This window comes from Salvelinus alpinus, chromosome 28 (assembly GCF_045679555.1).
Source record: "Salvelinus alpinus chromosome 28, SLU_Salpinus.1, whole genome shotgun sequence".
In the NCBI taxonomy this organism is placed as follows: Eukaryota; Metazoa; Chordata; class Actinopteri; order Salmoniformes; family Salmonidae; genus Salvelinus; species Salvelinus alpinus.
This window is the reverse complement of record NC_092113.1, coordinates 6,627,271-6,771,449: the sequence shown is the minus strand read 5'-3', so window position 1 is coordinate 6,771,449 and position 144,179 is coordinate 6,627,271. Positions and strand designations below refer to the sequence as shown.

Sequence of the window (144,179 nt, the reverse complement as noted above, 5' to 3'; positions counted from 1 at the left end):
CCACTCCCCTAATAGACCACGCCTCCTGAAATTAAGGGATTACTTTAAAAAAGACCCAGCTGCTGCGTCAACCCAGCATGAAAGTGAATAAAAACCCAACCGATGTTTGAATTAACCCATGTTTGGTATAACCCAACTGGCTGGGTCAAAATAACCCAGCGTGTGTTCTTTCCATTATTTACCCAGCGCTGGGATCCCAAATAACCCAAATTGGGTTGTTTTAACCAAGCATTTTTTAGTGTAGGCATACATTAGTCAATCTCCCACAGACAAAACAGACAGACAGACCAACAGGAAGACAGACAGATGCACGCACGCACGCACACGCACACACACACACACACACACACACACACACACACACACACACACACACACACACACACACACACACACACACACACACACACACACACACACACACACACACACACACACACACACACACACACACACACACACACACACACACACACACACACACACACACACACACACACACACACACACACACACACACACAGAGAGAGAGAGAGAGAGAGAGAGTGTTACGTAAATCAGGTATCACGGGTATCCTGTTTAATCCCAGGCATTAATTCTGAGAAGGCTTTGGAAAGTTGATGGATAACCCTAACTCTGGAAACACAGGGGGAAAGTTATTTTTTTTTTAAAGTTAATTTGTCACATGCCCAAGTAGAGAGAAATGCTTAACTTGCAAGCCCTACCCAACAGAGCAGTATTCAATATCAAAATTGTGCAACACATTTTTTTTTTACTAAAAAAATAAGAAGTTAGAGAGGAAGCTATATACAGTGTCAGTACCAAATGTACAGTCGTGGCCAAAAGTTTTGAGAATGACACAAATATGAATTTTCACAAAGTCTGCACAAAAAGAGCTTCACAGGCAAGGATATTGCTGCCAGTAAGATTGCACCTGAATCAACCATTTATCAGATCATCAAGAACTTCAAGGAGAGTGGTTCAATTGTTGTGAAGAAGGCTTCAGGGCGCCCAAGACAGTCCAGCAAGCGCCAGGACCGTCTCCTAAAGTTGATTCAGCTGCGGGATCGGGGCACCACCAGTACAGAGCTTGCTCAGGAATGGCAGCAGGCTGGTGTGAGTGCATCTGCATGCACAGTGAGGCGAAGACTTTTGGAGGATGGCCTGGTGTCAAGAAGGGCAGCAAAAAAGCCACTTCTCTCCAGGAAAAACACCAGGGACCGACTATTATTCTGCAAAAGGTACAGGGATTGGACTGCTGAGGACTGGGGTAAAGTCATTTTCTCTGATGAATCCCCTTTCTGATTGTTTGGGGCATCCGGAAAAAAGCTTGTCCGGAGAAGACAAGGTGAGTGCTACCATCAGTCCTGTGTCATGCCAACAGTAAAGCATCCTGAGACCATTCATGTGTGGGGTTGCTTCTCAGCCAAGGGAGTGGGCTCACTCACAATTTTGCCTAAGAACACAGCCATGAATAAAGAATGGTTCAAACACATCCTCCGAGAGCAACTTCTCCCAACCATCCAGGAACAGTTTGGTGACGAGCAATGCCTTTTCCAGCATGATGGAGCACCACCTTGTCATAAGGCAAAAGTGATAACTAAGTTGCTCGGGGAACAAAACATTGATATTTTGGGTCCATGGCCCCAGACCTTAATCCCATTGAGAACTTGGGGTCAATCCTCAAGAGGCGGGTGGACAAACAAAAACTCACAAATTCTGACAAACTCCAAGCATTGATTATGCAAGACTGGGCTGCCATCAGTCAGGATGTGGCCCAGAAGTTAATTGACAGCATGCCAGGGTGGATTGCAGAGGTCTTGAAAAAGAAGGGTCAACACTGCAAATATTGACTCTTTGCATCAACTTCATGTAGTTAAAAAAAGCCTTTGACACTTATGAAATGCTTGTAATTATACTTCAGTATTCCATAGTAACATCTGACAAAAATATCTAAAGACACTGAAGCAGCAAACTTTGTGGAAATTAATATTTGTGTCATTCTCAAAACTTTTGGCCACGACTGTACAATGTGCAGGGATACTGGAGCATTAGAGGTAGATATGAACATGGCAGCAGGGAATAGGAGAAAGCGACTGGTAGCAGGTTGAATAATAATCATAATAATAATATTTAACAGTATCGCAGCAGCATAAGTGGTGGGTGGGTGTGTGCAAGGTGCTGAGTGTCTGTACTGTGTGAATAGTGCCTTCAGAAATAATTTACACCCTTTGAATTGTTCCAAATGTTGTTACTAGGTGGGATTAAAATGGATTTAGTTGTCTTTTTTTGTCAATGAAGTGGAAGAAAAATTCTAACATTTGTAAAAACCTAAATTATGAAAACTTAAATACTAATATATCTTGATTACATAAGTATTCAGCCCCCTGAGGTAATAAATGTTCGAACCGCCTTTGGCAGCAATTACAGTAATTTAGTCTTTTTGAGTAAGTCTCTAAGACAGGATTCCCCAACTGGCGTCCTGCAGGCCAAATTTAACACGTGGGCGGTTTTATTTGGTACCCCAAAGTTATCTGAGCAATAATTTATTTTTATTGTTGGAAATAAAAGACTGTAAAAACAACAGGAAATAAGCTCCAAGTGATTTCAATTCAAGAAATCTGTTCCCAGGTATCCCCTCTCACGTATAATATAGAGAGAGATACAGCTGAAATTTACATACACTTAGGTTGGAGTCATTAAAACTCGTTTTTCAACCACTCCACAAATTTCTTGTTAACAAACTATAGTTTTGGCAAGTCGGTTAGGACATCTACTTCGTGCATGACACAAGTAATTTTTCCAACAATTGTTTACAGACAGATTATTTCACTTATAATTCACGGTATCACAATTCCAGTGGATCAGAAGTTTCCTTACACTAAATTGACTTTGCCTTTAAACAGCTTGGAAAATTCCAGAAAATTATGTCATGGCTTTAGAAGCTTCTGATAGGCTAATTGACATAATTTGAGTCAATTGGAGGTGTACCTGTTGATGAATTTCAAGGCCTACCTTCAAACTCAGTGCCTCTTTGCTTGACATCATGGGAAAATCAAAAGAAATCAGCCAAGACCTCAGCAAAAAAATTGTAGACCTCCACAAGTCTGGTTCATCTTTGGGAGCAATTTACAAATGCCTGAAGGCACCACGTTCATCTGTACAAACAATAGTACGCATGTATAAACACCATGGGACCACACAGCCTTCATACCGCTCAGGAAGGAGACGTGTTCTGTCTCCTAGAGATGAACGTACTTTGGTGCGAAAAGTGCAAATCAATCCCAGAACAACAGCAAAGGACCTTGTGAAGATGCTGGGGGAAACAGGTATAAAAGTATCTATATCCACATTAAATGAGTCCTATATCGACATAACCTGAAAGGCCATTCAGCAAGGAAGAAGCCACTTATTACACATAAGAATGAGTGTGGGTTTTTATCACAACCCGGCTCGTGGGAAGTGACAAAGAGCTCTTATAGGACCAGGAAACAAATAATAATATAATAATAATCAATAATTTTGCTCTTTATTTAACTATCTTACATATAAAACCTTATTTGTGAATCAAAAATTGTGAATAACTCACCACGGGTTTATGAGAAGGATGTGCTTGAAAGGATGGAGTTTTATTGGAGAGAGTCTCAGTCTTAAATCATTTTCCACACACAGTCTGTGCCTGTATTTAGTCGTTTTCATGCTAGTGAGGGCCGAGAATCCACTTTCACATAGGAACGTGGTTGCAAAGAGCATCAGTGTCTTAACAGCGCGATTTTCCAATGCAGGATACTCTGAGCACAGCCCAATCCAGAAATCTGGCAGTGACTTCTGATTCAATTAAATTTTCACAGAACCGATTGTTGCAATTTCGATGAGGCTCTCTTGTTCAGATATCGGTAAGTGGACTGGAGGCAGGGCATGAAAGGGATAACGAATCCAGTTGTTTGTGTCATCTGTTTCTGGTAAAGTAACTGCGTAATTGCGCACCCAACTCACTCAGGTGCTTCGCTATATCACATTTGACATTGTCTGTAAGCTTGAGTTAATTTGCACACAAAAAATCATACAATAATGGAAAGACCTGTGTGTGGTACTTGTTAATGCAGACAGAGAATAGCTTCTTAATCATAGCCTCAATTTTGTCCCGCACATTGACTATAGTTGCAGAGAGTCCCTGTAAACCTAGATTCAGATCATTCAGGCAAGAAAAAACATCACCCAGATAGGCCAGTCGTGTGAGAAACTCGTCATCATGCAAGCGGTCAGACAAGTGAAAATTATGGTCAGTAAAGAAAACTTTAAGCTCATCTCTCAATTTAAAAAAAAATGTGTCAATACTTTGCCCCTTGATAATCAGCGTATGTTGTAAAAGCGTTACATGGTCGCTGCCCATATCATTGCATAGTGCAGAAAATACACGAGAGTTGCTCGTGGGCCTTGCTTTAACAAAGTTAACCATTTTCACTGTATTGTCCAAAACGTCTTTCAAGCTGTCAGTCATTCCCTTGGCAGCAAGAGCCTCTCTGTGGATGCTGAAGTGTACCCAAGTGGCGTCGGGAGCAACTGCTTGCACGGGCATTACCACTCCACTATGTGTCCCTGTCATGGGTTTTGCGCCATCAGTACAGATACCAACATGAGCAGCAGCTAATTTTGGCTACATATGGACCGTTAGTGGAATTCCCGCGAGAGAGTAACAGTTAATGTGATTGGATGTTAATTATTTGACTAGGCTACCTGCATTTGACATTGTGTTGTTATTTCGCTGAACACTAGATGGTTGAATTTTTTTGGGGGCAGTGAAACGAGGCTACTCAGGCGAGAAAAAAACCTCACCCAAATGTATAGCTTTGTTGGAAAATATAAACAGATAGTTCGATACTTCAATTTTTTTTTTTTATGTGAATCACATTTTTATTTGGCGTACCCCCGACGGCATTTTGCGTACCCCTGGTGGAATACCTGCTATAGTCTATACAGTCCCATCACCTCGCTAACAGTTCCATAGACAGTTCTGTGGAAATAGAGACCCAGGTCCGAAACAGTCTGTAAAGCGCAAATTGGGTATCAGATTTATGTCAAAAGCTGGTGCGGTCATCTCCAGATAAATGCAATGGCTTCAGACTGTTGTGTTAGTGTGCACTTTTTATTTTTTATTTTTATTTCACCTTTATTTAACCAGGTAGGCTAGTTGAGAACAAGTTCTCATTTGCAACTGCGACCTGGCCAAGATAAAGCATAGCAGTGTGAACAGACAACACAGAGTTACACATGGAGTAAACAATAAACAAGTCAATAACATGGTAGAAAAAAAAAGAGAATCTATATACAATGTGTGCAAACGGCATGAGGTAGGCAATAAATCGAATAATTACAATTTAGCAGATTAACACTGGAGTGATAAATCATCAGATGATCATGTGCAAGGAGAGATACTGGTGTGCAAAAGAGCAGAAAAGTAAATAAATAAAAGCAGTATGGGGGGTGAGGTAGGTAAATTGGGTGGGTAGTTTACAGATGGACTATGTACAGCTGCAGCGATCGGTTAGCTGCTCGGATAGCAGATTTTTAAAGTTGTTGAGGGAGATAAAAGTCTCCAACTTCAGAGATTTTTGCAATTCGTTCCAGTCGCAGGCAGCAGAGAACTGGAAGGAAAGGCGTCCAAATGAGGTTTTGGCTTTAGGGATGATCAGTGAGATACACCTGCTGGAGCGCGTGCTGCGGGTGGGTGTAGCCATCGTGACCAGTGAACTGAGATAAGGCGGCACTTTACCTAGCATAGCCTTGTAGATGACCTGGAGCCAGTGGGTCTGACGACGAACATGTAGCGAGGGCCAGCCGACTAGGGCATACAGGTCGCAGTGGTGGGTCGTATAAGGTGCTTTAGTAACAAAACGAATGGCACTGTGATAAACTGCATCCAGTTTGCTGAGTAGAGTATTGGAAGCTATTTTGTAGATGACATCGCCGAAGTCGAGGATCGGTAGGATAGTCAGTTTTACTAGGGTAAGTTTGGCGGCGTGAGTGAAGGAGGCTTTGTTGCGGAATAGAAAGCCGATTCTTGATTTGATTTTGGATTGGAGATGTTTGATATGAGTCTGGAAGGAGAGTTTGCAGTCTAGCCAGACACCTAGGTACTTATAGATGTCCACATATTCTAGGTCGGAACCGTCCAGGGTGGTGATGCTAGTCGGGCGTGCGGGTGCAGGCAGCGAACGGTTGAAAAGCATGCATTTGGTTTTACTAGCGTTTAAGAGCAGTTGGAGGCCACGGAAGGAGTGTTGTATGGCATTGAAGCTCGTTTGGAGGTTAGATAGCACAGTGTCCAAGGAAGGGCCGGAAGTATATAGAATGGTGTCGTCTGCGTAGAGGTGGATCAAGGAATCGCCCGCAGCAAGAGCAACATCATTGATGTATACAGAGAAAAGAGTCGGCCCGAGAATTGAACCCTGTGGTACCCCCATAGAGACTGCCACTAAACTGGAGTATGGCATCAACTGGATTAAAAATAAAGTATTTTAATTGAAAAGTACACCAAACATAGTTTACACTTATCAGCATTCAACTATATTTTAAGATTCTTTCTCGTACTGTAGGTACATTTTCGGAGAATCAGTTTCTAATCATCATCCATCCCCCTCCCCCCCCCCCCTTCTCCCTGCAGGCTCCAAGGCCGCCCCTAGACCCAGTGGCATCGGGAGCGCGGCAACAGGTCAACCGGGGATGGAGGGGGATAGTCTCCTCTCTAAAGTCCTACCAGGAAACCCTGCGGAGGCAGCAGGAAAACTAGGAGAAGGTGCCATGCTGGATCTCAGACGTTTTTACTCTCTCTCTCTCTGTGGAACTTTCATGTTATTCTATCAACGTAACCTTTACAGTGCATTCTACTTGCTACAATATGCCTAATCTCTCTCTCTCTCTCCCTCCTTCCCTCCAACAGCTATCTCCGGTTTTGGCAAGAAGTTCACCTCGTTGTGGTGAGGTGTTGAGATGAAGGTAAGTGTTCACCTGTGTTACCAAGTAAAAATACTATTTCTTCTAACTGTGTGTGGGTGGTTCCGTTTTTTCCCCCGGACCACTTTGTGCGAATTGTTTGTAGGCCCTATGTGCAAGTTTGAGTGTCTCTCCTGTGTCCTGAACAAGGATTTTAGAACGGTATGACAGCAGTAAGTGACAAGTGGGAGTCTCACGGATTGTGTGATTTCAGGTGTCTGTAAATGTTATGGAGGACGTTGTGAGGCTTCGTACCAGAAAAACCTAGGAAGACCCCTGCTTTGTTTTACTATGAGAGAGAGGGGGGGGGGGGGGGGGGGGGATATAGCCATCGATAGAGGAAATCTGAGCGCACTGGTGAGTCCAAAATCTCTATTCCCTGCCTAAAGCTCCCTCATTTTCAGAAAATTACATCAACAAAACTACTTTGTAAAGTATGTATTTTTCAAAGAGACTCGATGGCTTTATTGTAGTGTAATATTGAAAAACATAAATTACAATTAACTTATTAGTAAGTAGTACATACAGTATTGTGTATATTTCAAGTTGCAGAATTTTTTAATATAATTGAAAAAGATTAGCGAACCTAACATGATCATGATCAATCAGCTCAAGATTGATTGTTTTTTCCCACCCTCTTTCAGCCAATGAGGACAGGAATCAATGGATGCTGCATGTTCCAGGCCTGAGCCCACGATTGCAGAGAAACAATGCTGCTTTCTCTGGCAGGCCAGACAGTAAGTAGTACACACAGACTCATCGAACACAACTAAGATTAGAAAAGGTAGGATGGTGGGTACCTCTTAGTAATACACTAATGACACAAGAATTATCACAAAACAATAATCATGATTTACTAATATAGTCAATTATGCAGTGATGGTGTGGGAAAGATTTAGTTCGCAGCAAAGGTAGATTCTAGATTCTTCATCTCTTAATATGTTGCAGTCAAGTCACTCCTGCTATTGTTTACATATAGTAGGCTGATACTGTTTACTGCAAACCAGCACTGCACCTTGCGCTAACCTTTTCATGAACCCTGACCCTTGACCCATGGGCTCTCTGTCAGCCTCTGCATGAGTGCACTGTAACAGCCATATTACTGTAACATCCATACACTGGCATTGACACTGCGATTCTCTAGGGCCAACCGCAGGTCACGTTTCTATGGGCAACCAGGGCTATAGAAGAGTCTGCCGAAAGGCCTTCGATGTCCAGATGTATGTGACACAACCTTCATGAAGAGTTTTGATCTTACCTCCGAGGGTTAATATAAGGCACATTGAAAGACTCAATGAGAGAGCATGTAATCCAGGGTAAATTCTACCTACACTTGTCTGTGGCATTGTGTCATTCGTTTTGGCAGTGTTAGCACCATTTTGTTATCTTCTACCTCTTCTACCAGTTTATAGAGAGAATAGAAAATCCCATATTTGATTATGGTAGTTTGTAAGTGAACAGCAGAGTATCTTGTGGTTCAACTGCAGTCCCTTTATATCACAAAGCATCGGGAGACAAATAGTTAAAGAAAAACACCACTCAAAAATTGGTATCATTTGGTATTTTCTTCATTAGTCCACTGTTGATACAGTCCCAAAATGTTTTGCATGTCTGCAGTCAAGCGTAGCACAAGATATTGGACTCTCAAGAAGCAAAGTGTCACTTTCAAGAAGCAAAGAGTCACAAAAATGTTTAGTGGATTTTTCCTTTAAACAAAACACTCTACCCTCAAGCATGTATAGTTAGGGTATTGTTACTTTCTGGCTAGCCCGCTGTTTTTAATAATGCATCAGTGAATTAGATGAAGTGGGTTATCCGGTTATGAACTGGACTCATCATATTCACAGAGAACAGAGCACGCTCTCTGACTATGGAAAGTCTCTTTGGCCGGTAACAGTATCCATGGATGGATATGAGCTTGAGTGACGTGGTAATGTGTGCCAGAAGATTGTGTATCCATCCACCTCCCCCCGGGACCCCTTCTTCTCCACTCCCCCACCCCACAACATACACTGTATACTTCTCAACTCTTCACTGTTCATCCGCTACAAGTACAGATGCCTCTGGTTTACCTTTGTTTGCTAAAGTAACCATTCTTTACCTTCCGTTCTCGCTCTACCAACTCTTCTCTCTACCTCCTCCTCATCTCTCTACCTCCTCCTCTTCCCCCATGGTGCATAATAGATTTCATATCACGCAGTAGTAACGTATGATTGCTTTGCTACGTTGAAAATGACAAACCAGCATTGTTATATAACCTCTCCGGAGTAATTAACTAGGCCCAAGAATAAAGCTGTGGAACCAAGGCAAGCAGCGTTGGAGGAGCAAACAGAACAGCCACAACGTTTGTTTATATTATAGCATCATTGCCTTTGTGACAGAAGAGAACACTCCTGATTGGTTGATAATTGTGTTGTGAAGTTGTGACATCGGAGCCCTGCTCTCCCATGGTGCCCATTGAGGTCACGGCCTTTTAGGGTCACAGGGCGACTTGGTTGTATTCACTGGGATCGAAATGTAATGAATACGGCTAACAGCTAACTGTTCCACACAATACGTTTCGATGTGATATCTAAACGTCCTGTAACGTGACACCTGAACCGACCCCTCATGCTTAACATAGCATTATTGAAGATAGCATTACCGTGTGGATCACCTGACATCGCCTGAGACTCACAGGAAGGCGGGAATATCACACACATCAAATTGTGCAGGAACACACAGACATTATAGGAATTGACCACTACGCTCACAGAGGCTTCCTTCTACCACAGTGGGGCAGCAGTGCACAGAATACGAGAGAGAGAGAGAGAGAGAGAGACAGAGACCATGTTACAGTACATTACATCATAGCAACCCAATGAACCCAATATAAAACCCCTAGTGTTGAGGACTGGAACTTGAGTTTTGAATGGCTGTCCCCGCGGGGTCCTGTTAGACAAGCTCAAGGAGAACGCCTCAACAGGCTCTACCGTAACTTCCCCTAGTATATCTGATTAACACGCCCTCATTAGCATAACACACCGTCACATCTCCTTAAACACATACTCCCGCTGGCTTATGATGATGATGTACAACTACAGCACCCATAATGCTCTGTAATCCTATACGGCTGTTATCTCAGTGGAGACGTTCCGGAAGCGAACACAATGTCTCCTTAAATAAGACATTTAAGCGTGGTTGATTCCCTTCTGGGGAAGATGAATTTGAATCCAGTGTGTGACTGATGCATTATCCGTCGACAACATACAGTATGTCCGTCGGGTTCACCTGTCAGAATTGGCAGTGTGCTGCCTGAGAGGGAGACTCATGCTGTATCTGTAGTGCAAGGTGTTGCAGCCAACCATGCCATGATGACTAACCGCCCCATGTGACCACAGCCCCAGTCTGTCTCTCTCAGCATAGCGTTCTCATATACAGATATTGGTGTCGCTGATGGAATGAATGGAGCCTCGTGCACACTAGACCATCTTGTGTTTCGAGCTGTCTGTGAAATGGACTGTTCTGCTGTGTTTATGTCCGATACAGTGAGCGAGAGCCTACGTGTAGGCTGCCATGCCCTTACAATCACAATATTCAATGAATGGTTGTTACTGTTAATATTTTGTTAAATGTGTTTCACTGAGGATAAACTGAGTGTAATGTAATAGAGAGGTAGTATAATTACATAACCTGCACAGACCTCAGTACACTGTACAGTTCAGTCCTGCTTTTTTCTGCTCTTCTACCATCTAGTGTTGAATCATAGGATTTCACTCTGTTCTAATCGTATGCTCAACTCTGCATATAATGAGAGGGTTCATTTAGAACGCTTATTTCCACAGAATGATTTCATTACGTTGTGCATTCCTCTGTCATTCATTGGAGATCCATTTAAATGTGTTTACTGTTTCATTCAGGCTATTGTAAGATACTCATAGGATACCAGTCCCCTGACTTTGTGTTCACGTTCTCCAGATCGTTTTGAGGCCACCAGGCTGCAATGCCCACAGCCAAAGAACCAGGCCCCTGACACCCTGGGACCACCAGAACACCCTAGGGCTGTGGTCTGCACGGAGGTCCCAAGCCCCGAGGACCCTTCCAGAGAGCGGCTAGCTGAATAGAGAGCCTGTTCCGCCTGGTCTCTGCCACTGTCCGGGATTTCAGCACCACCTCGCCAACAGCCATTATCCTTTGGGGAATGGGCTCTGTACTAAGGAATACTCCATCCAGCTGCTCTGTAGGAGGATGGGAGGGAGCCACAATACTGTGACACCCCAGCACACTGATGATGCTATCCTCTAGTCCAGTGGTTCCCAACCTTTTTTCAGGTAACTGAATTTTGATCTGCCCGGAGTACCACGGAAGTACCTCCTCATGTGCATTTTACCAGTCGGCCTATTATCTCATGAGTCTTCTCAAGTACCCCCCTGTTGATAGGCCAAATACCCCCCCCCCGGAAGTCCTAGTACCCCTGGTTGGGAACCACTGCTCTAGTCTGTGGGCTGTTGTGCTGCTGCCTGCTGGGGGCGGAACACCTCCCAGGGGGCGTGGCCATGGTGGCAGGTTAGGATCCTTGATTCCGTAAGCCTGTGCTCAGACACACTCTCCTTTCATCTCCGAATAAAGAAAAGAAAACTGAAGCGCTTCGTAGGTTTTTCTGGTACTAAATACTTCCTGTTTCATTTGGATGCTGATAACAATTTAGGGAAGAAGAAGAAGAAGAAGAAAAAGAAGAAAATAAAATACATAATAAGGATGACTAGCATGACGACTCCACGGTTTGTTCTGTTCTTATCTTTACATTCCAGAATGAAAGAAGGCACCGTTTTTTTTATTTTATGCTGACTCATTCTTTGTCTTTTTTTTATGTGTCTAAGAAGTGTATAGTGGATTTAGGATTTTGAATGCATGGAACTTTATATCCAAGACCTTACACTGTTCACCATTTCAATCACAGAGGCCATAAGACACTGGTTAATAATAAAACTAATTTAAAAAACTCCAAAAGAAGACAAGGTGGACATAACACTGAATCTGGCTACAGAATGGGAGAATCATCATTCGGGAGGTTTTGGTTGCACCATGAGAGTCGAATGTGGCTAGTTTTTTTTTTCTTCAGCCATTGCAAAGCCATTAATAAGAAAATAAAAAACATCCCCAGAACGTTTGGGTTCATAGTGTTTCTGAACCTTCCCACAACGTTTGGATCTCTGGTGTTTATTTATTTATTTTTATTTTATTTTTTACAACAGTTTTTCGTTCTCGCTCTGTATTTGCCTGATTTTCTGTTACATGATAGCGGATTCGCCTTAATCATGCCATTCTTTTTATTTAGAGTAAAGTGGCATCTCTTATTTTTGTACTCCATGTTGTGTCCATAAAGCTTATTTTCATTGCAGACTTTTTTTTACGTGATAATGATGTCAGCTAGAACACTGGCTGTGAGATTCATTTAATATTTTTGTATGTTGTTTCACTTTTAGGTTTGAAATGATTTATATGATTTATTTTTCATACATTTATGTGTTTATGGTTGCCATAATAATTGATTACATTATTTATTGATTTATGATTTATGATGATTTATGAAAATGCGATAGTATGTGGAAGGAAGTCAGCAAAGAACACAGTCTTGTGTCATTTAAAAAATCAGTGGTCAGGAATGTGTTGCCTCTGTCTGTATATCTGAGTTGTGCGATTTTCTGCTATCACATCTTAACAGGGCCACACCTGGGTCACATTCACTAGGCACCAAACCGAAGAAACAACGGACTGAAACAGGGAGGTACTACCTGAAATTGTCCAATAAGAAGCCCTAATTTTCATTTTTCTGTTGTAAAACGTTTTGCAACGGTGTGCTCTAATGAATACGACCCTGGAAATCCATTCTTGTACTTTGTTACTGCCCAGACAAGGCACATACTATCTGCCCATTTTGATATGTGAGCACTGCAAGACAGCAGAGAGGCACTGAATACAAACCAGTGCAAATCACCATTGAATCTGACTTGAAGTACTTTAGCCTTCTATTGTTGACTGTCATCATCATCAATGGGTTTTCATGTTTTCTGGCTTACTACAAATGTTTTAATATCCAAAAGAACACAAAAAGGAAAAGAGATAATACTTACTGACTGAAGTAGTACATATAGGCTATGTGTTTCAAATATACTGAGGTTGACACACTGGAGAAACCTAGTCTGCGCACACTCACATGTGGCTGTATGAGTTATGTGCATGTTAAAGGTGTTTGGAGCATTAGACGCTGAAGGGTCAAAGATACAGTTGGTTCAGTCACAGAGAGTTATTTCCCTTTGTTTTTGCGACCAAACTGCAAACCCCAAGATGTTGACAGTTGTCACAGAAACCTCTCAGGTCAGTGTTCCTCCTGCTGTTCTCTGCAGTGCAGTGTAGTTCGACTGGTCAGGTGGGACTGGTCAGGCACTCCGATGCTACAGGGGCCTACTGATGGGATCCCAAACCTGATGTATATTGTCTCTCTCTCTCTCTCTCTCTGTGTGTGTGTGGACGCTGGGATAAAGCATGCTCCGGCAAAATCTCAGTAACAGTCACTTCTGTATCGTTACGGTCCTGATGTCTGTGTGTATGTGTGAGTATGCGTGTGTTTCTCATCATCCTATTACAAAACCACAAAACAAACCAATATTTGAAAAATAAAACATAAGTGTGTGGTCGACAGCAACTTTTCCATTTCAAACGTTCTATGCAATTAATCATATTTAGGGGGAATACTAGGGAAGAAAAAAACAACTGAATATCACTATCGTTGTCATGCCTGAGAAAAATACTGCTTTATTGTAGCGTTCCTGCTACAAAAACAAATTGACTTGTTTGTATATAGCTACAATACTTTTACGTCAGGAATTTGATTCAATGTTTTTTTGGGGGGGCATGTTTGAGTCTCCTCACTGAAAATTGGGACCCGTTGCCAAAGGATGAACTATATAGGCACCCTAAAACGGCAGGTTATTTCCATGTGTGCACTAAAGGCTATAGGGAATCGGATGCCATTTCTTTAATGTAGAATACTGTCATAAAAGTCTGCCATCTTATTGCTTCAAGCATGGGTACAGTGAATGGTCTTCTACCTACAGTACAGCCGTGGATCCCAATATTTGGCTGCCAATTTGTGCACTTCTTATTCCGTAAAGTGAATAAAGCTGCTGAAGAATTAAGCCAATTCTATGAAGAGATTAAATATATCAATTATATATACAGTACCAGGCAAACGTTTGGACACCTAATCATTACAGGGTTTTTAAAAACTATTATCTACACTGTTACTATGAAATAACACATATGGAGTCGTGTAGTAACCAAAAGTGTTCAACAAATCTAAATATATTTTATATTTGAGATTTTTCAGAGTAGACACCCTTTGCCTTGATGACAGCTTTGCACACTCTTGGCATTCTCTCAACCAGCTTCATGAAGTAGTCACCTGGAATGCATTTCAATTAATAACAGGTGTGCCTTGTTAAAAGTTAATTTGTGGAATTTCTTTCCTTAATGCATTTGAGTCAATCAATTGTGTTGTGACAAGGTAGCGGTGGTATACAGAAGATAGCCCTATTTGGTAAAAGACCAAGTCCATATTATGGCAAGAACAGCTCAAATAAGCAAAGAGAAACGACAGTCCATCATTACTTTAAGACATGAAGGTCAGTCAATACGGAACATTTCATGAACTTTTAAAGTTTCTTCAAGTGCAGTCGCAAAAACCCATCAAGCACTATGATGAAACTGGTTTTCATGAGAACTGCAACAGGAAAGGAAGACCCAGTTACCTCTGCTGCACAGGATAAGTTCATTAGAGTTACCAGCCTCATAAATTGCAGCCCAAATAAATGCTTCACAGAGTTCAAGTAACAGACACATCTCAACAACTGTTCAGAGGAGACTGCATGAATCAGGCCTTTATGGTCGATTTGCTGCAAAGAAACCACTACTAAAGGACAACAATAAGAAGAGACTTGCTTGGGCTAAGTAACACATGCAATGGACATTAGACCGGTGGAAATCTGTCCTTTGGTCTGATTAGTCCAAATCTGAGATCTTTGGTTCCAAATGCTGTGTCTTTGTGAGACGCAGAGTAGGTGAACGGATGATCTCTGCATGTGTGGTTCCCACCGTGAATCATGGAGGAGGTGGTATGATTGTGTGGGGGTGCTTTGCTGGTGACACTATCTGTGATTTATTTAGAATTCAAGGCACACTTAACCATCATGGCTACCATAGCATTCTGCAGTGATACGCCATGCTGGTTAAGTTAAGATATGCAGTGATAGGCCATCCCATCTGGGACTATGATTTGTTTTTCAACAGGACAATGACCCAACACACCTCCAGGCTGTGTAAGGACTATATGACCAAGAAGGAGAGTGATGGAGTGCTACATCAGATGACCTGGCCTCCACAATCACCCGACCTCAACCCAATTGAGATGGTTTGGGATGAGTTGGACCGCAGAGTGAAGGAAAAGCAGCCAATAAGTGCTCAGCATATGTGGGAACTCCTTCAAGACTGTTGGAAAAGCATTCCAGGTGAAGCTGGTTGAGAGAATGCCAAGAGTGTGCAAAGCTGTCATCAAGGCAAAGGGTGGCTACTTTAAAGAAACTAAAAATATTTATTTATTTATTTGTTAAACACTTTTTTGGTTACTACATGATTCCATATGTGTTATTTCATAGTTTTGATGTCTTCACTATTATTCTACAATGTAGAAAATAGTAGTAATAAAGAAAAACCCTTGAGTAGGTGTGGTACTGGATATAAATATACAGTATATGTAAAACAAATACTATATATTAAATATATATGATAATATATAACACAAATATTTCTGTAATGACAGGCACTTTTCATGATCAAAAGGGGTTGACCTTGTGTGTGTACACTGCCAATACCTATTAACATAATATGATACTCGTGTAGTTTGAACGTTGATGGGAGGCTGCTGGCACTACAACGCTTGTTTCCTTTTAGTGTGACCCACAGAAAACCATTGTAGGCTATATCCACTCACCATTCATCTGGCTTGAAGGACCTTGGGAGGCTATAGTGTGAACATCCCTTAACCCACAACTCACTCTGTACACTAACTGCTATTTCAAGTATGGGCGAATTAGTTCAATGTAAAAAGGGGGAAAAAAGTGGAGATATTTTTACGACTTACATTTATGGAATATCTATACAGAAATATTATTTTATCATACAGATGAATAGAGTCATTAGTACACTGTCCATATCTCTATGAAGTTTATGGAATAGAATGATGATCGTATCAATATTGACCTAATGGAGCTGATGCAAAGGCCTGCTTACAGTAAATAGACACTGGCATGGAAAGCACCTCACAGGCTCACTGCCATTAGAACAGACTGGTGACATATAGTCATTGTCCCCTGACTGGAATATCAGATATGTGTAAATTAGATATAGATATAGAGGTCATAAAAATAAAGCTGTAAAAAATAAATAAAAATAAGGGATACGATATTTATCAAAATCCAATTATGACTTGTGTATGTTTATGTTTGAAGGAGTTTTTAACTGTGTTCAATCACTTTGCCTCAGGAATGCACACACAAAATGCACCGTGGCGAAACGAAAAGGGGACGTTAATATGCATCGTAGTAAGGGCTTATTATTCCAATGTTGGTCAATCAAGAAAGCCATCTTGTTACTGTCCCATCCAGTCCTACATCTACTCTGGATTACATGGGCTTCAGACCACAGCATTTTGCCAGGGACAAATAAAACACTCATGTCTTTTTTTACGTCAACCAAAAATGTTGCTTTTAAAGTAGCATAGCAAACTGTGACGATCTGCCCTTACTGTGGGCGGTTGTGGATGGCTATGCACAGTGAACAACAAAAGTATTTATTACTATGGATGAAGAGAAAAGGGTGACAGACAGGTTTAGGAAGGGAATGCTGAAACGTTAAAAAAAAAAGCTACAGGAAAATGTTTCACAACCAACCAGGGAGCAGTCATCTTTTAATATAGTGAAAAGTAACAAATGCATGAGCTAATGCAACCTAACGCCCGACTCCCCAGCCTCAGGCTTCTCCTTTCACCTGGCAACCATATTCACTGTAAATACCAGTCAGGACCATAGACCACGCTGTACAACATGTAAATGTCATACTAAACACCATCACAGGCACGGGACGCCATAGTGTGCAGTGAAGCCACACACGCCGACCTCGCCAAACTTGTGCTTTTGTGTAAAAAAAAAATAAATACAAAAATACAAAAAAAGAGCAGTTATTGCTTTTTTTAAAGCATTGTGTATGTGGCTGGCTCGTGCAGACTGTTTAAAAACAAAAAGTTGTATTCAGAAACATATTGGTCAGTGTCGAGTTTCTATACATGTTGTGTTTGTAAAATGAGAAGAAAAAAACCCTCAAAAGGGATATCCTGGCTTCCATATACGAAAAATGTTGGGGAGTGTATAAAAAAATGTAATCGAATTGAAAAAAGCTACAGAAAATAAAAGGCAGAGTCCCTAAATGAATAAAATGTTACATTCACTGTTGTAAGTGCAATGAGCTATACTTCATGTATCCATTGTAAAACATTGTGTATGTTTCAGTGTATTCCTGTAAACAATTGTATTAGACTTGGTGCATCATGTCATGTAATGTGATGAATGAAATAATGACCTTACAATACATTTCAAATCAGGAAAAGAATAAAAGAGAACAACAAAAAAACGACTGTTGTGTCTAGTAATCTGTCTAGAATTAGGTAGAAATACAGTCAGGTCTCCGCTGCTTCTTCATATTCAAATTCAAGGCTATTATCATTTTGTAATTTTACAACAGTTCTTATTGATATTCGTTTTTTAGATTTTTACCAGAATTTCAGTTTAGTTTCAGTTTGTTTTCAGACTTGATTTGATAAAAACATTTCTATTTCAGTTTTATATTATTTTGTTTGTTTTATTGTTAGGGAAAGAAAGTTGGTTTAAGCATGGGAGGCGAGAAGACATTTATGTGTTGTAGGCGTATGGGCAGGGGTACTCAAGTACTATTTGAGATGGTCCAGTCACACACATTTCCTAGCTGGCAAATGTCTAGATGGACATGGTCATTTATCAGTGGGCATACTACATGATAAAGAGGTATTTTACTGGTTAAAATCTGGGTCGGGACATTTTATAACCAGATCACAACCAGATCACAACCAGATCACAACCAGATCACAACCAGATTAAGACATATATATCATGACGTCTTTTTGATGTTATTTTGGTTGGTATGTTTTTTGGTTGAAATCGGATTGAACTACTGACCAGTTCTCAAAATTCTACTCCATTAATAGAGATCTTTGTATATAAACATGGGAATAGTGTTTGTGGGCCATGTTCCCATTGCATAAGACACTAGAGCGTTACAATTATACAATTTTTAGTAATGTTTTTTTGCCGGCAGGGTCTCCATGATTCAGTTTAGCACACTTGGCAAACAGCTGGCAGCCCGCATCAAAGCGGGTTAGGGTCTCGAGGCATACCGAACCCAGTCAACACACTGGGCTCAGGCCTAATCTGAGACTCGGGATACTCGGCATGGACTCAGAACTTTATGCAGGCCAAGGCCTTCCCAAATCCGGCAGAATCACATTACTCTGGTATATTCCAGGTATATACATTTTTTAGGAGTAGGGCCATTTTAGGTTTTTATTTGGCAGGTGTTGAAATAGCAGTTTCAAAAAACTAAATGTGATGTATTTAACCCCAAAGTCATGGAATTTGCTAGGTCATTAAAAGCTCAAACGTGTGACAGTCTCTTCAGTCCTACAGCGATCAGAGACCGTCCCTAATTTAGGACATCTCTGATAGCTATAAATGCTTTGGATTTTACTACAGGCTTGGCCAGTGGTTTTTGTAGTTGCAGTCCACCCAAAGAAAAGGTGCACATTCACTTCAATAACATTTGTTCCAGGCTACGAACAAGATAAACATGCACAATAATACAGGAAACCCTTACTGCCGTTACATTTTTTGTTTAATTAATGCCTGGTAGCTTGCTGTGTGTGTTGGCTTCTAAATGTAATCTCTTGTCTGTGTTAGCTAATTGTACTGTTTATTGTGCTGCACATTTTCTTCTGTTCCACTGAACGCTGTTCTGAAGTCCCATTATGACTAACTACATTTGTTTTCAGAATTTAACAAATAACACGTAGCCTACGTAAACACAGCAAAAAAAAGAAACGTCCTCTCACTGTCAAATGCGTTTATTTTCAGCAAACTTAACGTGTAAATATTTGTATGAACATAGCAAGATTCAATAACTGAGACATAAACTGAACAAGTTCCACAGGCATGTGACTAACAGAATTGGAATAATGTGTCCCTGAACAAAGGGGGGGGGGGGGCAAAATAAAAATTAAGTCCGTATCTGGTGTGGCCACCAGCTGCATTAAGTACTGCAGTGCATCTCCTCATGGACTGCACCAGATTTGCCCGTTCTTGTTGTGAGATGTTACCCCACTCTTCCACCAAGGCACCTGCAAGCTCCCGGACATTTCTGGGGGGAATAGCCCTAGCCCTCACCCTCAGATCCAACAGGTCCCAGACGTGCTCAATGGGATTGAGATCCGGGCTCTTCGCTGGCCATGGCAGAACACTGAAATTCCTGTCTTGCAGGAAATCACGCACAGAATGAGCAGTATGGCTGGTGGCATTGTCATGCTGGAGGGTCATGTCAGGATGAGCCTGCAGGAAGGGTACCACGAGGGAGGAAGATGTCTTCCCTGTAACGCACAGCGTTGAGATTGCCTGCAATGACAAGAAGCTCAGTCCGATGATGCTGTGACACACTGCCCAAGACCATGATGGACCCTCCACCTCCAAATCGATCACGCTCCAGAGTACAGGCCTCAGTGTAACGCTCATTCCTTCGACGATAAACGTGAATCCGACCATCACCCCTGGTGAAACAAAACCGCGACTCGTCAGGGAAGAGCACTTTTTGCCACTCCTGTCTGGTCCAGCGACAGTGGGTTTGTGCCCATAGTCGACGTTGCCGGTCTGGTGAGGACCTGCCTTACAACAGCCCTACAAGCCCTCAGTCCAGCCTCTCTCAGCCTATTGTGGACAGTCTGAGCACTGATGGAGGAATTGTGCGTTCCTGGTGTAACTCGGGCAGTTGTTGTTGCCATCCTGTACCTGTCCCGCAGGTGTGATGTTCGGATGTACCGATCCTGTGCAGTTGTTGTTACACGTGGTCTGCCACTGCGAGGACGATCAGCGGTCTGCCTGTAGCGCTGTCTTAGGCATCTCACAGTACGGACATTGCAATTTATTGCCCTGGCCACATCTGCAGTCCTCATGCCTCCTTGCAGCACGCCTAAGGAACGTTCACACAGATGAGCAGGGACCCTGGGCATCTTTCTTCTGGTGTTTTTCAGTCAGTAGAAAGGCCTCTTTAGTGTACTAAGTTTTCATAACTGTGACCTTAGTGTCTTAACGACCGTTCCACAGGTGCATGTTCATGAATTGTTTATGGTTCATTGAATAAGCATGGGAAACTATATACACTTTAATAATGTTTACATACCGTTTTACCCACTTCATATGTATATACTCTATTCTAGTCAAGGCCTATCCTATTTAACTATTGCTGTACATATACTATTGCTCGTCCTAATATTTCTAAATTCAATTATTTTACTTTTTAGATGCATGTATTGTTGTGAGTTGTTCGATATTACTGCACTATTGGAGCTAGGAACACAAGCATTTTGCTAAACTCACAGTATATGCTAAATACAGTGCATTCAGAAAGTATTCAGACCCCTTCACTTTGTTACATTACAGCCTTATTCTAAAATGAATTAAATTGAAAAGGGGAGAAAAATTATCTACACAATACCCCATAATGACAAAGCAAAAATACTTTTTCAGATGTATAAAAACCTGAAACATCACATTTACATAAGTATTCAGACCCTTTAATCAGTACTTTGTTGAAGCACCTTTGGCAGCAATTACTGCCTCGAGTCTTCTTGGGTATGACGCTACAAGCTTGGCACACCTGCATTTGGGGAGTTTCTCCTATTCTTCTCTGCAGATCCTCTCAAGCTCTGTCAGGTTGGATGGGGAGCATTGCTGCACAGCTATTTACAGGTCTCTCCAGAGATGTTCGATCGGGTTCAAGTCCGGGCTCTGGCTGGGCCACTCAAGGATATTCGGAGACTTGTCCCAAAGCCACTCCTGTGTTGTCTTGGCTGTGTGCTTAGGGTAGTTGTCCTGTTGGAAGGTGAACCTTCGCCCCAGTCTGAGATCCCGAGCACTCTAGATCAGGTTTTCATCAAGGATCTCTCTGTACTATGCTCTGTTCATCTTTCCCCTCGATCCTGACTAGTTTCCCAGTCCCTGCCTCTGAAAAACATCCCCAAAGCATGACCCTGTCACCACCATGCTTCAACGTAGGGATGGTATTGGCCAGGTGATGAGCAGTGCCTGGTTTCCTCCAGACATGACGCTTGGCATTCAGTCCAAAGAGTTCAATCTTGGTTTCATCAGACCAAAGTCTTTTTAGGTGCTTTTTGGCAAACACCAAGTGGGCTGTCATGTGCCTTTTACTGAGGAGAGGCTTCCGTCTGGCTGCTTTACCATAAAGGCCTGATTGGTGAAGTGCTGCAGAGATGGTTGTCCTTCTGGAAGGTTCTCCCATCTCCACAGAGGAATTCTGGAGCTCTGTCAGTGACCATCGGGTTCTTGGTCACCTCCCTGACCAAGGCCCTTCTCCCGATTGCTCAGTTTGGCCGGGCGGCCAGCTCTAGGAAGAATCTTGGTGGTTCCAAACTTCTTCCATTTAAGAATGATGGAGGCCACTGTGTTCTTGGGGACCTTCAATTATGCAGAAATGTTTTGGTACCTTTCCCCAGATCTGTGCCTCGACACAATCGTGTCTCGGAGCTCTATGGATAATTCCTTCAATCTCGGCTTGGTTTTTGCTCTGACATGCACTGTCAACTGTGGGACTTTATATGTGGGGCGTCAGTTAGCGTAGTGGTTAGAGCGTTGGACTAGTAACCGAAAGGTTGCAAGATCGAATCCCCGAGCTGACAAGGTAAAAATCTGTCTTTCTGCCCCTGACCAGGGCAGTTAACCCACTGTTCCTAGGCCATCATTGAAAATAAGAATTTGTTCTTAACTGACTTTCCTAGTTAAATAAAAATAAAACATATCGACCGATGTGTGCCTTTCCAAATCATGTCCAATTGAATTGACCTCAGGTGGACTCCAATCAGGTTGTAGAAACAGCTCAAGGATGATCAATGTAAACAGGATGCACCCGAGCTCAATTTGGAGTCTCATTGCAAAGAGTCTGAAAACTTAAGGTATCAGTTTCTTTTTTATACATTTTCAAAAAAAAAACGTTTGCTTTGTCATTATTGTGTGTGGATTGATGAGGGAAAAAAATATTTAATAGACTTTACAATAAGGTTGTAACGTAACACAATGTGGAAAAACTGAAGGGGTCTGAATACTTTCCAAATGCACTGTGTGTAGGCAACCAATAAGATTGAGCTATGTAGTTGAAATAATCCCATACGAGGCCTTGCCTTTTGTGACCGGGTTTTTGGGTTTACTGTCACCAGTGTTCACACCCATGCTTCGCGCTCTCCCTCGGATTTCTTCCCTGACAGCTAGTGATAGTGATGCACAAGCTAAGCCTATTTGAAACATTGCCATCTACTGGCACCATTTACCCAAGAGTTTCATAAGCTCAAACCTTCATTTACTTTAATAACCTTGGTCAAATGCACACACTGTCAGACTAAGTTGCTGGGATACAGTATAGATGCTACTGTATGGAGTGAGGGGGAAAATGTGACAACATACTGCACAACTGTTGTATTTACAGTCCATAAAAATCATGCTGGCCATTCCTTAGAAAACCTTTCACTTCCTCCATACTACTGGTATACCACAATGATCAAGTTTAAATGGCAGAGGCATAGATAAACTTAATTTGAAGTGACAAAAAGGAAGAATTTGGCATGGGTCCTCAAAACGTTCTACAGCTGCACCATCGAGAGCATCCTGACTAGTTGCATCACTGCCTGGTATGGCAACTGCTCAGCCTCAGATCGCAAGGCACTACAGAGGGTAGTGCGTACGTCCCAGTACATCACTGGGGCCAAGTTCTGCCATCCAGCCACTCTAGTCATTGACAGTTCTCTCTGCTACCTCACGGCAAACGGTAGCAGAGCACCAAGTCTAGGTCCAAAAGGCTTCTTAACAGCTTCTAGCCCGAAGCCATAAGACTGAACAGCTAATCAAATGGCTACCCGGACTACTTGCATTGTCCACCCCATTTAAATTTTACTCATAAAAAAAAAAACATTGTTCCACCTGTTGTATTCGGCACATGTGACAAATAACATTTGATTTGAATTAAAAAGGAAAGATTCTCCCATTTTGAATGTTATATCATACGTGTGCATATCTGAGCGATGTGCTAATCGGCCAAAAACATGAAATGACCCTCTGGGGAATCGATAGAACATTGCTCAGTGATGCACAAATTCGATATCACATTCAAAATGGATGAATCTTTCCTTTTGAGTTTATTGACAGAAGTTCACTTAATGTTCAATATTATTGTCAAATTAAAAAAAGCACGTAGTTAAACTATAATTAGGATTTCATTAGATGTTGCCCATAAACTAGCAAGCTGTCCAAAGTACAGAAATTACACATAAATATTCCCGTCTCAAAATAAAACATCTGGAATAATGTTCTTGCCAAAGGTTTGTTTAAATACTTTAAAAAATAAATAAATGGCACAAAATATGCTATTTGCTTGTGATTCCACTGTACGAAACACCTCTGAGACACAGGGGAAAAGATTTGAATGTCAAGGATTATCAACTTGCAGAGGATTATCAAAATGGTCAAACGCTATTTACAAAGTGTACAAAACATTAGGAACATCTTCCTGATATTGAGTTGCACCCCCTTTTCGCCCTCAGAACAGCCTCAATTCATCAGGGCATGGCCTCTTCAAGCTGTAGAAAGCATTCCACATGGATGCTGGCCTATGTTGACTCCAATGCAGTTGTGTCAAGTTGGCTGGATGTCCTTTGGGTGGTGGACCATTCTTGATAGACATGGGAAACTGTTGCGCCTGCCACCATACCCCGTTCAAAGGGCACTTAAATCTGTCTTGCCCACAAACAATTGTCTCAAGGCTTAAAATAATTATTTAACCTGTCTCCTCCACTTCATCTACAATGATTGACGTGAATTTTAACAAGTGACATCAATAAGGGATCATAGACTGACCAGGAAAATCCAGGTGAAAGCCATGTCATGGAAAGACAGACTGAGTGTACAAATCATTAGGAATGTCAGTGTATAAGCTACTCTTACACAAATAAACACCACACAAAGCAAGTTAAAATCTACTTTTTTTTTAATGTTGGTGCATTAGTCTTAAAGTTGCTAGCTAACAAATTAGAATTGGATGAAATGTGTGTGGACACAACCAGAAGTAGTGATCAGTTTTACATACATTTCCTGTACACACGGTGAAAACAGACACTTCTTCTGACCTAAACATTTCAAAGTGTTATTGACAATAATAAAGTACCGTAGAGAGAGATGGGTTAGAAAAACAAATGCGTCAAAAACTCTGATCTGATAAACCTAAAAACACCTTAAATATTAAATGAAATAAAGGTAAAAAAAAAAAAAAAAGGGTTCGGAAAATTGGCTTACTTAAATTCAGGCACTAAGTATAACCATGGAAAAAAACTTAACAATCAACCTAAGACAACGCAAGGCTTCTTGGTTCGCTGTATCTTTTTGCCACATTCCGTTGCCCGTTTCTCAAACCACCAGCAATTCCACACAAAAAAAAGACAGTTGTTAAAGCAATTGACGTAATTTTGTGACGTGTCAGGCTAAATGAAAAAATATCTAAATAAGTAGCAAACTGGGGCGAGAGAGGCACAAATACTCAGTCAAGATCAAATTGCTCTAAACTGTCAATTCATCTTTACACTCCTTACTTAGAGACTCTACCATGGTGATCCACAGACCAAATGGACACAATCACTTATGAGATCGGCTCATCTACAGTCAAGTAAGCTGCCAATACAGTCATCTAAATGTCGGTTTGCCTGCCGGTGACAAAACTAAAGTATTTATGTGTACTATTATACATGTAAAGGCATACAGAGACACTAAGCGCTATTGGTTGGTTGCATAGATTTTGGCTGTCGTTTCAAATGCACAGTAACATGGTAAATCCAAACTAAATAACCCTACATTTCAATATCGTATCACGTCAAGAGATTCAGTTTGGACTCACATGAAGAGCATTCCCAATGGTCAACATGACATGTTTTACTAGACAAACACTAGAGGTGTCTGCTGCTTTGAAAGTCCTCCAGAGCAGAAACGCGTTGGTTTACACTTTGATTCATGCAGATCTAATCTACAAGGCTAAATGTTTACCACAGTACAATTAACTGCACATGAATCCCCCCCCCAAAAAATAAATATATACCCCTATCGTATATTGCATGAGTGCGACTATTTCTGTAAAAAAAAAAAAAAAAAAAGATTAGATGCCACAGTCTCTTATAAATCAGAACTTACACATAATGGCTCGTCATTGTGAAAGAGATTGGTAATGTGAGAGTGTGTGGTTTAAAGCCACAAAGAGTTCCTAACACAAGGAAGGCAACAATATGCTTACAAGGGAAGCTGGTAATATTACACAATGACTTCTACTTCATATTGGCTATAATTCCATTCAATTCCAAATTCACTTTGACCTGGTTGGACAGTATTATGACGATTGGCTAGCTATATTTATAAAAGTAGGTATTTACATACATGTATATCTTACATGAAAAAGGCTTTATCATGCTCTGGCGATAACTAGTATTTAGTTCTTGAGGTAACAATTATCAATTCATTTATTCATAGCCAATGACTGCACAGCAAACCACCCTTGCCAGTTATACCTGTAGTTAAAAGGAACCATATGGCTTAAGATTCTGTACAAATCACTACAGTCATTCATACACACTCACACACGCAGAGCCACACACGCACGCGCACTCTAGTGGAGGCTAGTGGGAGGAGCTATAGGAGAACGGGCTCATTGTAATGTCTGGAATGGAGTCAAACGTGATTTCCATATGCTCGACGCGTTTGATACCGTTCCATTAATTCCAGTCCAGCCATTACAATGAGCTCTTCCTCCTATAGCTCCTCCCACCAGCCTCCTCTGGTAGCCATTATACTCTTCTTATAATCTTATTAACGCTCATTGTTATTGTCTTACTGATGATTACGAGAACACTCTAAATTGACTGACTAGGTAAACAACGGCAGCCGGGCCGATCGAACGGTAGGTCCACCGCCACAGAGCCAGGGGTCGCTAACACTGTTAGCTAGCTAGCCAAAAGCCATGCAGAAGAGTAACAAAAGGAATATTTTGTGATGGGGGAATTACTAGCCGACTGCCTGAATCAGGGGCTGTATTCACAGACTGAGCAGTGGCCAATGTGGCTAGATGTGTGTGATTAGCCGATATGGTCATATGATCATTCTTCTTCTCTATACATACAGGTTACATTACAGTGATGAGAAGCTTGCCCTCTGGACGTATATAGGGGACAGCCAGACCTGGGCGGAATACTCCAGGTGTGCTTTGTTTAGCTTGACAGGCGCATTGGAACCAATGGAATAATTCCAAAAGTGCAAACTCCACATGCCAATCAATTTAAATCAAGCTCAAGTATTTTGAATATTTGAAATAGGTATTCAACCCAGGTCTGATAGGGAGGAGGGAGGGGTACCCACAATGCACTCCTGTTCAAGAACTAGTCTCCTCCAGACTCACAGTCTCTGTTCATGTCTGCTTCCGCCTGTGCTGCCACCAACATGTCCCAAAGAATCTTCAAACCAGTTATCAGTCAAAGGAGCATTCACATCCCTGATTTCACCGTTGACTGTTCCCTTTCATCACTGTCAGGAGACTGGGGAGGGGAGGGTTGTGCTAACACAGACGCATGTGTTGTACAAGGAGAGGCTATCGGCGCTTCAGAGTTCCAACGGGAGACCGTGTGGTGCTTAGAACAGGGGCGTGCCAGGGGACTGGCGGGGGGGCTTGAAGTGGTGGTTCAGCAGGTGTTCATAGAACCCCCCAGGATCAGTAGATATCAGGAAGGTCAGCGTATTTCCTATCAAAGTAGCCCCCTGTGTAGAGCCAGTCCTGAGAGGACGTGTAGGGGTTTGTACCTGACTGGAACCATCTGGAAGACACGATAAAACACAATTATGGTTTACTTTAAAAAATATATATACACACATACAGTGGGGCAAAAAAGTATTTAGTCAAAACCAATTGTGCAAGTTCTCCCACTTAAAAAGATGAGGCCTGTAATTTTCATCATAGGTACACTTCAACTATGACAGACAAAATGAGAAAAGAAAATCCAGAAAATCACATTGTAGGAGTTTTAATGAATTTATTTACAAATTATGGTGGAAAATAAGTATTGTCAAACTTTTGTTATTATTTCAATACTTTGTTATATACCCTTTGTTGGCAATGACAGAGGTCAAACGTTTTCTGTAAGTCTTCACAAGGTTTTCACACACTGTTGCTGGTATTTTGGCCCATTCCTCCATGCAGATCTCCTCTAGAGCAGTGATGTTTTGGGGTTGTTGTTGGGCAACACGGACTTTCAACTCCCTCCAAAGATTTTCTATGGGGTTGAGATCTGGAGACTGGCTAGGCCACTCCAGGACCTTGAAATGCTTCTTACGAAGCCACTCCTTCGTTGCCCGGGCGGTGTGTTTGGGATCATTGTCATGCTGAAAGACCCAGCCGCGTTTCATCTTCAATGCCCTTGCTGATGGAAGGAGGTTTTCACTCAAAATCTCACGATACATGGCCCCATTCATTCTTTCCTTTACACGGATCAGTCGTCCTGGTCCCTTTGCAGAAAAACAGCCCCAAAGCATGATGTTTCCACCCCCATGCTTCACAGTAGGTATGGTGTTCTTTGGATGCAACTCAGCATTCTTTGTCCTCCAAACACGACGAGTTGAGTTTTACCAAAAAGTTCTATTTTGGTTTCATCTGACCATATGACATTCTCCCAATCTTCTTCTGGATCATCCAAATGCTCTCTAGCAAACTTCAGACGGGCCTGGACATGTACTGGCTTAAGCAGGGGGACACGTCTGGCACTGCAGGATTTGAGTCCCTGGCGGCGTAGTGTGTTACTGATGGTAGGCTTTGTTACTTTGGTCCCAGCTCTCTGCAGGTCATTCACTAGGTCCCCCCGTGTGGTTCTGGGATTTTTGCTCACCGTTCTTGTGATCATTTTGACCCCACGGGGTGAGATCTTGCGTGGAGCCCCAGATCGAGGGAGATTATCAGTGGTCTTGTATGTCTTCCATTTCCTAATAATTGCTCCCACAGTTGATTTCTTCAAACCAAGCTGCTTACCTATTGCAGATTCAGTCTTCCCAGCCTGGTGCAGGTCTACAATTTTGTTTCTGGTGTCCTTTGACAGCTCTTTGGTCTTGGCCATAGTGGAGTTTGGAGTGTGACTGTGTGAGGTTGTGGACAGGTGTCTTTTATACTGATAACAAGTTCAAACAGGTGCCATTAATACAGGTAACGAGTGGAGGACAGAGGAGCCTCTTAAAGAAGAAGTTACAGGTCTGTGAGAGCCAGAAATATTGCTTGTTTGTAGGTGACCAAATACTTATTTTCCACCATAATTTGCAAATAAATTCATTAAAAATCCTACAATGTGATTTTCTGGATTTTTTTCTCATTTTGTCTGTCATAGTTGAAGTGTACCTATGATGAAAATTACAGGCCTCTCATCTTTTTAAGTGGGAGAACTTGCACAATTGGTGGCTGACTAAATACTTTTTTGCCCCACTGTATGTATGTATGTATGTATGTGTATGTATATATATATATATATATATATATATATATACACACACACATACATACATATATACACATATATAAGTCAATCAAGTCAATCACACTTCTGTGAAATCAAACTGACCACTTAGGAAGCAACACTGATTGACAATAAATGTCACATGCTGTTGTGCAAATGGAATAGACAACAGGTGGAAATTATAGGCAATTAGCAAGACACCCCCAATAAAGGAGTGGTTCTGCAGGTGGTGACCACAGATCACTTCTCAGTTCCTATGCTTCCTGGCTGATGTTTTGGTCACTTTTGAATGCTGGCGGTGCTTTCACTCTAGTGGTAGCATGAGACGGAGTCTACAACCCAGGTAGTGGCTCAGGTAGTGCAGCTCATCCAGGATGGCACATCAATGCGAGCTGTGGCAAGAAGGTTTGCTGTGTCTGTCAGCGTAGTGTCCAGAGCATGGAGGCGCTACCAGGAGACAAGCCAGTACATCAGGAGACGTGGAGGAGGCCGTAGGAGGGCAACAACCCAGCAGCAGGACCGCTACCTCCGCCTTTGTGCAAGGAGGAGCAGGAGGAGCACTGCCAGAGCCCTGCAAAATGACCTCCAGCAGGCCACAAATGTGCATGTGTCTGCTCAGACGTGACAGTCTGGAGACGCCGTGGAGAACGTTCTGCTGCCTGCAACATCCTCCAGCATGACCGGTTTGGCGGTGGGTCAGTCATGGTGTGGGGTGGCATTTCTTTGGGGGGCCGCACAGCCCTCCATGTGCTCGCCAGAGTTAGCCTGACTGCCATTAGGTACCGAGATGAGATCCTCAGACCCCTTGTGAGACCATATGCTGGTGCGGTTGGCCCTGGGTTCCTCCTAATACAAGACAATGCTAGACCTCATGTGGATGGAGTGTGTCAGCAGTTCCTGCAAGAGGAAGGCATTGATGCTATGGACTGACCCGCCCGTTCCCCAGACCTGAATCCAATTGAGCACATCTGGGACATCATGTCTCGCTCCATCCACCAACGCCACGTTGCACCACAGACTGTCCAGGAGTTGGCGGATGCTTTAGTCCAGGTCTGGGAGGAGATCCCTCAGGAGACCATCCGCCACCTCATCAGGAGCATGCCCAGGCGTTGTAGGGAGGTCATACAGGCACGTGGAGGCCACACACACTACTGAGCCTCATTTTGACTTGTTTTAAGGACATTACATCAAAGTTGGATCAGCCTGTAGTGTGGTTTTCCACTTTAAATTTTGAGTGTGACTCCAAATCCAGACCTCCATGGGTTGATAAATTTGATTTCCATTGATCATTTTTGTGTGATTTTGTTGTCAGCACATTCAACTATGTAAAGAAAAAAGTATTTAATTCATTCAGATCTAGGATGTGTTATTTTAGTGCTCCCTTTATTTTTTTGAGCAGTGTATATATATACACATATATATACACATATACAACTGTTTAGCTTATTGTTATGTATTTAATGAAAAAAATGTTTATCTTGAAATGCGAGGACGCCTAAGTTCTCACCGAGTGGACCATTCCTCCTCGTCCTTGGAACGGTCTTTCTGCGTCGACCTCTGTTTCTCCTCTAGCCTCGCCTTCTCTCGACTGGCTTGATCTGCACAAGCAAGAACATAGGACCACTGTATTATTCTGTAATTAAAAGCTGACACAGCCCTAACTTCAATAAACCAGCCTCTAATACTTTGGCTATGTGGATATTTTACTGTTCAATGGCTTTTAACCCCCCCCCCCCACACACACCAAGAAAATACATCTGAACACAAATAGGACATGTGAATGCACCACCCAAAGGGAATGCTAGAGGGCAGCATCATCTAGCAAGTGTGGGGATGTAGCAGAAAGACTTCATTACCCATGTCTCCGTTCTCCATGGCTCTGATGTCGGGCCGCAGGCGGCAGTCTGTGGGGGCCAGGGTGGCCTGCATACCAGGCTCCAGCTCATTCAGCGACATGGCAAAGTTAGTGAAGTTATACATCTGGAAAAACAAGATCCTACAGAATTAACACCATCAAAATCGATGAGTGTGTGTGTGTGTATAAACGTAATAAGTAGGAGTGCTTCAGGTATTCCAGAACAACCACAGGTGCTCTTGGAGGGGAATAGTAATTGAAAAGAAAAAGGCAAGATTATAACCACAAATGACTAGAGGTCGACCGATTTCAAGTTTTCATAACAATCGGTATTTTTGGACACCGATTTGCAGATTTTTTTTAAATACATATTTTTTTTTACACCTTTATTTAACAAGGCAAGTCAGTTAAGAACACATTCTTATTTTCAATGACGGCCTAGGAACGGTCGGTTAACTGCCTTGTTCAGGGGCAGAAGGACAGATTTTTACCTTGTCCGCTCGGGGATTCGATTTTGCAACCTTCCGGTTACTAGTCCAATGCTCTAACCACCTGCCTTACATTGCACTTCACGAGGAGTCTGCGTGGCAGGCTGACTACCTGCTACGCGAGGGCAGCAAGAAGCCATGGTAAGTTGCTAGCTAGCATTACACTTATCTTATAAAAAACAATCAATCTTAACATAATCACTGGTTAACTACACATGGTTGATGATATTACTAGTTTATCTAGCGTGTCCTGCGTTGCATATAATCGATGCGGTGCCTGTTCATTTCTCATTGAAATCACAGCCTACTTCGACAAAACGGGTGATGATTTAACAAAAAAGCACTGTCGTTGCACCAATGTACCTAACCATAAACATCCATACATTTCTTTAAATCAATACACAAGTATATATTTTTAAACCTGCATATTTAGTTAATATTGGCTGCTAACATGAATTTCTTATAACTAGGAAAATTGTCACATCTCTTGCGTTCCGTGCAAGCAGTCAGGGTATATGCAGCAGTTTGGGCCGCCTGGCTCATTGCGAACTGTGTGAAGTCCATTCATTCCTAACAAAGGCCGTAATTAATTTGCCAGAATTGTACATGATTATGACATAACATTGAAGGTTGTACAATGTAACAGCAATATTTAGAGACTTAGGGATGCCATCCGTTAGATAAAATACAGAACGGTTCCGTATTTCACTGAAAGAAACGTTTTGTTTTTGAAATTATAGTTTCCGGATTCGACCATTTTAATGGCCAAAGGCTCGTATTTCTGTGTGTTATTATGTTATAATGAATTCTATGATTTGATAGAGTAGTCTGACTGAGCGATGGTAGGCACCAGCACGCTCGTAAACATTCATTCAAACAGCACTTTCGTGCGTTTGCCAGCAGCTCTTCGCAATGCTTCAAGCATTGAGCTGTTTAGCATTGAGCTGTTCAAGCCTATTCCCGAGATTAGGCTGGTGTAACCGATGTGAAATGGCTAGCTAGTTAGCGGGGTGCGCGCTAATAGAGTTTAAAACGTCACTCGCTCTGAGACTTGGAGTAGTTGTTCCCCTTGCTCTGCATGGGTAACACTGCCCTCGAGGGTGGCTGTTGTCAATGTGTTCCTGGTTCGAGCCCAGGTAGGAGCGAGGAGAGTGACGGAAGCTATACTGTTACACTGGCAATACTAAAGTGCATATAAGAACATCCAATAGTCAAAGGTATATGAAATACAAATCGTATAGACAGAAATAGTCCTATAATAACTACAACCTAAAATGTCTTACCTGGGAATATTGAAGTCTCATGTTAAAAGGAACCACCAGCTTTCATATGTTCTCATGTTCTGAGCAAGGAACTTATAACGTTAGATTTCTTACATGGCACTTATTGCACTTTTACTTTCTTCTCCAACACTTTGTTTTTGCATTATTTAAACCAAATTGAACATGTTTCATTATTTATTTGAGGCTAAATTGATTCTATTGATGTATTATATTAAGTTAAAATAAGTGTTCATTCAGTATTGTTATAATTGTCATTATTCCAAATGTAAAATTTTTTTTTTTTTTAAAGCATTTATTTATGGGCCAAGTCATTATTAAAATACACCAACGGGTATCGGCTTAGGCCTTCATCAGTGTGTGGAGGAGAAGCAATTAAATATCCGACACACCTGTGCCTAGGTGATCACAGGTAATTGATCTATTGGCCACTAGGGACCGGCATAAGAAACAGCACATCAAAACACATTGCATGTCATAAGCAAAGAAAACAGCAACAAATGTTATATTACAGTCGTGGCCAAAAGTTGAGAATGACATAAATATTATTTTTCACAAAATCTGCTGCCTCAGTTTGCATGATGGCAATTTGCATATACCTCAGAATGTTATGAAGAGTGATCCGATGAATTGCAAAGTCCCTCTTTGCCATGCAAATGAACTGAATCGCCATTGCGCCACTGCATTTCAGCCCTGCCACAAATGGACCAGCTGACATCATATCAGTGATTCTCTCATTAACACAGGTGTGAGTGTTGACGAGGACAAGGCTGGAGATCATTTGGTCATGCTGATTGAGTTCGAATAACAGACTGGAAGCTTCAAAAGGAGGGTGGTGCTTGGAATCATTGTTCTTCCTCTGTCAATCATGGTTACCTGCAAGGAAACACGTGCAGTCATCATTGCTTTGCACAAAAAGAGCTTCACAGGCAAGGATATTGCTGCCAGTAAGATTGCACCTAATCAACCATTTATCGGATCATCAAGAACTTCAAGGAGAGCGGTTCAACTGTTGTGAAGAAGGTTTCAGGGCACCCAAGAAAGTCCAGCAAGCGCCAGGACGGTCTCCTAAAGTTGATTCAGCTGCGGGATCGGGGCACCACCAGTACAGAGCTTGCTCAGGAATGGCAGCAGGCTGGTGTGAGTGCATCTGCACGCACATTGAGGCGAAGACTTTGAGGATGGCCTGGTGTCAAGAAGGGCAGCAAAAAAGCCACTTCTCTCCAGGAAAAACATCAGGGATAGACTGATATTCTGCAAAAGGTACAGGGATTGGACTGCTGAGGACTGGGGTAAAGTCATTTTCTCTGATGAATCCCCTTTCAGATTGTTTGGGGCATCCGGAAAAAAGCTTGTCCAGAGAAGACAAGGTGAGCGCTACCATCAGTCCTGTGTCATACCAACAGTAAAGCATCCTGAGACCATTGCTTCTCAGCCAAGGGAGTGGGCTTACTCACAATTTTGCCTAAGAACACAGTCATGAATAAAGAATGGTACCAACACATCCTCCAAGAGCAACTTCTCCCAACCATCCAGGAACAGTTTAGTGACGAACAATGCCTTTTCCAGAATGATGGAGCACCTTGCCATAAGGCAAACGTGATAACTAAGTGGCTCGGGGAACAAAACCTCGATATTTTGGGTCAATGGCCAGGAAACTCCCCAGACCTTAATCCCATTGAGAACTTGTGGTCAATCCTCAAGACACGGGTGGACAAACAAAAACCCACAAATTCTGACAAACTCCAAGTATTGATTATACAAGACTGGGCTGCCATCAGTCAGGATGTGGCCCAGAAGTTAATTGACAGCATGCCAGGGCGGATTGCAGAGGTCTTGAAAAAGAAGGGTCAACACTGCAAATATTGACTCTTTGCATCAACTTCATGTAATTGTCAATAAAAGCCTTTGACACTTATGAAATGCTTGTAATTATACTTCAGTATTCCATAGTAACATCTGACAAAAATAACTAAAGACACTGAAGCAGCAAACTTTGTGAAAATTAATATTTGTGTCATTCTCAAAACTTTTGGCCACAACTGTAGAATGCAATCAGGGAAAACCAATTTTACTGTAGGTAAATGGTAGAAAAATAGTGTGTATGATGTTGGGTATACGCTCAACTTGTATGTGTGAATGAGCATGTGAATGTACACGTTTCTTTGTTGACACGCCGGCATGCGTTACCTTAGCAGAGTGTTGGGGTCGTGACGATATCCTCCACAGCAGGGTGCTGCCAGGGATCACAGCTACTGTCTCCAAGACCTCAGGCATGTTGTCTGCATCGTCGCTGTCGAACCCCTCAGGCTCCTCCTGTGTAGAGATACATACAGACCACACAACACAGGCGCGCGCAGACACACGTCTGATATAAATAGCCCTTTTAACAAAATCAAATGAAATGTGTATTTTTCCTTATGAATAAAAGCAAAAGAAAACATCAGAAATAACTGGAGGGATGTTAACTTCGTGTACCATGAGCATACTATGTCTACTACAAACAGAATACTGAAATTAACATACAACATAATGTTTTGACTGGTTTACTATATGGGTCTTTCTAGAAACTAAATAAATAATCCTGGATCTTGTCGTTGGACAGTTCTCTTTTGGCATCGAGATCTCACAAATGCTTGGGCTCCCGAGTGGCGCAGCGGTCTAAGGCACTGCATCTGAGTGCTAGAGGTGTCACTACATACCCTGGTTCGATTCCAGGCTGTTCCACAGCCGGCCGTGATTGGGAGTGCCACAATTGGCCCAGCGGCGTCCGGGTTTGGCCGTCATTGTAAATAAGAATTTGTGCTTAACTGACTTGCCTAGTTAAATATCATAATTTTTTTTAAATGCACTGTGACTACGTAATATTTACTGTCCTTATGTTACAGTTTTCATGGGCACACAAATCCAAAATAATGTCTGGGTTAGTAAAAATCAAATGCTTCTAACCGAAAGTCACCTTAAACTTAAAACCAATATCGATACGGTCATTAACGTGGTTCTTCAATAATTATGCAGAACTTGTCAGGTGACAAACAGCTAGAGTGCGGGGGAAACGTGTTTGCAAAGAACATCCAGAATATTTTGGTGTACCATTCATTACGTCGGTGAAGACAGTTGTGCCGTGATCCACGTTGGATCTAATAGCCCTAGTAAATTGATGTTGATTGTGTGTTGTCTGCTTGATTTACAGCAGGATCTTGTTCGATTTCACAGAGAAAGTGTCAAGGTAATGACCGAATGTTTTCATACATTTCTGTGCCTCAGGTTTGACAGTTTACTGTGTGCAATTGTGTTGGATAGACTATTGCACAACACCCAACGCTATATTCCTTTCCATTATTCTGGATAGTAGAATGACAAATTACATAGCCAAGTGGGCTTAAAGACAACATACAGCATTTAAAAACAGTCCGCAGTAATCTAAATTCATTCAGGGCTTGTAAAATTATATCTATGCTAAATATAAGCCTTCCACAACCATAAGACCCACTTATCAAAATAGTTTAACTTGCCTTTTTGCAGTAATCATTGATCTTGCTTTTTATGAAAATGCCCTTTGTTACAAATTTAACCAGAACCGTCCACATAGAATTTTCCATGATGACAATGCATTATGGAAAATTAACACGTCTCTCATGCACATGCCAACTTGCTAATGAGCCAGGGTAGCCTAGTGGTTAGAGCATTGGACTAGTAACCGAAAGGTTGCAAGTTCAAATCCCCGAGGTGACACTGTACAAATCTGTCGTTCTGTCCCTGAACAGGCAGTTAACCCACTGTTCCTAGGCCGTCATTGAAAATAAGAATTTGTTCTTAACTGACTTGCCTAGTTAAAGATAAAAAATAAATATTTAAAAAAATACTGCAAGGGTTGCCATGTCTGTAGTTTTCCTGACAAATTGGTCTATTTTGAAAACAATGTCGCAGGTGAAAATGTATTGGTCGCGGGTTGCGTTGTTTTGGTCTACTTCTAAATTAAACCGCGGCCACCATGGCATTTCTCTTTTATTTTTTTTAATCTATTAATTTCACTGTGAGCTGCTTCTGCTGGCTATTAGACAGTTGCTGAGTGTGTGAGTGTTGGAGGAAGGGTGCATTGGCCGCTCTCTCTCTCTCGCTCCACTCGTGACCATTTGATCTGAATGAACTGTGCCTCGAATGTGTCAGAAACTAGATTTTAATAATACTACATCAAAATTGTCAAACATGACTGCCGTTTAGCCTATATTTATGCCACTAAAAAAAGTCTCATTAGCTACATTTGTCGCCTCTCGTTAGCATTGATGTGGACATGAGGCTGTAGCAAACACGCATACAACCTAGGCTACACTTTCACATGCAGGCTAATTATTTATGTACATTTATGCAAAATGTATATAAATATTATTATAATGTTGGCTTCTTTTTTATGCTTTTTTAAAATGTGAATTTATGGCTCAATTGACAGTCTCCTTTTATCTATTTCAGTAGTAGGCTACTCCCATTAGTTTTTTTGGTAAACCACTGAATGACCTAGGTCCTAGAGTAGACCCATGTTGGCATATCAAAACATTTCAAATGTAATTTGGGACGGTTCATCATAAGTTTGGGACAATTCTGGGACAGTGATGGAAAAAAGTTAGATTCGAGCCCTGTAGGTAGTAGCAGGCTAGCTAACATTTGCTAGTTGAAGTCTGAGGAACAGATTCACTTCATTACTGACTATCAAATTATAATAGTAGTTATTGATTAATTAGTAGAATAAAACTCTTAATGTACTGGACTCATGATGGATCTCCTCTCTCTCTCCATCTTGCTACAGAGGGATGGATTACTGGGACATCGGGCTGGAGCCAAACATGAACTCAAATTTTGTTATGAAATAAAATTTGCCAAAAAGCAAACTTGGGGCTTTTTGATTTTCAGTTTTCATACTCCAGTTGAAAATGTGTTTATTTTTGAGCAATGTGACTTTTATTAACACTTTTAACATTGTGTTTAAGGTTTAACCATTCCCTTCTACAGTTCAGATTAAATAATTTGGTGTGATGAACCAATAGTTTTCCTATTGGATAAACGCGCCAACTCCTCTCTTGCTGCAAAAACATTTTTTGGGGAGTAGTTTTCAGGCCTAGTGGGCGGGTTTTGAGTGGTCATTGGGCTAGAAATTGTAGCTAGCCCTGGCAACCCTGAGACTAGCCAACTTCAGGTGAACTGCTATGAACATACCCTCCTGTCCTTCACCTGTGAACAGCATGCTAGCCTCTTCACTTTGTTTAGATGTTGAAATCAAGTGGTCTACCTACCTGGATAACAATATGCTTAATTCTCAGAATGAGAAGGAGTTGTCAATTCCTCATATAAATGCTTTTTAAGATCATTATACATTTATAAAAACACAGACTAAACAGCTAGCACATATCACTAAAATGCTGCTAGCCTTAGGCTACTTGGTACCGTAATGTTGTGCCAACAGAAACCAAGCGTTTTTCTAGAATCAATGTTCATTAATACTCCAGTTTAGTAGTCTGCTCAGTGCGTCATTTTGGGAGTCACGACAAAGAGGGTGTTAGAAAGGTTAAGTTCTCCTCTGTTACAGTAAAATAATGTCTCAATGTGTTTCGGTGTCCATATGACCGATTCTGGTGGACCAAACCACAAGTTTGGTTTGGGGAATGCTTGTTATCAGAGAGCAAGAGGCGATCTCTGTTGTTGTGAGTGGCAGGGGGAGGGGCTTGTTGTGTGTCCTGGAAGGTGCACACTGCAAAGCACGGAAAGAGCGAGGGAGACGAGACCAAAAAGACATGAGAACAAGCAGACATAAAACGCTCATAAAAACAAACCAAAAAACTAGATACTTGCAATACAGGCATTTGGAAATCCGCGCTACTAAATACATTTGAAATAACTCGATATGACCCCAGGCCCTATTCACGATATAATCTGGTGATAAAGTTATGAAATGACAAATTTTAAAGGATATATGGTCCTAGGCCTATGTTGTTGTTCGGTGGAGTTACGGGCTAATTTGGCATCAATTCCCTTTTATTTCTCTAAATACACGAGGAACTGCATAACAATCTTTTTCATTTTTGTTTCAAACCATTGATCCACATAAACCATTGTCACACATTGGCCCCATCATTTATAGAAAGACCCATATATAGAACATACATTAGGGGCTACAGACTACCAACAGTGACCTACCGTAGACTACATTTTTTTTTTTTACCTTGACGTAACGTCATGGGGTGCTGCCAGAATCATCAGGAAACCAAAATCAGAGGAGAGTTATCAAGAAAAGTAAATGTTGTATAGGCCTATTTACAATGTGTCAAACAATAAAACACAAGCTATGAAAACAAAGAGCCGCACACTCCATATCTATAACCTCCCAGTAATTGATTGGGTAAGAAACCACCAACGTTTCGGCACACAGACTATTAGGCTCAATCTGCTTTGAAAAAAACTTGCAGGGAGGTGGACAACTGGGGGCGACCAAGCTATATTGTGTGCAAATAAAGCAAGCTCTACGTTAGTATTATGAAATTAATTCTCTGGATTCTGAGGTGTTGATGCGTGTGTGTGTGTGTGTGTGTGTGTGTGTGTGTGTTTTTTCCACTGGTTTCCAATTTCTTTCTTTTTTTATGTCGACGATGACATGTATGACTTGTTATATCTTTCCTGCAATTTTTTTAAGATAAAATACATATCATTTGCTCCATGTCATGAGACGCCCACTCACCGGACTCTTCTGTTTCTTAGAGTCTGCCTTCTTCTCAGCCTTCTTGTTGGACTCGTACGTCTGGGGGTCCATGCTCCACATGCACTCGGTCCACTTCCCATAGATCACACAAAGCTTCTTTTTACTGCCAGGGACAGAGATGGGAGGAGACATCAACAACCAAATACTGCTGTACTGACAGAGAATGACACTGTGCTACCATTATGTGTCCTGTACGGCTCAGTTGGTAGAGCGTTGCACTTTCAACCTCAGGAATGTGGGTCGATTCCCAGGGCCACCCATTCGTAAAATATATGCACGCATGACTAAGTCGCTTTGGAGTCTCCTAAATGGAAGATATGATTTATTATACCCACCAGGGCCGTGTTTAGCAGGGAGAAAACATTTAGAAACGTTACTGAACACGACCCAGGCAAAAGTGTTAGCAAACACTTAACTGGACCAGTGAATTCAGGACCAGAGAAGTAAGCCGTAGTCGGTGTATCAGAATGACGCCAATACCTCCACATACCTCTTATCCTGAATGTAGCCCTCCACCCTGTGCAGCTCCTTTCCAAACATGCCACACGGCTTGAAGTTCAGCACACACTTATCTCCAGTACTGCTCGGGACAGAAAGGAACGAGAACAATGAGGAGAAAAGACAAACCATGCTATACCATTACGGCTCAACTACTGTCTTCACTCCATGCCATTATGGCTCAACTACTGTCTGTACAAATACAAATTAAAAGGGCGAATCCTAACTACTACTTAAGACAAATTTTCACTTGGTGTCCCATTGACGTCAACGCATGATTGCAAGTGAACATTTGACTGAAATGGAAGGTAAGATTGACCCCTATGCTGAAAGTGGTGGATATATACACATCTGTATGCCTCCAAACCAGGAATTGAATGTAAAAATAAGATCAACTATAATATCCAGTCCTTCACTCACCTGTGGTTGAGGATTTCCACAGTGCCGTACTGCTCGATCCACAGTTTGCCCAGGATGACATTGTGTACACAGCAGAAAGGGTTGGTCCACGTATAGACCTCACCGTGCCTGGGGAGAGGAGGGGAAGAGAGGGGCAGCAAACACAGCCTCAGTGCAATGGACTCACACACAACAAGAGAGACTTTGTAAAGAAAAATAGGGTTATAGAAGCTGAAGCGGTACTGGCTTTGACAAAGCACAGAAAACAACCAAACAGAACCCCATGACCAGGTATAGATCCAAAAACACCCACCCTACCACGTTTGACTCACTTGAGGAGCTCTAGCGTGATAGTTCCCTTGGGCTCAGCCTCCACACTCTTGCCCCAGAACTTGAGTTTGGGGTAGATAGAGCCGTGGAAGACAAAGTCCCCGACCAGGCTCTCAGCATGGAAGGCACTGACAGGGGGGTGGTGGCTGACCTGCTCCGAGATCAGCCTGTAGCCCTGGTCCTCTCTGGGGGGGGGGCGAGAGTAGGCAGGAGAGGAAGTGAAAAGGAGACAAAGATTGTTATCATAGCCTCCTGAAAATAAGGTCAGCAGAGGAAAACAAGTGTTGTTAAATTCATGGTTGAAGGCAGGTAAAGATGTCCTATTAAAAAGGCCAATAACATGTGCATTTCACTTTGTATGGGAGCGTTGCAGCCCTGTCCCCTCACCGCGTTAGTTCATAGGTCTCTCCTAGCAGAGGGTTGAAGGGCTTTCCAGTCCTGTCCCACTGCGACGCCACGGCCGACACGGCAAAAGCAGCTACCGCCTGGGAAGAACGGAGGGGAGGAGTCAGCCGCAGGATTCACTGGCTCACACACACACACAGTCTAGTTGTGATCCAGCTACATTCAGTCTCTCACCTGCATGCGCTCTATGGAGTCAGACAGCGAGCAGGCTTTGTTAATGAGGTATGTGTGCTCCATGTACTCTGTGATCCGCTGGAGGAAGCTCAGGGGCTCGTTGAACACGATGGGCATGGTGATCTTGGACAGCTCCTGCACACACACACACACACACACACACAGAAAATGCGCAAGATAAGAACGCAAAATACTTTCACACAAGTGGGATGAAATCAAACTCACTGGCATAGTAGAGACCCAGAGAACGTCACAGTCTAAAGATACATGTGTGATCACAAAGTGGTTCTTTAGATATGGTCTGTAGCCCTTACCAGTCCAATGCATTTCTTCAGAATGCCCCACACACTGAAGTTGTTCCTGGAGAACATTGGGGCAGGTAGCGTTGTCCTGAAAGATGTTAGGAGAAAGTCAAAAACACACACAGAGAGACAACATATTAGTGTCTAGCAGAGAATCCGAGGGAAGGGGAGTCTCCCTATGATGACTATCAGTAATACAGTATGCGATGGTAGAGGCTGACCTGTCGGGTGTCGTCATGCGGACTGACTGGGTTAGAGTTAAGAGGAGCATGAGAACTGGCCAGTCTTCTACCAGGGTTAAAGCTATTAACAATGTGGAAGGGGTGAGAGAGAGAGACTAATAAAGAAAGAGAGCGCGAAAGCGACAGAAAGCAAGAGAGCGACGACAGAGAGAAAGAAACAGAGAGACGACTCGGGAGGAGAGGACACGGCAGGATTCTCAGCGTACCTGCGCTTCCCGATTCCGTTCTCCGGTGACGTGGAGCCGTTGCTCCTCTGGGTGTCGTCGTACACCCCCGCGTCTTTAAAACTGGCCTCCGACGCGCCTTCATACGACTCATCAGAGTCCAAGCCTAACACACATTAAAGGGTTGGCCACAAATTAGGGAAAAGCTATACTGCACACAACTCACCTTGCCTGACAAGGTTACCTAATATAGAATGATATAATATGCTCGTATAATAATAAAGTAAACAGTCTTGCAATTAGGCTACAGGTCAAAGCAATGACTACATGAGGGGGAGCCGCAGAACTGACTGCAATATGGACGTGATACACACTGTGACATGACAGCCACTGTCTGACGCTGAACTAAGCATCGTAGGCGTGGAAAAGAGAAAAGGTGTGATGCCCCGTTAACATTTTAAAATAAATAATTGGGGCCCCGAGTCAACCGGAACACCTCTAGCCACGTGATCTGGGATTGATAAGAGGACGAGACGGCACACACATCTCCGCTGCTGCTGACGGCAAAGACAAAATCATGGACGCTGAATAGACCGCTGCGTTACTGAAGCTGTCAGTTAAGCTGCTCAGGTTACAGCATATTGTGTGGCACTGGGCCACAGTGTGAAGTACAGTACAAAGACGCACCTCTAACTCCTGAGTCCTGACCATGACAGTTGTCAGAGCAACATTCCAAAACACCACGAGAAAAAAAAAAAAAAAAAAAAAAGGGGTCATGTTCATTAGATATAAAACAAGATAAAAATGTATTTGAGAACGTTGCTAAAACAAGTAACTTCTCCCGTTTCAGAACTTCCACTTCCACACAGGACCCTGATAAGAGTGATAAAAAAAAAAGTAAACTGTCAATGTTCTCTCCCTCTGTGTGCGTGTTCTCCGACAGGTTTGTGGTTACCTCTGAAGGTCTGGTAAGTCATTCTATTATGTACGCCCCCCCCTGTGCGGACAGGGACACCCACCTGTTACGGCGTCGTAGAATTTATCATCGTTGTTCATTGTACAGGGTCAAAGCCGGACCTCCAGGTGCTATCGGAGAGGGAGGTGAGCCTCTAGAGCATGGTCCCTATAGCGGGCCTCACTGGTCACTGGCACGGCAACTTCCTCCTCCGCAACCACGTCAGGACAGGCAGCAGCTCACACAGCAAACCTGCTGGACACATACTATAAACAGTTCAGGATTGTATTCATTAGTGCACGCCGTAGCAAAAGACAAAAACAAGTTCTGGTAGCCCCTCCATGTTTCAGTCAGTTTTTTTCCTGTTTGGTGCCAGACCATGACAGGTCACCACTAATGTCCGCACATCAACAATAGGAACACAACAAGGCAATCTGTTCATCAAACTCCCATTCATTTCATATCAACACACTCATTCACTCCACCAGGAAATGAAGTCTTCTCCTTAGTGTCCCTCTAGTCTAGCAGTTGTGGTTTCTGGTTAGGAGTGGATCCAGTGAGAGGTTGCCTGCATGGACCAATGAGCCTAAATAAACAGTGCTCCTGTTACATAAACAAACGCAGGAGCAAAATGGCTGCCATTTCCAGCGGCTCTTCTTTGTTAGTCTCCGTCTATCTGGTGTTAGCCTGAACTCTCTCGCCCTCTCTCTGGGTTAGCCTTACCTGCTGTCTGTGTCTCCTAGCCTCTGGTCTGGGATGTTTTTCTGGGTGGTGAACTGAGTGTCGGCGGACTAGGGTGGGTGACTGACTGTTCTCAGGGAATGCCTCAAAACACACTCATTGGTGAATTTTGGACTCTACCACGATCGACAAGCGAGGAGAAGCCGTGTTGGTGTAGGCCCTGTGCTCCTCGCCATATGAAAGTGTGTATGGCGGTATTTTTTTATTAAATTTCTGCATAATAAAAGCTCTAAATGTGTCTTATGAGATGTGCATGATCCTATGACTGCGAAGGACAATTCCATTTTTTGCCCAACTCCACTTGCAGATGTTTAAATCTTCCTGCCACAGTGGCTGGTGGACCAAAAATAGAGAGACTGTTTGGTTATCAATGTTTCTATAGCGCTTATATGACTGCAGAGTTTGCAAAACAAATGGCCACTGGATTGATGCAAATACTCATCATATCATTCTGCCAGGAAGGCATGTTACTTTGTAGTTAACAATGAATTGAGAAAGAAAGGTAGTCATTAGCATAAGTGGTAGACACGAGGACTGCACACACACAGACAGGGGCTTTCTCGTTGCCTCTTCAGAAAGTTGCAGGAAACACAAATCACTGACGCATTCTGTACCAAGTCTTACGATAAACTTCAGCAAATAAATGACATGTTCAATACATTTAGTTGATTCCCGACTAAGGTCAATAGATTTTGGAATATTCCGTTTGAATACCTGGATTCCGCGAGGGCCCTAATTATTACAGATGGACAAGAATGAGGCGCTCCACTACCTATTGCTCCTGCAGTGATGATTCACCCTCTTCATTGAATGTTTTTAGACTTTATCTGCAGATAATCGCCAAAAAGACTAGGCCTGCCAGTAGCATATGCGAATTATGGAGCCAAATAAACAATGCTCTATCGGTAGGCTACACTGACTGATGAGTCGCTCACTTTAGCGACACTATCTGGCAAGCTCCGACATCCTAGTTAAGGAAACCTAGGAAATCATTTGGTTTACTTGTCCCAATGCGATACCATGGATTTAAGTAAAACATTCTAAAAACCTAATTCCACTTTGACATTATGGGGTGTTGTGTGTAAGCCAGTGACAAAAATCTAAAATGTAATCCATTTTGAATTGGATTAGGCTGTAACACAACAAAATGTGGAATCAGTCAAGGGGTAAGAATACTTTGAAGGCACGGTACAACCACGTTGCATGATTTATGAGTGGCAAACTGATATAGCGGATCGACTTTATTCAGACAGTTCGACAACTTTTAAAAACTTGTCAACACTTGCTGTTCAATTGTCAATCAAAAGCACAGTAAATAGCATACAATGTGCGACGACTCCACATAGCTGGCTAAAGTGAACCACAAAATAAAATAAATGAAATGTGCCAGAAAACAATAATTAGTCGTTGATTTTGACACATCGTTCCCACTTGCATTACACGGGAAGTGTAAATTTCACGAGCATCGTGCTCTCTCCCTCCTCCGTGTAAAGAAATTTGACTGCAACCAACCACAGTGCACACAAATTGTCCGGGGAGGCTGGACATCGCTCGCTTTGTGACTGACAGGCCTCTTATCCTATCAACAGATTTCTAGAAGATGCATATCGAATCATTCTAGCGGGAGAGGGCTCGACGGACTGGCGAATTAAAACTTTTAAACGAAAAGTAGCCTAATTAATATGAAGTGGAAAAAGTAGCCGGCTGAAAACGAGTCTGTAACCGGCTGATTAGCCGACGGCCGGCGCTTAACGGAAAATAATGCAAGATGGCGGCAAACACATTCTAAGTGATTTTAATGGGCTTTCTCTATTTTGATTTACTTTATACAAAACTAAACTAGGACAAAACTGACATTGAAGAAGCACTGTATTAACATAAATCGTTATCTATACGATATTGTACAAATCTATACCGGTATACCTTAAAATACAAAATATTTTAAGGCCTACCTCCCCACACTGTTGTATGATCAACACAAATACAGAGCACCGGATTCCAAAAGATCACAGCTGAACTATAACTGAAACTCCGTATCCTTCACCCATTCTTACCCGAACAGCACTCTCGCCTCCAGCCTCTCATTTTCACAGAAATATATCAAATATGACAGGGTTACACCCGCACGAGAGAAACTAGCACCTAAAGTAAGGGGAGTGTTGCATCCCAAAACGTCACGTACATTCACAATAAGTGTTATCGACTAGGCTTGGGCCATATCGTCCTTCTCTCATCCCAGGATTTACAGTATTAACGGCATAGCACACAAAGGGGGCGCTGAAAACGCAACAAATGCCCATTGGGCCTCAATTACCAGAATGCTAACAAAATTAGCACAAACAAATAGTGAAATCACATACACTTTTAGCTAAATGCTAACGAGCAAAAACAAACTAAAATTGCAAAGACAGGCAAATCCAGCTCATTAAGTTACACAAGCATAGTTAGTAGCTACCGAAAGAGAGAAATTGTGCAAATGAACAAAGTTGTGATGCTGCTCTTCCTTCAGAAAAGCATGCATGTGTACGCGGAGCAGATGGGAGAAGAACGGAGGAGAAACAAAAAAGCTAGTAGGAAGCACATGGAAGAAATGGCAGCTGTACAGATAACTCATCCAGAGCTTTTTGACTTCTGTCAGAAAGCCATAAGATATCTGATAGCAAACGTTTAGCAGTGAATTGCATACAAGTGTAACTTCGAGACCCGCCAATAGATATAGAACACTATGGACTCACCAGCTCCGGTCGTCTCCCGTTGTACCATTTACAAAACACACGTGACTGGCTCGACTGTTCTGGGGAACTACCGTAAGCGTCATAATATTAAATAATGTGACAGGTGAAATTAACACAAATCCGCTTCATCTCTTAACGTATTGCACAAGTTGACAACAGGTAATGCTTAAAAAAGTAGCTACAAAAACGTTTCAATTTGTTGACGGTGTTGAAAAACCAACCCCGTGGCTTTTTCAAAATAACCCGATATACCGCCCAAACCTATTATCTACAATATTTTTCTTTGCATGAATGCTACAGTATGTAATCTATTCTCCATGTGATCTGTGGAATGCTCTGGGAGCGCCAACTGTCTGCTCCTACAGGCCAAAGGGCCCTAGGACTTGAGCTTGGAGGATACTTTTATCTCAGATGGTTTGCATGGCTTACAGCTTCAGGCCTTTGTGCTGTAACAGGATAGGCAGCACATTTGCTTTAAGTACCAAAAAGTGTTGCAGTCACCTCACCTCAGACAAGAAAGTTTAGGCAACTTATGACAACGCACAATCATGTGTCAAATTACATTTATGCCCATCTATGCTTGAACTAAGGGGTGAGGAGGGCTAAAGACAGCAGACAGTGACCAATTATTGGGTAAAATTTCTGAGGAGTAACCGATCTCCCACTACTAAACCCATCCTTGACCCTTGGAAGTTGGGCCTGGAATTCTGTAGTTGACCCTCAGGTTGGATCACAGGTTGGTTCCCGCTATGTGGAATACCGACCGGATCCGACATATTGAAAGAGTTTCGTTCCTAAACAACAAATTCAAATTTCACACATTTAATTATCTTAAAACGATTGTCAGGGGGTCCCTTTTCATCAAGCCAAATGTGTCAAAATATCATTTTATGACAAACCGGCATATTTTCTTTCTGAAAACGAGCCACTGCGATCTGCACATGTTGAGGGGTAAAAAAGGCTACTTGTTGTGGGAGAGGAGCTGCTCTTTCAAGACCTGAGCTATTTCATTAATTTGTTTTATTTATTCAATTTGCTAGTTTGGGCTATTATCTTTCAAATAAAAGTTTGTTAACTAATGTTGAATGACTCAAGTCAAGTGTGATAGGACTAGCCTATTTGTCAGCATAAAGCTATAATGCAGTTAGACACAATCTTTCTGAACAAACATTCTTGACCAAGTTAATCTTCCTGTGTGTGTGTGTGTTAGACTGATTCCTATTCTACAAAAAATATTGTAGCCGTGTGTTATAAAAGGCTGCCGATCGTGACCACTGCCAACTAGTGGTCACGATACCAGAACTAACTTCGATACAGATACCTGGTTAAGTATCATGATACTCTATATCATCACGATACCACAGCAAAAAAAAAAGAACAGCACTTGATCCAGACAGATCTTTTGAGCTCGACAGCATTACATTTGAAATGTGTCCATTTTTCCTAGACAGACATGTAAAGGGGATACCTAGTCAGTTGTACAACTGAATGCGTTCAACCAAAGATGTCTCCCGCATTTAACCCAACCCCTAAGAATGAGAGGGTTGCGGGGGGCTGCCTTAAATCGATGTCAATTATACAATCAAATCTGACTTTGTTTTTAACAACCTAACGGTAATCATTTATTTGAATGGTAAATCTATTGATTACCTGGGAAAATCAAGATGTAGCCTAGGTCTAGTCAGGTGAATGCATATTCAGTAGGAGTGTGTGCACGCATCGGGTTAGTGGGTTTGTTTTGGCTGATTTCTTGGGCATACTGATGAAAAACAATCACTTCTCTTTCCATTTGGGACTTATTTTATTGTACTTAACAACATTTGCATAGAATAAGCAATCTCTTTCATAGAAGTCTCTCTCTTTAGGACCTAATGACGTCATTTACACAGACAGTGAGAGACAGGACAAACGTGACTAGGCCGAGGGAGACGAAGTGAATGCATAACGTTTTTGCCAATGACTATGGTTTTTGGTGACAATCAGCTTTGAAGTCAGCATATTATCACAAAGTACCAGTGTAGTGAATTGATAGCTTCAGCTGGAAGCTAACGAGGAAAGCTAGCCTACAAAGCTGGAAGCTACAAGTATCTTCTTGCATTGGTAAAGTGTTCTAGCCTGTAATTAAGCAATAAGGCACAAGATGATGTAGTCCGAACAAAAATCGGGTTCATTATTTTGGTCAAGTTGCTAATTCTTCTTGCATGGTTGCTGAAATGGTTGTATAAAGGCTGGATAATGTGGAAATTTTGCGGATCCAATTCAGTTCCGATCTCAATTTCAGACCCCGAGAAGATCACTACTAACAGGCTAATGAGAAACTAGCAACCCAATAGACTGATGGTCTACAGCTGTAGACAGTAAAAATCAGTGGTGGAAAAAGTACCCAATTGTCATACTTGAGTAAAAGTAAAGATACCTTAATAGAAAATGTAAAAGTCACCCAGTAAAATTCTACTTGAGTAAAAGTCAAAGTATTTGGTTTTCAATATACTTAAGTATCAAAAGTAAATGTAATTGATCAAATATACTTAAGTATCAAAATATACTTAAGTATCAAAAGTATGAATAATTTCAAATTCCATTATATTAAGCAAACCAGACGGCACCATTTTCTTTTTTTCCTTTACGGATAACCAGGGGCACACTAACATAATTTACAAATAAAGCATGTGTTTAGTGAGTCCGCCAGATCAGAGGCAGTAGGGATGACCAGGGATGCTCTCTTGATAAGCGCCTGAATTGGACCAGTTTCCTGTCCTGCTTAGCATTCAAAATGTAACGAGTACTTTTGGGTGTGTCAGGGAAAAAGTAAAAAGTACATAATTTTGTTTAGGAATGTAGTGAAGTAAAAGTTGTCAAAATAAAATCGTAAAGTACAGATACCCCAAAAAACGACTTAAGTAGTACTTTCAAGTATTTTTACTTAAGTACTTTACATCACTGGTAATAATGGAGACACCAGTTACCAACCCGCTGTTCCATTCAGATTCTCTATACTGCTCCTAATACGGTCCTGTGTGGTTGGTAAACAACATACAAAGCCAGCGGGAGTCAGAGATGAGACCGGAAGGGAAGAGAGAACTCAAGCCGGGGAGAGATGTTACCATGCGAGACACACACACACACACCTCTGTGTGCATGTGAGGACTTGGCCGGTCTGTCATGGACTGTGAGAAACGGTAGCTACAGCAACGGCCTAGCTCATTTGAATAGAATCCCTTTTGGCAAGCAGAGTGGCTTCTTAAGGGTGAGCTGAGAGCAAAATGACAAAGGGGAGAGGACCAACACACCCAGGAGCCCCATTAAGAGATAATGAGGTTGTGTGTGTGTGGAAAGCTAACTTTAACATGTTTTCACATGATAGGCTAGTTTCGGTGTGTATTCACGCTATTGGGTAGGCCATATAAGGCCAAAACATTTTATACTTTTCAATTTGAAACTGAAGTTAACTTTTGCCGTGGTTTTAGCCATTTTGACTGCCTGTCTGTCTTGCTTGTGTTCGATATGCTTGCTTATATACACAGTGCATTCGGAAAGTATTCAGACCCCTCGACTTTTTCCACAGTTAAGTTACAGCCTTATTCTCAAATGGATTAAATTAAATGTTTTCCTCAATCTACACACAATACCCTATAATGACAACGCAAAAACAGGTTTTTAGGAATGTTTGCAAATGTATAAAAAGAAAAGAAAACAGGAATACCACATTTACATAAGTATTCAGACCCTTTGCTAGGAGACTTGAAATTGACCTCAGGTGCATCCGGTTTCCATTGATCATCCTTGAGAAGTTTCTACAACTTGATTTGAGTCCACCTGTGGTAAATTCAATTGATTAGACATGATTTGGAAAGGCACACATCTGTCTAGATAAGGTCCCACAGTTGACAGTGCATGTCAGACCAAAAACCAAGCCACAAGATCGAAGGAATTGTCCGTAGAGCTCGAAAGAGTCCTGTTCTGTTATTTTTCTTACACTGTACTTCCGAGTCGGGAGTGGGTAATTTATGCACCTGCCACCTTAAGCCGTTTCTCAGGCTATTTACGCAAAAACTATGCATGGCCATCAAATTTCTAATGTTTATCATAGAAAGAATATAGCCAGCTACATGTCCTAATGATTTGCTTAAAGTTCATCTTGCCTTTTAACTTGCTACCGGGAAAAAACACTACACCGGAGAAAAGTACCTGTAAAAAAAGGGTGGAACCTGATTTATCAAGATAGCAAATATTTTCTCATCCGAGTGGAGAAGTGCAACTCAAGCACAAAATGTGTCCTTTTAAAAATTCTGGATTTGGAGCTAGCCGTGACTGAAGCCAAGCAGAATTTACAATAAGAAGCATTTTAGAACTACGTTTACAAAACGCAGCAAGACACTGTTTCTGCGTTCTTTTTTTTCTGTGTGAAAAACATGCTTTTATTACAAGCAAGCTTGACTACTGTAATGCGCTCATGTCTGGTCTACCCAAGAAAGTAAATTGGTAAACCGCAAAACATACAGAATGCTGCAGCACGGGTACTGACCAAGACCAAATGGAGAGCACACATTACACCGGTTTTAAGGTCTCTGCACTGGCTGCCTGTGAGTTCTGGAATTAATTTTAAAGAATCTTCTATTGGTTTTTAAGTCAATCCACAATTGTGCACCACAATACATGTCAGACATGCTTTGAAGTTCTGTACCCAGTAGGTCCCTCAGGTCCTCTGGCCCTCTCTTCCCAAAGCCTAGGACCAAGAGACATAGATTGGCAGCCTTAAGTTACTATGCCCCCAGCCTTTGGAATAGCCTGCCAGAGAACCTGAGTGGAGCCGAAACTGTGGACATATTTAAAAGAGATCTTAAAACATACCTGTTTTGCTTTGCTTTTCCTTAGGGTGCTTTTTAGTCGTTCAGTTTTTAGTTATTCTTTTGGTTGTTTTTATCCTCGTGTTTGTGTAATAAATATTTACATTTTCATTGTTTTACTGTTTTTTCCCCTGTATACAACATCGTGTTGCATTCCATGTCTGAAATGTGCTGTATGAATAAAGATTGATTTGATGAGAAAGGGAAGCCAGGCCTTCACTACTCTATGAATAAATGCCATTGACAGCTGTAGTGGAGAAAGGTCAGCCTGAGTTTCAACAAAAGCTAGTCCACATGGAAATTAGAGCGAACGGGAGAGATTGATAGTGCGAGCGGTGAGTCAACCTTGGAAAAGGACATACAGCATATGGCTTCAGAGTAAGACAGGATAGAGAAAACAGTGGGTTAAAAAAGGTAGGTACCACATATCCTGAGGACGCATTTATTGTAGCTGGGGATTGTAACGAAGCAAATGAGGGAAACCCTACCGAAGTTCTACCAACACATTGACTGTAGCACTCGCTCTGAGAAAACGTTAGACCACTGCTACTCAGCTTTTTGAAACAACTACAAGGCCCTCCCCCCGCCCTCCCTTCGGCAAATCTGACCACGACTCCATTTCGGCTTCCTTTCCTATAGGCAGAAACTCAAAACAGGAAGTACCCGTGCTAAGGACTATTCAACGCTGGTCTGACCAATCGGAATCCACGCTTCAAGATTGTTTTGATCACGCAGACTGGGATATGTTCCGGGTAGCCTCTAAGAATAACATCAACGAATACACCGATATGGTAATATGAGTTTATCAGGAAGTCTATAGGGGATGTTGTACCCACTATGACTATTAAAACCTACCCAAACCATAAACCGTGGATAGATGGCAGCATTCGCGCAAAACTGAAAGCAGGGAAACAGTGGTTATTCCCTCCATAAGGCAATCAAACAGGAAAAACTTCAGCATAGAGACCAAGTCGAGACGCAATTGAAATGTTCAGACAAGAGCCGTACGTATGTGGCAGGGTCTACAGACAATCACAGACTACAAAGGGAAAACCAGCCACATCTCGGACAACATCTTGCTTCCGGACAAGCAAAACACCTTCTTCGCCCACTTTGAGGATAATACAGTGCCACCAGTGCTGCCCGCTACCAAGGACTGTGGGCTCTCCTTCTCCGTGGCCGACGTGAGTAAGACATTTAAACGTGTTAACCCTCGCAAGGATGCCGGCCCAGACAGCATCACTAGCTGTGTCCTCAGAGCATGCGCAGACCAGCTGGCTGGCTGGTGTTTACAGACATATTTAATATCTCCCTATCCCAGTCTGCTGTCCACACTTGCTTCAAGATGTCCAACATTGTTCCTGTATCCAAGAAAGGTAGTTCAGGTAACTGAACTAAATGACTATCGCCCCATAGCACTCACTTTGGTTATCATGAAGTGCTTTGAGAGGCTAGTTAAGGATCATATCACCTCTACCTTACACCCTAGACCAAATTCAATCTTTTTACAGCCCCAATAGATCCACAGATGACGCAATCGCCATCGCACTGCCCTTACCCACCTGGAAAAGAGGAATACATATGTAAAGAATGCTGTTCATTGACTATAGCTCAGCCTTCAACACCACAGTACCTTCAAAGCGTATCATTAAGCTCGGGGATCTGGGTCTGAACCCCGCCCTGTGCAACTGGGTCCTGGACTTCCTGACGGGCCACCCCCAGGTGGTGAAGGTAGGAAACACCTCCATTTCGCTGATCCTCAACACAGGGGCCCCACAAGGGTGCGTGCTCAGCTGCCGCCTGTACTCCCTGTTCACCCATGACTGCGTGGCCATGCACGCCTCCAACTCAATCATCAACTTTGCAGACGACACAACAGTAGTAGGCCTGATTACCAACAATGACGAGACAGCCTACAGAGAAGAGGTGAGAGCCCTGGGAGTGTGGTGTCAGGAAAATAATCTCTCACTCAATGCCGACAAAACAAAGGAGCTGATCGTGGACTTCAGGAAACAGCAAAGGGAGCACACCCCTATCAACATCAACAGGACCACAGTGAAGGGGAAAGGGGGATACCTAGTCAGTTGTACAACTGAATACCTTCAACTAAAATGTCTCTTCCGTATTTAACCCAACCACTCTGATTCAAAGAGGTGCGGGGGCGCTGCCATAAATCAACATCCACGTCTTCGGCGTCCTGGAGCAGGTGAAAAGTGTCAAGTTCCTCGGTGTACACGTCACTGATGACCTGAAATGGTCCACCCACACAGACAGTGTGGTGAAGGCGGCACAACAACGCCTCTTCAACCTCAGGAGGATGAAAAAAATGTGGCTTGGCACCTAAAATCCTCACAAACTTTTAGAGCTGCACAATTGAGAGCATCCTGTCGTGCTACATCACCGCCTTGTACAGCAACTGCACCGCCCACAACCGCAGGGCTCTCCAGAGGGTGATGCGGTCTGCCCAAAGCATCATCGGGCACAAACTACCTGCCATCCAGGATACCTACAGCACCCGATGTCACAGGAAGGCCAAAATCATCATCAAGAACAACCACCCGAGCCACTGCCTGTTAACCCCGCTATCATCCAGAAGGCGAGGTCAGTACAGATGCATCAAAGCTGGGACCGAGAGACTGAAAAACAGCTTCTATCACAAGGCCATCAGACTGTTAAATAGCCATCACTAGACGGTTTCCACCCGGTTACATAACCCTGCACCTTAGAGGCTGCTGCCACATATACATAGACTTGAAATCACTGGTCACTTTAATAATGTTTACATATTTTTGCTTTACTCATCTCATATGTACAGTTGAAGTCAGAAGTTTACATACACCTTAGCCAAATACATTTAAACTCAGTTTTTCACAATTCCTGACATTTAATCGGAGTAAAGATTCCCTGTTTTAGGTCAGTTAGGATCACCACTTTATTTTAAGAATGTGAAATGTCAGAATAATAATAGAGAATGATTTATTTCAGCTTTTATTTCTTTCATCACATTCCCAGTGGGTCAGAAGTTTACATACACTCAATTAGTATTTGGTATCATTACCTTTAAATTGTTTAACTTGGGTCAAACATTTCAGGTAGCCTTCCACAAGCTTCCCACAGTAAGTTGGGTGAAGTTTGGCCCATTCCTCCTGACAGAGCTGGTGTAACTGAGTCAGGTTTGTAAGCCTCCTTGCTCGCACACGCTTTTTCAGTTCGGCCCACAAATTTTCTATAGGATTGAGGTCAAGGCTTTGTGATGGCCACTTCAATACCTTGACTTTGTTGTCCTTAAGCCATTTTGCCACAACGTTGGAAGTATGCTTGGGGTCATTGTCCATGTGGAATACCCATTTGCGACCAAGCTTTAACTTCCTGAATGATGTCTTGAGATGTTGCTTCAATATATCCACATAATTTTCTTTCCTCATGATGCCATCTATTTTGTGAAGTGCACCAGTCCCTCCTGCAGCAAAGCACCCCCACAACATGATGCTGCCACCCCCGTTCTTCACGGTTGGGATGGTGTTCTTCGGCTTGCAAGCGTCCCCCTTACCTTTCGCACTAAAGTACGTTAATCTCTAGGAGACAGGACACGTCTCCTTCCTGAGCGGTATGACGGCTGCGGGTTCCATTGTGTTCATATTTGCGTACTATTGTTTGTGCAGATGAACATGGTACCTTCAGGCGTTTGGAAATTGCTCTCAAGGATAAACCAGACTTGTGGAGGTCTACAATTATTTTCTGAGGTCTTGACTGATTTCTTTTCATTTTCTTATGTCAAGCAAAGAGGCACTGTGTTTGAAGGTAGGCCTTGAAATACATCCACAGGTACACCTCCAATTGACTCAAATATGTCAATTAGCCTATCAGAAGCTTCTAAAGCCAAGGCATAATTTTCTGGAATTCCAAGCTGTTTAAAAGGCACAGTCAACTTAGTGTATGTAAACTTCTGACCCACTGGAATTGTGATAGTGAATTATAAGTGAAATAATCTGTCTGTAAACAATTGTTGGAAAAATGACTTGTGTCATGCACAAAGTAGATGTCCTAACCGACTTGCCAAAACTATAGTTTGTTAAAACAAGAAATTTGTGGAGTGGTTGAAAAACGAGTTTATGACTCCAACCTAAGTGTATGTACACTTCAGACTTCAACTGTATTCTACTCTACTGTATTTAGTCAATGCCACTGACATTGCTCATCCTAATATTTATATATTCCTTAATTCCATTATTTTACTTTTAGGTTGTGTATATTGTGAATTGTTAGATATTCCTGTACATTTGGAGCTAGAAACACAAGCATTTCACTACAGCCACAATAACATCTGCATGTGACAAATAAAAATGTATTTGATTTGGACTAATAGTGCACAGGGCCAAGGGTTTACATTGTTCCAGTTCTAGGAAATGTGGGGCTTTATCTTGTACTCTGTGATTCAAACTAACAGACAAAGGCACTACAAACACACGTCATGCATGTGTCTACATTGGCAAACTATAAAGGACAAATACTCAGACAAACATTGAGGAGTTACTACGTCCCACCCTGGCGCCCCTCGGGAAAGCCTTCAGGAATGTAACCTCTCTAACACCGATGACAAGGTAACCCAAGGCAGGGCAGGACAGTGCTGCTGTTGACTACAGATACACACCTGTACTGAGTAAGCTAAAGTTAGTGAGTCAGCACAATGTAGTGTCACCTGAAACCTGGGAGGACCATCACCCTCCCTTGAACTCAAACAAGAGACGCGTTCTAGTCCAAAACTCTATATCCTAAGCACCAACCACGTGTGAGCCTTTTCCATTCATACTCCTCAAAGGTAATGACTTGCATCCAGGCATTAACCTCATTGATCAGCGGAGTGCTGACACACATGGCCTCTGAAGGTTGTGTAAGTAAGTCACCGTGTTTTGGGAGATGCTTGGGTTGAAATAGATGCTAATTGACTGGTGCGGGCAATTATCGTGCTGACTGGGTTGTCAGGAGAAAGTCAAGGCTTACTATGCCGGCTATGCCCATGGGGAATTACCTGTCAACAAGGTTTCATCCTTACTCTAACTGTGCATCACAAATGGAAGGGGGATACGCACTGTTCAACATCTGTATGGCCCCGGTCATTGCTTGATTTCCACCAAAATGCTGGTTCTTCAAATTACGATGAAGCAGCCTAGGGTCCAGACCTGGTTTAAAAACACTACTTCAAATGTCTCAATTACTTTCACATACATTTCAATTGAAGTATGCAGATGTTATATAAAATACGCAAATTACACAAAATATAAGAATTTAAATAAATAATCAACCCAGGTCTGCTTGTCTCCAGCATCAAAGACACAGACAGGTTAACGTTCCCATACTGTGTTATGCACTAGCTGATGGAGCAGATATGATTCATTATCTTGTTGACAGAGACGCAGCATAGACACAGACAGGCAAGTGGAGGGAGTAGTCTGTCATGCTCCACCTCGAATTCAATAAACAAGTCAGTGGGATGTCGGTTGTAGACAATGGTAAATGTATCTCATACAAGCCATCTTACTTTCGTGATTAGTTAACTTGCAAGGCATACCTTAGTTAAGAAACCTAGGTAACGCGACGTTTAGGAGGGAGAGGCTAGTTAGCTATGTTGTATGCTAGCTAGCAGGTATACAATGTATTCGCTAGCTAGATCAATGCGACATTAACCTTTATAACACTGTATGTACTTCCTAGCTTACTATCAACTACACAATCAAACAAATTATTGACGTGTTGTCTTGCTTGCTCATATCCAGCTATGTTAGCTGGAAAGCTAGTCCGAGAGCTCGTCGAAAAAACGGAAGATGAAGCAAAAGTTTGCGCGTAGTTACATTACAGCCCATACACAAAACTCACAGAACTGTCACATAATTACTGTACCTGAAGCGTTGGGACACCTGGTAACGTTTGCCTTAATTTGAAAGGACAGGAGGACCACAAAACGGTGTGAATTGACACAGAAGCGGAAGTAGGTGACAACAGGGGCGGTCTTATTAACAACCGGCCAATCGGGTATCCTTGAATGGACCGCCTGATCCACAAACACTGAGCCTATAAACCATGAACATCGTCCTAATATTGAGTTGCACCCCTCCCTCCTTTCCCCCCTCAGAACAGCCTCAATTCGTCAGGGAGTTGACTACAAGGTGTCGAAACCGTTCCACAGTGATGCTGGCCCATGTTGTCTCCCACAGTTGTGTCAAGTTGGCTGGATGTCCTTTGGGTGGTGGACCATTCTTCATACACACGGAAAACTGTTGAGCGTGAAAAACCCAGCAGCGTTGCAGTTATTGACACACTAAAACCGGTGCTCCTGTCACCAACTACCATAAACGGTCTCCTCCCCTTAATATACAATGATTAAAGTGGATTTAACAAGTGAAATCAATAAGGAAGCATAACTTTCACCTGGTCAGTCTATGTCATGGAAAGAGCAGGTGTTCTTAATGTATTGTACACTCAGTGTGTATACAGAATACACACACACAGGCTGGCTGGTGGGTGGACTACATAACATTACACACAGTATTCATTTTTTTTAGGATACAAAAACATGTTTTTTTATCCACATTAGGGACAAGAAGATGTATGCCAAAAATGTATCTAATTACTAAATCAAATCAAATGTTATTTGCCACATGCTTTGTAAAAAACAGGTGTACTAACAGTGAAATGCTTACTTACGGGTCCTTTTCCAACAATGCAGAGCTAAAGATATATCTATTTTTAAATATATAGAGATAGAGACACAAGGAATAACTACACAGTGAATAACGAATAGCAATAACAGGTAAAAAATAACATGGCTATATACAGGGAGTACCAGTACCGAGTAATTGAGTTAGCTATGTACATATAGTAAGGGTAAAATGACTAGGCAACAGGATAGATAATAGACAGTAGCAGTAGCACATGTGGTGAGTGTGAAAGTGTGTGTGCGTGTGTGTGTGACGTCAGTTATTTAGCAGTCTTGTTTAGTAGTCTTATGGCTTGGGGGTAGAAGCTGTTCAGGGTCCTGTTGGTTCCAGACTTGGTGCACTGGTATTGCTTGCCGTGCGGTAGCAGAGAGAACAGTCTATCTATGGCTTGAGTCTGTGGGCCTTCCTCTGACACCGCCTGGTATAGAGGTCCTGAATGGCAGGGAGCTTGACTCCAGTGATGTACTGGGCCGTACTCACCATCCTCTATAGACCCTGAACGGTCGGGTGCCTTGCAGCCGTACCAAGCGCCCTGCGCGGCCATGCAGTCATGGGTAAACAGGGAGTACAGGAAGGTGAACAGGGACTACCGTACAAGTGACATCTGACCCAGCAATCAATTTCCAGAGGACAGGGGACTTGATGAATGATGATGAAAAATAGGCCTACTGTTTGTTTTTCATTCCCATCATTAATATCTGAAATCTCCTAATAGCATGGTATTACTATACAACAGCCATCAACACTCGCTGTCTGCTCTCATGGATACTGCCAAAGTCAGGTGTGCAACCATGTCCATATGAAGGCTCAGGATCATCTCACGATAGCTGTCTGGAGAATAGTAATCGATGTATTGAAGTTGATAATGCTTTCGCTGATGATGCTGGTGAAAGTACTTGAACTGTAGTGGAGACACCTCCGATGCAAACATGTAAAACTGTGTTAAAAAGTGAATGATATCACATTGACAGACGTTGTAGACACATCAGGCAATCACGTACAGCAACTGATGGGGAGAGTATTTTGCATCCCCAGTCTACTAACCTCCAGCATGTCCTGTACCAGAAATAGAGCTGGGAGGGATGGGAGTAGACCTATAGCAATAATCAGCATGCAGTGCATTGTTTATGAGGGATACGTTTGGCTGTCCTGTACTATTCTGCTCATCGATAATGGAGGCAGCAGTCACTGATACACCCACCTGTCCTCAGATCACTATAAAGCCATGACGACAGGCTTCTGCCATGACCTGCAGTGACCATGTCACAAATATGCACTCACTGCAGATTCTAGTGTTCTATTTTAAGATTAGGGGTTAGATTTAGGGTTAGGGTTAGAATTAGGATTAGGGTTGGGGGTTAGGGGTTAAGGGATAGGGTTAGACTTAAGTTTAGGGGTTAGGGAAAATATGATTTTGAATCTAAATACATTTTAGGTCCCCACAATGATAGCAAAACATATGGTGTGTGTCTGTGTGTGTGAGTTTCATATCAGAGAGAGACACTAGAGGAGGGAGAGAGAGGATAACAATTAATTTCCAATCCTTCACTGAGAGCAGATGAGATGTTGAGTGGATCAGACAGGTTCTTGTACTAATTGTGTTATATATTAAAGTCTGATGATTTGGTGAGTGAGGGTGTTATTTTATCCATTCAAGTACTGCCCAGTTCTGGGCTCTTCAACAAAACATAGACCTGCTTGTCTACCCTCACCCTCCTAAAAACCAGGGGGAATTTATTAATAGTTTAACCACAGGCAAGCAATCCATCGCTCTGCACAGAGAGAGTGCATAATTATGGCCATTGTTGAAGCGGCATCGCCCCGATGGTTCATGGCAACCCGAGAGAGAAGTTGTTGAGCCCGGCCTCAGAGAAGTCATTCAGCATTATGTACGGTAATTACACAGATAGCCAGTGCTAGAGTATGCCACAGGCTGGTTTTGTTTCAGCGATTCGGAGGGGAAAAAAAGTATTCTCTCTCTCGGCATATCATAACTACAGGTCAATAACAATTTTATTCTTGTGGAATATGGCTTGAACAAGAAGGCTTTGAGTGGATGAAATTAAAGTGCCATATATTTTATAATCAGATAGGCTTTTCACAAATGACATATCACATAGTTGTTTTTCTCTGAGAAAATGTTGTGTACTTCAAGGAGTAGTCATATTCATTTCAGGGGTAGTCTAATTCACTCTTACCAGTACCTCAGCTGACATGCCCTGATTTTCCCTTGCGTTGTCCTTACTGGCCATTCTTCATATTCCCACTAGATGGAGGTAGAGAACTGTGATGCATGTGATGCATTTTCTTGATCTACTTCCAAGGTCAGTTTGAACAGAAATCTATTCGGTTTCCATTATATGTTGTCTCACAATCTCTAGATGAAATCTGTCAATGGGTCAAATCTGTAACTGCTTTGAGAGTGAATTGAAGGCAATACAGATTTTGTGAGAATATCAAATAATAAAACAGAAACAAATTGATTTGGCCATTTGATTCAAAAGACAGCTCAAATTGAATGTAGGCTTACCCTTACACACAAAGGTCACATGCCATTACTGTGATGTATGTCACTCACCACCATATTTAAAGTATCTAAGGATTTAAGGAGCCTGAGCCTCCCATGTGACACATCAACAAAGAACAAGCAGAGGAACACAATAACATGGCCAGATAAAAGATGAACACACAGTTATCGTCATTGTTGGCATCCTAACCATCACTCTGGAAACATGGTGGCAAAACACCGGCGCAGGGGCCCCAGAAATAGTGTTCATCTAGCTCCTTGAGCGAGAACAGATCAGTAGGGGGGTCCTAATGTTGATATCGTTATTACAGTTACGCAGGCCATCGGGATCAGGGATGAAAGCTGAAGAAATGCTCATTATCCATACTATCAATATTTTTACTTCATATCCCACCAGCGACTGGGCTGTTTAAACCATGGTTTAAATCTGTCTGAGAATGCTGGCATGCTTAAGGAATAGCACTGCTGATCGCTAATAGCCATAACAAGTTCTCAAAACTTATGTTGAGGATGACTGGATTCCAATTACTGTAATGTAAAGACGTGCTTGGACAGCAGTTTTTCTGTATGGGTATTAGCCTATACTTTATGTCCAGAGAGGATGGAATTCATATCATTTGACTATAATAAACTGGAAGGAAAAGAAGGAGGTGTTAGGTAATTAAGGACTATGTCTACTGTTAATGAGCGTTGGTTGTCTCTCCTTCCCTGTTCCAGCTCTGTGATTGGTGAAGCCCTTGGCCCAGATGCCACCTGTGATTCCACGCCATATCCTGGCTGTGCCAAGAAGGCAGACCTGGCAGCCCTGGCTGGCACCACAAAGTGCTTTGTTGACACTATGCCCATCCTTGCAGATGGCATATACATTTACATGTGAGTCATTTAGCAGATGCTCTTATCCAGAGTGACTTACAGTTAGTGCATTCATCTTAAGATAGCTATAGGTGAGACAACCACATATCACAGTTGTAGTAAGTAGATTTTTCCTCAGTAAAGTAGATATCAGCAAAGTGTGTGTGTGTGTGTGGCGGGGGGGGGGGGTAAGACTGAGATGTCTTTTTTAAGATACTCTTTGAAGCGGTAGGGTTTAAGACGTTTTTGGAAGATGGGCAGGAACTCTGCTGTCCTAGCGTTAGGGGGATTCTCATTCTGCCATTGGGGTGCCAGGACAGAGAAAAGCTTTGGCTGCCTAGCTGGCCAAATTCATATAATACCCTATAAAATACTAGTTATAGAACTTGTTGCTATGTTATCATCACTATCTATCGACAGACACACGGACGGACAGGCAGATAGATAGATAGATAGATAGATAGATAGATAGATAGATAGATAGATAGATAGATAGATAGACAGACAGACAGACAGACAGACAGACAGACAGACAGACAGACAGACAGACAGACAGACAGACAGACAGACAGACAGACAGACAGACAGACAGACAGACAGACAGACAGACAGACAGACAGACAGACAGACAGACAGACAGACAGACAGACAGACAGACAGACAGACAGACAGACAGACAGACAGATAGATAGATAGATAGATAGATAGATAGATAGATAGATAGATAGATAGATAGATAGATAGATAGATAGATAGATAGATAGATAGATAGATAGATAGATAGATAGATAGATAGATAGATAGATAGATAGATAGATAGATAGATAGATAGATAGATAGATAGATAGATAGCATTGAATGCAGCCGGTTTCCCACTGAGACGCTGACAGCCTTCCATGTACTCTCTCTGTGTAAATCCCCCTTGATAGGTTTTATGTAGCCTAACGTTGTTACGGGATCCCTGGAGGAAGCTCACAGCTAATCATGACTCCTACTGTGTGACATTCTGTCGGCTCAGCCCTAATTTATGTGCTCTCTGCCACCTCTGGCCGAACAGCAAATGAACCAAGACAATACCCAAGGATCAGTCAGCCCTTCCCCCATCAAGGGACCAAAATGTATCAATTCAATTCAAGGTGCTTTATTGGCATGGGAAACATGTGTTAACATTGCCAAAGCAAGTGAGGTAGATAAGTGTCTCTCTCTACGGCATCCAGAGGACTGGTTACTGGAATGTGTGACAGAATAACGACACGGTATCCATCTCTGGTATCTTTCTGAAACGTGTCCCCTAAGGAGGACTCTGATGCTATCTATATGGATGTATGACCTCTGTGGTAACTTGTGTCTGTACAGGCTGAACTCTAAATGATTCTATTCAAAGGGGTTTTATTGTCTATTTACATTGGTCTCATCCCACACACAAGGCTTTAGATGCTGTGACACCCTGTGGAGATTTGTCCTGGGTGATCAAGTTACTGTAAACTTGGTATAGTTTGATTGGTCAATGGTGGTTGGTTTTTGTTTGAAGAAGTTACACCTTCAGATGGTATAAATGGAATGAAGGTCTGATGTTCTCTCTACTATCCTGCATCCTGTCCATTGGAGAACAGTTGTATGATATTTGCTCATTTCCTAGGCATCTAGGCCTTCGGCCTAGTAGGTATCTCTTTGTTTTGTCTTGTAAGTTAACTTCGGGATATATGTGCCTATAATTGTTCTCTGTTAATGTCAGTATCTCTATGCCTTGTATGTGAATCCATTCATTTTTATTACGTTATTAAATAATGCTTTCTTTGGTAATCGCTTCTCATGACTATTCCTTGGTCTTAGTCAGTAAAACGCATAATACTTGATTGCACATGGTTTTACTATAATGTTAAATGGAGTCAGATATACCTTTTAATAGACTATGTCCATTAATTGTGTAGTCTTAATACGGGTCACATGTGAGGTATACAGTGAGCTCCAAAAGTATTGGGACAGTGACACATTTTAGTTTTTGGGGGGGGGGTATGATATTTATGCCTCTGTAACTTTCTCACTCATCATTATTCACGATTCGTTCAGGATTATCCACAATCATGGAAGCATTCACATTAATGTTGAAGAGTTTTTCTAAACGGCTGTAATTTCTAAGGATATTTCTAAGGATTTTCTAAGGAAAATACCCTCAAATTAAAGCTGACAGTCTGCACTTGAACCTCATAGTCATTGTATCATTTCAAATCCAAATGCTGGACTACAGAGCCAAAACAACAAAACATTTGTCACTGTCTCAATAGTTTTGGAGCTCATAGATTATAAATATTACCCCATTACAATTATTCCATTGCTGGTCTTACAAGATTGCCTTCACAGTTTATGAATCCAATATGAATATGCTTTTGAGAAGCTGGGGTAACTATCAGCCTGTATTAGACCCTGGATAGGCTGGAATTAAGCCTGTGAGTGGTTAGCCAGGAGCTTTGCGCTGTGTGTGTGTCCGTGTGTGTGTGCACGCATGCGTGTCTGTGTGTGTCTGTGCGTGTTGGTGTGTGTGAACAGCATAGTATTAAGCAGTCATTATAGAGTAAGGTAATTAGGGAGTATGGGCTTTGTGCTCCTGTGTGATTCCTGCGTCATTATTCAGAGAATACCATTCTTCCACTGAGGCTTAGATCTGTGTTGAACTGTTAGTCTGATAGACTCTCATTCTGGCACATGACAAATCCACAGACAAAACAACACATGATCAGGAGAAAACACATACAAGTGTTAAAAAAATATTACAGCATTGAGACTGAAACTTGTGCTTATACCCTAAGGTGTCAATTTATAGTTTTAATGTGGTTGTATAATAACTGCCTATACGACGCTAAGATTACACATATTATTACAGCATATGAAATTATACTGTGTGTGCATGCGTGCATGAATGTGTGTGTGTGTGTGTGTGTGTGTGTGTGTGTGTGTGTGTGTGTGTGTGTGTGTGTGTGTGTGTGTGTGTGTGTGTGTGTGTGTGTGTGTGTGTGTGTGTGTGTGTGTGTGTGTGTGTGTGTGTGAGAGAGAGAGAGAGCGAGAGGGAGAGGGAGAGAGAGAACAATAGAGCCTGTTTCAATGAACAATAAGTGAAAGAAAGTAAGACAGAAAGAGAGAGAGAAAGAAAGAAAGATCGTAGGAGGTGAATATACACACAGGTGTGCTCCAGTGAAATGGAAGCAGGCCAGAACGTGTTGTGGGGGCCCCTGTGTTCTCAATCCTCTGTGTGTGCTGGCAATGATGGATATGTGAACTGAATACACCACTGTCACACTGTAAAACCGGGGAAGGGCCACAGAACCAAGTGTCTCTCAGTGAAAATAATGCTGATGTCATTTGCCTGCAGGTCGGGAGAAATGCACATGGAGCCAAATAATGTCTCCTGAGAGGAAACTATGTTCATAAATAGCGATGCTAACATAGCAACGAGTAAACATGTTCTATAACCGTTGATCCGGCCCGGGCTTATGTTTTGCGCAACATTGTAACCTATGTTTGAGACCAATGCGTGACAGTGACTGTGTGAGAAGCCAGCCTGTATCTCTCACAGGACTAGAATGAGATTCACTTTCTATGATCTCTCTCCCTCTCTGCTCTGAGAGACATCAGCCTGCACCTCTCACCTCTCCAGAGTTGCACTTCATCATTTATTTCCTTATAGCAGGGGTTCCCAAACTTTTCCAGCATTGAGGAACAAAGAAAATGTTGGAGTTTTAGAGCTAATTTTCTTGCAATTCTATACATTGTGCCACGTCTAACTTGTATTCGTGTGATATTTCAGTGACAAAAAAAATTACAACTATGGGCTAAAATGTTGCTGGACCCCAGGAAGAATAGCTGCTGCCTTGCCAGCAGCTGATGGGGAGCCTTACTAAATACAAATACAAATAAAAAAGCTGACATGGGCTAGTTGATCTGGACATTTCTGCCAAGTTATAAATAGATCTCTAAGGTATGCAATTACTAACACGACAAGAGGAACTGATGATGCACTACCTAATTTCGAAATTGCACCTTGTGCATTCTACTATTACAACTTTCAAGAGTACATCCAGGCTGTATCACAACTGGCCGTGATTGGGATTCCCGTAGGGCGCACAAGTGGCCCAGCGTCGTCCGTGTAAATAAGAATTTGTTCTTAACTGACTCGACTAGTTAAATAAAGGTTACATTTAAAACATTTTGTTTCGGTACATCCCGGTACATCCCGATCTACAAATGAAGTACTGCTTATTAGACCCTGTATAGTTTACTGTCCAAATAGAGTTTGATTCTGAATTAAATAGGCAGCCTATAGCCTATGTTTGTAGTAAGCCTATATGCATCCTAGTTTTATTGTAGTCTCACTTGTGCTTCTTGAAACGATCTACATGTCTGGGTGGCAGCAGAGAGCTCCAAGTGATGCTGAGTTTCCAGATAGCAATTCGTCACAGACAGAACAGCTAGCTGGGCGGAGAAATAAACCTCCGGAGCACACTACCACTGTTCCTACCACTTCAAACCGCGCCGGCGAGAGAGTCGCTTAATGCAAGATAAGTAGAAGAGGGGCAAAAACCTAAACGAAAGTCATCCTAAAACCTGGAAAACATAATTACAACGTGTTACAACTTGCAGTTCCTATCTTTCTACGCTGCTGCATCCGGCTTATTCGGGATTGCTACAGTGTATTTGTTTGCAGTTGTGAGACAAATTTCAACTTCTACCTCTTCTGATAGGGGTTTCGTTTCTGTTTTCTGTAGTTGTCAAAGCGGAATGAATGACAAAGACAAAGGCTGATGTTCATTCGCCAACTCACTTTGTCTCGCCCAAGGAAAGGAGACACAGGCACAAAATGGAAAGCGGGACGGAGAACGCCAACAGCGGGCAGGCGCAGCCCCAACAACAGCACCAGTTCGAGCAACAGCCCGTAGTGCAGTCCATCCAAGTGAACGAGAAGAAAAAGATCAACCGGGCTCCATCACCCGCCAGACCCAAGGATGTGCCTGGATGGTCCCTCACCAAGATCCGGGGAGGCATCGGTACACCAACACTGAGCGTTAAACCAGGATCCATACATTTAGGCAGCCGGGTGTCCAGGCGTAGTCCAGGTAGCGGAAAAGAGACCAAATCAGAGAAAGGAAAACTGCCGGGGAAATCCACACTATCGGTTGCCAGTGCCCAGAAGAGCGGCAGTAAATCGATGAAAGGTGGTCGGAAGAAGGTGTCCGATGCAAGCAACGCCTCGGACGACCTGAGCAAAGACTCTGGTTGCGCCGCGGGCAAGCTGTCGCCAACGGATAGCAGTTCCGAGATCTCCGATTGCGCCTCGGAGGAGAATAAACTCTCCACCGATGCTCTGAGTAGTGACACCGAATCCAGCAGCCGAGGCGGGGGGCCCGAGGGCGAGAAACCGAGCAGGGACTGCGGAGATGGACCGCTGGATAGGGGTACTCGTGGTGACCATCATGCCAAGACCCCCGTAGATAAGGACCGACTCTCATTTGGAGTGGAGACCGGGGAGGGGAGCATTTCTCCGGGGGATGAACGGTCTCTCACCTCGTTCGACAGCCGGGTGCCTGCCAGCACATCCCTGGCTTTCTCCGACCTGACAGAAGAGTTCATGGATGGCATGCATGAAGAATTTGTCCGGGAAATCGAGGAACTGAGATCAGAAAACGATTACCTAAAAGTAAGCATATTTTTACTGATTTGCTACAGACATTCCTCACTCTGTTTGCTCTCATTTGTGAAAGTGAAAAGGTTTAAAAAAATTAAAAAATTATTATTTTTAAAAAACATTATTTTAAAAAATCTCTCCAATAACAGTTCTGTAAGAGATGGTTCCGGAGAAACTATTTTAATTGGATCATCAAAAACAAAACCTAATATATTTATGCATAATCACTGTTCTGCACTTCAGGATAAAAGCAGGGCAATCCATGCAAACCCAAATTGGCCACATAGTCAACAACACCTTGAGTGCATAATTGATTACTCCCTCTACCCTCTTGTCAAAAGCAACAACAAAATACCACCCTGTGAAGGCACCGAGACTTCAGGGTTGGTCAGTGTTATTTCGGACTTCATTATCAATGTTGCCTCAGCTGTTGTGTTCACTGCTCATGATGGTCAGGTGGTGAATGGCCAAAACATCAGAGGTGGTCGGACATGCAAGTGGTTGTAGTGCGCCCATCCATTACGCGCTGGAGGGTTACAGTGACCTGGTTAAAACAGCTTAACTAATTGTATTTTGTGAAACAATATTATCAAGGCCGGGGGGCTTTACATGTAGGCCGTCATTATATATAAGATTTGGTTCTTAACTGGCTTGCCTAGTTAAATAAAGGTTAAATCAAATAAAAAATAAAAAATAATTGACATGCGTCACGGAGACTGTCTCAGTCAGAGTGGTTCAATAATTAATTGGATTACCCTACAGGCCTGCGCAACATAACGGTTTATCCAAACAACTTCTAGGCTACTACTAGTACACTTTATTTAATATTTAACTGGTCTGGGACAGCAATATTAAGATTATTATGGTGTACATAGACTACTAGGCTATTTGGTGGCCAACTAAGATGGCCCTTCAGAAGAAGGCAGTTTACTCGGACAGTCCACTGTGCATGAATGTGTAATACACACTCCCACAACAATAACACTCATGTAAGGTTTTTGGTTCATTTCAGACCATAATCATCAAATCCATTTTACTGGTTAATTACCATAAACAGCCATGGGGTGCCACATCATTTTTCTTAAGTTTAATTATGCGTAAAAAATCAGGTCATTCGTGCAGCCAGAGTAGTACTAGAGCGCAACATCTTTATTTATTTATCCCGTGCTTTCTCTCGCTGGTCGTCGGCACGCCTGTCTGACTAGCGCAGCTGTTTTTGGGGGGTAGCCTGCGTCGTGCAGATGCTGCAGTCGAGAGCGCCCACTGTCCTCACTCACTCCACACACCATTGTTTACACCGGGTCGCACCACGTGACGCGCTCTGCAGTGAGTGACCCACATTCCCCCTGGCAGCCCTCTCGGCATATTAGCAATGCGATAAAAGACTTCTATTTACTACTACACACTTCTCCCACCACCACCCTTATAAATACTTGATCTGCCTTATTACTACGACTCTGTCAGGGGGGTTGTAGGATTTGGGCTAATGCCTCTTCAACCGTGTTGTTATGTAAGTAGTAGTAGGGAATTCTAGGAAGGCTTTTTGCGTTTGATTTAAATCTTACCTTGCAATTGTTATTATACACCTTCCTATCAGGTGGGCAAAGTTCAGCTCTGTATTAATCTGTGGTCTGCGCTGGTTCGCCCCTGCAGTGGTTATGTAGGCAATGGGGTTGTTAAAGCTACATTCTTACTGCAATGGGCTAAATCAGCATATCTCCTTTAAAACGAAAGTAAAAAGAAGACACCTGTACCATGTCAGATACAGAGTTGAAATGTATTACATTTTGAGTTTGCATCCCAATATGACACGTTATATACATCACCGAAATATAACAACACCGTTTGACATAGAAGCACTGGATTTTCATTCAGCTTAAAACCAAAAAAAAATGATTAATTATGAAATTATGAAAATTATTAATAACATTCCACCCATGAGGCCACTAGGTAATTTGACTGCAGGAAAGGCCTACTGAGTCTGAGATGATGATACACACCCTGCTAAGGATACACTAATGAAGAGGGTGTTGACGATGACTGGTGATCTGATGCTGAGACAGTCCCTATAATAATGGTGTCATTTGTTACTAGCTCATCAAGACCATTTTCTACCATTCTCAACCGTCTTCTCCTCCACCCTTCCCCCGACCCTCTCTCCCCAGGATGAGATGGAGGAGCTGCGCTCGGAGATGTTGGAGATGAGGGACATGTACATGGAGGAGGATGTGTACCAGCTGCAGGAGCTGAGGCAGCAGTTTGAGCAGGCCAACAAGACCTGCCGCATTTTGCAGTACCGCCTCCGCAAGGCCGAGAGACGCAGCCTCCGCGTGGCCCAGACGGGACAGGTGGATGGGGAGCTCATCCGTACCCTGGAGCAGGACGTCAAGGTGAATCTGGAATGGAGAGTGTGTGTGTGTATCGCCTTTCAATGGGCAGCCAAGATTATGTGTGTGTGTCTGTGTGTAAGGCTATGCATACATCGTATATGTCAGTAACACAAACAGAACTTGACGAGAGACTGAACTTTGGGTAATTGCTAGCATTTAGGTCCTTGCAGATTTTCGGAAAATTCAAAGAAGGGGGGTATGACATAACAGGTCAAAGGACAAAGGTTACATTTGGCTTTAAATGCATACATTCACACACCATTGATGGGATTTCTTGTTAATGGAGACATTGCGGGTTGTTGGTCTTCCTACTGAACTGAGGCTGTGGTTACACATCCCAAATTCACAGCCCTCTGTGATCCATGTGACAGAACCACAATGTGGTCTTTCTCAGGAGTCGAGGAAGGAGGGAATAGAGGGGAGGGGAGAGGGTAATGATGTCATCCCCTGAAGGCAGGCCCTGTTCCTGCTGTCCCTCACTAAAAACAGTCCATTTGTATATCTTTTTTTTTTAAAGAGAAAGAAAGAAACAGGTGAAAAAAAGTGTCCCTTCTTTCTGGCGAGGTAATATTGTGCCTTTGTGCCGGCCGTCTGTGCTGACTCTGGGGAATAAGGATTTGGTGTCGCTCCCGAGTTAAGTCCTCAGCAGCCAATCGGGGTGCAGCGGGTGGGCGCAGGGCTCAACGGGCCGGGGGAAGCCAGTCAAAGAAGGCCATTAACACAGGAAACCAAAAACAAACCACAGGGATGTGACCCCGGCTTCCTCGGCCTCCCCTCTCCGTCTCCCTCTCCGTATTCTTAAACAGCTAGGGCCAGTCACTCAACACATACCTGATTGTTTCTGCCGGCTACCAACTAAACCAGATCACATTTCTCAGCCCTCTTCCCTCACACTGGGTTTTAACACTCCCATGCACTCCAGACTCCCTTCAAACTGAGTTCCTCTAACCGTCAGGCCGGTGTTCTCAGATAGTAAGGCGTATTCACGCACCAAACAAGCACTGGGGGAAGGAAATGTGTCTTGACATGTTTGAGAGGATTTGGGCTGTATTCCAGGTGATATTTGAGACCTGTCCTTTACCAGCCATTGTAGACCTTCTTCTGCTTGTCAGCAAGAACACACTACTTTGTGTTTGTGGCACAGCAATGAGTTATTGAACAGTTAGTATGTATTATGTATGTTATGTTATGTACATTCAGTAAATACAGGTCGTTTCAACACATTGGGGTAGGTAGGTTCCTTAGACGAAAATAACTACTTTGTGGCTATGGTCAGTCTTTATTAGTCACACAGGACTCAACCAACGTGATCACATAAAATAGCATACTGTAAGCTGATAGGGCTGTACCAGTAGGGCTATACTTTAAATTGGCTTAACATAATTATTGCTCTCTCTCCTAAGTCCTTGTTCCCTTGTGACATACACAGTGAGCTGTTCCCACTTCCTGTTGCATCCTGCTCTTCAGCGCTCCGCAGGGGGAGGGGCGTGAATGTGCAATGCATGCATTTTTGCGTGCGAGTACGAGTGTGTGTGTGTGTGTGACATCTGGAGATGGTCGTGGGATTCTCCTGGTCACTTCCTGTCCTTTCTGACCCACTGTCCTAATTCCAGAGCTATGACACATAGGAAATGGAAAACAGTGAGGTCTTCCATGACAATGGAAATGTGCTGAGGGATATACAGTAGATACCAGTATGATATAGAATCAGTCTCTCTTTACACTGTCTGGGTCAGTGGATTTTATTCAGGGCAGCTAGCCTTTTCATTCCATAAACATTCCATTAACAACATCTCTCCCAGCCTGGATGTTATGATGCTACAGTCATTGTTTGCTGGGGAAACTGACTGAGGTCTTTTATTTCTAGTCAAAGGCACAGTCTCTCACACATTGCCTGTGATCTGTGATGGGGTGGGGTGTGAAAGATACCATATCCTTCCCCCTCTTAACTTCACATATATAGGATGAGTGGGCTTAGCCTCTGTGCACTCCTGCATAGCAACAGCTGAGTTGCAGTATGGCGTGATGTGACATATAGGGAAGGAAAGTAGGGGTTGTTGAGATAGGGAGACAGAGAGAGAGAGGGTGGATTCCTTCTCTCTCCTCTATCTCCCTCTCTCCATCCCTCTCTCAGCAGCAGATAACGGCTGGGCAGCATCCTGGAGATACCAAAAGAAACCGTCTCCATGTGTCAGCCAGACACGCACGGATCAGAGAGCCGATTGGCTGGCTCGAGGAGTATCAGGAAGTATTTTTGTCCCTGTGCCTGCTCAGCACGGCACTAGACGGAGCGTGTGTGGATGCCCACCATGTGGATTATTTTGTAACCACTAAACAACTGTCGTGCAGGAGTCTGCTCTTTCACTGCTAAAGAGCCTTTTATAGATAGACAGAAGAGAAGAAGATGATTCTTTTCAGTTTCTAGAGGCTGCAACAGGAAGGATAACAACTAGATGGCTGAGCCTGTTAGCTGATACTGCAATACTAGATCCTATCATTAAATGTCTAAGCTAGATGGTAAATACTCAATGCTTTCATAGAGTATGCTCTCCTTTGTAAGCACTTCTTAGCTCATTAATGTAGAAAATACAATATCTCTCCAAGATTATGTACAGTAAGGCCTTGGCTATGGGCCCTAGTCAAAAGTAGTGCACTACGTAGGGCATATGATGCCACTTGGGACACAGACATGGCCGATGCTTTACACACTCCCCCCTCCTGTGCGTACTGCCAACATGCAAAACGGCGATGATAAAATCTACAGGGAAGTCATTGTTAAAAGGCGTGTGGAGGAACAGCTGTGCCAATGCTGACAGGCAGGATCAGAAGGGGAACAGGGTGCTGCTTCAGCACACACACACACACACACACACACACACACACACACACACACACACACACACACACACACACACACACACACACACACACACACACACACACACACACACACACACACTCACACTCCCATGCAGGCACACACACTCACACTTCCATGCAGGCACACACACACACACTCCCATGCAGGCACACACATGTGCGCGTACACACACACAAACACACACACCAACGAACCCACCCTCAGAGATGCAAAATATTCTCGATCACACACACACTCACCCACAAAAACATGTGAAAGAGACCCGTTTGATGGGTAAATGTCTCTCTTTAATTTGGTATGTGTGTCCAAGTGCCGGGTGTGGATAGGATCGACGTTAGGAGTCTGAAGGCTGGGACTTGACTATAATGTACCAGTCCTGCAAGACTTTCTCTCCTCTCCTCTGTATGCCATTCACGTCCTCTAGCTCTCCAGCTGGAACCCCTCTCACCAATGCTAAAACCGCTAGTACGGTGAACCTAGACACTGATCTTGATTCAGTTTTCTTTTTTTCAATAATGGTTAAGGTTAGGGGTTGGGGCTGGGAAGCTGATCCTAGATCTGTATCTAGGGGAAACTTCACCCACGGAGTGCTGAAATCCATGTGTTTTACTTTTACATATCAAAGCATGATATTTCATTGGGAGGCGAAGGCAGACAAGGAAGTGTATGGAAAGAGGCTGAACAGCAAGAGGGAGAAGGGAATCCTGTAGATGTAGTAAGTTAACAGGCCGTTAATACAGACTGTTGTTTACTGTGAAGGGGCCCGATCGCCATATACCGGCAGTCTAAAAACATAACCTGGAACCCTCCCAGAACGCTAATGAAAGGGAGCATTGATTTGGCCATGCAGTCCGTCTCTCTGCATGTACTTTTCTACCTTCTAAAGTATGGAGAAGAGAGAGGGAGGGGCAGGGGCAGAATGAGAGAAGGAGGGGAAGACCGAAAAAAGAGGTGCAAGAAGAGATAGAAAGAGAAAGTCTGTGAGAGAGAGAGAGAGAGAGAGAGAGAGAGAGAGAGAGAGAGAGAGAGAGAGAGAGATGAATTTGAGCATGATGGGGAATTGGTCGGTTGGTCCACTCTCAGAGTGGGCAGCACAGAGGGGCATTGTGGTTCCCAGCTGCACATTGGCTCTGGTTATAGGGCCAGAGAGAATACCCCAATTCTGACACACGTGCACGCACTCGCACACACAAACAAACACACAGACGCACGCACGCACGCACACACATATTCAAACATATTCGCACACACACACAGAAGCCCTGTTTGCTCTGACCCCCTTCCTCCTTTAATGAGATCAGCACTGTACTCCACTCCACACTGCACCAAAAGACTCCCATCCCATGCTATGATGTTGCAGAGGTAGAAAAATAGAGAGAGAACATTAAATAATAATAATCATATTATGCCTTAGATATCATTATGTTATATTACCATTTTGAATGATACAATGCTTTCAGCACAATTGACATCAATATCACACTCCACTCAGATGTTTTGGATGTGTTTCCTGTCTATGGAATGAATAGAGCACCCTTGACATGTCACCTCCTTTCATTATAAACAATTAAAACCAGGCAGCTGGGTTTGCATTTGGATTGAACATCCTGTCAGTGCCCTGGTGATATACAGTCAAACAGGAACACACACACACACACACACACACACACACACACACACACACACACACACACACACACACACACACACACACACACACACACACACACACACACACACACACACACACACACACACACACACACACACACACAAGTTGTTGTTGGCCCAGCAGAACATCATATCCTCATCTGGATAGTGTCTGTGTTGATCCCCAACTGCATGTAATGCTCTTCCTACCCCTCAGGGGAACCTATATCCAACTTTAAGAAGATCAGCCTTAATAACAGTCTTGTTCTGTAGCAACATGTCAACACATGATGATGTAAGAGCTGGTCTCTGCTCTACTCCACTCCTACCCGTATTTACATTTACATTTAAGTCATTTAGCAGACGCTCTTATCCAGAGCGACTTACAAATTGGTGCATTCACCTTATGATATCCAGTGGAACAACCACTTTACAATAGTGCATCTAACTCTTTTAAGGGGGGGGGGGGGGTTAGAAGGATTACTTTATCCTATCCTAGGTATTCCTTAAAGAGGTGGGGTTTCAGGTGTCTCCGGAAGGTGGTGATTGACTCCGCTGACCTGGCGTCGTGAGGGAGTTTGTTCCACCATTGGGGTGCCAGAGCAGCGAACAGTTTTGACTGGGCTGAGCGGGAACTGTACTTCCTCAGAGGTAGGGAGGCGAGCAGGCCAGAGGTGGATGAACGCAGTGCCCTTGTTTGGGTGTAGGGCCTGATCAGAGCCTGAAGGTACGGAGGTGCCGTTCCCCTCACAGCTCCGTAGGCAAGCACCATGGTCTTGTAGCGGATGCGAGCTTCAACTGGAAGCCAGTGGAGAGAGCGGAGGAGCGGGGTGACGTGAGAGAACTTGGGAAAGTTGAACACCAGACGGGCTGCGGCGTTCTGGATGAGTTGTAGGGGTTTAATGGCACAGGCAGGGAGCCCAGCCAACAGCGAGTTGCAGTAATCCAGACGGGAGATGACAAGTGCCTGGATTAGGACCTGCGCCGCTTCCTGCGTGAGGCAGGGTCGTACTCTGCGAATGTTGTAGAGTATGAACCTACAGGAACGGGTCACCGCCTTGATGTTAGTTGAGAACGACAGGGTGTTGTCCAGGATCACGCCAAGGTTCTTAGCACTCTGGGAGGAGGACACAATGGAGTTGTCAACCGTGATGGCGAGATCATGGAACGGGCAGTCCTTCCCCGGGAGGAAGAGCAGCTCCGTCTTGCCGAGGTTCAATGATACTGGAACACATTAGTGATAGTACTGGAACACATTAATCATGATACTGGAACACATTAGTGAAAGTACTGGAACACATTATTGATAGTACTGGAACACGTTAGTGATCATACTGGAACACATTCATGATAATACTGGAACACATTAATGACAATACTGGAACACATTAATGACAATACTGGAACACATTAATGATAATACTGGAACACATTAATGATAATACTGGAACACATTAATGATAATACTGGAACACATTAGTGATAATAATGAAACACATTAATGGCAATACTGGAACACATTAGTGATAATACTGGAACACATTAATGACAATACTGGAACACATTAATGATAATACTGGAACACATTAGTGATAATAATGAAACACATTAATGGCAATACTGGAACACATTAGTCATAATACTGGAACACATTAATGACAATACTGGAACACATTAATGATAATAGTGGAACACATTAATGATAATAATGGAACACATTAATGATAATACTGGAACACATTAATGATAATACTGGAACACATTAATGATAATACTGGAACACATTAGTGATAATAATGAAACACATTAATGGCAATACTGGAACACATTAGTGATAATACTGGAACACATTAATGACAATACTGGAACACATTAATGATAATACTGGAACACATTAGTGATAATAATGAAACACATTAATGGCAATACTGGAACACATTAGTCATAATACTGGAACACATTAATGACAATACTGGAACACATTAATGATAATAGTGGAACACATTAATGATAATAATGGAACACATTAATGATAATACTGGAACACATTAATGATAATACTGGAACACATTAGTGACAATACTGGAACACATTAATGGCAATACTGGAACACATTAGTGATAATAATGGAACACATTAATGATAATACTGGAACACATTAATGATAATACTGGAACACATTAGTGACGATACTGGAACACATTAATGGCAATACTGGAACACATTAGTGATAATACTGGAACACATTAGTGACAATACTGGAAAACATTAATGATAATACTGGAACACATTGGTGATAATACTGGAACACATTAATGACAATACTGGAACAGATTATGGATAATACTGGAACACATTAGTGATAATACTGGAACACATTGGTGATAATACTGGAACACATTAATGATAATACTGGAATACATTAAAGAAAATACTGGAACACATTAATGATAAGCTACAGTATGGTGTCATTTGTTACTGTGCTGTGAATACACCATCAGCAGAGAGACATATTTTACTTACCCATATACACTGAGTGGACAAAACATTAAGAACACTCTTTCCATGACGTAGACTGACCATCCATATACTTATATGTACGTATTCTCATTCACTTTAGATTTGTGTGTATTAGGTAGTTGTTGGGGAATGGTTAGATTACTTGTTAGATATTACTGCACTGTCGGAACTAGAAGCACACCCATTTCGCTACACTCGCATTAACATCTGCTAACCATGTGTATGTGACCAATAACATTTGATTTGATTTGACCAGGTCCAGGTGAAAGCTATGATTCCTTATTGATGCCACCTGTTAAATGCACTTCCATCAGTGTAGATGAAGGCGAGGAGACAGGTTAACGAAGGATTTTTAAGCCTTGAGACAATTGACACAACTGTTGGAAGCATTGGAGTCAGCATGTGCCAGCATCCCTGTGGAACGCATTCAACAACTTGTAGAGCCCATTCCCCCGACGAATTGAGGTTGTTCTGAGGGCAAAAAGGGGCTGCTAATGTTTTGTACACTCAGTGTGTATATGGTCATACTGGAAACAAATCACAATTTATAAAGGGCATTCATAATGTCATTTAATATGACTCTGGACCATGGCATTGTGGATCATGCTTCTCAATGAACCTCTGATGTTGACCACCCTCCCTCATGTCTTCTCTCTCTCGTCTCCATCTTTGGACTACAGGTGGCTAAAGACGTGTCCATCCGGCTGCACAACGAGTTGGACTCTGTGGAGAAGAAGAGGGGCCGTCTGGAGCAGGAGAACGAGGAGATGAGGGTGAGGCTCCAGGACCTCGAGGTAGCCAAGCAGGTCCTGCAGGCTGAGATGGAGAAGCAACGAGAGGTAAGACATTATGTAGTACAAGGCTGGGTGGGGTGGGATTGGGCTGAGCTGAGCTGGGATTACCATGGTTGGGCCGTGTGGATAGGGCCAGAGAAGTAAGACATGGTGTGGTTTGGCTGGGCTGGGCTTGGTTGGGTTGACCCTGGCTGTGTCTAGCTGGGCTGAGCTGGACTGGGTTTAGCTGGGTTTGGCTATAGGTTACGCTGTGTTGAATAGGCTGGGTTAAGTAGGCTGGGTTTAGCTGGGTTTGGCTATAGGTTACGCTGTGTTGAATAGGCTGGGTTAAGTAGGCTGGGTTTAGCTGGGTTTGGCTATAGGTTACGCTGTGTTGAATAGGCTGGGTTAAGTAGGCTGGGTTTAGCTGGGTTTGGCTATAGGTTACGCGGTGTTGAATAGGCTGGGTTAAGTAGGCTGGGTTAAGTAGCCAGGGTTAAGTAGGCTGGGTTAAGTAGCCAGGGTTAAGTAGGCTGGGTTTAGCTGAGCTGATCTGTTATTTGCCTTTCTTCAAGGTTTCATGTAAATTCACCAGGCTTGGAATAAAAGCGTGTCCGTTTTCAGTAAATGGAAAGTTTGGGACCACATACACGGTCAGACTGAACCACAATTGTATGTTGTCCTATATGTTGTGAAGTGACCGGTTTGAGTTTTATGATAGAGGGTTGTGTTTTTTGATTGGCCTCAAATAGGGACTAGTAACTTTTAAGCCAAATGTTGACATTTGGCCTTTCTTCATTTGGCCTCGCCGTATGTTTACTGAAAAGAGTTGAATAGAAAACTGTGGGAGGAAGTTGCTTTGTGCAAGTCTTTCTATCCTGATAAATGCTCCTGCTAAAAACACTGTTTGCTATCTACAGATATTGCGTTATGCTCAGTTATGCTCTAAGGAGAAATCAGATGTCCTCTTCTCTCAGTCTTGGCCCTCCCCCTGTGTTGACTAATCTGGAGTGGACAAAAGGAGGCCCCTTTCTCTCCTGCTGTCCCTTTATGGAGGCGAGGAGAGCAGGGAGGGGGGACTGATGACTGACCATAGTCTTGGCCCAGCTCTCAGAATGAGGTTAGGGCTGGCTGGCTTGTTGGCTAGCTGGTTGGGTAGCTGGGTGTCTGGCTGGCTGCAATGCTAACTCACTCAGTCACTGGCTGGCTGGCTGGCTGGCTGGCTGGTTGGCTGGCTGGCTGGCTGGCTAGCTTTGTGGTTGGCGGGCCTATGCTAAGCGAGGTACTGCTGCTGTGTTGTGCTTGGCCCAATGGAGAGGGCGAATTCTTTGCATAGCTGGCACCCTTCCGATCCAGAACTATTATGTGTGCCTGCCGATCCCTGGCTTCACCCTTTCACTGCCCACTCTGTCTCTGTCCTCCGTCAGTTAGAAATGTCTCCGTCCCTGAGAATCAGGGATGTGTGTATAAAGGTGAATAAAAGGCGGTTTGTAAGTAATGAATTGGTATTCTGTGGCTCCTGTCTGGGAGTGGAAGTGATTCTGCTGCTGCTGCAGGATTGAGGTAGCTGCTGGGCCTGGCTATTCCATTGGATTCTGCTGCTGGACGGTCTGTCTCCTGGGGTAGTGGAGGGGCTGAAGATGCTGGCCAGGTAGAGGGAGAAGAGAGTGAGAAGGAAGGGAAAAAGAGAAAGCAAATATGCAGTATTTGCCATGTTTTCCTTCTTCTCTGTTTCAATGCAGACATGTAATAATGGTCCATTTTAATAATTGAATAACAATCCATTCAGAATCTAATTCGACAAACAAAATGTAAAATGACTGGTGGTACTTATTTGGTCTATTACTTATAAGACATGGAGAAAATAGTACATTTTATGTTTCCTCCCTTAGCTTGTGGCAGGCTGTGACATACTGTGCTCTATAACATCAGACCTTCCCCCCAAACATTTCAATGCTTATTACCTCAGTGGGTTGAAAGATGTGGTCAGTAATATTTGAGTCCATATGTAGGATGCATGAACCATTACACCTCGGTGAAACCCAGATTGGCTGCTGACTATTTGTCATATGTCTTCCCAAGACAATCTGTTTAAAACCCGTCGTAGGCTCTCAGCGTTTCGTCGTGTAAATGCATTGTGAAGGATCCGCCATCCACCCCTCTAAACCAATGGAAAATGTTGGGATTAGAAGTAGGGTCACCAGTAAGGACAACTCTCTGAGATTAGATACATTTTTTGTGGTTTGGGCTGCCTGTGTCTAGCGCATTGCCCTCTGTTAACCAGCTACCTTTTTGATAAGAAGTGATTCCACACAAATGGACAAAGGGAAGTGGAATGCTTGCAACCCCTCCCCTTTCCAACACAGACAGAACACTGCTGATTAAGGTTTTTCTTCATCCCCTCCGTTCCTCACCGCTCCCTGTCCAGTCCTCCTCTAATTCCAACTGCATCGACTCCCGTTGCAGCTGTTTTGACCCTCTGAAGGTGATGAGGCTGGATTGGAGGGAGGGATGGAGTGATGCAAGGGGGTTGGGTTGGGTTGAGGTAGGGCAGGGCAGGGATGGGGGGTTGGGGTAGGGGTAGGGAGGGGAGGGGTTTGGGTGGTTGGGTTGCAGCTGGAATTGGCGAAGGGGGCAGGCAGTCAGGAAAGATAACGCCTTTAAGTGTAAACATCCAGCAGGACATCTCTCCCTCCCGCTTTCTCTCTCTCTTTAGCTTGTTCTCCCTCTGTCTTTATTTTTCTCAATCTCGCCACCCCTCTCCCACTTTCATTCCCAGTCGCTCCCTTGCATGTTCTCTTTCTCTCTCTCTCTCTCAATTCAATTCAATTCAATTCAATTCAATGGGCTTTATTGGCACGGGAAACACATGAAATAAAAAAATAAAAAAATATTACACTCACACGTTCCAAACGAATAAAGACATTTCAAATGTCATGTTATGTCTATATACAGTGTTGTAGCGAATAGTGCAAATAGTTATCTCTCTCTCCCTTTATAATAGTTTTTCTCTTGGAGGCCATGGGCAGACTGGGCAGAGTTTTATGTTTGCTGGTGTGTATTTCTGGGCTTTCATTACCCCAGTGATTTAGTGGGATCGCAGTGGAGACAGTTTAGGGACACAGGCCTCTGTAGCAGTCAATCCCAAGGCCTAATGCACTCCTTTTGTATTGCAAACGCCACTCATTACGCTATTACTTATCAAGGAAACACTATACCGAGCCTGCCCCCATTTTATTTATGCCTTCAGGAAGTGCTGTTGTCCCTTTGTTTGTAGGAGGCTGAGAGAAGCATGTCCTTGAGCAGAGAGAGGGGGAGGTGCCTTACAGGCAAAGGGAAAGTCAGTGGAGATGGAGAACATGTGACCGTGAGCTACTTCCTTATCAGTCACATGGTTGTTTCTCCCAATGAATGAATGATTATGCTCTGGGCTTGAGCCATTGATCATGCAGTGCTTTACAACATGCAGAAGAGCTGAATACCCGCATAAAAAATACAATAGTATACTATACTAACATGGGGCGGCAGGTAGCCTAGTGGTTAGAGCGTTGGGCCAGTAACTGAAGTTTGCTAGATTGAATCTCTGATCTGTCGTTCTGCCCCTGAACAAGGCAGTTAACCCACTGTTCCTAGGTCGTCATTGTGAATAAGAATTTGTTCTTAACTGACTTGCCTAGAAAAATAAATAGAAATACTATAGTATTCACTGTAGTGTTTTTATTGACTTTACTGTAGTCAGCAAAAACACTACAGTGAATTCAGTAGTATTTACTATATTATGTACTGTAGTGTACTGTATAATACTGTAGTATTTACAGTTAACTATAGTATAAATACTGTAGTAAAAGACAACCGTAGTAAATACTATAGTAATTCATATAGTGTTTTTGCGGACATTACTGTAGTATTTACTATAGTGTTTTGTTTCATTAACTTTGACATAGAAGTGGAGACTTTCTCCTTCAGGAAACCTACTGGAGAAATATTAAAAGAGCAAATGCTCCATAACCTGTAAGTAGGTAGGACCTAGCAGCTCTCACAGTCTCACGTCAGAATTAAATGTTCATCCATGTTTCTCAAAACTCACATTTCAAAGTGTTTAAGGTTAAGTTTAGGCATTAACTCTGAATGTTTAAGGTTTAGCATTAACTCCAAATGGTTATGGCAAGGGTTCAGGTTTGGGATAGGCTTAAAACAATATCAAAAACAATTCTCAATAGCTGGATTTGAACTTGCAAACTTTGGAATCAGAGGCAGATGCTTATGCCCATTCGCCATCCCCCTAGCAAAACCAAAACCTACTTAAACTTAACAGCGCACACTGTTACCCCCCCCCCCTCTCTAGTTTCCACATTATCTCCCAACATCCTCAGACATGGATGGATGTCAAATACTGTATCATGGATGACCTTGTTAGGTAGAGCTGGGTTCTGAATAGACAGTTCAGAGCTTCTGCTCTTTTCTATAACCTGTAGGGAACACAATATATGGTCTATACTTGGCATGTAGGTTTCTCAGTTATGGGTGGCACAAATTGCGTTATGGGGGAGGGGAATTGGCAGGGTGTATGCAAATGGTATACAGTAATATTTACTAAAGTTTAAAAAGTGTAGTATTTTTTGGACTGTAGTGTTTTTGCGTATTTTACTGTAGTATTTTCTACAGTGTTTTTTTCTTCCTTGGATAATATTGTAGTATTTACTATAGTATTTTACTATAGTAATGTCTACAACATTCTATAGTAAGTACTACACAATGATCGAGGGATACTACAGATGGTAGAATAGTATTCTACAGTATACTACCGTTTGTTATATAATTCTATAGTAATTACTGTAGTATTCTCTAGTAAAGTGTAATATTTAAAAAAAAATGTGGGTAGTAGACAACGTTGTTTTCTTTGGTACCTTGGACAATGTTCCATCTTCTGGCACTTTGCCACTGTGGTCCACTTTAGTTAACACCCAACGGTGGTGTTATTCAGTTAGGTTACAGTGGAATGGGTCAGGTATTTCACCATGGGCACACATACAGTAGTACACACACACACACACACACACACACACACACACACACACACACACACACACACACACACACACACACACACACACACACACACACACACACACACACACACACCTGTTCCGCTGCATTAGGTGGGTCCTGAGTACTTCTCAGGATTAATCTGGGATTCTCCGCTCAGCCCAGGCCCTGCCAACCAATCCGTTCGCTGTGGGCGACGATCACTTGTCCCAAACGGGCTGCTGTCGTTGTGTGTGTGTGTGTGTGTGTGTGTGTGTGTGTGTGTGTGTGTGTGTGTGTGTGTGTGTGTGTGTGTGTGTGTGTGTGTGTGTGTGTGTGTGTGTGTGTGTGTGTGTGTGTGTGTGTGTGTGTGTGTGTGTGTGTGTGTGCTCTGATTAGAACTCCTCACCATGCTGCTTGCAATCCCAGTGGTTTGGGCCGAACTGAGTACCACCATGCTGCAGATCTCCAGCCCTGCAAACCTCCAGCATGTAACGGAGCCTTTTCTGATAATGACTGTCTCTTTCCCGCTCCCCTCAAACTGTCCATCCTAAAAACCGAGGTGCTTACCCCTGGTCAAAACCTCTCCCACCCTAATGATGATTTATCTGGCCAGCTGTCTGTCTCTGATGAGGAGCGCCCTGCTCTGGGTGTGTTCCAGGACTGTGCCAAGTGCAAACAAACCTATTATGGGCCATCATGGCAACAAAGCAGATGGGTTATGGAGGCACTGTTTTTCTGGTTCATTGTGATTGACCAGGACCTCACCTATGTGGCTCAGTTGGTAGATAATGGCGCTTGCAACGACAGGGTTGTGGGTTCATTTCCCACAGGGGACTAGTACGAAAATGTACGCACTCACGACTGTAAGTTGCTCTGGAGAAGAGCAACTACTAAAATGTAATCACTGTCGTGCAGCACTAAATAGGATGTAAATATAGGCCACCGTACCTTTTATTAGCCTAATGACTAAAATAGAGAGAGAGCAGAAAGCAGGTGAAATGGGGAGTAAGCTAAAAAGAAAGGTGAGGAGAGAAGGCCAGTGAAGACAAAGGAATGTTCCCAGTAGCGTTTCTGGGTGGATAGAATGAAGCTTCACACAATGAACCCTGAGGGACATTCAGAGGTTTGTGAGGAGCTGCTGAAGGACCAGCGACCCCTATGGAGGAACATAAAATACCTGCAGAAGAACACAAACACACACACACACACACACACACACACACACGTCTCCCCAAAATAATAAACGCATATACTCATCACAAAATCCATGTGACATCTTGGAGCTGCATGGGCCATTTCCTCATGCACGAGTCAGGCACAGCCAAGCAAACAGTGTTGAATTTTTCAAACACATCCATACCCCCCCCCCCCCCCCCCCCTAAGGAATCGCAAGGTAATTTAATGCTCCAATACAAATCCACATGAAAATTGAGAAGAGTCAGGCCAACTGTGGAATGGATAGATCCTCAGACAGCGACCTCAGGCTGTATAGCCTGCATCCTCCTCCTCAGTACAGAGTGAAAACACTGTGGACATAGAAACACATGCAGCAGACAGAGTGAATGCAGAGCACTGGAGCCCTGACAGGTTACATGAAAGGCATTTTATATCCATCCCCTGCTAGTCTCTCCATCCCCAGCCAGAAAATCCACACCTGAGCCAGTCTGCAGTGAGGAGAGAGAGAGAGAGAGAGAGAGAGAGAGAGAGAGAGAGAGAGAGAGAGAGAGAGAGAGAGAGAGCAGACACATCTAAAACTACCTCTCCGTTCATCACCCCCCTGAGCCAGACTGGTTGTTGTTTTAACAGCTCTCTTTCTCCCCCTTTCTAACCCCCCCCCCCCCCCCCCCTCTCCTCTTGTTTTAAAGACATTAAAAGGTTTTTAAAGTGTCAGATTATCTCACGCAGTGGGACCTGTTGGATGTGGCGAGGAGAGGTCTTCTACAAGGTTCAATTTGAACCATGCAGTCTTCAGGGAGCCATTGTAGTCTGGAAAACAACAGGTTAATGCCAGGGGGAGGTGGGGTTGAGGATGTAGGCGGTAGACGGTTCTATTGACATCCTTACCTTTCCTCACCAAAGTTTAGTGGGGAAGACTAATTGCTCTCAAGAGTACATCTGTTCTATGTTTGTGTGTGTGTGTGTGTGTGTGTGTGTGTGTGTGTGTGTGTGTGTGTGCGTGCGTGCGTGCGTGCGTGCGTGCGTGCGTGCGTGCGTGCGTGCGTGCGTGCGTGCGTGCGTGCGTGCGTGCGTGCGTGCGTGCGTGCGAGCGATGCTTAACGGCTGCTGGTCAGAGAATTACACATGAATTGTATATACAATACCAGTCAAAAGTTTATTTTTACTATTTTCTATATTGTAGAATAATAGTGAAGACATCAAAACTATGAAATAATACATATGGAATTATGTAGTAACCTAAAAAGTGTTAAACAATATTTGAGATTCATCAAAGTAGCCACCCTTTGCCTTGATGACAGCTTTGCACACTCTTGGCATTCTCTCAACCAGCTTCATGAGGTGGTCACCTGGAATGCATTTCAATTAACAGGTGTGCCTTGTTAAAAGTTAATTTGTGGAATTGATTTCCTTCTTAAAGCGTTTGAGCCAATCAGTTGTGTTGTGTCAAGGTTGGGGTGGTATACAGAAGATAGCCCTATTTGGTAAAAGATCAGGTCCATATTATGGAAAGAACAGCTCATATAAGCAAAGAGAAACGACAGTCCATCATTACTTTAACCTCTCTGGGATATGTGGGACGCTTGCGTGGCCAATAGCCAGGGAAAATGTAGAGCGCCAAATTCAAGAAAATGATATAAAATCTAACTTTCATTAAATCACACATATAAGATACCAAATTAAACCTACACTCGTTGTGAATCCAGCCAACATGTCAGATTTCAAAAAGGCTTTTTGGCGAAAGCATAAGATACTATTATCTGATGATAGCACAACAGTAAACAAAGAGAGTGTAGCATATTTCAACCCTGCAGGCGCAACACAAAACGCAGAAATAAAATATAAATCATGCCTTACCTTTGACCAATTTCTTTTGTTGGCACTCCAATATGTCCCATAAACATCACAAATGGTCCTTTTGTTCGATTAATTCCGTCCATATATGTCCAAAATGTCAATTTATTTGGCGCATTTGATCCAGAAAAAAAACAGCTTCCAATTTGCGCAACGTCACTACAAAATATCTCAAAAATTACCTCTTAACTTTGCCAAAACATTTCAAACTACTTTTGTAATACAACTTAAGGTATTTGTAAACGTTAATAATCGATCAAATTGAAGACGGGTCTATCTGTTTTCAAAACAGGATGACAACAAACTAACGATACTTTTCTAGTCTTGCGCAATTCTCAAACAGTACACATAACGTTACACTGATTCCAGATGGCCGTTCTTCTTCATTGCACAAAGGAATAACCTCAACCTATTTCCAAAGACTGGTGACATCCAGTGGAAGCGGTAGGAACTGCAAACAGGTTGATTAGAAATCTAGTATCCCAATGAAAACTCATTGAACAGACGGTGACCTAAAAAAAAAAGAAATCTGAATGGTTAGTCCTCGGGGTTTTGCTACATAAGTTCAGACATGATTTTAACAGTTTTAGAAACTTCAGCGTGTTTCTACTAATAATATGCATATCTTATATTCTGGGGATGAGTAGAATGAAGTTGAAATTGGGCACGCTATTTATCCAAAAGTGAAAATGCTGCCCCCTATCCTAGAGAAGTTAAGACATGAAGGTCAGTCAATCTGGAAAATTTCAAGAACTTTTACGTTTCTTCAAGTGCAGTCGCAAAAATCATCAAGTACTATAATGAAACTGGCTCTCATGAGGACCGCCACAGGAAAGGAAGACCCAGAGTTACCTCTGCTGCAGAGGATAAGTTCATTAGAGTTACCATCCTCAGAAATCGGCAATTAACTGCACCTCAGATTTCACCTCACAGAGTTCAAGTAACAGACACATCTCAACATCAACTGTTCAGAGGAGACTGCGTGAATAAGGCCTTCATGGTTGAATTGCTGCAAAGAAACCACTACTAAAGGACACCAATAAGAAGAGACTTGCTTGGGCCAAGAAACACGAGGAATGGACATTAGAACGATGGAAATATGTCCTTCTGATGAGTCCAAATTTGAGATTTTCTGTTCCAACCGCCGTGTCTTTGTGAGACGCAGAGTAGGTGAACAGATGATCTCCGCATGTGTGGTTCCCACCGTGAAGCATAGAGGAGGAGGTGTGATGGTGTGGTGGTGCTTTGCTGGTGACAATGTCAGTGATTTATTTAGAATTCAAGGCACACTTAACCAGCATGGCTACCACAGCATTCTGCGGCGATACGCCATCCCATCTGGTTTGCGCTTAGTGGGACTATCATTTTTTTCCCAACAGGACAATGACCCAAAACACACCTCCAGGCTGTGTAAGGGCTATTTGACCAAGAAGGAGAGTGATGGAGTGCTGCCTCAGATGACCTGGCCTCCTCAATCACCTGACCTCAACCCAATTGAGATGGTTTGGGATGAGTTGGACCACAGAGTGAAGGAAAAGCAGCCAACAATTGCTCAGCATATGTGGGAACTCCTTTAAAGACTGTTGGGAAAGCATTCCAGGTGACTACCTCATGAAACTGGTTGAGAGAATGCAAAGCTGTCATCAAGGCAAAGGGTGGCTACTTTGAAGTATCTAAAATATATTTTTTGATTTGTTTAACACTTTTTTGGTTACTACATGGTTCCATACGTGTTATTTCATATCCTTCACTATTACTCTTATTATTCTACAATGTAGAAAATAGTAAAAATAAAGAAAAACCCTTGAATGAGTAGGTTTGTCCAAACTTTTGACTGGTACAGTATGTCAGAATAATCTGCGCACTAGACTGTGGCATTAATTGCCCAGGTTTCAAATGTGCTGCAAGGTGCCACTTTACTCAACATGCTGCTTTCAGGGAAACAAAGGATCGGAGGGAATCGTCATTGAGCGGTCTCGCACGCAGCCCCTTTTCATATACCCTTATCGGAAGACCCGAAGTAACCCTCTCGGCCATTTTGACAGGGGAAGAAACCCAGATGCAGGGATGTGTCTGTGATTTATGATGATTGGCACATTTATACGGATTCTCCAGGAGGAGCGGGGCCTATCAGACCGAGCGGTGATTAGGGTGGACTGGGTGATAGGCTTCCTGTCCTGGCAGGTCATTTGTAAAGTTCCCCACCGCCACACACCCTGTCTGAACCGACTGCCTTGGCCCAAGACTAATAATAGTTTTACCAGATGTCTATTCGGAGCTCTGGCTCCGATAAGGTCCCAGACTCCACAATCCCCGTCATCCTACCAGACCAAGGCAGTGACATCATCAACATGCTGCCAGTTGCACCTGTGTTTACTGTGATATTCAACAAGGTAATGGGAATAGGCCAATTACCTGTTATGCTGGCTATGCTGTCACTTTGGACCTTGGTTGCCATGGCTACCCAAACTCAGACACCTGTTTGGTTAGACATATTAGCCTCTCGGTCACATCAATTGGGAATAGGTTTTATAGCGAGGCTTATGGTAAAGACTATAATAAGCCAATGACAGATCCCTAACAGAGAAAACAAAAGACAGAATCGTAGAATAGTAGGACAGTAGGGACGTTTTATTATCTCGAAAATGTGGCCTGCCGTATAGAATGAGTATATTGAACGAATGGCAGTTGTGTGACTACAGAATGTCACCACCAATGGTTTCCATCACGGCATGTATGTCTGTCTGGTTCCACGTCAGGAGCTTTGAACCAAGGTTGTTCTCAGGGGTTCTAAGTAGGGGTGTAACGGGGTTCGGTACACGGTTTTTGGGTCACGGTTCGGTTTCGGTAAAAATGTAATTCCAACAGTTACTCTTGTTAACTGTTGTTTATTTGGCAAAATATACGCAGAATTAAAAAGCACCCTATTTGTGGCCCAAGTTCAGTTTCTGTGACATCATTCACAGTGTTCCTGGCGTTGTCTGCTGTGACAGGGATTGATATGTTGGGCATCAAGTAGAGGTCTAAAAAGTTAGACCCGTTCCGAAATGTACCTGGGGCTTTCCCATCTGGACAAATATGCATAAATACATTTTTCAATATAGAGACCCATTCCAGGAGGACTCCGAACGGAACACGAGCACGACCAGTTTCGTATAGACGTGGTCGGATCCGAGTAAAGGAAGCAGCAGAAAAGTCCATTTGTAAGCTACTTTATTAACCAGACCTGATACAGCGCGAGGGAGAGCAGGGAGAGGACGGGTGTGTGTACTGTGAGCGAGTGAAATGGGAGCAGGGAGGGAGGGAGGGAGGGAGGGAGGGAGGGAGGGAGGGAGGGAGGGAGGGAGGGAGGGAGGGAGGGCTGACTTGCGCTAGTAGACTAACTTCTAGCTTGTCATAGCTAGGTTGTTTATCATCCAAAATGATTGCGTAGTACCTGTCTTGACCGCATCAAACCGAGAGAAGCTAGTTGGCTAAAATAGCTAGCCAGCTATCTTTCTTCCTGTCCTACAGTTACAAATAACAACACCTCCATTCAGACTATTAAATAGCAGCCTGCCATTTGGCATTTGTTCATTGTAACATATACTTCTCATTAAACTTTTAATTCCATCATTTTAATTGCAACTTCCATTGATTAGATCATGTCCTAACTTGCTTTGCCACACACGGAGGCTCTATGACTGTAGTGGCGCTTTGATGACTTGTGATTGGCCCGACAACAACACCGAGCTACACGCGCCACCCTGCATAGACTATTCTCGTTGAGCAGCGGAGAACATCCTATTCACTTTTTATCCACAACTCTCTGTCCGTCGCCGTTGTAGTCGACTGTGAAGCCAAAATGTTCCCAAACTGGAGATTTTAAAAGATGACGGAGGATCCTTCTGGTTTATCGATCCCACCACATCAACAGTTCCCGGCTGCGCCGCACAAAAGGACAGCTTGAAATCCGCCACTTAAGATTAGAACTTTGATTACAATGTGCGCATAGGCTGTACTTGTTTTAACAAAATAGCCTACAATGGTTTTTCCAGCTCAGATTTACTCACGAGGCAATGGCATACAACGCAGTTAATGGCCTAGTGTTTCTTTTTTATTGTATTTTTGATGTATTCACTGGTGTTCACAGTGCGGACCGAACCGAGCAGTATGAAGACGTGTATCGTTAAGGCGCCTAGTTCTAAGTGTTCTCTGTTTTCTCTGTTCTCCTCATTAGGTCCTGTCAGAACATTCCTGCCTCTCTCACTGACAGAAGACCGGTAGATCCTGACTCTCCCGGAGTCTCCCGCTCTTCTCATGTGTGTGTGTGTGTGTGTGTGTGTGTGTGTGTGTGTGTGTGTGTGTGTGTGTGTGTGTGTGTGTGTGTGTGTGTGTGTGTGTGTGTGCATGTTTGCAGGGGCGCAACTTTCACTGGGGACGGGGGGGACATTTCCCCCCCCCCCCCCCTCTTACCTTCTGAAATTGCACCCCCCCAAGTTTTATCTTTGGAATGTGATACAAAACGAGGACAATGCGGACGCCTCCGAGCGGTCGGGTATGCTGTTTGAAGCGTTTATCCGACTGAATTAAAAAATATATATATTATTATTATTATGTCCCCCCCACTTCTAAAACCAAAGTTGCACCCGTGTTTGTAGAAAAAACACCCTGTTATGTAAGAGACAGACATGTCGGCCTGCATCAGAAGGCTGAGAAGGAGCTGAGCTCCACTTGGACTTGATTTCTGTCTGTCTGTCTCTATTTCTAGCTCATTCTCTCTCTATCTCTCTCTCTCTATTTCTCACTATCTCACGCTCTCTCACTCTCTCTCTCTCTCTATTTCTCTCTCTCTTCTGTTTATCTCTCTCTTTGTCTGTCTGTCTGAGTGCTGTTGAGACTGTTAAGACAGTAGGACAGCAAAGGGTCAGGCTAAGAGCCTTGCAGATGAAGTCATTTTAAAACCAGCGAAGCAGGATTTAGATCATTACTGATTAAATTGGCAGGGAATGAGACATCGATAATGAATCGGAGAATCCCAAATCTTTGAGTTTGACTTGAAGAATTGGAGTTTGACTCCTAAGTGTGTGTGTGGTTCTGGGTCTTTCCGTCTTGGGCCATTAGTGAGTGTCCCGTCCAGCAGACTCGGAGATGGTGGGATCCACCTCTCCTTACGTAACCCTCGTTCCATAAACCCTAGCTGTATGCTGAGCTGACGTAGCGTTGTTCCATGTCCAGTACGATCAGTCTTCCTGCCTCCCTGCTCTCCTTTACCCAGGGACGGGTCCTCGAGGCCCAGTCACGCTCCCCCAGACCACTGGGCTACTAAGCTGTGTGACGTGGCTGAGTGGAGCAAATGAGACGTGAGATTGATTGCTCAATTGGATGAGGAAAATTGCACCTTCCATTACTAGTGCGCCGTACACTGACCTGTCAGACCCTGAGAGATGGAGGGAGGTAGAGAGGGGGGGGGGGGGGGAGAAGGACAAGAAGAGAGAAGGGAACCATGGGGGACATCTAGATACAAAATGACCCCCCAGGCATAAAAATGATTGTAACTGTATGTCCTCCAGGATTTAATGTGGTTTTAGAGGACCTGGTGAGATCATCAAAACCACCGTGTGTAGACCGTTAAACAATTACAACGTGGTCTGAGCCGGTCTGAGTTCTGTGAGCCGGTCTGTGAGTACACAGGGGCTTGACTGGGCAGGCTTCTCTGAGTGTGTGTGGTCATGTGTCTGCCTGCCTGCATTAGTATGTGTGTGTGTGTGTGTGTGTGTGTGTGTGTGTGTGTGTGTGTGTGTGTGTGTGTGTGTGTGTGTGTGTGTGTGTGTGTGTGTGTGTGTGCGTGCGTGCGTGCGTGCGTGCGTGCGTGCGTGCGTGCGTGCGTGCGTGCGTGCGTGCGTGCGTGCGTGCGTGCGTGTGCAGCAGTAGCATGCTGCAGTGGCGTGATATACTGTACACACCCACCCCTGCATTGTCTCTCCTAGAGCCCATCACTACCCCATGCTGTGACACGTTTTTCTCTCCTCTCTCTCTCTCTCCTCTGATAATTATCAGTTAACTCCCAGGCAGCCGCAGACTGTAAGAGAGAAGGCTGGATGCACACAGTGAAATGAAGCACTCATCAATTATCACCTACAGATTGATGACTATTTCTGGCACTGCCAACCTCAGCATAGTCAAATCAAATCACATTTTACTAGTCACATACACGCTTGTAAGACTTGTAAGACCGCAATTATGCGCACATAGTGGTAATGTAGTCTCTCTTGACCTTCATGACCTTCATGACCTTCATGTACATGGCTCGGGAGATGATCAGTAGCGTTATGTAGATAGGACATGCTGGACAAACCATCACGACATAAGAGTGAATCTGTCTTCTGCGGGATGACTGTGTGATGACTGTGATGACTGTAGTCCATACCAGCTGGGTATTCATCTCTCTCTTTATTTCTCTATTGAACCACCCATCAGCACCACCACTACAGTTCGGGAGGAGCTGACGGCCAGTTTCAGCCTCAGTGCTCCTGTTTGGTCCTGTTTGGTCCTGCTTGGTTATGAAAGCACATAGATAGTTGCCTAGCTGTCACACAGGACGTGGCTTTTGTAAATGTCTATACTTCTATCTCCTCCCAGCGATGTTATCAGAGCAGGGGGGGGGAGAGAGCTCTCCAAACTCATTTTGTGGCAGAAAGGGAAATAAATTGGCTGGCAGCCCCTCTTTACTGAGTGTGAGGGGTTTAGTCGAAAGAGGATGATTGGTGTGAGTTTGTGTGGGAGAGTGTGTGTGGGTCTGGTGGGGGGGGGGGGGGGGCTGGTGTCTGTGTGTATGTGTGTTTGCATATGCGTGTGCGTGCGTGCGTGCGTACATGAGTTTGTGTGTGTCTTTATGTGTTAAGTGTGCACCTGCCCACTCAACAGAAAAAAAGCCAAACGAAAAGCTTTCCCTCTTGAACAGCATGCCCCGAGATACAATCAGATACAATCTCTTATAGATTGAAACTGAATCCATTTCATTGGCCTCGTGCATCTTTCTTCAGGGTGGAAAGAACTGTGAGAAGGCCCCGTTGCCACTGTTGTTGTTGTGTAGGAGGCTTAATGAAGAGATGAGGTGAGCTATGAGGGGAATGCAGGGGACTGTCGCGCCCCTCTCCTTCGGCTGAGCGTCTGTCTCCGTTAGCGACCGGCTAACTGACGGCTTAATGAGCGTCAGGTGCTCCAGATTCTCCTAACGAGCGAGAGCAGGGGTGCGAGAGGCACATGCTCCTGAACTGAATTCTACTGAAAGGAGTGGAGAATGGAGGAGAGGAGATGTGAAGAGAAGAGAAGAGAGGAAGACGGTGTCTTGTCTATGTGGCAGTTGGGATATATACTGTTTAGGTCTTGTCTCCTCCTGCCTCTACTCCTCAGTAACTCTTAATAGACAGTAACGGCAGACAGGCATTTGATGGATAGCCCTTTTAAACACACATCCAAAAGCAGGCGAGGTGCCAGGTGGGGGAGGGAGACAGGGAGGGAGGGGAGGAGGGCTGTTAACTGGGTCAAACTGGCCTCCCAGTTCTGATTTGACTTTGAAGGCTGATCTGACTTATTTTGCTCTCTCATCCCAGTCGAGAGACGGAGCAATAGAGAGAGAACCTTTCCACACGACCCAGTATCTGCCGCTCTGAAATGAAATATCTAATTGCCTACATTCTGCTCTGAGCTGAGTGGCCTAGTAATGCCAGCAGCGCACCACCCTGCATCCCACTGCTGGCTTGCCTCTGAAGCTAAGCAAGGTTGGTCCTGCTCAGTCCCTGGATGGGAGACCAGATGCTGCTGGAAGTGTTGTTGGAGGGCCAGTAGGAGGCACTCTTTCTTAATAAGATATATGTATATGCTGTCCCAGGGCAGTGATTTGGGACATTGCCTGGTGTAGGGTGCTGTCTTTCAGATGGGACATTAAACAGGTGTCCTGACTCTCTGTAGTCACTAAAGATCCCATGGCACTTATTGTAAGAGTAGGTGTGTTAAACCTGTAGTCCTGGTTAAATTTCCAATCTGGTGCTCGTACCATCATGGCCACCTAATCATCCCCAGCTTCCAATTGGCTCATTTATCCCCTCTCCTGTAACTATTTCCCAGGTTATTGCTGTAAATGAGAATGTGTCCTCAGTCAACTTACTTGGTAAAATAAGGCTAAAATGTTACTTTTTTACTCCTCTACTGCCAGAATGATGTGTCAGAAATGTGTAATATCAGGCCTGACATATTTCTTGTTTTCCCACTCTCCATCATAACAATGGTATCAAATGTATGTTTCCCTGTAGTTCCATCAGAGCAGGGATGGGCAACTCAAGTCCTCATGCGGCGTGACACTTCCCCCCCATCCCTGGCAAACACAGCTGATTTAAACTAATTGCATTCTTAACTGAAGATGATGATTAGTTGATTATTGGAGTCAGGTGTGTTAGCTGGGGCAAAAGTGGGACACCAATCAGGCCCCTGAGAACTGGGGTTATCAACCTTAAATCAGTGGGACACTAGCTGCAATCCAAACACTTAAAAGACACACTCTATCCCCTCAGCTCTCAAATTCAGTGGTCACTTCTGATGATGTATCTTGACGTCTGACGAGTATACACTTGCAGGGCAAGGGGCGAGGGAGGAAGGAATGATTTTTAAATGGACCGTCCTTGGCCAGAAATTCATTACTCGTTCATCCTGCGATGATTGTGTTTTCAGCCACCGGTAGCTTGTGGGTGCTTTATATGCTCTACAGTCAATTATGAGTACATGTCTACTTATATTAAATATATAATTATTAATATACACCAACTGTATGATAGGTAGCAAATTAATTAGCTAACTAGCGTTAACATGCCTAGCTGGAACTTCTGAAGAAGGAAAATCATTTATTTCTACAATTTCCAAAAGATAACCAAACAAAAACATATTTACTTTTAATGAGACGTGTTTCTAGCATCATGTGCATTAGTAGCACAATTTCTAACTCATTCACATTCGTTTTTACTTACACTTGTATGTTGACTTCTCCATTGATGTTGTTTTTAAGTTTTCGGGGACTTTCCTAAGTGGATGTACAATCGTCGTGAATTGAATTATGGGGAGGTTCAGGCCCCGGAGTGAACATAATTGTACACTCGCAAAGCCGACTAAAAACGAGGGCTGAGGGGCTTACGTTGCAAACATCCCTTGCTTGGCTAATCATTTGGACTGCCCTCCAAGATGGCGACGGGGATTCCCCAAGGGCATAAGGCGAGGGTAAGTGGACAAGGGTGTGTCTTTTATGAGTTTGAACCGCAGCCGTAGTCTGTATTGACTCGGTGGCCGCCATTTTGGTTAGAATAATGAGAAACATGTTTTGGTGGGTAAATATGATTGGCCCACACCTGTGTGTAATTAACCATGTTTTTACTGCAGGTGGGAAGAGCACAGATGGCTTTGTTTTCTTTTGTTACTTATTTATGATTTCAATCATTCCATCCCTCTTTCTCTATTTTTCTCCCTGTGTGTGTCTCTCTTTGTCTCTGTCTCTGTCTCTGTCTCTTCCCCCTCTCCGTGTGGGAGTGTACAGTGTAAGCCTCACCTGCGTTTAGAGCCGAGCGTAGAGCAACTACACAAGGTCATAACAGAAATGTGCCATGAGAGACAATTGCATTAAAGTTATGTTTCATCAATTTCCCATTTCAACGTTGATGTCCTGTCAGAAAGGGGAGATTGCCTGGATTACACAAGTCATGTCTCCAGGAAAGTGTTTGATGAAAAGAGGTTTCAGAGAGCGATTCGTGTGACATTTAATTCCAGTAGACAAACTGTAAAATCCCTGGCGTTTGAGCCGTTACTGGTAGTTAAATGGCAGTCAAAGCAGTCAGGGCAGGACCTAGGGGGTTCGTCCCAAATGGCAGCCTATTCCCTATATAGTGCACTATTTTAGACCAGGGCCCATAGAGAATCGAGTGCCATTTGGGACGTCACCTAGAAGTGACGTCAGCTTCAGCACATTAAAGGGAGAGATGAAAGGGTGGACGTCGGGAGCTCAGCTGGGTTTGATCCTAGTCTTTGTGTGGCTGCTTGTGACACTCATCTAAAGGGCAGCCGGATGGAGGAATAACTCCTTCACCTCAATTCTTTCTTTTATCTACATTTTGTTCCCACGGTGCATGGGTTCTAATGGGCCAATTTGTAAAGTGTTATTGTGACCGTGACTTGGTCAACGTGATTACAACCAGAGACACAACCTCCACCGTTCAACGTCCTTCTATCGCGGCCTAGAAATGACCTCCTCTCCTCTGCACTCTGGAGTCGACTCTTTATCTAAACTGATCAAGCTAGTCAACATGCTGCGTCCCCTCAGGCTCAGAAAGAACTCCCTCACTCTGGCCACTCAACCCCTATATGCCCCAGGGCACCATTATAACAGTGTTTCACAGTGCTAATTACAACACCTCGTCATAAACACTGCTCCTCTCTCTCCCAGTCTCAGAAGCATATGATGGAAGGTGTCACTGCTGCTCGACGTGGGTGGTGTGGAGGGTGGCCACAGAGGGGCGAGGGGGCTCTGTCGTCAAAGATGGGGGTCTATTTTTAGCATTGTAACAGGGTCTGTTTGTTTGGGATGGTATATGGGTGCGTGCTGTGATTCCATGGTAAGAGCGTGAGAGGGGGAGGAGAGGGAAAGAGAAGGAGGGGGCGGGAGAGTTGCCTGCAGAAGGGATCAGGCTTTCAGGAGCTGGCCAATCTGCTAGCTCCTTTGTGTAGACAATGGACATGTACACAGAACCGCCCCTAGCCTTTAGGGAGCTCTATGCAAACCATTTGCAAACCTATGGACGCCGGAGAGAAACATCTTAAGTTTTGAAGTTAATTTCCTGCAATTCTACACATTTTGCCATGGGGCAGAGATACATTTTTATAACTAATTTCATGCAATTCTATTCGTTTTGCCATGGGGCGGAGAGAACTTGTTTTCAGTTTTAAAGCAAATTTCCTGAAATTCTACACGTTTTGCCATGGGGCAGAGAGAACTTGTTTTCAGTTTTAAAGCAAATTTCCTGAAATTCTACACATTTTGCCATGACTTATGCCATGTTAATATGATACTGTATCTGAGTGAGAGTGACTAACAAAATCAATGGGGTTCCCCTGGAGGTCAGGGCCCCTGGGCAATTTGGACATGATTACAACAAGTTTAGATAGCTTGGTAGACTAACTTTACTCATCACAATGAAAGTGCTGATGTGGGCTAATTGATTGACTAGCATAACAAGTGGAAAACTGCTGACACCACCACATTTAGAAATTCTACTATTCTAACGGGACTGAGCCCCCCCCCCCCCCAAAATGCCTATGTCGCTTACGCCCAGGGCCGGCCCTGCATGTACAGTAAAGCCAAGATATGCTGAATAGAAGGGAGTGAGGGGTGGAGGGATGAAGTGAATGACTGTCCAGGTCCCACCTCAATGATTTTGTATTGTCTGCATGTACAGAACAGATTTCCAATATGTGTATTTGTATATATCTGTCAGGCCTATGTGTTTTGTATACTGGTAAATACAACATTAGAAAATATAGTGTGTGCAATAATGTATGTGCACGTTAACACCTCTGAGTAATCCATATGCAAATAATCACATTTCCAGTAGGGATGGGCACGGTTAATCGAATGTCCGGATATCTGAAAGGACGTTGGTATTCTATTACTTGAGTGTTCATGTAAAAAAAATATATATATAAAATGTATGATCCTTGTGACATTTTCATACCATGAATGACAAGGATATACCATGACATTTGAAATTCTTAATTTAATGAAACAACAAACTTTTGAATGTAGTTTTTATAATAGTGCATTGAACTTCTGCTGCGCATTTAGCCCTACAGGCTGGCCTGACATCGGTATGTTATTTTACCCACTTCCAATAGCAATTACAGGTGTCTAGCGGCGTTTCCACAAGACCTGACACAGATCAATGCCAAATACTCACCAGAAAACCTTTCAGTAACAGAATCTGTTCTATCGTGGTGAAAATCAGACTTCTCTTTCGCTGTTGTCGTGAGCCAAACTAGCGGAGAAAAGCCAGCAGCCTGTCCACTGTTTACCTCTGCCATTTGCGTCATTGTACGGCGGAGAGACTCAAGAGCAAATTTGTTCTTTTTAGTATTTCAATTTTTTTTAATGATATTATTTGAATAGTAAAATATTTTCTAATGCCCATCCCTAATTCCCAGTTCGACGTAAAAGAGAGGGCAGGAGGGGGTGTTCTTGCGTTTGTTGTTATTTCCATTGGTTTTTGAAGAGGGGAGCTGTCTCATGTCAATAGGGATTTCCTGTCCTCCATGTTTCTTCCTTCCATCTTTCACCAACTTGTTTTATTGGCCTCCACTGTCAGAAACTGAACGAGGGAGTGCACAAGCAGTTGTCAAGGGAACCTATTAAGGTCTGCGGTGGAGGGGGTGGGATAACCCCCCCCCCCAGTCTCTGAATCGAACATTCACTGTAGTTTAAATACTTAAATACTCATTCTTATACGTCTCCCTCCTTCTCTCTTTCTTCCCCCTCTTACTCTCCGTTCCTATGCAGATTGTCTTTATCTCCCCCCACTTCTCCCTCTCTCATTTGTCACCCTGAATATATCCCTGTACCTTGGCTAGATCTCTCTTTCTCTCTCTACACCTGCAGAGCTCCTTTCTTAGGTCTTCACACTTACTAGACTTTCCGAAAAAATACCCTCGCCTATGCATATACTGCGATGTAAACTTGCAAACGTGTCACTTCTCGACCACACAACACACGCCCGAAAATTTCCCCCCTCTAAGCAGGGCAGTGTAAACAGAATTGTCTCGTTGAGCTAACACTCCCGACAGTAAAAATTGTAATAGCAATGTTTTTGAAACAGCTGAAATGTATAGACCTTTTCCTTATTTTGGAGACTTGTTTTATTGAGTTTTTACCTGAATTGGCAGTAACGGCCTGTTACATTCTGAAAATGTCACCGTAGTTTTAAATCTAAATAGTGCGTTTTTGCTTGACTGCACTGAACCGCCATCGATATCCAGCATCGTCACTAGATACCACAGCCACTGTTATAAACCCCTTCCTTTTCTAAAATATATCTTCTTAAAATCAGTTTTTTAAACCTAACCTTAGCCACACTGCTAACCTTATGCCTAGCCCTAATCTTAAATTAAGACCTAAAGGCAACTTTTCGCTTTCATGAATCTTTACAATATAGCCAGTGTTGACTTTGTGGCTGTGCTATCTAGTGGAAACCGAGGTACAGGCAAGAAGCAACTCCCCAGGCTATTATTAACATTTTCAGTCACAATTTGCTTTTACCTCATATAATATAATGACTTCCATGATGTCTGTTTTTTTCTATGGTAACTTTAATACGGTGGCTGGTGTAAGCCCAATAACTCCTATTTAGCTATGGTTCAGCTAAACGTCAGCTTTCAGCTACATCCAGCATGTTTGTGAGGATGCAGAAATTAGCTATTTGTGACCGACCAATCTCTTTTCGGTCTTTTGTTCCAAAATGTTAAATTGTGTTTTGTATATTGAATAAAAGTACAGACTCAGAGCTTCAAAATGGAATAGCATGCACTGTATTTGGTGGAAACATGGGGAAGCTGTTTCAAAGTTGATACATTTATAATCCCATTTAGGAAAAAAAGGCATTCAAACATTTTGCTGCGATTTTCACACTTGCTCTACTTTAATCCTTGGGAAACATATTTAGAAAATGAATACTTTCACCAAACTGCCTAAATGGATTCTCTGAACATTACCTCACCAAATTCCCCCATTAGGCAAACTATTAACAGTATTAAATAGCCTATTGTTGAGAAATAAAGATAACCTTTCACATTGAACAGCCACAGTGCTGCTCTTTGTTTTCCCCCCTTGTAGCATGTTCACACCCTCTAAAGCCTTAGACCCACCCATCTCAAAGAAATGACATTGAAACACATGTGGAGGTAGTGTCACATTCCTGACCTGTTTTCTGTTGTTTTGTATGTGTTTAGTTGGTCAGGACGTGAGCTGGGTGGGAATTCTATGTTGTGTGTCTAGTTTGTCTGTTTCTATGTTGGTTTAAGGGTTGCCTGGTATGGCTCTCAATTAGAGGCAGGTGTTTGGCGTTTCCTCTAATTGAGAGTCATATTTAGGTAGGTTGTTTCACAGTGTTCGTTGTGGGTGGTTGTTTCCTGTCTCAGTGTTTGTTCTGCACCAGTTAGGACTGTCTCGGTTTTCACGGTTTGTTATTTTGTTTGTTGTTTGTAGTGTTCACTTGTTATTTTTATTAAACATGTTGAGCACTGGCTACGCTGCATTTTGGTCCTCTCCTTCACCCCTGGAAGAAAACCTTTACAGGTAGTGCTTAAAAAACTAAGACCGTGTTGTCTTTTCTTTTAATTGTCTTTTAAGACTTAACTTAACTATTGACTTTAAGTGTTAAAGGTAGTAGCCAACACTTAGGAAAATATTAAAACACACAAACACCATAAAGACTTAGGTAAAAACACTATCTAGACCTAGGCTTATATCATCAGATCCTTTGAGTGACTTTGTTTTTTAAATACATTTTTATTTCACCTTTATTTAACCAGGTAGGCCAGTTGAGAACAAGTTCTCCTTTACAACTGCGACCTGGACAAGATAAAGCAGAGCAATTCGACACATACAGCAACACAGAGTTACACATGGAATAAACAAAACATAGTCAATAATACAGTAGAAAAAAAGAAAACAAAAAGTCTATATACAGTGAGTGCAAATGAGGTAAGATAAGGGAGTTAAGGCAATAAATAGGCCATGGTGGCGAAGTAATTGCAATATAGCAATTAGACACTGTAATGGTAGATGTGCAGAAGATTAATGTGCAAGTAGAGATACTAGGGTGTGAAGGAGCAAGATAAATAAATAAATAAATACAGTATGGGGATGAGGTAATTGGATGGGCTGTTTACAGATGGGCTATGTACCGGTGCAGTGATCTGTGAGCTGCTCTGACAGCTGGTGCTTAAAGCTAGTGAGGGAGATATGGGTCTCCAGCTTCAGTGATTTTTGCAGTTCGTTCCAGTCATTGGCAGCAGAGAACTGGAAGGAAAGGCGGCCAAAGGAGGAATTGGCTTTGGGGGTGACCAGTGAGATTTACCTGCTGGAGTGCTGCTATGGTGGGTGCTGCTATGGTGACCAGTGAGCTGAGATAAGGCGGGGCTTTACCTAGCAGAGACTTGTAGATGAGCTGGAGCCAACTCTCCTTCCGTGGCCTCCAACTGCTCTTAAATGCAAGTAAAACTAAGTGCATGCTCTTCAACCGATCACTGCCCGCACCTGCCCGCCCGTCCAGCATCACTACTCTGGATGGTTCTGACTTAGAATATGTGGACAACTACAAATACCTAGGTGTCTGGCTAGACTGTAAACTCTCCTTCCAGACTCACATTAAGCATCTCCAATCCGAAATTAAATCTAGAATCGGCTTCCTATTTCGCAACAAAGCATCCTTCACTCATGCTGCCAAACATTCCCTCGGTTTACTTCACAAAAAGTAAACCCTTTAATTGTCTGCACATGCTTGTAGATTGTTGCATGGTTCAAGAGTGTAATATGTTTCGGTTGCATTATTAAATATTATAATATGTTTTCGAAGAAAGGTTGCTCAGATTGTTAAATAGTTTGTGCTTACTGGCTAGTGGCTACTGTGATATTCACGGGTCATGTTGAGCTGCTGACTAAGAATGTTGCCTTGCCAGTCACAACTAAAGGTAAGGCAAGGATGTGATGTGAATTGAAAAGTAGAAATCTCTTTCGCCACTCCATTTCTCAGACTCTCCTTCATCTCCCGTAGTGGGAATAGGGCCTTAGCACAAAGAATGACTCTCGCCCTGTAGCACTCACTTCTGTCATCATGAAGCGCTTTGAGAGGCTAGTTAAGGACCATATCACCCTAGACCCCTCCAACTAAAATCTTTGACCAGTTCCTCTGCGTTTTTTCATTGTTCCCCTCCAATCAGAGACTGATTTAGACCTGGGACACCAGGTGTGTGCAATTAATTATCAGGTAGAACAGAAAACCAGCAGGCTCTGGACCTCATAGGGTAAGAGTTGAATATCCCTGCCATAGACCCTACAACAATTTGTATATTGCCCCAACAGACCCACGGACGACGCAATCGCCATTTCACTGCACACTGCCCTATCCCAGCTGGACAAGAGAAATACTTATGTAAAGAATAATGTTCATTGACTACAGCTCAGCTTCACCACAGTACCTTCCAATCTCATCACTAAGCTCAGGGCCCTGGGTCTGAACCCCTCCCTGTGCAACTGGATCCTGGACTTCCTGACAGGCCAACCCCAAGTGGTGAAAACAGGCAGCAACACGCTTACTCAGCCCCCTCCGGTACTCCCTGTTCACCCATGACTGCGTGGCCACGCACGTCTCCTACTCAATCATGAAGTTTGCAGACGACACAAGGGTGGTAGACCTGATTACCAACACTGACGAGACAGCCTACAGGGAGGAGATGAGAGCCCTGGGAAAGTGGTGGCAGGAAAATAACCTCTCCCTCAACGTCAACAAAACAAAGGAGGTGATCATGGACTACAGGAGACAGCAATGAGGCCACACCCCCATCGGGGCCGTGATGGAGAGGGTCAAAAGCCTTTGCACCGTCCGCAACCGCAGGGCTCTCCTGAGGGAGGTGCAGTCAGCCCAACGCATCACCGAGGGCATAATGCCTACCCTCCAGGACATCAACAGGAAGACCAAGAAGATCATCAAGGACCTCAGCCACCCAAGCCTAATCTTGTTCACCTCACTACCATCTAGAAGGCGGAGACAGTACAGGTGCATCAAAGCTGGGACCGAGAAACTGATAAACAGCTTCTATCTCCATGCCATCAGACTGCTAAACAGTCACCACTGCCCAGTACCTTGCCATGAACCTTAGTCACTGTTACTAGCCAGCTACCACCCAGTACTTTACCCTGCACGTTAGAGACTGCTGCCCTATGTACATAGAGTCATTGAACACTGGTCACTTTTTTTTTTTTTTTGTTCTTTTTTTTAAATTTTATCCCCTTTTCTCCCCAATTTTTCGTGGTATCCAATCGCTAGTAATTACTATCTTGTCTCATCGCTACAACTCCCGTACGGGCTCGGGAGAGACGAAGGTCGAAAGTCATGCGTCCTCCGAAGCACAACCCAACCAAGCCGCACTGCTTCTTAACACAGCGCGCCTCCAACCCGGAAGCCAGCCGCACCAATGTGTCGGAGGAAACACCGTGCACCCGCCCCCCTCAGTTAGCGCGCACTGCGCCCGGCCCGCCACAGGAGTCGCTGGAGCGCGATGAGACAAGGATATCCCTACCGGCCAAACCCTCCCTAACCCGGACGACGCTAAGCCAATTGTGCGTCGCCCCACGGACCTCCCGGTCGCGGCCGGCTGCGACAGAGCCTGGGCGCGAACCCAGACTCTGGTGGCGCAGCATAGCACTGCGATGCAGTGCTCTAGACCACTGCGCCACCCGGGAGGCCTACACTGGTCACTTTTAATGTTTACATACTGTTTTACCCACTTCATATGTATATACAGTATTCTAGTCATGGTTCATCCCATATAACTACTGCTGTACACACCTTTTCTATTCCTATACTGTCCATACTGTCTATACACACCATTATATGTATATATACTGTGTGGGTATATGTGTACATTATATGTGTATACAGAATATTTATTTTTGCTCGTTCTGATATTTCTTAATCTCTTTATTTTGTAGTTTTTGGGCTTGTGTGTATTGTTTTTTTATTGCTAGGTAATTACTGCACTGTTGGAGCTCGAAACAAAGCATTTTGCTGCACCTGCGATAACATCTGCAAATCTGTGTATGCAACCAATAAACGTTGATTTGATTTGTGGGTCACATTTGGTTCCGGGGACTCTGTGTATGCAGATTTGGGGTTTTGCTGCTGGTCCACTGTGAGTGCAGTAAAAGGACAATAGGAGGAGAGGAGGGACTGAGACAGAGGGGTGGCTGGTGTTTAGGCTGTCCCCCTGGATTTTGCTATGCTGACAGGCTTTAGAGGACATCTACAGACCCCTCCCTCCCGCCCTCCCACCTTCCTCTCTCTCTCCTCAACTCATTGTTGCACAGACTCATTGTTGCACGCTTTCTCTAACCTCTAACACTGCACACAGACTGACACACCAACAGACAGAAACAGACACATTACTCTGTTTGCTCTACTTGAAATTGACCAATCATATTAATAGCAAGCTTTCAGAAAGATATTTAACCAGTGAACGCACAGGGTCAGATCAACCAACCAACCACATCCTTCTTTCCCACAGCCTTCCTACAATGTCTGAAAGTGAGCAGCAGTGAGTTTGGTAACAGAGACATATCTCCACCCACTGGATCTCAAACTTGGGTTGATCCGAACACCATTGATTGGTCTGTGGATTAGACCAAAAGCAAAGTGGGGGGTGTATTGTCTGGTGTTGTCATCTCCACTGACATCACCCACAGGTCTGCGATAGCAGCCTGGGAAGTGTCATGCAAATATACTATTCTACTTCACTTCCCTCTTTGGAGTGCAGATAGAATAAAGATGTAATTTATTTAGAAAGTGCCTCCTCCATTACTGCAATAACACCATTTTATGTTACGACTAGAATAGCATCGATTGCTTTTTAATAATCCTACTGATTAGGATATTCATATTTCAAATCTTATTACACTTTTATTGCTCCCTTTGTTTCATGCTTCCGCCGTATTGAATGGTGTAGCAATATGATAACGCCATATTGTGTGATTGCTGTGTTGGTTGCCTTGGGTGCAGACCGAAGTAGTAGTTCTGTGTGATTATGTTCCGGGCTGGCGGAGCAATCCATTGTTTGAGTGCCTGACGGAGTAGGGCACATCAGTAGGAGTCTGGGACTATTTTTTCCCCCCTCTGGTCGAGCCGCCATCAGAGTCCCTTGTACACCACAGGAGGTTGGTGGCACCTTAATTGGGGAGGACATGGTTGTGGCAATGGCCGGAGCGGAATTGGTGGAACGGTATCAAATCTCCTCAGCAGCCTCAACTGTTGTACACTATTACTCTCCATTATTAACTAGCCAGCATATCCCACACTCTCACCCTCTCTCTTTCTCTCTCTCTCTCTCTCTCTCTCTCTCTCTCTCTCTCTCTCTCTCTCTCTCTCATTCTTACTCTCTCCCACTCCTCCTTCCTTACCTCCCTCTCACACCTACACTCCTCTCTCTTCCTCTGTTTTTCATTCATTATAATCAATTATAATCCACACACACACACACACACACCAAAGCCATCAGATGTCCACCAAATCCAGTAAACCCACATTAGTGTTGCGATGATGTCTGTTCCTATCCGAACATTCATTGTTGCACAAGTTAATCGTTGTGTAACAACGTCTCCGTCCTTTTCTTTGCACCAGACATTATTTCCTAAGTCCAGTCAGGCTGACTGTTTCCTGATTTACACTACAGGGCAAAGCCAAGCAGAGCTGTACTGGGCTTAAGTGTGCAGGCATGATGGCCAGGCCGGACCCTTACACAAAAAACACATGGTTTTTCAACACACCTGTAAACATACCATGTGAATTATATTTTCCCCACATGTGCATTTTTTCCCTACTTCCTGTGTCCCATCCAGGGACCAACCAGGACCTAAATAGTCCCTTAGCTTCAGAGGCAAGCAAGCAGTGGGATACAGGGTGCTATGCTGCTGGAATGAACGTGCCAAAACAAAGCAGTGAAAGCAAAGGCCAGGGTAATATAACCAAAGAGAGGGAAAATTGCAGGAAAGAGGGAGGCGTTTTTATTTAATCGCGTTACACAAAATGTTTTCATGGAAAACTATTTTTGCATCCATTTACATTAATTTGTTCTCGCAGTTTTTAATTATTTCCTTGCGATATTTTGTTTTGCCATCAATACTTTAAGGTTTATGTTTTGCTTTCGATATCATTCTTTTTGTTTGCTATACTAAGAACTGTGTTCTCGACTTCAGAAGTTTTGCTTAATATTAATGTCACAAAGTAACTCGCTCACTAGAGGATTGCACCATATAATAACTAGTGATGGGGGAAATCTATTAATATCACAACATTATTTTGGACAATATTATATCGATACTGTGACCCCATTTGTAATTTTTTATTAATTTTAATTATTAAGTATCTATTCGATTTTTTTTTTAATTGCTAGGTAGCGTTAGCTAGCACTAGTCGGCAGTACCTACGCCAAAACTCCGGTATTTTTCATCCTATGGCTTGTTCTCCATCTTTTTAAAACATGTTTTCATCACTTTTATTTCCATGATTGATCAAAACAATCTATTATTATTATCTATTTGCAGCATTTATGAACCTGCCCCTAAAAAAGTTATTCTGTCCTCTGTTTCACAAATTTTCCCGCTAAATCGTTCCCGTCTTGGGCTTTTTAGATGTGGTCACCCTAATTCTACCGTTGGAAACATTGCTAATGCAACATGCTAACACCATCTTTTCACACCATAACATTATTTTAAACCCCACATGTGAATTTGCAATTCCACATGTGAAAGTGACATATTCACATGGAGTTTTCTTAAACATGAAACTGCAAATTAGATTTTTACTTTCACATGTGGAATTGCAAGCTCAGTTGTGAAAAACAATCATGTGGAAGTTTTTTCCAAAGTTTTTCCAAAGTTTTGAACATGCAATACCGAAAATGTCACATTTGAAACTGCACTTCACATGCGAGGTGAAAACATGTCGTTATCCTCACGTGAAAAGGTGGTGTTAACATGTGAACTCTAAATGTAATACATGTGAAAATATGGTTTCAACGTGTGAATTTTAACATCAACGTGTGAAAACTGCTATTTTACTAGTGAAAATGCCATTTCACATGTCTAAGGGGACCTACACGTCTCTACCTCCCTCTCGCAGGAGAGAGACATCCTGCCAGGGATCATCCTACCTACCTACCTACCCCCTCCAGGCCTCCGGTTACCCAGCCCACACCACTAGAGTTACAGCCTGTTGACATACACACACAGAACCATGTTATCAGATAGCACAGACACATGCCTTTGAATGCTCAGGTTCTTTTTGCTGGAGATAGGGTGTGTGTGCGTGCACGCATCTGTGTGTGTGTGCACGTGCGTGTCTTTAACTGTGCATTGTGCAGGTGTGTTTAGGCATGACACAGGCAGACTTGGAGTGGCACCACTTTACATACACTGGAACAGAAAACTGTAGTTTTAGATATTATCAGAAGTTTAAAAAAAAAAATCAAATGTTTTACTGCATATTGTAAATGATGGTGCATTGTGGGAAAATTGCGGTATTTTGAATGGCTCTGTCATTCCACTCCACAGAATACAGTACCGTACTGTATCTGTAGAGGGCTGAAAACCTTTTGACCACTAGTGGGTGGATGGTATTGTTGTTGCTGGATCATTAACATATTTTAAGGCATGCCTTGTAAAAGGCTATATTTGTTGCACCCATGAGTGAGAATGATGTACCAATTTTTAACTCATATGTGGTTATGGAGACCCATTAATTTGAACTGTATAGGGGACAGATTGGAGTGACAGGAATTCTTAAACCTTAAATGGTTTACCATTTTTCCATGTCTTTCTGGTCTGTTTTGCCCTGTATTTGCTACCTGTTTGGAAGCCTTTGTTAAGGCCTCTAGATGTGCAAGTGACATAAAACACAAAATATTTATTAATATGCTATTATGTGTAAACACTATAGCAGCAAATCTGCTTGCACCAATACCTTGTAATTATAGTAAAATACAAAGCCCTCCCCTCAATGAATTTCATTAATCCATTAATTAATTAATTCATTTTACAGTAGCATTTACTTTTTTACAGTGTACGGTATTGTAAAGTGTGTCATTACACAGTATTTGCTTTGATACCGTACTTATATTACAGTAAGTGTACTATAATATGAAATACAGAATTTTACTTGCCATCAAGTTGCCTGTAAGCCACTGTCAAATTCACGTAACCCCTTTACAGTGTACAGAAACATAATTTCAAACCTCATCTCCCTAACGTTGTCCCAGTATTGCCTCTGTGTTTTACTGAGGTTGAGTCAGCGCTGCATGGTTTGTGTGAGTGGCCTTGTGTTCTGAATGACACGTAGCTGTTGCACAGAGAGGGCCGGAAGATTACATCAACTTGGCAGAGCGGGTGGAATTTTCTCTGGTTTCGTTTGGGGGTGTGAGATTGCAGAGCAGGAAGACTGTGTCCCAAATTACACCCTACACTCTTTGGAAAAAAAGTTCCAAAAGGGTTCTTCGACTGTCCCCATAGGAGAAACATTTTTGAGTGTGAAAATTATTGATATTTGAATCAGCTATTGCGGTGACCGTATTGCCGCCACACCTGCAGTCATGAGTCATGACCGCAGTAAAATTCCATGTGACCATTGAGTCAAGGTAATCTCCTTTTATGCACTCTGGACATGCTTTGGTAGTACCCAACTTGCTAACTACCATCAGGTCGCTAATGGCCTGGTACTCAGGGCTCTATTACATTTACATTTAAGTCATTTAGCAGACGCTCTTATCCAGAGCGACTTACAAGTTGGTGCATTCACCTTATGATATCCAGTGGAACAACCACTTTACAATAGTGCATCTAACTCTTTTAAGGGGGGGGGGGGGGTTAGAAGGATTACTTTATCCTATCCTAGGTATTCCTTAAAGAGGTGGTGTTTCAGGTGTTTCCGGAAGGTGGTGATTGACTCCGCTGACCTGGCGTCGTGGGGGAGTTTGTTCCACCATTGGGGTGCCAGAGCAGCGAACAGTTTTGACTGGGCTGAGCGGGAGCTGTACTTCCTCAGAGGTAGGGAGGCGAGCAGGCCAGAGGTGGATGAACGCAGTGCCCTTGTTTGGGTGTAGGGCCTGATCAGAGCCTGAAGGTACGGAGGTGCCGTTCCCCTCACAGCTCCGTAGGCAAGCACCATGGTCTTGTAGCGGATGCGAGCTTCAACTGGAAGCCAGTGGAGAGAGCGGAGGCGCGGGGTGACGTGAGAGAACTTGGGAAGGTTGAACACCAGACGGGCTGCGGCGTTCTGGATGAGTTGTAGGGGTTTAATGGCACAGGCAGGGAGCCCAGCCAACAGCGAGTTGCAGTAGTCCAGACGGGAGATGACAAGTGCCTGGATTAGGACCTGCGCCGCTTCCTGTGTGAGGCAGGGTCGTACTCTGCGAATGTTGTAGAGCATGAACCTACAGGAACGGGTCACCGCCTTGATGTTAGTTGAGAACGACAGCGTGTTGTCCAGGATCACGCCAAGGTTCTTAGCACTCTGGGAGGAGGACACAATGGAGTTGTCAACCGTGATGGCGAGATCATGGAACGGGCAGTCCTGCCCCGGGAGGAAGAGCAGCTCCGTCTTGCCGAGGTTCAGCTTGAGGTGGTGATCCGTCATCCACACTGATATGTCTGCCAGATATGCAGAGATGCGATTCGCCACCTGGTTATCAGAAGGGGGAAAGGAGAAGATTAATTGTGTGTCGTCTGCATAGCAATGATAGGAGAGACCATGTGAGGATATGACAGAGCCAAGTGACTTGGTGTATAGCGAGAATAGGAGAGGGCCTAGAACAGAGCCCTGGGGGACACCAGTGGTGAGAGCACGTGGTGCGGAGACAGATTCTCGCCACGCCACCTGGTAGGAGCGACCTGTCAGGTAGGACGCAATCCAAGTGTGGGCCGCGCCGGAGATGCCCAACTCGGAGAGGGTGGAGAGGAGGATCTGATGGTTCACTGTATCAAAGGCAGCCGATAGGTCTAGAAGGATGAGAGCAGAGGAGAGAGAGTTAGCTTTAGCAGTGCGGAGCGCCTCCGTGAAACAGAGAAGAGCAGTCTCAGTTGAATGACTAGTCTTGAAACCTGACTGATTTGGATCAAGAAGGTCATTCTGAGAGAGATAGCAGGAGAGCTGGCCAAGGACGGCACGTTCAAGAGTTTTGGAGAGAAAAGAAAGAAGGGATACTGGTCTGTAGTTGTTGACATCGGAGGGATCGAGTGTAGGTTTTTTCAGCAGGGGTGCAACTCTCGCTATTGCCCCTCTAACCACTCTGACATGAATGCATAGGGGATCGAAAATCACATCAAACACTTATCATCAAAACAGTATGGCTATCGTACTTGTAAAACTGTTAAAATCACCTTGCCGTGATGATCAATCTGAAGAGAGAAGTTCAACAGCAGGTTTAAACTGTGTAAAACATGGTCGTTGTGGATGTTGTTTCCAAACCTTAACACAACGAAATGGACAGCGTGAAGATTCATTAAAGACTCCCATACACATAGGCTTATGAGCCCAATCCTGGGGGGGCGGAATTAAAATGACATTGTGCATTTATACAATACATAGCCTACTGCGTATTACACATGGCAGAAAAACATACAACAACACTGATTTAAAATGTCTTTGGTACATAATTGGTCTAGCCTGTACGCCAATATTAAACACATTTGAGTAATTGCCTTCGAGTGTGGACGGTATTTTTATGCAAACTAAATGGACTGGTTACCTTATTGCACGCTCCAAAATGTATATTCATGAGTCTGGGAGAGCATGTATAGCCTAGCGAGGCGATGCTGTTGTTTCATTGATTGTGCAGGGCGGCTTACAGTTAGTCTACAATTAGTGCATTTCTATTTGATTTAGAATAGCCTAGTAATAGGTAATTTTATATTTTCATAATTCATTGGGTGACACATTACCTTTAGCTATACAGAATATCTCACCACCGTGCGTTTCCATCTCCCCCTTTCTCTCCTTTATTCATTTCTAGAGCGCGCGACGGGCTGTCAACAGTTTAGTGAAATATGTTTAGTTGGGAAAACATGTTACTATCGATGTTCCCGAACAGATTTCACTTGGTTTCCCAAATGAAGCCCTGGGTAGCTGCAGGAACCGGGTTGGAGAGGCCATGGCATACAGAGTTTGGGCGGAATATCACCTGTTGCGCAGTGAGAGCATGCTTCTCGAACAGTGGTTGATGGAGTGAATGAAGTGAAGTAAGTGTTATTGGATTTATTTCTCAGGTGATCATATTAAGCACAGCTCCTCTATAAAACCCAAGTAGCCTACAGAACGGACCGAATGGACCGAAAGTGTGCAGCCTCCAATTCCCTATTTGAGTGCATGATTTTTGATTTAACTAGGCAAGACAGTTAAGAACACATTTTCATTTACAATGATGGCCCACCCCGGACGACGCTGTGCCGATCCCTATGGGACTCCCAATCACAGTCAGATGTGATGCAGCCTGGATTCGAACCAGGGACTGCAGTGCCTTAGACCGCTGCGCCACTCGGGAGCCCAGGCCTGATAATGGGCCAGTCTAAATCTAAACTCATTTTACATATTAGTAAAGACAAGATTTAATTGAGACTAGGGGCGGCAGGTAGGCTAGTGGTTAGAGCGTTGGGCCAGTAACCAAAAGGTTGTTGGATCAAATCTCCGAGCTGACAAGGTTAAAATCTATCATTCTGTTCCTGAACAAGGCAGATAACCCACTGTTCCTCAGTAAGCCATCATTGTAAATAAGAATTTGTTCTTAACTGACTTGCCTAGTTAAATAAAATAAAAATGTAAATAGTCTGATGGATGAAAATATGGTCAGCTGTTAAACCTGAGGCCAGGAACAAGTGTAACGGATGTGAAATGGCTAGCTAGTTAGCGGTGGTGCGCGCTAATAGCCTTTCAATCGGTGACGTCACTTGCTCTGAGACGTTGAAGTAGTAGTTCCCCTTGCTCTGCAAGGGCCGCGGCTTTTGTGGAGCGATGGGTAAAGATGCTTCGTGGGTGACTGTTGTTGATGTGTGCAGAGGGTCCCTGGTTCGCGATGGGACGGACTAAAGTTAAACTGTTACACAGAGAGCAAGCTTTTTTGGCTACTTTCTCAAATCATGAATAGCCTATACTCACATCGTGAAGCCCATATATGTTTTGATTTCTAAGACATTCTAAGTCTGTATAATTCACAACTAAAGTTGCCAAATAACTCCTGTTTCAAATGTTCACTTTTATGCTCAACACAGCCACTTCATATGCTCAACACAGCCACTTCATATGCTCAACACAGCCACTTCATATGCTCAACACAGCCACTTCATATGCTCAACACAGCCACTTCATATGCTCAACACAGCCACTTCATATGCTCAACACAGCCACTTCATATGCTCAACACAGCCACTTCATATGCTCAACACAGCCACTTCATATGCTCAACACAGCCACTTCATATGCTCAACACAGCCACTTCATATGCTCAACACAGCCACTTCATATGCTCAACACAGCCACTTCATATGCTCAACACAGCCACTTCATATGCTCAACACAGCCACTTCATATGCTCACTCGCTCCATAATTGGAAACATACCCTTTCTATTTAATTAAGCTAAGTTCAATTATATTCTTCTATCTATAAAATCATGCAAAATGAAACTTGATTAAGTATATATCAACATATATTGTCCGCTAAAGGAACAAGCCTACAGCCTATGGCACGGCGCACAGCCGGATAACATACAGTAGTATCATATTCTGTTCTTCTGAAATACATTCTCTTCACATCGTAATGTGTCTTTTAGACCTGCGTAAAACAAATAATGGATGTATTGTGATGGTGTGTATTAAATTGATTTATTAGACGTTTTCAAATGTAGATGTTTCAAAGGCGTCGGTGGCTTGTATGAGTGGAGGCCTGGAGATGCTAAACGTGTTGATGCTAATGAACGGTCAATTACGGTGAGACCGGCAGTCTTATGCATGATAATATCCGCCACACCCCTGGAGATAACAAGACAGGTAAGGGGGACAGAAACACATTGATGTGAGATGTTTGTATCTTAAAGGGGTTTTATAGATGACTGGGTATTATTTAAAGGGGTTTTATAGATGACTGGGTATTATTTAAAGGGGTTTTATAGATGACTGGATATTATTTAAAGGGGTTTTTATAGATGACTGGGTATTATTTAAAGGGGTTTTTATAGATGACTGGGTATTATTTAAAGGGGTTTTTATAGATGACTGGGTATTATTTAAAGGGGTTTTATAGATGACTGGGTATTATTTAAAGGGGTTTTATAGATGACTGGGTATTATTTAAAGGGGTTTTATAGATGACTGGGTATTATTTAAAGGGGTTTTATAGATGACTGGGTATTATTTAAAGGGGTTTTATAGATGACTGGGTATTATTTAAAGGGGTTTTATAGATGACTGGATATTATTTAAAGGGGTTTTTATAGATGACTGGGTATTATTTAAAGGGATTTTTATAGATGACTGGGTATTATTTAAAGGGGTTTTATAGATGACTGGGTATTATTTAAAGGGGTTTTATAGATGACTGGGTATTATTTAAAGGGGTTTTATAGATGACTGGGTATTATTTAAAGGGGTTTTATAGATGACTGGGTATTATTTAAAGGGGTTTTATAGATGACTGGGTATTATTTAAAGGGGTTTTATAGATGACTGGGTATTATTTAAAGTGGTTTTATAGATGACTGGGTATTATTTAAAGGGGTTTTATAGATGACTGGGTATTATTTAAAAGGGTTTTATAGATGACTTGTCACGTTCCTGACCTATTTTTATGTTATTTTGATTATGTTTAGTTGGTCAGGGCGTGAGTTGGGGTGGGCATTGTATGTTGTGTGTGTTTTGTTTAGTCTATGGGTGTTGTATTGTGTATGGGATAGATAATTGTGAGGTTGTCTAGTTATGTCTATGGCTGCCTAGATTGGGTCTCAATCAGAGACAGCTGTCATTCATTTTGTCTCTGATTGGGAGCCATATTTAAGGTAGCCATAGGCAGTAGGCTTTTGTGGGTAGTTGTCTTGTTTAACGTTTGTTGCTTGTCTGTGCACTTGCGTTATTTAGCTTCACGATCATTTGTTGTTTTGTTTGTTTGTATAGTGTTTTCGTTTCATGTTCATCTTCGTTCATTTAATTAAAAGAAGATGGCTTATTCTCCTCATGCTGCGTTTTGGTCCGTCTCTCCTCCACACGATCGTGACATGACTGGGTATTATTTAAAGGCATTTTATAGATGACTGGGTATTATTTAAAGGGGTTTTATAGATGACTGGGTATTATTTAAAGGGGTTTTATAGATGACTGGGTATTATTTAAAGGGGTTTTATAGATGACTGGGTATTGGGGTTTAGCTCTGTGTTAAAATGGTGTACGCCTGCCATGTCACAGTGGCACCACTGCATCCCTGTTACAGCTGGCCTGTCGAAACCAATGGTCAAAACAAAATGGAAAAGTGTCCCAAGGTTGGTCGATACTTGGCAGGGACCATTACTTCCATTATCGCTCCATTGGTTCTACCTGGAAGTTTAGCACCATTAAAAGGTTCTCAGCCACCAGCTAAACTGCATGACATTGTCAGCAAACGCAAAATGGGGGTTGAGGATTGGATGCATCTCTTTATGCTGTACCGGCACCGCTTTAAATCCAATCTAGTTACTCTGCTCTCCAGCTGGATTTTTTTGCACTGGGGGAATTGGTTCTGGATGTTGTGTGTGCCTGTGTGTGTGTGTGTATGTGCATACGTGTGTGTCCACTGTGTTAAAGGCTCTATACTGTACTGTGGTAGCAGGGTCTTGTTTGTTTTCAGCTTGATTTAATAAAACACAGCAGAGAGGACTGTGGATATCTCTGCCTTTTTTCACCAGCCAGCCGAGTGCGGAGAAAGTAGCCAGTTTCCATGGAAACGCCTTGGCGAGATAAGCTTGTACTGCAGCGCGTCTGTCTGTCTCTCTCTCTGTGTGTGTGTGCGTGTATGTTTGTGTCTCTCTGGACTCTGGTAGGAATTGGGATTTATTTGGATTTAACTCCATGTACTGAAGCCCAGGTGACCAACGGGAGGGGCTGGCTATCATTAGCAATGCTGTTCCTTTTCTCTCTTTATGGTCTCATCTCAGTTTACTATCTTCCTCTCTTCAGCTTTCTGTCTCCCTCTCCCCCTCGCCGCCCCTTCCTCTCTGTTTGCATAGCAGGAATGCGGTCAACTGTAGCTCCATACCCCTATCAGTGTCACTGTAGGGATAAACATCTCCATGGTGATAACCTGGGTAAAGTGGCAGGGGTGCAGGGGGCGACAGGGGCAAATTGGGTGAGGGGTTGGCGGGGGAGAAGGCTTGGAGATTGGTGGTATTATTATTATGTTGTATAACACCTTGGCCAATGTGCTGCTGCTGGCTCTTTGGGGGTCTAGGGCCTAGGCTGGGTTACTGTGAAAGCACTTTGGGGGTCTAGGGCCTAGGCTGGGTTACTGTGAAAGCACTTTGTTCATTTGATTTGTTGAACGATTGATACTAATTATTGTCAATATATGTGTTTCCCTCTATTTTCAGAACTCTCTGAAGAAGCGAGGCGCTCGGCCAAACAACAAGCCAGAGAAGAAGCTGTCTCCCCAGGTAACCCAGACTTACAGAGACCGTAGATTTTCTTTCTACGTTGAACAGCAAGAAGGAAAATCTCCCTAGAGACCTCCCAAATAAAATCAACCAATAAAACAAACTGCAGGCGCAGCATTTTGTCTCACGATTCTCACCTGACCTCAGCTATTGAACACAAAGTCAATGCTAAAGTATTACAGTTAAACTGATTGTTGTCACTTTCGCGACTTGGGAAGGAGATGATACACTTCCAAGATGGCACAACGTTTGACTAGTTTGACAGCAGCAGATCAAGCTTTTGCGCACATTCCTCTCTCTCTCGCTCTCGCTCTCTCGCTCTCGCTCTCATGTTGAGGTTGTGGTGGTACACAATGTGTGTGTGTGGGGGGGGAGGGGAATGTGGTGTTTTTAGTATAATGAGGACGTCTTATTAAAGAAAAGTCAAAAGTCTCTCTCTCGTCCTTCATTCCTGTGGGGATGAGGTTAATGCTTAATATTATAATATTGGAGTGCAAACATACTGTAAATAGTATAAACCCTCTCCAGACTTTGTTTAATGTTCTGGGAAATAGTCTAGAACCAATAAATCACACAACACAAAGTATTATTTAATGGGCCTGGATCATTTTGGGCCGCTTGGTTAAATAATAAATGGAAGGGAATCTGAGTAATGCCCTCTGCAAAATAAATGTGGGTTTAATATTCAAAATGGCTTCTGTCTGTTATAAATACACCAATGTTCCTAAGTGCCCCCAGCCACCACACATTTCATATCACTGTAATACAGCGTGCATGACTTCCCAGTGTTGCATCCACCTACCCCACTTTGCCACAAAAAATCCATAACTTTGCATTGGTCTAACTATTTCCTAGTGTTACCATGAGGATGTCAGATGAGTTCAAGCTATTATGTTAATGGAAAGAAACAATTCACTTTTTTAATTTGTCATTTTGGCCTCCTAATCTTTCTCTCTGTGATATGTTAGCTGGAGATATCTTGTCTTGTTGTGTGTGAGTTAGTTGGTTTGTGTTGTCAGTGTTCCTAACTACCTCTCTCTGTGGCCAGCAGGAGGACAGTTCGGACCTCAAGTGCCAGCTCCACTTTGCCAAGGAGGAGTCAGCGCTCATGTGCAAGAAGCTGACCAAGATGGCCAAGGACAGCGAGGAAATGCGGGAGGAGCTGGCCAAGTACCGCTCGGTCTACGGCGATGTGGACGCCTCGCTCACCGCGGAGGAGGTCAACGACTCGCCCCACACGCGCGAGGCCGACGTCAGAGTTCACCTGAAGCTGGTGGAGGAGGAGGCCAACCTGCTGAGCCGGCGCATTGTGGAACTGGAGGTGGAGAACCGCGGCCTGCGGGCCGAGATGGACGATATGAAGGGCCAGGAGCTGCCACCAGGCCTGGGGGTCGGAGGCATGGGAGGCCCTGGAGGAGGAGGTCTGGAGAATGTGATGGAGCTCCAGAGGCACCTGCAGTTTGTCGAGGAGGAGGCGGAACTGCTGCGGCGCTCGCTGTTGGAGATGGAGGAGCAGAACAAGCTGCTGATGAACGAGATCAACCGCTACAAGTCGGAGCTGCCGCTGGCGTCGGACCCAGACGAGGACGACTCCTCGTCCATCTCTCTCCTGGGGGACGGTCATGGTGGGGGGGCTCTGATCAGCACAGAGGCCCCCCAGGAGGAGCTGCTGCATACCGCCAGGCTCCAGATTGGGGATCTGAGCGGCAAGGTGAAGAAGCTCCAGTATGAGAACCGTGTGTTGCTGTCCAACCTGCAGCGCTGCGACCTGGCCTCTTACCACAGCTCTTCCAGGCCCGCCCTGGAGACCGACGCAGAGGCAGGGGACTCAGCTGAGTGCCTCCCCAGCCAGACTCACCGCGAGGGCCCCATCGGAGGGGAGAACGAGCCCCTGGAGGAGAGGGAGAAGAAGATGTCCACTGGGGTTCCTGTCCCCCTGCACGGCGATGTCCCCATGGGGCTGAAGGACCGCGAATCCCTGCTAGCCATGAGGGACCAAGCCCGCCTAATCTCTACAGCCATCCAGCTGCTGACTGCCTCCGACTCCAACTGCCCTTCCATCTCCCTCTACCGCAAGATCTCCTCCGGGGAGGCTGCAGAGCCATGTGTCCCAGAGAAGATCCAGCAGGCCCAGCCCTCGGAGCTCCAGGATCTTCCCCTGGTGGAGGCTCTGACTGGCAGGCTGCGAGCACTGCACACCCAGCTCCAGGCTTTTGTGGAGCGGGTTGAGAGCCTAGGCACCACCCCCCCAGGGAGGGCACAGGTGGAGAGGGCATCCCCCCTGCCTCTACTGTCCGAGGCTGGGGACTCTGTGGTGGGTACACCCTCTGCCTCTCACCCCTGCCCTCCAGACGACCAGGCGGGTGAGATCCCCGCAGAGCAGAAGGTAAGAACAAACCCCCTACTCCTCCTCTTCCCACCCCTCCTTTATTATCGATCGTGTTTCTTTCCTTTTCTTTTTATATCCTCTTTTTCTGTTGTTGTAACAAATCTATTATTTCTGTCCTGTTTGCTCTTTGAACCACGTTATGGCTTACTAATACTCCTCCTGCATCCCAGCTCACACTATGGTTTCTCCCTGGCACAGAATGCTGCCAGTACACATGACACGCATGCTGCTTTGACGCCTTACAGCCTGCTATAGATGCTACATAGAGCTCAGGCCTCAAATGCAGCCACCGCTGCATGACATGTAGGGTGATTAGGAAATCCTAGGAACCATAAACCACCATCTATTTACACACATCAAGAGGCTATTGTCATATCCATGTAAATGTACTGTATATGCACGAGTAGGGCTATGAAGGTGTAATAAAAGAGCGTATTGAATTAGACAGGAGCAAACAGTGTATCAATAGTGGTTGGTTTGCTCGTTGAGTAGTTGTACTGTATTACTTACTATATATAGCTCAGCACACCTAGGCCAAATGTTTAGGATATAACTTTAAGTCAGTCTAGTAAAGTTGGTTCTATGCTTTTAATGAAGCTACATTAGAGGCCTACTGAGTGCCAACCCCGTCCGATCTCTCCCCCCTTCCCTCCATCTCTCCCCCCGTCCCTCCGTCTCTCCCCCCATCCCTCCATCTCTGCCCCCATCCCTCCATCTCTGCCCCCCGTCCCTCCATCTCTCCCCCCATCCCTCCGTCTCTCCCCCCATCCCTCCATCTCTGCCCCCATCCCTCCATCCGTCCCTCCCTCTCTCCCCCCTCTCACCTCTCTCTCTCACTGCATGGGCACCGTGACCGCCGTTTTCTGCACTTGTTTCCTTTTCCTCTCTCCTCTCTCTCTCTTTTGATTATTGTAATCCCCCTCTCCTTCACCCCCCCCTCCCCCAACCCTCCAGCCGTCGCTCGCACTTCTCATCATTGTTTTGGTTCTGTTTTCCACTCTGTCCTCCACCACTCTGAAAAAGCTGTTTTTCCTTTACATACTTTTCTTTGTCCTGTGAGGTTCATTTTTTTTATTTGGAACGTGTCTTATTGATCGTCCATTTTGGTTCTATTGTTTTTACCTCTTTTTTGATTTGGTCTTGTTTTGTTTTCGATTCACTACCCCCCCCCCCCCCCCCCCCCAATACGTCTCCCCTCATCCTCTTCCTTCCCTTCCTCCTCTGTTCGTCTTCCCCTCTTTTTATTCTTTTGTTTTATTTTTTTTCATTAACTTGCCCATGCATGCATGCAGCAGCCCCACTTTAGGGACCAATCAGAGCACGATGTGAAAGGTCAGAAGGAGGAGGGTGACAGCCGCACTGACCGCAACCAGACCCAGGAAACACAGGAGACGGACACAGCTCTGGTAGGTTGCTGATACAGTACAGTCAAAATACACACCCACAAAAAAGGGTGAAATCAAATTGTATTTGTCACATGCTTTGTGAACAACAAGTGTAGACAAACAGTTTAATGCTTACTTGAGGGTCCTATTACAACAATGCAGAGTTAAAGATACACAAAACTTGCAAGGAATAAATACCCTGTGAATAACGAATAACGAGTAAAAATAAGATGGCTATATTCATACCATGAAAAAAAGCCAGACTACGGTTTGCAACTGCACATGGGGACAAAGATCGTACTTTTTGGAGAAATGTCCTCTGGTCTGATGAAACAAAAATAGAACTGTTTGGCCATAATGACCATCGTTATGTTAGGAGGAAAAAGGGAGAGGCTTGCAAGCCGAAGAACATCATCCCAACCGTGAAGCACGGGGGTGCTTTACTGCAGGAGGGACTAGTGCACACAAAATAGATGGCATCATGAGGAAAGAAAATTATGTGGATATATTGAAGCAACATCTCAAGACATCAGTCAGGAAGTTAAAGCTTGGTCACAAATGGGTCTTCCAAATGGACAATGACCCCAAGCATACTTCCAACGTTGTGGCAAAATGCCTTAAAGAAAACAAAGTCAAGGTATTGGAGTGGCCAACACAAAGCCCTGACCTCAATTCCATAGAAAATTTGTGGGAAGAACTGAAAAAGTGTGTGCGAGCATGGAGACCTACAAACCTGACTCAGTTACACCAGCTCTGTCAGGAGGAATGGGCCAAAATGCATCCAACTTATTGTGGGAAGCTTGTGGAAGGCTACCCGAAAGGTTTGACCCAAGTTAAACTATTTAAAGGAAATGCTACCAAATACTAATTGAGTGTATGTAAACTTCTGACCCACTGGGAATGTGATGAAAGAAATAAAAGCTGAAATAAATCACTACTATTATTCTGACATGTCACATTCTTAAAATAAAGTGGTGACCCTAACTGACCTAAGACAGGGAATTTTTACTAGGATTCAATGTCAGGAATTGTGATAAACTGAGTTTAAATGTATTTGGCTAAGGTGTATGTAAGCTTCCGACTTCAACTGTATGTGTGTGTGGGTGTATGTAGTGTGTTGGGGTGTGTGTGTGGGTAGAGCCCAGTGTGTGTGCATAGAGTCAGTGCAAGAGAAAGGGACAATGTAGGTAGTCTGGGTAGCCATTTGATTGGCTATTTAGCAGTCTTCTTTAGCAGTCATATGGCTTGGGGTTAGAAGCATTTCAGGGTAATTTTGGTTCCAGACTTGGTGCACTGGTACTAAGTTTGGAAGAGTCTATGACTTGGGGGACTGGAGTCTTTGACAATATTTTGGCCCTTCCTCTGACACCGCCTGGTATAGAGATCTGACCTCCCCATAGGCTGCCCCATCATCGTCAGTGATCAGTCCTACAACCGTTGAGTCATCAGCAAACTTGATGATGGTGTTGGAGTCGTGCACGGCCACACAGTTGTGGGTGAACAGAGAGTACAGGAGGGGACTAAGCACACACCCCTGAGGGGCCTCCGTGTTGATGGTCAGTGTGGAGGATGTGTTGTTGCCTACCCTCCCCACCTGGGAGCGGCCCGTCAGGAAGTCCAGGATCCAGTTGCAGAGGGAGGCATTCAGTCCCAGGGTCCAGAGCTTGTGGATGAGAATAGAGGGGCCTATGGTGTTGAATGCTGAGCTGTAGTCAATGAACAGCATTCTTACATTAGGTATTACTTTTGTCCAGTTGGGTGAGGGCAGTGTGGAGTGCAATAGAGATTGCATCATCTGTGGATATGTTGGGGCGGTATGCGAATTGGAGTGGGTCAATGGTGTTTGGGATGATGGTGTTGATGTGAGCCATGACCAGCCTTCCAAAGCGTTTCATGGCGAAAGTAATTTAGACAGGTTACCTTGGCGTTCTTGGGCACAGGGACTATCGTGGTCTGCTTGAAATAAGTTGGTATTGCAGACCGTGTCAGGGATAAAATGTCTGTGAAGACACTTGCCAGCTGGTCAGCACATGCTCTGAGTAAGCGTCCTGGTATTCCGTCTGGCCGCACGACCTTGCGAATGTTAACCTGTTTAAAGGTCTTACATCGGCTACAGAGCACGAGATCACACAGTCGTCCGGAACAGTTGGTGCTCTCATACATAGTTCAGTGTTGCTTACCTCGAATCGTGCATAGAAGGCATTTCACTTGTCTGGTAGGCTTGCATCACTGGACAGCTCACGGCTGGGTTTCCCTTTTTAGTCCGTGATAGTTTGCAAGTCGCCCTGCTACATCCATCTAGCATCAGAGCCGGCTTAGTAAGATTCGACCTTAGTCCTGTGACTTTAGTACCCCCCTCCCCCCCAAACACACACACTGGGCATTCCTTGATGGCCCCAACATGCGGTTTAGGCTGTCTTTAGGCTTGCTTCCCTCATTCTTTCATGTGGTTGAATCAGGCTGGATTCATGCTGCTGCTATATGACATCAACTCTTGGGGTGAGGAGAGGACGAGTCTGCTGCTCAGTGTTTGTTTGGCCTTTCTATAGGTCTCCTTGGAAACCTGGGCTGTGAGGGGGAATCAGCAGAAGCAATGAATAGAGCAGAGAGTAACACAATCGCCACAGCCTGTTCTCCTGTTACAGGATATTACAATTTTGTTTTTATAATGTGGGAGTCATGAAATGAAAGGTTTCTCTCTGGACTGTATCGTAGCACATAATCAGTTAGTCATCTGAACACACCACACTCTTTATATACTGAGAGAACTAAAGAACCTTATTGTTGCTGTCAGTAGGCTGATAATTAAAGGTGCAATAACTCAGTTGATTTCTCTGTATGTGCAGAATTAAAACGCATTGAAATCAAGAATGATATAATAGTAGGCGATGACAACTATGAACTATGACAACATAGCGGGCCATTATAAATTGGCTTGTGGGCCACTTTTGGCCGCGGGCCATGTGTTTGAGATCTGTAGGCCTATTAATTTAACCTGTGTCTCTCTCAGTAATTATTACATTGCAGACTACTGTTGGCTTTAACACATCTGTCATCCACCCGGCTCCTCTCAGTGATCAGTGATTAGGCTGCCAGGACAGGGACAGGGGAGTCCAGGACCGGGTCCGGGGAGGGAAGGACAGGGGACAGGACTGTCAGGCAGTCACACCTTGGCACTGCGCCAGGCGATGATGTTATCACACACAGACTGCCTGAGTGCTATGTCTGTCTGTAGAGACGGGGTCGTCGATAGAAGCAAGACAGGGCTGATGTATGGACATGGATGTGGGAGTGTTGGTGGGAACCTGGGGCCCATCAGGGTGACTGTTCTATTCATTTGGGAACATGGCTTCAAAACGTTGTGCATCGGAAAATGAAAAGGAACGTTTCTTATTGGACAAGTTCAGGTTGTCTCTCCCTATTTCAGTCCGTTTTCTTCTGTTTGGTGCCTAATGAATTTGGACCTGTTCATTCTCTCCACCCAACCCTTTCAGGGTATAACTCAGTAATGTACTGTATGATAATCTGCTACTCCATTTCTTAGCCAGAATGTTAGAAATAGGGTACTATATCCAAATGATGTTGCCATGAGCAGCACCAGAGATATTTGAGATTAGCGAGATGCAACACTTCGCTCTCACACAGTCACACACAGTATCTACGCATGTTCACGGGTTCCCTTGTAGCCAGGTCACCAAAGCAGTGGAGAAGTTGAGCCTCGCGCTTGAACTCTCTTATTTGTTGCGGAAATTAACCCATTATGTTTTTTTTTACTTTCTGCATCTACGTCATATCGCTGAGTCTACCTTTAAATGGGAGATTCTTCTGCAGGGCAGTGGCGTGACTGACAAAAAGCTATGAAGGGCAACGGAAACTGACAGCAGGTTATCCATTTATGTACACGGAGTCTGCGCCTGAGGCTTGCCTGGGAAATGTAAGCCCTTTATACAATTTTGATGGTCTAAGAGGCAAAATGTGCATTGAAGTGTGAGGAAACTACCGTCTGAAATTGAGTGCCCCTCACTCTTGCTCCTCAATCCCTTTGGTGAGAAATTGAAGGTGTCAGAAGTCACTTACAGAGGCTGCAGAGGAGAAGGAGAGAGAGATATACAGAAGCTGGTTATGGTGTAACTGATATTAAAAAAATCAGTTGTAAATCAATTATGTTACTTGCAATAGTGAGCTAGTGTCATAGCGCAACGAGGACTTACGCTGACAGGAAAGTTTACTCACTCAGAATACACAATAAGGGTAGACGAATGGTGGGTGACTTGTACAACAACCAAAAAATGATTCCAGCAACGCCTGTCAAGCTTCCATATGAAAATAAATGACATAGTACTTTCACTTATCTGTCAAAGCCCTCAGAGAATCGCAAGACAAAGCGCAATGGTCGCCGTCTTTATACTTCAAAACAAAGCAGCAACTAGCACCATTTAAACACAGATATCCATATCCATGGCACGTTATGCCCACAGTGGACATTAAATAATGGAATTTTCATTTTCAAACCTCACAAGCCTTTAGAGTATTAAAATGCCCTTAGGGTATCTCAGTCTTCCACCCAACATCACCAGTGTCCCACCCTATCAAATGTTACACGCTTCGTCTAATTTTGGCGCTGAGTGATAATGAAGAGATCGAGCGGCTGGTCATGTGCCTGTCGGTATAAAGGAGGCCATTTGAGTTCGCAGTTAGTGGGTTAACGGTGATGGTGGGGCTGGGTCGGGCTGGGGGTGACCCCCGCCACGAGTTAGCGGAGGGTGAAGAAGAAGAACATTATGGGGAACGGTCGATGCCTCTCACTCCACAGCCAATACGAAGCATGAGATGGTATTTGAGATGAGGCGTGTTTGTTCCAGCACAGGATCAAATGTGGGTGTGTAAGTTGTATTGCATTCTTTAGCGGTGTGACAAAAGGCGGGGATTGTTGTTCCCTGTTTGGAGTATAGTTATGATCAATACATGAGACATGTTTGTTGTGTTATACAATCTAAAGGAGGATATTTTTTCAGTTGGGAGGTGGCGTGGTGTATTTTACTCTAGCTATAATGGTGTACTCTCGCTCTCTCGCTCTCTCGCTCCCTCCCTCCCTCCCGCCGTCCTTCCCTCAGCAGATCAGTGAGCTGCAGGCCCTTCTGTCGGATGCGAGGGAGACGGCTCACGGAACGCAGGAGGAACTGACTCTGGAGAGACAGGCCCACCGAGACCACACCCACAGCAGTTCTCAGACAGTCTCACAGGTACACAACCATGGAGACACGACTGGTCTATATCTATGGACACAACCATGGAGACACGACTGGTCTATATCTATGGACACAACCATGGAGACACGACTGGTCTATATCTATGTACACAACCATGGAGACACGACTGGTCTATATCTATGTACATAACCATGGAGACACGACTGGTCTATATCTATGTACATAACCATGGAGACACGACTGGTCTATATCTATGGACATAACCATGGAGACACGACTGGTCTATATCTATGTACATAACCATGGAGACACGACTGGTCTATATCTATGGACATAACCATGGAGACACGACTGGTCTATATCTATGGACACCACCATGGAGACACGACTGTTCTATATCTATGGACACAACCATGGAGACACGACTGTTCTATATCTATGTACACAACCATGGAGACACGACTGTTCTATATCTATGGACACCATCATGGAGACACGACTGTTCTATATCTATGGACACAACCATGGAGACACGACTGGTCTATATCTATGGACATAACCATGGAGACACGACTGTTCTATATCTATGGACACCACCATGGAGACACGACTGTTCTATATCTATGGACACCACAGTGACTACAGACAAACCCTGCTAAACCACGTAGAGCATTGTCACTGTCACGTCCTGTCAGTGCTAATACAGAATATGCGCCCCGTAGGAGAACAGTACGGTATCGCTACTATATATATTTAACAACAGTTTATTACATACATGCACCCACTTAGCAAACAGCTAAATGCAAACTTCACAAACAACTGCTATGAAGCTAATCCCTTATAATAACAAATATGTCACTGTAGCCCTCACTAACTGGCCTGTGTCCTGTGTCCTGTGTCCTGTGTCCTGTGTCCTGTGTCCTGTGTCCTGTGTCCTGTGTGTGTGTGTGTGTGTGTGTGTGTGTGTGTGTGTGGTGTGTGTCCAGCTGCAGGAGGAGCACCAGAAGGCCCTGACGAGGAGGGACTTCCAGCTGCAGAGTCTGAGTCTGCAGACACGGCTGCAACAGAAGTTCTGGAGCCAAGAGAGGAACCTGATGGTGCAGGAGTCCCATCAACTCAAGCAGACCCTGCTGCTGCTCAGCCTCAAGCTGCGCTGCTTCCTCAAACAGTGGCGTCTGGGACGCAAGCTGGACACGGAGGCCAAGGATGTCCTGGAGGTACGGGACTGGTTGATACCTTCTCCTTTTGAATCAGCCACTTAGTTGTGGCAGAATCTGTTGGTTGGTTGGTTGGTTGGTTGGCTTGCTGGCTGATTGGCTGGCTGACTGACTAATTGTTTAACTGACTGACTGACAGATAATGTGCTGTGTGTTTCCCTACAGGTGAACAGTCTGAAGGACCTGTACCTGCTGCTGGAGGAGGAGAGTCTGGCCGCCCACCAGGGAGACAACAAGATGGCCGCCGCAGAGGACCAGCCCCTCAGCCCCAGCATCTCCAAGGAGTTCTGCCTGCTGGAGAAGAGCTACAAACAGGTACAGGACACACAGGGTTAACACAGGAAAATATAGTATTAAAGCAGGGAATATTTTAGACTAAATGTGGCATAGAGATCCTCGAGAGATAGATAGAGATAATATAGAGGTATTACTCAGATAGTAATCATTTTAAATGTAAATATTATATTTGTCTCTTTGACGTGGTCATCTCACTGATTCTCCATCCTGTCCGTGGCCTAGACGAGCGGCGTGAGCAGCACTCTGGCGGACCTGAAGGGAACGCTCCAGGATCTGAGCGGAGAGCTGCGAGAGGAGCGCCAGGGCTCACAGGAACTCACCCAGCAGTTTGCCCGCGCCAAGGCCTCCTGGGAAGTGGAGAGGACAGAGCTCAAGAGCCTCATCACCCAGGTAAGACCAGAACACCTACTGAAAGTAACTGGCATTAAAATAGAATTACTGAAATGGAAATTTGACTGTGCCCTCGTAGGTGCACTCAGTGTGGCTGACAAGGTATTGATAGAAACGCTCTGTTGTATAGTTTAGAACCAACACGCTTAGAAATGAAAGGTGCTATCTAGAACCTAAAAGTGTTCTTCGGCTGTCCCCATAGGAGAACCCTTTGAAGAAAGCTTTTTGGCTGCAGTTAGAACCCTTTTGAGTTCCATGTAGAACCCTTTCTACAGAGGAGGGTTATAAATGGAACCCAATGGGTTCGACCTGGAAGCAAAAAGGGTTCTCCTACAGGGACAGCCGAATAACCCATTTTGGAACCCCTTTTTCTCTAAGAGTGTATAGCTAGTTGACCTAAAACCATGTAGAAACCCTCAGCCATCAGGTGTTATTGGGCTATTTTAGAAGCCAGGTTATTATGTAGCTTACAGACCATTATCTAGGCTTAGCGTAAAGCCTCCCCTGGGAGGACAGTAATTCATCAGGCCTTTTAGCACCGTGGTATCACAGACTACTGGAGAGAGAGGACAGATAATAGGACTCTAGTCACCAGGGTTACGATCTCTCCCTGCTTGGAGGTGGAGTCATTACTTTAGTGTAGATTTCATGCCTGATCAGTCAGATATTCTATAGCTACTTGGCCCCAATCGTTTCTCCCTTTGGCTACCTGGATGTCTGGGGCAAAGCCATTGATTTGTACGGCCGTTTTAAGTGAGGTTTTATAGTGGAACTATAGCTAGCTATCCATTCAGCATGCAGGAGAGCACACCGTGGAGCTGTACACAGATCAGGATACCCATTCATGAAGGATGACATGACCTGCCATTTGTTACAATCTAGTCACTGGAGAAAGCTGCCGAGCTGTGGAGGATTGTGTTACAGATATGAATCAGTCACTGGGTATTCATTTCATCACCAATGCTCATAGTAACGAATGGCTTGAAACTGCTGATATCCTGAGGTGGTGGATTTGTACCAATCTATTTGTCTGGTGTTCCGTCTGGCTGTCTGCTTTGCCCTCAGACCGCCGTTCACTCTCTCTGTGTGTGTGTGTGTGTGTGTGTGTGTGTCTGGCAGTGAGAGATGAGTTTAATATCCAGACGACTGCCAGCCTGAGACGTTCTCATAACAGCAGCCTCCGCAATGACTTAAACTAACATGCTTTGAGACAGGCCACTGCATTACAGCAAGATAATACATAATATCAGACCAGGGGGGAAAGAGAAGGAGAAAAATTAAAAAAAGTAATTAGGAGGAGGAGAGATGAAGAGTAATAATGAGAGAGAGAGAAAGCGTGAAGAGAGTGGGGGAGAAATTAACAGAGGGAGGGAGGGGGGGGTTGTGAGCTGTGGAGAAGGAGAGGGAGGGGCACAGTACAGTAGACAGTTTGAAGCATGGTTCATTGGTCCTGTCAGACTGTTCCCTCCCTCTGCGGTCCCTCCTCCACGGCTCTGAAAGGGCACAGGTATATGGTCGCCTGCCCTGAGCAGCACTGTGCCGTGGGGATCCGCTGTCCTGGTGGCACCACCACAGCCACTCAACACCATAACTGGGTCACAATTTACAGCCATGGAGGAGTGGATCAGGTCAGGAGTGGGCCAGGTCTTCTCCATCCTCCCTCCCTCCTCACGAATCCCCCGTAGAGGCTTTTGTTTCTCTCCTCCATGGCAGTAGTAATGTGTTGTGTGTCCGGGAGAGAGGGGAAAAAGGGGGATAGGGAGAGAGGGAGAGAGGGGGGATAGGGAGAGAGGGGGAAAAGGGGGATAGGGAGAGAGGGGGAAAAGGGGGATAGGGAGAGAGGGGGGAAAGGGGGATAGGGAGAGAGGGAGAGAGGGGGGAAAGGGGGATAGGGAGAGAGGGGGAAAAGGGGGATAGGGAGCGAGGGGGAAAAGGGGGATAGGGAGCGAGGGAGAAAAGGGGGATAGGGAGCGAGGGGGAAAAGGGGGATAGGGAGCGAGGGGAAAAAAGGGGGATAGGGAGAGAGGGGGAAAAGGGGGATAGGGAGAGAGGGGGGAAAGGGGGATAGGGAGAGAGGGAGAGAGGGGGGAAAGGGGGATAGGGAGAGAGGGAGAGAGGGGAAAAAGGGGGATAGGGAGAGAGGGGGAAAAGGGGGATAGGGAGAGAGGGAGAAAAGGGGGATAGGGAGAGAGGGAGAGAGGGGAAAAGGGGGATAGGGAGAGAGGGGGAAAAGGGGGATAGGGAGAGAGGGGGAAAAGGGGGATAGGGAGAGAGGGGGAAAAGGGGGATAGGGAGAGAGGGAGAGAGGGGGAAAAGGGGGATAGGGAGCGAGGGGGAAAAGGGGGATAGGGAGAGAGGGGGAAAAGGGGGATAGGGAGAGAGGGGGAAAAGGGGGATAGGGAGAGAGGGAGAGAGGGGGAAAAGAGGGATAGGGAGAGAGTAAAATGGGCTTCTTGCGCTATAGTTCTAGACCTTTATTAAACTTGATACAACTAACTTCTTTTTCGTTGATATTTCCTGATTAAATAAGGTCCTACATGGACTGCAGGAGCGGGTCACATGCTGTAGCCTTGGGTTAATTAACCTCCTGATTTGTGTTCTGTTTGTGAACTCACAGGAAGACCCAAATGCCAGAGTAGTAATTCAGTTGGATCCCTTTAAAATGGCGTCACCTGTGTGAATCACGGCCATAATCAAAGCGTTGGCTCTCTTTCCCCGGTCTGGGATCATTTGTCATCTGAAAGGGCTGACGAGTGACTTTGCTTTTCTTCTTTTTGGAGAAACTCATTCGTCATCTGCTGCCCTACCCTGAGAGTCATGCACGTACGCACGCATGCACGCACGCACGCGCACACACACACACACACACACACACACACACACACACACACACACACACACACACACACACACACACACACACACACACACACACACACACACACACACACAATTCTACAATACCCCCTTCACTCTATAAACTATGCTGTTACTGCTGCCCTTGTCTTGTGTAGACCCACTGGTCTGGTGCCCAAGAACTGGATGGCACAGCTGGGACCAATCTCTCCCTGATCTGCTCTGCCAACCACATCAGTAGGATGCCATCCTGGCAACGTGGCATGGCACCGGCAGCTGTTGCACTGTGGAACCAGGCTTAGGGCCTAATGCCTACAGATGCCTACAGAAAACCCTCTAAGGAAGTCTGTCTGCAGTGGTTTTGGGGGGGAATCTGGGGTGAATTGGGAGCGTTTAAAGCAAATGTCTTTCTTTGTGCCATAAACCTCCAGACAACTATTAAGTCACAGCCTCGCAACGCCTCACCAATAAAACTCATTAGGGATATTCATCATCACATGAGATCAACGCTCCGTCGCCGTCGGAGACGAATGCCGTAGTCATCCAATAGGCCGCCCAGACTCCATTAGCACCATATAAGGGAGGAACCTGCAGTCGTCCCTACCGTAGCGATTGATGGGGCTCCCTCCGCCGAAAGCTGTGAGCTCTAATACAAGAAAGAAACGAGACGGACTCGTAAAAAATATAAAGAGCAATCGCCTCCTTGAAGCACAGCTTGATTCATTCTAATGGGGGGATTGGAGAGGAGGGAGAGGTGGAGAGAGGAGGAAAAGAGGACGAGGGGAGAAACGTAGTGGGGGCGTCTTCAGCTGTCGTCTCTTTAATGTGACTGAGTTTCCAGGTTTTCTGTCTGTTTTCTCTTCCGCCTCAGAAACAAGGGATGCCTTGTTCAAATTGTCACACACACACACACACACACACACACACACACAAAGCATCCGCTGTTGTTCTTCATGGGGCTCTCTCATTGCTCCGTATCTGGTTCTATAGAGGGAGAAATACTAAAGAGCAAATAAAGTCTGTTTAGATATTCACATGAGTGATGCTGACGTTTCAATTTTTTTATGCATTGTTTTCTCTTTGGTCGAACCCGCCCGCCGCCCAACGCCCTTCATCCACACATTATGTCAGGACCCTCAACCCTCACATCACTAATTCAGATAAACACTAACAGTTGTTCTCTGAGACAAGACAGACAGAAAGAAAGAAAAAGAGTCAGTGAGAGAGAGAGAGTGGAATTCAGGAAGCTTTTCTGCAATTGGGCATTTCATCAAACGTAGGCCTACGTCTAATGTAGCTGTTCCGAAATGCATGGAACAAGAACTTGCGCACCAATCGCACTAACATCTCTCATAATTCGCCATGTTCATTAACCTCAATCCACTCTCTCTGTCACCCCCTTCCAGCTGGAGAGCAAGTTGGGCCAAGCTGTGCTGGCCGGTGGAGAGAAGGACCTCCAAGGACCTCCCGACCTGAAGATGGCCCTGAAGAGGGAGCGCGAGGAGTACCCGCACCTCCTGGCCGACTCGTACGCCGCCGTCATGGACCTGACCAAGCAGCTGCAGATGGGAGAGAGGAACTGGAGCCGTGAGAAGCTGGAGCTCCTGGAGCACTTCAATCAGGAGAGAGGCCAGTGGGAGCAGAGGCTACAGAACAAGATGGTAACTCGATTTTTTTGCACCTCAGAGCTTCTACTCTACTCTGTTCAATTCTATTCTAGCATAGTCTAGTAGTCTGGCTTAGCCATGTATATTGAGAGTGACACTTAGCCATGAGTACTGAGAGTGACGCTGAATATCCTTGTGACATCTAATGACTATCTTCGTTTTCCTTCCTCGGGTGGTATTTTGATGGGGTGGAATGGGAGGTTGTCACGGGTAGGAAATTGTAGGCTTGTATGCATTCCTGAACTCTATGACTATAGGTTTAGTGTTTTCCATAGAACTTTCACTGTGGGTGGATGACTGGCCAGTACAAGACAGACAGCATGCTGCTGAACAGGAGTGTGTCTGCTGCATGGTCTAACCACACTGGAGGCTTGTGTGTGTGTGTGTGTGTGTGTGTGTGTGTGTGTGTGTGTGTGTGTGTGTGTGTGTGTGTGTGTGTGTGTGTGTGTGTGTGTGTGTGTGTGTGTGTGTGTGTGTGTGTGTGTGTGTGTGTGTGTGTGTGTGTGTGTGTGTGTGTGAGCGCGCTTGTGCGTGGTATAGTCTGGCTGGCCCTACTACCAGCCCAGCCTCATTACCTGTGCCTGTCTGGCTGTCATCCAGTCTATCCCAAACTGACTGGCTGGTCTTGGAAAATAGGACTATATAATCTCTCTCTCTCTCTCTCTCTCTCTCTCTCATATTGTGGCAGAAAATTGTACAGGAAACGTAGCACTGAGGCCAAGCACACAAGAGGACATGTCATTATTTCAGACAGACGCCTCTTTCTCTCTCTACTATTTTCTCCAATCTGTCGCAGCACTGCTGTCGGTTCTGTTCGCTGTGCTTCAAAACGCCCTGAAAACAAAACCTGTTTAAAAAAACAAACAAGTTGTTTCCTTTCCTTCATGAAGTAGACAGCAGTCATGTACTGTAGGATTTCAATTAACCTTCCCCCCTCCTCTCTCTCCTTTCCTCCTCTCTCCTTCCCTCCCCTCCTCTCTCCTTCCCCCCCTCCCCTCTCCTCTTTCCTCCCTCCCCTCTGAGAGGAAATGGTTTAGGTTGTGTGTGTGTGTGTGTGTGTGTGGTGTGTGTGTGTGTGTGTGTGTGTGTGTGTGTGTGTGTGTGTGTGTGTGTGTGTGTGTGTGTGTGTGTGTGTGTGTGTGTGTGTGTGTGTGTGTGTGTGTGTGTGTGTGTGTGTGTGTGTGTGTGTGTGTGTGTGTGAGCTGAACGGTCCTGAGTCAGCGTCACTACATGGACAGCGAGCCCTCTGTCAGGGAGAGATACTGTATCTCCTTCATGATGCCCACATCCTCATCATGTCCTCCATTAAACACTACCTATAAAACCTAACAGCCTGGCTGGGCCGGCAACTTAAAGCCTCTCCTTGTTTCTCTCCCTTACAGTCTCTGCACGACAAAACCACCTCCGAAAGGGAAACTGCAACAGACGCTGTTACAAATGGAAGTAATTTACCAAGGTAACATTGGCTTTGAATGTATACAAAACTCTACATTTCAGTTGTCATGAAAAATGTTTAGTGATGTCATTTTTCTCCTCCCAGGACCAAATCCATCCCGTCCATACCAGAGTTGGAGGGTCTGCTGGAGGCCTGTCCTTTCCTTCCGGGTCAGGAGGTCAACGGGACAGCCAATGAGGAGGGAGAGAAGGACCAGCCCAACACCCATGCCCCTCCCCTTCTAGCCCACACAGACCTGGGTGACCTCACCAGGAAGAACTGGAAGTACCTGACCAATGAGGTGGCTATGATGGAGCAGGGTAATGCCCCCTTCAAGACGTGGGACTGCCCCAGCTCCCCCAGTAGTTTCCTGGGCCTGGGGAGCATCCAGAGGAGCTACACGGCCCCCGACAAGACCGGTATCCGCATCTACTACAGCCCCCCTACCATGCGCCGTATGGAGAGCCGGCTGGCCAAGGAGAAGCAGGACAAACCTCAAGCCCAGCAAGGCCACCTGTCCCGGGCTTCAACTCCGTCAGACGCTGGGGCACCGGAGGGCCAGCCTCCCTCTTCCTCCTTTGCCTCCTCCTCTTCGTCCTACGACCAGTGGCTGAGCTCTCTGTCCGAGCAGCACCGGGAACTTCTGGAGAACAGCAGCGGTGGCGCGGGGGTGGCGCCCTTCCACGGCCTGGAGATCTCTGCCAACCTCTCGGATGACATGAAGGAGATGACCAACTGCGTGCGCCAGGCCATCCGCTCCAGCTCTCTGGAGAGGAAGTGCAGCAAGGACGCGGCCAGCCAGACGGTGGGGGTGTCTAGCCGCTCCACCCAGACGGCCCAGTTTGTGAGCGTGGGACTGCAGACGGACGGGCTCGGGTCTCGGGGGGTGGGGGGCCTCCACACCAAGTCCTCCTGGTCCCCCCGGCCCTCGTCCTCACTGGCCTCGGCCCGCTCACGCCACATCTCCTCGTCCCTGGATAAGGTGCACAGCCGCATCGACAGGCCCTGCTGCTCGCCCAAGTACGGCTCCCCCAAGCTTCAGCGACGCATCTCCGCCTCCTCCTCCAAGTTGGACGGAGGGGGGTCATCCTCGGCTTCCTCCCGGGATCGCAGCCTGTGGAACCTGCACCAGCGCTCCTCGACCTCCAGCGGCTCGGCCTGGGCCCGCTCCACCACCACCAGGGACAGCCCCGTGCTCAGTGGCCTCAACGACGGCCTGTCCAGCCTGTTCAGTGTGGTGGAGCACTCAGGTAGCGTGGAGTCCCTGTGGAAGAGTGAGCCAGTGGTCAGCCTAGCCCGTCAGGCAGCAGGGAAGCCCTCTGGCCCTGGCCCCGACACCGGAGCCCAGAAATACGGCCCCTTCCAGGAATTCTTCAGGAACGTATGCGGTCGGACCGGGACGCCCATGCCTGGGGGAGGGGAGAGAGGGCAGAGGGAGGTGGGGGCCACGGATGAGCCTAAGCCAGAGTGCCTCTCCGGGGCCTCGCTGGTGGGGAACGACAGTGTAACCAAGATCGTTAACAAGAGGTTCATGAGACAGATGCCCAGGGAGGAGCTTGGGGCCACCGCCAGGGACCCCACCGCCAGGGACCCCACCGCCAGGGACCCCACCACCAGGGACCCCACCGCCAGGGACCCCACCGTCAGGGACCCCACCGCCAGGGACCCCACCACCAGGGACCCCACCACCAGGGACCCCATCACCAGGGACCCCACCGCCAGGGACCCCATCACCAGGGACCCCACCACCAGGGACCCCATCACCAGGGACCCCACCGCCAGGGACCCCACCGCCAGGGACCTGACCATGAGCTCTAGCATTGAGGTAGGTCCCACACACCCAGATACACAAACGCACACACACACACACACACACACACACACACACACACACACACACACACACACACACACACACACACACACACACACACACACACACACACACACACACACACAGGACATCATATCCAAGCATATTATTTAAACAGCTTCGTCTTTCATTGGATTGGATTATAACGTAACTATTTACTGTCTCCTTCCTGTCCCAGGATGCAGTGTGTGATTGCACCTCCCAGGCTCTGACTTCCTGCTCCGTCCGGCCCTCCCGCTCGGCCACACGCCATTCACCGGGCCTCTGCATCCACCTCTCCCAGGAGTCTCCAACGGCAACAGAGGAGAGATTGGATCCAAGCAATGAGTGATGGATCAGAGAGAGCACGGAAGCTCACACTGCCACACACACACACACGAACATGCATGCTGCCTCGCCAACACACTGCCACATAGGCTACAGTACTGTCACAAAACGTACACGCACACACACAAACATCTTTGCTCACACACATACATACATACATACATACACCTACAAACCGCCACACAAACACACTGCCACATGCATAATGTACATACACACAATTCCCCGCAAACTGCCACACAGAATCACTGTCACACGTGTGCGCGCACATACACAGATGTCTAGAATTGGAACTAAAACCCAAGCAGAATATTCTAATGCCAAGGACAAAGGAAGACCCCGATCTCCTAGGATTCCTCTGTGACCACCATATCCACTGTCAACTACCAGCAGGACAACCCCACTTCACACACTACTCCCTATATAGTGCAGTATTTAGGGAATAGGGTGCCATTTTGGACAGTGGTGTGGATTTATATCATGTCAGAACACTCAGCACTCTACTTTACCCGGAATTGCACAGGGGAAAACATCCTGGACTATTGAATTACCACCTCTTGCCGTTGTCAACCATCAACCATCAAAAAACGCCTGTTCAACGTTTTTTTTACGTCAACTGCCATATGTTATGCTTGTTGTTTTTCCAAAAGACTTGAATCCGATGTCGGGCTAGGACATTGACGTTGCTATGATATATCACGTATGATATGATCCTATGTTTTCTGAAGGTTGTTTGAAGGTTTGTCATCTGCCTGCTGTTGGCACACAATGATAGTATGGTGGTTAGGACTATGAGGGGTGTCTCCTGTGTGTACTGTACTGTAGGCTGTATGAGTAAAGGAGGAACTATACTCAATTTAAACCCAGCTGTAAAGATAACTCCCTGCCAGGAAAAAAACGCAAACTCCTTGTCCCATTTTGAGACAAAATGCATTCCTTTGTTTAAGTTACAATTCCAATGACACTCTGGGTAATCTGTTCAATTGTGCGTGTGTTTCTCTTTCATTGACTGTCGGTGTGTTCCTGACCTCTTTTCTCCTGCTTTGTGTGACAACGTCCTCTACAGAAGCTCGTTACTTTCTCACGTCATCACTCAATTCTTGAGATCCTTTGTGTAATATGTTTAATGAAAAAACAATATCTTTAAAATGGGGCGGGGGGGGGGGGGACAAAAGCCTTGGTTGTGAAGAAGGTTATTTGTACCTTGAAATGAAATCCGAGACGAGAGAGACTGAGAAATTGTCTAGTTATATTTGATTGATTCCTTCCATTTTGGAGTGTCCCTTTAACGTCTGATAGCTGTCAGTCAGCCTGTTACTATGGTGACTTTGAAGTGCCTGTTGGACTAGGTCAGCTCGCGCCAAACGACAACTAGGACCCCACATTGTTGTTCTTATAATGATTTTAGACACAAGGTGGATATACAGTACACTCTTATGTACACGTCATTCAGAAGTAACAGGTCGTCACCAACTCTTAGAAGCACGGAGAGAGAGAGCGAATGGTTTACGTTCTTTTGATACCAAGGAACTTTTTTCAGAGAAGTAAATTATTTGTATTTTTTATATATATATATATATATACAGTGGAGAGAACAAGTATTTGATACACTGCCGATTTTGCAGGTTTTCCTACTTACAAAGGATGTAGAGGTCTGTAATTTTTATCATAGGTACACTTCAACTGTGAGAGAAGGAATCTAAAACAAAAATCCAGAAAATCACATTGTATGATTTTTAATTAATTAATTTGCATTTTATTGCATGACATAAGTATTTGATACATCAGAAAAGCAGAACTGAATATTTGGTACAGAAACCTTAGTTTGCAATTACAGAGATCATACGTTTCCTGTAGTTCTTGACCAGGTTTGCACACACTGCAGCAGGGATTTTGGCCCACTCCTCCATACAGACCTTCTCCAGATCCTTCAGGTTTCGGGGCTGTCGCTGGGCAATACGGACTTTCGGCTCCCTCCAAAGATTTTCTATTGGGTTCAGGTCTGGAGACTGGCTAGGCCACTCCAGGACCTTGAGATGCTTCTTACGGAGCCACTCCTTAGTTGCCCTGGCTGTGTGTTTCGGGTCGTTGTCATGCTGGAAGACCCAGCCACGACCCATCTTCAATGCTCTTACTGAGGGAAGGAGGTTGTTGGTCAAGATCTCGCGATACATGGCCCCATCCATCCTCCCTTCAATACAGTGCAGTCGTCCTGTCCCCTTTGCAGAAAAGCATCCCCAAAGAATGATGTTTCCACCTCCATGCTTCACGGTTGGGATGGTGTTCTTGGGGTTGTACTCATCCTTCTATTCCTCCAAACACGGCGAGTGGAGTTTAGAGCAAAAAGCTCTATTTTTGTCTCATCAGACCACATGACCTTCTCCCATTCCTCCTCTGGATCATCCAGATGGTCATTGGCAAACTTCAGACGGGCCTGGACATGCGCTGGCTTGAGCAGGGGGACCTTGCGTGCGCTGCAGGATTTTAATCCATGACGGCGTAGTGTGTTACTAATGGTTTTCTTTGAGACTGTGGTCCCAGCTCTCTTCAGGTCATTGACCAGGTCCTGCCGTGTAGTTCTGGGCTGATCCCTCACATTCCTCATGATCATTGATGCCCCACGAGGTGAGATCTTGCATGGAGCCCCAGACCGAGGGTGATTGACCGTCATCTTGAACTTCTTCCATTTTCTAATAATTGTGCCAACAGTTGTTGCCTTCTCACCAAGCTGCTTGGCTATTGTCCTGTAGCCCATCCCAGCCTTGTACAGGTCTACAATTTATCCCTGATGTCCTTACACAGCTCTCTGGTCTTGGCCATTGTGGAGAGGTTGGAGTCTGTTTGATTGAGTGTGTGGACAGGTGTCTTTTATACAGGTAACGAGTTCAAACAGGTGCAGTTAATACAGGTAATGAGTGGAGAACAGGAGGGCTTCTTAAAGAAAAACTAACAGGTCTGTGAGAGCCGGAATTCTTACTGGTTGGTAGGTGATCAAATACTTATGTCATGCAATAAAATGCAAATGAATTACTTAAAAATCATACAATGTGATTTTCTGGATTTTTGTTTTAGATTCCGTCTCTCACAGTTGAAGTGTACCTATGATAAAAATTACAGACCTCTACATGCTTTGTAAGTAGGAAAACCTGCAAAATCGGCAGTGTATCAAATACTTGTTCTCCCCACTGTATATATATATATAAATGTTTATATATATATAAATGTTTATATCTGTTTGTTTTTTCTCTCGGATTGCAATGGTGCTGAACTAATAGTGCAGATTCTTCCCTAATTTAAAAAATTGCTTTTTACAAGGCTTTTAGGTAAGAGAAAAGGCTCCGTTTTTGCCAAATTGGCAGTGGCACACAGTATTCTATATAAATGGCTATTGGTTAGGAGTCAGTCCCTGGCAGGGGCCTTAAAGATGAGCATGTCACTGTCATAAAAACACTGATTTGGCCGCTACCCCCGAGAGCCTCAATGAATGTGTAACACGCACATAACCCCCCCCCCCACCCACCCCTATCTCGCTCTCTCTCTCCCCCCTCTCTCGTTCTCTCTCTTCCCCCCTCTCTCTCTCTCTTCCCCCCCTCTCTCTCGCTCTCTCTCGTTCTCTGTCTTCCCCCCTCTCTCTCTCTCTTCCCCCCTTTCTCTCTCTCTTCCCCCCCTCTCTCTCGCTCTCTCTCGTTCTCTGTCTTCCCCCCTCTCTCTCTCTCTTCCCCCCTCTCTCTCTCTCTTCCCCCCTCTCTCGCTCTACCCCCTCTTTCTTGCTCTCTAACTCTTTCTTGCTCTCTCTCTCACCCCCCCCCCCCCTTTCTCTCCAGAAGCTAAGTTAACATGCTCTTTTGTTTGTGTTGCTCTTCTGGTTCTAAGAACAGGGCATTATAGTAGAAGGCTTTAGTATTAAGTATTTAATTGACCTTGTGGTTCAGACCCACAGTCTCTCCCAGGCCCAGCCATCCAACCACTGACGAGCATGATTCCAGTCCACACAGACAGACTAACTGGTCTGGTTCCTCCGGCCTTTGATAGAAGCTGCTGCCCAACCCGTCCTCTGCTACCTCCCTGCCCTCCTCACAAACAGGACCTGGAAGAACTAAACGCAATACCTGCCTACCTGCCCGAGGCCCACCATGTTTGTTGTGTTGTCATTAATAAGGTCACTAGAGTGCCTTTCTGATATAAAGTTGTCTTGGTGAGCAGCAGCTCTTCTGACAACTGCGCTTGCCCGGTTACCTACAGTCCCCGTGGTCCAGATAGATACAGACTGTGTACAGTCAAGTTAGTGTCAGGGTTATAGGCGTACTCTGCAAGGCTCTGCCATCTCATTGTCATCAAAACATACTAAAGTGTTATACAGTATCAAAGACCACTTTGCTCTTCTGCTTTCCCAAAACAATTAACAGAGCACATGAAGTGAATGGAAAAGTGAAGTCCTGAATTTAAAGGGAACTGAAAATATGATATGCTTCTTCTTAATACACTTCAGGTTCTTATGTTTACAGTAAAGGTCTTTCCTCTTGTGTTTTTGAAGTTGTTTCGGGTCTAATATAGCCTTTCTACCTGTCTGGCAGGCTCCTCCCCCTCAGGTAACAGTAGCTGGTCACACAGCAGGTAGCCAATGATAGGAGAGAGCCTTGGCACATTCTAAAGCAACAGTCCAATTAGAGAGCGTTACTGCTAGGCATGAGAGGGCAATGCCACTGTACCATACCTTTGACATTGTTCATCTGTCCTAAAGCAAACTGTATTATGTCACCACCCCATCCACACTGTCCACTGTCATGTCACAATGCCTAGCAATATGTACATGAATTCTTAGCTTATGCTGTTAATAATATTAGCTAAATTATTACTGAAAGATTGCCTGTATATTCGCTTGATATATTTTCTTTCTTTTTAATACATTGACTCTTGGTAAAAGAAGAATGCAATGACTGAAAACGAAACAACAACAAAAAGAATCACGTGTATTGTAACTTGAAAAGAATACATTGAGGTATAATTTGTACTCTTTCTATCCTCGCATAGAGAATAAAGCTGAATGTCTACAGTGGCGCTGAGCTGACTGTTGAAGTATGTAGCGCTCTCCCTTTCTAGAGACACTTGAACATTTATTTGTACATACTCGTTTTGAAAAAAGGAAATGAAAGGAAGAGAAAAATAAATGAAAATAAGTGATTTTTTGTGGATTTTTAGGGGGTTTTGGGGGGGGGGTCCAACTATGTAGCCCGTTCAGCTGAGATCTCATTGCCTCCTGTTTGTCATATAGTTCACAAATAAATGTTTGTTTGAAAAAATCATTATATATATATATATTTTGTTATATTATTCTTGAAATAACACGACAATATATTGGTTGTGGGTTTGGTATTTGTGAGAGAGAGAAATCGCGGTCGCTCCCTCTCTCTCTGTGTCCTTTCTCTCTTCCCCTCTCTCTCTCTCTCTCTCTCTTTCTTACTTTCTTTCACTCTGTCTTTCTCTGCAGCCCAGCTGTCCCTGTATACACTCTCTGAGCTGACTGGGCAGCTGCAGAGAGAAATGATAAAACGCTGGGCAGAGAGAGAAGAGGGGAGGGAGAGAAGCCGGAGGAGGAGAAGGTAGAGGGGGGAATACAGTGAGGAGTGAGAAAGGAGAGAGACATTGCTGAGGGAGAAAGAGATGGAGGAGGTTTTCTGCAGTGAATATGCAACGTGGTTCTCGGCTGTGTGTCCATCACATCCGTCTTGTTGTTTGTGTCCTCTAGCGTTCTAATGTACTAAAATAGACATGAGAGTCCGCCTGTGTCTGTCTCACACAGGCTGCTCTCTGTCCTCTGATTAGTTACACTTGACTGTGATGTCATCAGAGGGTAACTGACATTCGGGGGTTTTGGGGAAGGGGGGGGGGGGTTAGAGGGGCGGTGCATGATCCTGTTGGCTACACGTTTTGGAAACATCTGGGATTTGAGTTTCTTTTTTCTCTCTTTCTCTCCGCCTGTCTTCCTTTTAAAACAAAACAAGTGTGGGTTTGAATGTCGCCGGCCGGCCGACTGGCTGGTGGACAGACAGGAAATGACCTCACCCCAGCGACATTTAAAAACAAAGCAAGACTTCCTGTTTGGGTAGAGGTGACACTATCATCAGAGGGTGAAATAAATCACGGTGTCATTATGTAATGGAGCAGCTCTTTTAAAATGGCTACACAGTTCATGACCATTAGGTGTCCTAGGGGACTGGGTTCACATCTTATGTAACACAAGTCAGATGTTTATACGTCTTTCTATTTAGAACTTGTCAAGGGAGCTAAAAAATGGAACACAAATATACCCTATGAGATGAACCACTCACTAAAATAGATGAGTCCATTATTATCTCATGTTTAACTTTAGACTTTCATTTTGGTCAGTGAAGCATCCCCAGTCATGGAGAGACTGTCACCTTTCGAATCCTCTTCAAATTCACCAAAGTAAAGCGAGATACAGATACCAGAGAGAGAAAGCAGAGAGGGATTGGATTGGAGAGAAGAAAAAGTGCTATATAACTATATAATAAAAGATGTATAAATGGAGGGAGTGAAAAAAAGAGGGAAGTCTGCCCCGAGTGTTGCCAGAGGGACTCCTCCCACAGCACCAAGCTGCCTGGCAGGCCCATAATGCATTTAATTTCACACTTGGGTGCATTCCAACGGACCTGGCGCCGCCCTCGCCGTGCACATGCAGACACATGCGTGCTCGCAAACAAACACGCACACATGGGAGCACGCACACACGAGCGCACACACACACACACACACTTACCTCACCAGTCCAGGACATGTGTCGACCACTTTACAGTAGTTAAAGGCTCAGTGCATTCAAAAATGTGATTTCCTGTGTTTTATATATACTTCCGCGCTATGAGGTTGGAACAATGCTGTGACATTTAGAAAATGATGATAATGACATTTTAGTGTAAGAGCTGTTTGAAAAGACGAGACCTGTTTTGATGGGATTAAGTTTTGGCCTGCCGGGTGACATCACCAGGCGGTAAAATGGTTAATAGACCAATAAGAAAGGAAGTTCCAAACCTCTCTGCCAATAACAGCTAGGACCCTATTCCCACTATGAGGTATGAAGGAGAATCTGAAGGGACGCAGTGGCGAAAGTGATTTCTACGCGGCATTCTTGATCCTCAGCTCAGACTGATCGTAAAAAAACACAGTAGCCACTAGCCAGTAAGCACAAACTATTCAACGATGCCAAGCTTTTCTTCTAAAACATATTACACTAATGAATAATTCAACCAAACCATATTACACTCTTGAATAATGCAACAATTTACAAGCATGTGCAGACAAAGGGTTTATTTTCTCGTCTGTAGGCTACGCTCGTGACACTTTAGCTTCAAGACAAAAGCACACAGTTGCTAACAGCATGTCTTCATCAAGTTGCATTAGCTTAACAAAAATGAATGATTAACCCTCTCGTACGAATATAAAAGTACAGTAGGCTTACCTTACAACATTACAACAAACCAGGTTTCATTTTTATCAATTCATAAATAAAGGAGAGCAGCACACTCTTGGAGCTCAGATGCAAAAAAATATTTATGTCCAACGTTTCGACAGACAAGCTGTCTTCATCAGGGTATAATGACAAACACTGCGGGGTGACTCGTTTATATAGTGTCAAAAGACACACACAGGTGTCTGTAATCATGGCCGGGTGTGGCCTGATATCATTGGTTAATTCTCATATATTAAAATAGCATATTTTGTATGCTATTTTAATATATGACAATTAACCAAGGATACCAATGATAAAACCTGCAGACACTAGACCCTCCACGGAATGAGTTTGACGCCCCTGGCCTACACGACCCAACCCTGCATACAGCGAGCTCAGCCCTGTCAGTTTTATTGCCTAATCGCAGTTGTTGTCTATTTGTCTGTGTAAAGGGTTTTTAATGTTTTCATCCTCCCTAGTGCCAGGAGATTTAAAACCATATGACCCGATTAGAAAAATAATCTGGTCCCATCTTAGCCCATATAAAACTGTGTTTAACATCTGATTTATTACTCTGTCATACCCTACACCTAGGGTAAGGAATTAACCTAGGCTAATATCAGATCAGGAAATAACTCTGGGCCCCAGTTTTCCTCCACCACTCTGTAACCTGTAGTGCCACCTCTGAAATCACCACACAATGTTACAAGTGAAAAAAAAACATGTCCCATTTGTATGATCTACATTTAAAAGAAATTGGCGGTAGCCATGGGCTTCCGTAGTTTTACGTGGCTCAGTGCAGCCGGCAGCTACTGCAAAACATGTCAGAATGTTACAAGCTGTTACTGCAATTTCAGGTAAAAACTCGATGAAACAACCCACTGGGGGAAAAGAACTGGCTGAATCAACGTTGTTCCCGCATCATTTCAACAAAAAACTCCAGTGTGATGACATTTCATCAACGTGGAGAACTGATTGGATTTGCAAAAACTCATCAACATAAGGAAATTTCTGTTTTTTTTTCACCCAACATTTAAGCTACATAAATCCAATGACATGGTGACATTTGTTGTTGATATGAAGTTGAATTCACGTAAACAAAACTAGACGTTGAAATTACGTCTGTGCCCAGTGGGAAATCTAAAATATTTGGAAAATGTCTATACATTTCAGCTGTTTCAAAAAGATTGCTCTGCTGTTAGCATGTGAGTATTGAGTATTGAGTATTGGCTCAACAAGACAGCTCTGTTTACACTGCCCTGCTTCAAGAGGGGCAACTGAGTGAGTGTCGGAGGTAGTGGTCGAGAAGTAACAAGTATGCAAGTTTGCATTGGATTAATATGTGTAGCCGATGGTATTTTTTACGAAAAGTGTAAAGAGGCTCTAGTTTTCAGTTTTCCCCTCCCCATTCAGACCACTCTCAGCCAGTTCTAGCTAAATTCTGCTTGAGAAATTGCTCTTCGCTAAGAAGCCATTTTTTTCTTATTTTTTACCATTTTAATTTAAAACAAGAAAAAATTGCTTTAATACCTCCTCACCTCTGTCCTACTATCTCCCCAGTACCTGTCTCCTACCCCTCCACCCCTCCAACTAAACATTCACCTGATGTACAAATCATTCAAATCCAGACGGAAAATATTTACACAAGAAGCAACCTAATATCATACAGTCAACTCTAGTCATTTAGTACGTTCACCATTCTGCGATTCTCACTCTTACTCACTGTGTGATGCTCTTATACTGTACAATAGAGAACATTGTAGTACAAAATAAAGTGGCCCTGTCGGGAGGTCAATGTGGAGAAGCGAGGGAGATCATAGTAAGAAAGATTATCGCAGGTAATGAAAAAAGGTGGACTTAAATGAAACAGACAATGGATCCCATGCATAGATTTACAGATGTCTGTAAGCACCAATGTTATGTTATGCCTGCTGCTGTTGTTACTGCTGTGTCAGGAGATCTGCAGGGTCAGGCACTCTGGGCTGAGATTTAGAACTGATGCCTGAGAGTGTCCTCAATATGTGTTAAAGTAGGTCAAGGTGGAGAGGGAGGGAAAGAGCTTATCTCAACCTGGCTCTCGGTATTGTAAGTACCATCGGTATGCTCTCCCATATCAGGGAAGATGAGGGTAAACAAACCAGCATGGATCGACTCCTTATCTCACTACAGTCTTAGAAAAAAGGGCTCCAAAAGGGTTCTAAAAGGGTTCTATAGCTTTCCCCATTTTGGTTTTCGATAGCACCTTTTTTTCCCTAAGAGTATACTCCTCCTCTTCAAATCAAAATCAAATCAAATCAAATGTTATTTGTCACATACACATGGTTAGCAGATGTTAATGCGAGTGTAGCGAAATGCTTGTGCTTCTAGTTCCGACAATGCAGTAATAACCAACGAGTAATCTAACCTAAGAATTCCACAACAACTACCTTATACACACACAAGTGTAAAGGGATGAAGAATATGTACATTAAAAAATATGAATGAGTGATGGTACAGAACGGCATAGGCAAGATGCAGTAGATGGTATAGAGTACAGTATATACATATGAGATGAGTAATGTAGGGTATGTAAACATTATATGAAGTGGCATTGTTTAAAGTGGCTAGTGCTACATTTATTACATAATTTTTTTCAGTGGCTGGAGTTGAGTCAGTATGTTGGCAGCAGCCACTCAATGTTAGTGGTGGCTGTTTAACAGTCTGATGGCCTTGAGATAGAAGCTGTTTTTCAGTCTCTCGGTCCCCGCTTTGATGCACCTGTACTGACCTCGCCTTCTGGATGATAGCGGGGTGAACAGGCAGTGGCTCGGGTGGTCGTTGTCCTTGATGATCTTTATGGCCTTCCTGTGACATCGGGTGGTGTAGGTGTCCTGGAGGGCAGGTACTTTGCCCCCGGTGATGCGTTGTGCAGACCTCACTACCCTCTGGAAAGCCTTACGGTTGTGGGCGGAGCAGTTGCCGTACCAGGCGGTGATACAGCCCGACAAGATGCTCTCG

The 144,179-nt window shown here is 44.1% G+C and overlaps 3 protein-coding genes across 12 annotated transcripts in view; 2 read left to right on the top strand and 1 right to left on the bottom strand.

Moving 5' to 3' along the window:
• LOC139557038 (protein bassoon-like) overlaps positions 1-14,600 on the top strand; it is a 190,807-nt gene extending 176,207 nt beyond the window's left edge. For both annotated transcript variants that reach the window (XM_071371352.1, XM_071371351.1), the window contains exons 9-13: positions 6,665-6,796; positions 6,941-6,996; positions 7,208-7,350; positions 7,638-7,730; positions 10,951-14,600. In XM_071371352.1, coding sequence (XP_071227453.1) covers positions 6,665-6,796; positions 6,941-6,981 — 173 coding nt within the window. In that variant the 3' untranslated portion in view covers positions 6,982-6,996; positions 7,208-7,350; positions 7,638-7,730; positions 10,951-14,600. The remainder of the gene's footprint in view (positions 1-6,664; positions 6,797-6,940; positions 6,997-7,207; positions 7,351-7,637; positions 7,731-10,950) is intronic.
• A 9,814-nt stretch (positions 14,601-24,414) lies between these two features.
• Positions 24,415-57,143, bottom strand: LOC139557037 (oxysterol-binding protein-related protein 2-like). Of its 5 annotated transcripts, none has more exons than XM_071371345.1 (14): positions 57,031-57,143; positions 42,874-43,061; positions 41,897-42,020; positions 41,461-41,536; positions 41,147-41,281; positions 40,955-41,052; positions 40,570-40,752; positions 40,259-40,366; positions 39,831-39,920; positions 39,320-39,443; positions 34,783-34,908; positions 30,826-30,949; positions 30,477-30,567; positions 24,415-27,289 (listed from the first exon to the last, which is right to left on the bottom strand). In XM_071371345.1, exons 2-14 carry the CDS (start codon positions 42,908-42,910, stop codon positions 27,187-27,189), a joined length of 1,419 nt encoding a protein of 472 aa, XP_071227446.1. In that variant the 5' UTR covers positions 42,911-43,061; positions 57,031-57,143; the 3' UTR covers positions 24,415-27,186. The 5 variants fall into 5 exon arrangements, with proteins under 5 accessions (XP_071227446.1, XP_071227447.1, XP_071227448.1 ...); XM_071371346.1 differs by having other exon boundaries at positions 42,874-43,075; positions 57,031-57,134; XM_071371347.1 differs by having other exon boundaries at positions 42,874-43,064; positions 57,031-57,133.
• An 8,540-nt stretch (positions 57,144-65,683) lies between these two features.
• On the top strand, positions 65,684-139,020 carry LOC139557036 (microtubule cross-linking factor 2-like). 5 transcript variants are annotated; one of them, XM_071371341.1, is made up of 14 exons: positions 65,684-66,916; positions 69,070-69,294; positions 77,026-77,184; positions 114,609-114,671; positions 115,723-117,057; positions 118,353-118,466; positions 123,560-123,688; positions 124,642-124,872; positions 125,038-125,187; positions 125,392-125,559; positions 129,822-130,076; positions 131,465-131,538; positions 131,623-133,342; positions 133,569-139,020. In XM_071371341.1, exons 1-14 carry the CDS (start codon positions 66,005-66,007, stop codon positions 133,719-133,721), a joined length of 5,688 nt encoding a protein of 1,895 aa, XP_071227442.1. In that variant the 5' UTR covers positions 65,684-66,004; the 3' UTR covers positions 133,722-139,020. The 5 variants fall into 5 exon arrangements, with proteins under 5 accessions (XP_071227442.1, XP_071227445.1, XP_071227444.1 ...); XM_071371344.1 differs by having other exon boundaries at positions 115,720-117,057; positions 118,356-118,466; positions 123,563-123,688; XM_071371343.1 differs by having other exon boundaries at positions 115,720-117,057; positions 118,356-118,466.
• Positions 139,021-144,179: the final 5,159 nt, after the last annotated feature.

Coding starts and splice junctions, on each gene's coding strand:
- LOC139557037 (XM_071371345.1), bottom strand. CDS start 42,910: ATGAACAACGATGATAAATTCTACGACGCCGTAACAG. Junction 40,753..40,954: donor GAGACCTATGAACTAACGCG/GTGAGGGGACAG, acceptor CCCCCCCCCCAG/AGAGGACCAGGGCTACAGGC. Junction 27,290..30,476: donor GAGGAGGAATGGTCCACTCG/GTGAGAACTTAG, acceptor CGTGTCTTCCAG/ATGGTTCCAGTCAGGTACAA.
- LOC139557036 (XM_071371339.1), top strand. CDS start 66,005: ATGACAAAGACAAAGGCTGATGTTCATTCGCCAACTCACTTTGTCTCG. Junction 69,295..77,025: donor CCCTGGAGCAGGACGTCAAG/GTGAATCTGGAA, acceptor TTTGGACTACAG/GTGGCTAAAGACGTGTCCAT. Junction 125,560..129,821: donor TCAAGAGCCTCATCACCCAG/GTAAGACCAGAA, acceptor ACCCCCTTCCAG/CTGGAGAGCAAGTTGGGCCA.